This window comes from Harpia harpyja, chromosome Z (genome assembly GCF_026419915.1).
Source record: "Harpia harpyja isolate bHarHar1 chromosome Z, bHarHar1 primary haplotype, whole genome shotgun sequence".
NCBI classification, from domain to species: domain Eukaryota; kingdom Metazoa; phylum Chordata; class Aves; order Accipitriformes; family Accipitridae; genus Harpia; species Harpia harpyja.
The window spans coordinates 92253878-92398056 of NC_068969.1; the positions used below are offsets into that span (position 1 = coordinate 92253878).

Genomic DNA, 144179 nt, shown 5'->3' on the forward strand with positions numbered 1-144179 from the left:
TACTTCTGCTTAGTAGTAGCAAGGCAAAAGCTTTCTATCTAGAGCCATTTCCAGTGGTGGATCTCAAAGTGCTTTCAAAACATAACTGTAGTTAGCCTCAAAACATCCCCAAGGTAAACAGTACTCCCATTTCATAATGGGCAAATAGACTTTTTAGACTTGAAGCTCCCTTCCAGGTACGTACAGAGTCCTTGTTTCAGACTGGGCCTTTTAGGCACTGCATAGCAGTGTCACACAGCATGTGACATGACAGGACCATGCTAATGTGTTCAGGAATAGACCCAAGGGCTGCCCGTCACATCACTTTCCCCAAGAACAGTCTTCTTCCTACGTGTAGAAGGAAGTAAAATGTCCTTTCCTGGCTTCCTGGGACTACAGATTCGAATTAAATACCAGCAAAAGTAACAAAAACTGAGTGTCTGGCTTTCATTCCCACTTCCATTCTCAGACAAAAATGAGATCAGAGAATAGCAAAGACTTTCAAGCACCTTTAAAAGAATTGCCTATACCATATGTCTGACCTTCTCATTCCCATTTCCATGGAAACAGAGCAGAAAAAAAAAATGCAGTAGAATGGGACAGAGGACAGTTACACAAGTGTATGTAATAGTTCTCACTAATAGACTCCAGTTTCAGGTTGGGTGCATTTTAAGCAGGGAAATTTAAATCTGGAACATATATGAATGTGGATCTCTCCCCTGTACAAATCTTCACCAGCTAGTCAGATCTCTCTTCATTCTTAGCATTCATATCACAATAAACTCTATTGCATTGATTGATAGGTCTCTTCAGCTCAGTTGTTGGTTGCACCAAACTTTGCCTTGTAGTCCTATGGAACAGATGTATTAGAACAGGTACAAATGAACACCACGGTCTTAAAACAAGTCTCAGACACATTGAAAATAAATCTGTCTGTCTATTTGTCTATCCATCCAGTTTTGGATTACCTGTGCACTTCTGTGTTTCCACTGGGCCAAGCACGTAGCACTGATTTCATATGCCAGCTGCCATACGGTTCTCTTCGCTTTATGGGGTGATACAAGCATTGTAATGAATGATACTATTCATTCTGGACAGTACCACAGCTTAATAGGAACACAACAGCATTTTTCCTGTGGGTATTTGTTTTACTTGCCTTCAATGAAAAGTTGTATGTGCATCAGCAAGTCCATGGGAGGCAGCAGGCTTGGGATGTAGGTTCCTGGAGCAGAAGGCTCCCAAATTCCTCCTTTCTTTGGCAGTGAGATGAGACAAAGTGGCGACGATGGGTTCACACACACTTGTTTATTTTGTGTCACTGACAGAAGCGATGTCAGAAAATTCCAGAGCAATCTGTAATATACAGCTGGAATACTTTAAAGGGATCAAACAGACATTTGGAAAAAAGGAAGGAAAAGGTTTCCAGAGCTTTTTGCTGTCACCCGGGCATGGAGGTTGTCCTGCATGTGCATGAGGGGACACTTCTGCATGGATTGACTGTTGCAGAGGTCTGTCTGGGCTCAGAAGTTTGCCTGTGGGCATCATTTTGTGGGTTAAATCAGTCAGGAAACTTTCAATGACACCCTCCTAAATCAGGTGTATCCTCCAGGAAAGCATCTGGTCTTACAGAGAAGGAAGAGGGGGACGCTGACTGCCAGGACTTTACCCAGTTAAACAGAGCTTGCTCTCAGGAAAGACTCTCTGAGCAAGAAGCCTGTGTGGCCTTAAACAAGAATTTTATACGATGCTGTAATTCTTCATTACAGCTGCTTCAGAGCTACTTTAGACTCTCCTCTGCCCTCACTGTGGACCATTCAGTCAGAAAATAGGCAAAAAAATGCCCTGAGGCTAGTAGCAGCCAGCTGCTGAAGGCTTTTGTTAAAATATCCAAAGGAGCTCAGAAAAGGAGACTGAGGGATTTCAATGTGCAAAGGGGAGTTGCTGAGGACAAGAGAAGGGGAGAGACTCTCAGGGAAAGAAGAGCCATTTAAAGGAGTCCTGCTGGCAGGAGGAGGATGAGGGAGCAAGTCATAGAGCATAATCAGTCTTGCAACATACTCATTGGGAAAATGCAAATAAAGAGTAAATGAGGGGGAATTGTGGTCTGCTTATGGATATTCTGTAAGCAGACAAATAGGCTGACTTAATTGGATAAGTTATTAACCATGAATTATTCTTTCCACCTGGATGATTAGCAAGACTGTTTATTCTTGTAGCCCATTTTGTATTTCTTCACAGATCTCGCAGGTAAATGCAGAACTGGTTACTTAGGTAAGGCATTTTGATAAAGGAACAAGGTAAACTAGTCAACTTGCTTACAATGGCTTCCTGCCCAAGGGCACTTGACACAGATTACTTTACACAAAGAAATAATTCAGATGTGACTCTGAAACAATCACATGACTCACACTGAACCTTTATTAGAAACCTTGTTAATTGTTTACATCTACGATTAAAAAGTCTATACCTCATTTTGGCCTGAATAGAGCCGGTTCCATTCTCCTTGAACTTCACTCAGAAAAGTCTGAGTTTAGACCATGTAAAGCAGATGTTCCTTTATCTGTAAAGCTAAGATGTTTTGGCAAGGTTGATCTGAACTGTAGAGAGATGTTAAGTGATGACGCCCTTCCACTCCAGCAAAGGAAAGCAGGAACTGTGTTACTGGCTAATTTATTTATCTTCAGATATTGCATGGAAAGAGAATTGCCACCTTGGGAGAGCCCTGCCTTTCTGGTGCTAGGAAACAGTCAGGGCAAGGTTGGTCAGAAAAAAAGGTGCAGCATTAAAATTCAGCTCCTCTTTGAACTGTTTGGGAAAACCTTGCTTTCTGCCCCATCTAACTTTTCAGTAAAGTGAGATCACAGCAAATCTGACAGACTTTTTGCCTGTATGCCAGGGCACCAGAGCAGATGCTTCTTTTAAGAAGCAAGTCTGCTCTTGGTCTGATTGCCATGGTCACTTGCCCCAGGCCTGCTAGACCTGCCTGTACCTCTGTGAGGGCACAGCTCACCCAGAAACACTTCTTAAGATCCAGATTATGCTTCAGGCTCTCCACATGGCCTTGCAGCCTGCATAGCTCATGTTAGTCCTCCCTCCATTATCACAGCTCTGCTCTGGTCCTGCAGGGAAGGGGTGTCCTGCAGTGGGTCCTGTGCTCCAGAGTGAGACTGCTCTTGGCCCACTAGATCACCCAGCATTTGTGCCTTGCAGACAGTTTTGGGAGCCAGGGACAGGTCCCTTTCTTAGAGGATTCTCAAACCTAAGCTCTGGCTTTCTTCTGTGACCTGAAATTAATACACCAAAATGGCAAAGAAGGCATACAGTGGAGCGAGGTGTGGTAAATCGGAAGGTATTTTTGGTTTACTCTCTTTCGGAAGCCGTGTGGCTTGTTTACTGGAAATCCTTTGGGTCTTCTGAGGAAGGAGTCATCCACTTACAGAAACAGTCCTGCTCATCCTTGGGTTTCAGGAGCTGTTTTTAAAGCTGTCTCTCTGTCAGCTCAAAGCAGCTCAGTTCTATCTATCTCCGCCACACCACAGTGCCTCCAGATTGCTGTGATGCAGTGTGGGGTGGTACTGCTGGGAGATGGCACCAGGGATGTCCTGGGTGCGCCCTGCTCATTGCTATCAGACGCTACGAGGAATATGGGTGTGGGGCCATCCATCTCCTTAAAGAGATATAACTGCAGCCTTCTCCCTTTGCCTTTACTGCTCATGAGGTTGGGAATGTAACCTTGGAAATGCACTTCAATTTTGCAAATATTACCTTTTGCTTCCAAACATTCTTCAGGAATCTTATCAGCAATGCTGAACAGTTTTTGCATTGAGGTAAATTGCCAAAATAGCTATTTAGTTGGGTTGTAACTCAAAAGATCCGATGTCTGTTCAATGCTGTGCTATGGAGTTCATCTGCAGTAATAAGTGGATCCCTTCTTCTGGCTGTAATGTAGAGGGGTCAGCTGAGAGTGAAGTGGGGGGATTTAATTAGTTAATGTTTTGCTTGTTCAGATGCAGAAATTGTCATGGCCCCGTAACATGTTAAGAAGGAAGGCAGCGAGTGAAAAACACTGATAAATTCTGCACAGCTTCAGCATAGAACTGGAGGGCAGAGAAAAGGAAGAAACAAGCTTCTAGAAAGTTCCAGCCAGTCCTGCAGCTACCTGGAGCCTCTGGAAATCTTTTAGCATTTATCAGGTCAGAGCATTTATCAGGCTAATATTTGAGTTTATACAAAAAAAAAGCAAGCGTGTGTGTATGTATTTATATATGTAGTTTTACAGTTATATAGTTGTAATTATAAATGTAGGTGTGCTGGTTTAGGCTAGGTATGGTTAATTTTTCTTAGTAGTAGCTAGTATGGGGCTATGTTTTGGATTTCTGCCGGAAACAGTGTTGATAATGCAGAGATGTTTTCATTATTGCTGAGCAGTGGTTACACAGAGCCGAGGCCTTTTCTGCTTCTCACACCACCCCACCTGTGAGGAGGCTGGGGGGGCACAAGAAGTTGGGAGGGGACACAGCTGGGACAGCTGACCCCAACTGACCAAAGGGGTATTCCAGACCATATGATGTCAGACTCAGCATATACAGCTGGGGGAAGAAGAAGGAGGCGGGGGGGATGTTGGGAGTTACGGCATTTTTCTTCCCAGGTAACCGTTATGCATGATGGAGCCCTGCTTTCCTGGAGATGGATTTGCTTGTGCATGCAGCTTTTGCTTTACCTATTAAACTGTCTTTATCTTAACCCATGAGTTTTCTCACTTTTATCCTTCTCATTCTCTCCCCCATCCCACCAGGGGAGAGTGAGCGAGTGGCTGTGTGGTGCTTAGCTGCTGGCTGGGGTTAAACCACAACAGTAGGTTAGAGTTGTGCAGGTAGTTTAAAGTTCTATAGTTTTTATATATAACTCTACACATACATAACTAGAAAATCATACACACTTACATGTATATATTTTTTTTTCTGGTTTAAAGAAAGAGTGAAGACCACCTCCAGTATAACAAGGCTCTCTCCTGAAAAAAAAACCAAACCACAAAATCAGCTCAAGTCTATCTCTCTGCCCTTCTAAATGTGGTAGAAGTCAACCAATCTATTCAAAAGATATTGGAGACACAGCAGATCAACAACAACATAATCTTCATTGCCTTAGAAAACAAGCCCAAAAATCAAGCTTAGTATTTGGAAAGATTTCTATAGTTCTCACACTCTACCACTTGAATAAGCAGAAATAATTCTTTTGAAATGTCTTCACAGAAAGACTGTTTTATCAATTTGTTTACCTTTTTACACTCTAATTTTGCTGGATTATTTACTGTGTTTTTCAGACTTGCCTCCCATTTTCTGCCCCTTTCTTTTTTCCTGTTGAAAACAACTTATAAAAGATCCAGGCAAAAGTCTGCATAGCCTCAGACACAGGCTAGTGATACCTTGGATCAGCTCCTCCGTACTTAGCAGCTTTATCTTGGTCTACAAGTAATTTTTAAATTAGGGTTGTCCACCTGGCTGGTCAGTGACTGTACCCATTCTGTGAGCTGATTATGTCCAGCTCCCAACCGACTACAAGTGTTTCCTGGTGTGTTGATGCATGCCTGTGTCCTGAGTCCCTCAGCTGTTGTTGCATCTATATGTGTGTCCTCAGTCCCTGAGCCATTGTTGTGTCCAACTGACCGGCCCATAGCATGTCCTCAAAATCAACATCCCAGTTTTGGAAAGACTGGCTGACACAGGATTCAGCTTTAAAAGAACAACTCCTCAGTTGCCTTTCAGCCAATACCTCCCATTGCCCTGAAAATCCACAAAAGAGTCCTAGAGAGCTTGGGCGCATGGAGGAACACTGAGAGAGGTTTGGAAACCATGAAGAAAGTGAGAAAAGGGCAAAACCACCAACTGGGTATGTTATCCACTGTTTAGTTTTGACCCAGAGTGTTTATTCCTTCTTACTAACTCTAATTACAGAAGTATTTTGCATTACCATCTATATGGGGTATGAAGCTTGCTTGTTCGGAAGAAGAATGTGGACGCACTGCTTGTTGTCAGTGAGGAAGCTTCTCCAAAATCTTGCTCAGACTCTCTGCAAAAGGAATCAGAGCTGTTCCCTCAGCTTTCCAACTCCAGACTGCTAGCCAATCCTTTCCAAACATTTTCAGCAGTGGTCATAGGGCTGACAGCATTTTCTGGGAACATTCTCATTAAAGAGAGTTTCAGTCATGTTACTTCTCCAATCTACAGAAGATTTTATGGGCAGGACTCTCACATGTGGCCAAAGATGCAGGACTGAACTCTTACAGACAGACTGCTTGTGATCTTCAGCTACTCTTGAGCATCATCCTGCCAGGGGCTCCAGCCTGACTCCAGTGGTATTACAGAAAATTGAAGGAATTCAGCACCATGTATATAGGGTGTGGCCCAAATAAAGTCTTCATTGCCTTTGGCAGCAGTTAATTTTGACTGCTTTCAGGGCATGAAAGACACCCTCTAAATAGACTCTTACAGATGATGCAACAGAGATTAGATGAACCAAGAAAGCTGGAAAACATTTTGCTTTGGAAGAATTTTATCATTTCAAATAGCCTCTCAAAAGTTTACATATTCATCAAACTGTATTTTTTCTCAGAATCCATCAGTTTTGTATAACATTTTTTGGGTGATCAGGGGTTGAGAGTACTTATGGCCATTTTTGACAGGTTCCCATTTCTTGTGACATCTGAGCTGTGGGAACCAGTGCAAAAGCTTCCTTTAAGTTCCACGCAGACATGAGTTCCCTTCCTTTCCTCTCCTTACTCCACCTCTGTGACCCCCATTATCAAACATAGTTTAATCTTCCAGGGCTTCATGCTCAGCAGCCACATTTCCAGGAACAGGAGAAGTCTTTGCAGCCTCCTGACATGACTATTTACTAAACCTTGTGTGCTGACACTGCTTATATTCTAGGAGATTGCATACATGCTGTGCAGGCACTGGCTTTTGGTCACGTCTATACCCTGTTGTAGCAGTCTTTGTGCTCCTTGCCCTGCCTGTTTCTCTCCCCTCCTACTCCTCCACTGGCCTGCCTCAACGCCAGTGACCACTGTCTAATGACATAAAACATAGCACTTTTAGAAATATTTACATAAAAGCACAATCTACTGTGGAACAGTATGGCCACTGGAAAGCCCAAGTACTTTACTTATTTTTCCTGTATCATATTTCTTTAGTTCTTTCTACTTTTTAAAAATTACTTTTTTAAGCTTATGGTGACTAAGGCTTTTCACTTCTGGTCTTGCATCTTGTTGATCATGGTGGACTGTGTTCAGTAATAACATAAGAAGTTATAGCAAGATGGCAATGGTTTTGGATGTGGTAGGACACAAGGAAGTTAAACTGCACCAGCATGAAACAAGCATCATGGTTTTTGAAGCTTACTGGTAGTCTCTTATCCAAGTCATAATTGATCAGAACCACCAGAATAAATGAATTATCAGATTTTGTGCACCTCTTAGTGCTTCAGTAGATGTCCTGTCAACTGCAGAAAATAAACTTTTGCCTGAAGGTATTCAGTTGCATAAATAACCTGTTAACCCATCAGCATGCAGGCTGGTCTAAGGCAAAATATCCATGTGACACTTCATTTCTGAGAGTATGTCTTTCTCCCATTCTTCTTGGCTGTACTACCAGTCCTGGATCTGACAACTTTTTTTTCATCCAGTCTCAAGGGGAAAAGCAAACAAGGATATTTTTGCATCTCTTCCATGCAATGCTGTGAATTACTTTGCTATAATCCTGTTTCTCCTTTGTACAAGAAACCAGCTGCTCTTATTCTGCTTGTGAGAATACATGAAGTTAGGAAAAGTTATCTCCAGATCAGTTATGGCCTCTCCCATTATGTTCTGATGGAGTTAGAGTGTAGTTCAGTCTCCCTCTTCTTTAGCTAGGAGACTTATGGGGAAAAAAATTCACCAAGAAAAAAATTTTTTAAATTCTGCATGTCATTAGATGGATTTAGGTCCACAATGTGTCATAAAATGAAGAATATCAGACCAGGTTATATTGATAGAGAATGAGGAAGGGCAGGTAAGCATCATTTAGCTTAGTGAAACACCGTGAAAGATCTCAGTCACTGGGTGGAGTAACACTCAATGGACTCAGCATGCTGTTGAAGGTTATTTTTTGCAGTGCAACCTTAGCCTAAATACACCCTCCCTGCTGCTGTAATCTGTATTGGTTGGCCACGGATTCTTCAAAGAAGATGAAACACTGTCCTCTCCTGAATTCCACATTTGTTAAAAGATTTCATCTCCCCCTGTGTAATGTTTGCATCACAACACAAATCATCAGCTTGCTTTGACCCTGACACCATTTTATAGGCTTAATAATAATAAATCTATGTCCTGAAATAGTTTCTGCAGATTACAGCAATCAATCAAAATTCAGAGAGCCTTAAACCATTAATGTCATCAGCAATGATCCAGCACCCTGGGAATCCATCTAAATCAGCCATTATTACTGAAAATGCTCCTTAAGAGCCTTAAGATAAAGGTAGTATTTGGGAGCATAAATTGCAGTTCTATTTTTATAAGCCATTGAGGGATGATTTTCATAGCGATTTTTTTGTATCTGTTTTGAAGAAGACAAAGCCAGAACAATTCTTTCTTTTGCCTCATGCAGCTGTTTTGGTTATTGTAATACAAAAATAGAAGCCAAGACATAGCAGATTGCTTTACTAGATTGAAACAGAAGTATTTGTTATGTAAGGTAGTCTCTGGATTCTTTGAAGAAAAAGGAAAGAGATGCCATCACAAGCCCTTAGTGCACTTCATGTTGAAACATTTCTAGCTCAAGGCAATGATCCTAAGAGAAGCCATGCCCACCTTATTGGACTACAGATATCTACAGGTTTGGTAATTTCACACTCTGGAGTTCTGTGATGTGGAGAAACAATGCAAGAGTTCAGGACAAAGCAATTTCTTCACTGAGAGATACATCTACAACTCTTTGTCTTGGGATTTTCTGTAGCCATCCATTAGCAGAGTACCTGAAAGCCTATCAGGTAAAATCAATGGCAATAGTGAAATGTTGCAGAACTCAGATACTTTTTTCTTTTGTGGGTAAAACTCTGTTTACTTTCTGGTTTGTGTGTAGATTTTTTAAATTAGTTTTTTTTTACCTGTTTTAATTGCATTTGTATGTGATTTTTAAATTTTATTTCTTGCTTAGGTGGTTGGGTTAAAGGATGCTAGTGAAACAGAAGGGCCACATGCTTTGGGGTAGGGTCTTTCGAAAGTGTCTAAAGTATGTCCTGCTGATTATGGTGCCTAATGTGATCTGACAACTTGTTCCCACCCAGCTATAAGTACATAACACATCTCAAACACGTCAACGCTGAGAACAGCCATCATGTTATAAAGATCAGAGCTCCATCACTAGTAGGAATGGATTCAAGACACCATTGAAGACTAGGTCTGGCTGCACAGGTTTGCTAGAAGCTAGCTGATCCCTCAACAGCCTAAACTTAAAGGACAGTGCTGAGGCAGTCCAGCAGTCTCCATCTTCAGCAATCAGTATCTCAGCAGAGATCCAGCCAGATACCTGTAAAACATGCCAGCAAACTCAAAGTCAGCAGAAAAATGTTTAAGTCATGTTGCTACAGATAGGAATGTAGATCAGGTAATCAGACTGTCCTTATCACAAGGCATCTCTGAAAAGGGAACAACCTTTTTTCCCCCCAATGGCTTGATTTATCCACAGGTGCATCTACTGTTATGTTGTTCATGCCTTGATTTTTCCCCAAAATAGAGCAAACATGAACTGCATGGATGATTTTGAATCTTAATACCTAAAAAAGAAAAGAACACAGACAAAACCCTGTCTCAGAAAGCATGTTGTGTGATACTCATTGAAAAGCAGCTTAAATTTTGATCTAATTCAAAGGAATTATATCTACAGACAGGTTTTCAGCCTCCCATTTCACACTGAAAAGTGGAATATGTAAGAGAATAATTTTCTGGTTCCCTATTTGTGAGAAGCACTCTAGTCTCACTTGGTGGCTCCCTGTTTTTGCAACTACTATAATTCCCTGATAAGAGGTTAGCTGCTGTTCTGTACTTGAAACATGACATTGGCATTGTTGTCTGATAAAGGTTCAAACCAAGCTTCAGGTCTCTAGGGAAAAAAATTTCCACAGCTGACTCATTCCCACTGAGAAATCTCTAAACTTTGCTCCCCATCACCACAGAGGTCTATAAAATTCTCATCCCACAAGAAGCATGCCAAGTTCCTTTACGTGAAGCTGGATTATAGCCTGCAGAGTCTATGCAGTAGAGATAGACAGGTGTAAGGGGAAAACAAACAGGTATTGTTGTTTCTCATCTGTTCTGTGAGTTAATGGAAGAATAATCTATGAAAATCATAACCTAAGGAGCATGCAGCTAAATCACCTTCTCTTATTCTCCCCTTAACTTTGTATTTCCTAAAATGAAACACTTGACCTTTTACATCTTTTAAATTTGATAGCAGTATCTTTCAAAAAGAGACAGGCAATTGTGACCTCAACAATGTCAAATAATTTTATCTACCATTAGATGCCAGTCCTTCCCATTTAACTGATTTGCATTCGGAACTGCAGCTCTCCCTGAGCTAGGTGGCTGTTAATGGTGCCTGCTGCTGTGGTTGGTGATGCAATGAGCTATAAATGCAAGCTTTTATTTTAGCTTTTACTATGCAAGTAAAACCAGTAACTGTAAAAGCTGTTTGGGAAAATGGGTGACGAAGGCCATCAATTGAATAATGTAGCCCATTCTATGTCTGAAAGTTTTCTACAGGAATTGCAGTTAAAGACAGAGGGTGGGGACCAAAAAAGCCCCAATGCCAAGACTTTGGAGGTGGATAACTACTACTTTAATGGAGTAGAAGAAAAAGCAACAAAGTTTTTACTAGGTTATTTCTGAGGAAAGATTCCCAGATGTACTGAACAAAGCACTTGGCTAAAAAGGAAAAGCACATGAGAAGGAACCATGTAATTTCTTGGGGTTCATGAAATTCCCTAGTGTCATGATTCTGAGGCTAGTCTAGGCTCCATCTCATGGCTGCTACCCACATGGTAGGCAGGAGAAATGCAGATTTCTCTGTGTTCTTCCTCTTTTGCACCTCTGTGTGTCACACCTATCAGGCTGCATGGGGTTGCTTCAGGCTCTCCTTTACAGCTCTAACAAATGGTTGTGAGACCAGTATGTAAAGTGGTATTACCGTGTAGGAATGAGCCATAACAGATCCCCAGACAATGATGAAACCCATGGACCTGGGCTGTAACAGAGCTCTGGGATGTGCCAGATAATGACCTAAACCTCAGCTGAGGATAAAACTAGATTCTGAGTTGCATTTTATCTTCAGCAGAACAAGCAAAGGTTAATGAAATACCTATATTCACCAAACAAGTTTGGAAAGAGTGAAATCCCTGGAAGCTCTTGGGAAGAACATCTGGACTCTTAACAGCTAACTCTTGACACAGTATCCCTGCTCTCAAAGGAGTGTTATCTTATCTGAAAGAAGTGCTAATTTGCACTGAGTTGTATTTCTATACAATCTAAACAGGAAGAGAGTATTTCAGAACTGGGATGTCTAGTGTGTGTGGACTCCCTGTACTTATGAACATTTAGTCTTTTGCTTAACTTTTGACCTTCCAGTTCTGACTGTCTGGTTCTGGAAATCTGAGGGTTTTGATCTGTGAACTCTCATCTTTCACCTAAACTGCAAATTGAGACATTGACATTAGCACAGCAAGGGAGAAATAAGACCAGCAGAATCACCTGCATGCATGGTATGTTATATGGCAGACAGTCCTTCTGGTAAGTAACTCCATCCCAGAGATTTCTAATGCTCTCTTGGTTCTTTTGAGGACGAGCCCCAATTCTGTCACGTTGCACTCAAGTGAAATTACACTCCAGTGAACTGTTGTATCAGTGACAGCGCGTATACTACAGTACATAAATTAGGTGATAATCTTACAAATCTACATCTGATTTTTACAAATACTTACATGTATTCAATAGAGAGTTCATTGCATTTAGTTAACTGTATGCATAAAATGTCTCAAAGAGCTGAACCTTAATTATTGAATGCATGTCATCCTGTTTTACATTATCTTGGATTTATTCCATAAAGAAGAAATCAGTAAAAAGCTCGCAATAGTGTGACCTTCCTGGAGATTAATGAAGACAAATTAGTATAGAAAGACCTGCCTTAAAAGTATATATGTTTTGCTAAATAAATCAACCATGATCTTTCTGAGTTTGGATTAGCTTAATCTTAGCAGATTTTGGTTTCCTAATTTCCAAGTTCCACACCCCAGAAGATTCAAAATCATTCTGCTGGTCCAGGCAGCTCTGGGGGGTCCAAGTTCCACTGGTCCCAGCAGCATTGAGAAGCTATGCCATAAAGTACCCCTTTCCTCCAAGTGCACAGCAGTCCTCCATCTAGGGAAGTTTAAGCAGCTCCTCAGGAACATCAAGTACCCCCTGTAGGACCTATTAGAGATGTGAGGTCTTGAGGGATTTGAAATAAAGAGTAAAGTTCAGAAATGGCACTGTGGTACCCAACCATTATTCCTGCCTACAGGAGCTAGGCCCTTCAGATCTGCTACAGCTGCAAGATAAAGCAATCCAGCCCACAAGTTGGTAGGGTGTATTGAAGGGAAAAATTAGAAAATGGGCAAAAAGAGAAGCATAGTCCTGCAAAAATGGACATAGAAAAATTCTTCAAAACTTCTGGAGGCTTTTCTGCTCCTAATCTGAAAACCTAAATCTCTTCCTCAGTGACCTGGTTCTCCCAATACCTGGCTCAATCCTTCTCAGTATTTCCTCTGGATGAGGACCAGAGAGAAAAAGCAGTAGGTGAAGGCAGACCGGTGAAGTGGGATAGAGCAGTACTTACACTTTTGGTTTTAGTGAGAGGATAACTTAAAAGACTTAATGCTTACTGCTTATTGCTTCTGATATTTCTGAAGCTAAAGATGGAAGGAAGGATTATTATTTTAATTACCATTCTTCTGAACATCTGAGAGGGGCATTTAACAATCTCCAAACTGTCCATGAGGAAGTGTTGGTTCTCCCTGGATTTTCAGGAGATTAAGCAGGCTATCTGGTGTTTGATGTTCTGTAGATCCAAGGGTGGAGGAAATTAAGTACAGTAATGAACAGTAGGATTACAGTTCTTTTCCAGAAAAAATAAATAAGATCTTGCATTAAAAATTGTTAAAAGCATCTCTCAGTCTTTCAATCCTGTGTAGGCATGTGCTGTCATTCTTATGGGGTTGAGGTGGAGTCTGGATGGGAGAAGAAAAAGCTGAGAGTACAAAATAGTGTTGTCTGCACGGTTGTAGAGTAATGGTCCTTAGTTGGAAAATATTTTAAGCATTTAGACTTGATGTTGTGATGAGGATCTGTATAACCAAGGCCTAATGAGGCCTACAGAACAGATTGCCCATAACAGAGAAGCAACTTTCATAATCTCTTTTTTTAATCCACATTATTCTAGATATAATGGGATGCAACCTCAAGGAGTTACAGCTCTGAAGTGTCTAATAAAATTTCTTAGTCACGGATTTTGAAATGTGAAGTTTTTCCTTCTTCAAGATGAAATGTCAAGTGGAAGCGTCTGTATTGTGGATGATGAATTCTGAGTGCAGTGAGGGAGCAGACAGCTGACAACTATACAGTGGAGGGTTTCTGAAAACTAACTGTGGTTTTGAGTCACTAATTGTACAGCAAACCTGTGCTTGGCCTGACATTATGTGCAGCTATTAGCAGAGATGTAATAGAGATATATATCCCATTCAGTGTTTCCTCTGTTAGGGCTTGCCAACTGTTGTGTAATTCCCAGTGATGATCGATGTCTTTGAATCCCAAGAAGTCTAAAGGATCAGTAGGTGTTCAGCACCTCTCCTCTCTCAGGACTGCGCCAACAGGTTCATTGCAAATCTGGTCCCAGAGCAGTGCAGGTAGGGAAGTGCATATCTGCTGATGGGCAGAGGTTGAAAGGACTATAATCCCCTCATCAGTGTCAGCCCAGGCAGGCTCAGGTGCAGTCCTGGGAAAATGCAGCAGTTTGGCTTTGTGTAACAGAGAGCAGGACTTGGCTGGACAAGGAGTGCCTGACTGAAGTCCCATCCACCCACAGTGGTCCTATGCATGTCAGCTACAGAACAGCAGTCTTTCATGCTTTCCTGCGCTGCAGCACTACAAAGTGTGTTGTGCTTCACTGGCTGTATAAGGATATGGTTGAGTTCAGGACTAGAAATCTCACTGGGGAGAGCAAGTAGGTTTTGCACCACACCTATACCACAGCTATGACAACATTCATGACTATTCAGGATTTTACCTGATTATTTTGCTGGGCAGAAAAAACAATCCGCAGCATAAGCTTATCCTTTCATTTTAAACTCTGTTCCTCCTTCCTCAGAGATCCTGTCTCAGTAGGCTAAAAAGCATAATTTTTCACTCATGTTAGCTCAAGCAATGCAACTCATGCAGCTCAAAAACTATGTTAGACTGCAGGGTAGCATGCTCAAAACCTTGTTAGCTGCCCATATTTGGCCTGGGGGGGGAGTCTAGGCTACAATGCATTGAGTAATACACCTTTGAACTTTGCTTTGCTCTTAATATAAATAAAACCAAGAAACCATATGGATATAATTGGATTCCAAAGAGGCACATCCATCACTGACAGGTATGCAGATAGATATACATATACCTTCACTATCTAACTTCTCTAGCAGGTTTCCAGTTGCATTCACAACAGTGAAATGAAAGACCACACAAAAGCTACTGGATATTAGAGAGATACTAAAATTTTTGCAAGTTGCAGCTATGTACTGTACTGGGCTTTTCAATCACCTTGAGTTAACTTAGCTGCATCTTTTCTACTCCTAAAGAAGGATCAAAGACACATGATCAAAGATACCTTTTCTGTATCCCTGACTTGTGGTGAATGAGGCTTATCTGACTGAATAGTCAAGCTAAATCAGCATGATAGTTCTGTTTTACTTGAATAAGTTTGTACAGGAAATATCTCCCATTGTTCCTAATGCACATGGCAGCTTGATACAGGTAAATTTGTGCAGGGATTTGCTTCGGGCTGCTGATTTCAAACCCAGACTGAGAATCAAGCCTCAGATTTTCCAGGGATTCAGTTCAAGAAAGAGATGAGGGCATTGTGGATCATTACTGATTCAGACCCAGGGTATCTAAACGCAGAGGTGAACTGTTGCTACTGCAAGCCCATCCCAAACATACAGCATGATACAGGTTTTCTGCCTCCCAAAGCCTTCTGGCAGATGATAATGTTTGCTGTTGCGGTGGCTCAGTTTCTGTTTGAGGTATATATTACTAAAACTAAGAAAAAGATTTCCTATTTCACACTGGAATAACATCTCATGTGCACAGGGCAGTTCCTGTATCATGCCCTGCCAAGCACCCTCTCCCATGAGAGAGACTTTTCTGCACCAGCCCTTTGGGGTCTGTTACCCCTGCCCCACTCCTTATGCTCGTGCTTGCATGACTTCCTCCTCCATGCAGCCTCCATGACTAGCAAATCTTCTTGAATGCTTTCTTTGAAAATCTATCAAAAAAATATCCAGAGCACCCTCCTAGTCTTTCCTCTTACTCATAGCTTTAAAATACCTAAGCAGGTTATTTTAAGCCACTCCTTCATCTAATTCCATGTCTCTAATCAAATTATCCTGCTGTTAGCTGTTCCCTCAGTAATCTTCAGAAAATTGTTTCTCAATTAGGTTGATTTGTAACAAAGTCTCCTCCACAAGCTCAACTTTGGGGCCAGAGGTCTTGGTCCGGTCCCTCCACCCTGACCCGGAGCTTTTAAAGTCTTGAACGTTTCCTCTTGGGGTTGCTTTGCCTGGATGTAGATAAGACAAGGTGATGCCACACTGCTGAACAGCTCCACAAGCAAAGTCTGCTTCAGGTGACTTCAAAGTCCATTTGCAACAGTCCTTGGCTTCCTTCTGTACTCCAGAAATCTCTGAAAAGGTATCAGCTGGGCTGAGGCAACCCACCAGATGGGATGCAGGTTTTTTGCCACATCAGTGGCAGGCAACAGTTTGTTTCTTTCATGAAAGTAAACGAAATATAAATATTACTGTTGTTTGGTGGGAGAAAACCCAAGGGGAAGGGAGAGCAGTCTTCTGCGCACTAGAATGGCTAATTGAGCTTCTGTCTCTGAGTCAGTTTAAGAATAAAAAAGCATCTTTTTCACAATGTAGTGGAGTACTCCCACCATGATGCTAATAGGTACTTAGAACAAGACTTTTTCAAGTGAGATGTCTTGTTAGTGCTATTAAAGTAGATAAATAGTGTCTATTAGGATATATAAATAATTAAATGAATGTTGAAGTAGGATCTTGAACCTTGTTCTCCTATATCCCCCGGTGAGAGGTCTAGCCACTGGGACATCATATCTCTCCTAATTGCCTACGCTGGCTCTGGGCCTGTGAATGTTTAATTATTTCTACAGAGAGGAGTAACTCCCACAAAAGACCTTGGTATTGATGGAATCTGGTAGTGATACTGGTTTGCTGAACTTATGTGTGGGTTATAGTATCACAATGCTCTTTCAGAAGTGCAGTGTCCTTGGTCATTTCTCCCAGACACTAAACGTGGAAACTTGGTGGTAACAGAGCCTGTGGAAATTGCTTCTGTTAACTTTCAGAGGTTTTTTCTTTTTTTGTGTGTGTCTAATTTTTCACTTTTCATTTATTATGGATTGAATGTTCTCTCATGCCTTTCCTCCCCGCCTCAAAGAAGCTTGTGGCAGAAAGCTAAGAGATAAGACTTTGCTGAAACAGAGAAAAAGAAGAAATGTGACCAATTGCAATGACAAGCTTGCACTGGGTAATTTAATACACACTCAAATGAATTCCTGCTTGTGTAACACACTGTATTAGTCAGTGTAGTAGTCAGATGGCCACAAGAAAAGACAAAACAAAATGAAAAAGAAAGTATCTGAGGAGGGAAGAAACCACCCATATTCCCAGGGAGGGATTAATAAATTTTTGGTACATGAATGTTTTTGGCCACTTGTCTCAATTTCTCCCCAGAGCCATCTAGATCGAATAGGCAAGCTGATAGGAGTCATCAGTGGGGTTTCCATGAACAGCCTGGTCTGATAGACAAAAAGCTTTTGCACAGCCTCTTGCCAATTAACTCCTATTCTCACACAAGGCCAAAAATGAAGTAAAATGGCTGTGAGGCTGCTGGGTGAAACTGAGGAATCAAAGAATAGGACAAAGTTTATCAGACCCATGTTACACAGTCTCTCCTATGACAGAGCTTCATCTATTGCCTGGAATGAATTCCAGATGTTTCTTCATGTGCCACTGAAGAGAAGGAACTGGGATATTTGCTTTGAAAATTATTCAGAATGATATAGTTTGGTACCAGCATGACTCTTTATCTAAAAAGCTGGAGAGGAAAATTTGGGTTGTCACTTTCTTCATCTGAAAGAGGGTTTTTTTGTTTTGGTTTGGTTTTTATATTTGCAGTGTTTGGAAATAGAAGGAGATTCCATTTTACTAGTAATTGTTCAAGTAACGGAGAATGACAAAATATACAAATGGCAGGAGGGAATACAAATTTAGAAATGCATGAGATGGAAATGCGATGACTGACCTATGATAATTCAGGGATAAATGGGCTGAATCTGGCATGATCCTAAGGCTTTTGTTTTCCCTCCTTCCACTCCAAGAAAAAAACTTCCCCTTATGGCTAAACACTGGGTAATAATGAAAAAAATCCTAATTTTTCATCCTTTTTGGGGAGAGTTTTCCAGAATGGAAAGGAGGAGGAAGCCTTATTTGAGTGACTGGAAATTAAAAAGACTAAATGATCAGGAAAATGTTTCTAAAAAGAGAATGTTATTTTCATGCAATATGAGTTCTGAATATATGGGCAGGCAATTACCCGGTCTATTATAGGCCAATGCATATTGGATGGCAGCTACTGAACTCTTGGCTTCAACATGTTTGGATAGAGCAGTACCTTAATTCTTCCTCCTCTTTCTGTTAATGGGAAGAACAGCAGCTGGGAGGAACATTTGCTGTGGGCAGACTGCATTAAGGATCAAACATTTAAGCAGAACATTTCAACAGGGATGCAGAACCCATTTAGATTTCAGCTGTGAACATGTTCAATCTTGTTTAAAACTGAGCCTCTTAGAATGCCTCTGCAAAAGCTGAGAAATACTAGAAATTAAGCTTGCATTTACCTTTGAAGCAAAAGGTCATAAGAACACAGTAAGAATATCCCCTTATTTGTTTATGTTGACAAATATTTGGTGTCGTTTTAGTATGTGTAGCTATGGTACTGTACACCCCAGAGTTTGAAAGTAAGTCTCACATCCTTTTGTGGAGATGGAATTCTGACAGATTTTTCCAAAACTTTTATTAGATCAGTCATGAGCTCCTGGAGACTTGAAAAAAAAAAAAAAAAAGTAATATTCATGAGACACAAGTTTGAATCAAAATTCTGAAAAAAAGCCAAAGAAGAACACCACCCCACATTTCTGAATGCAGAAGTTTAAATAACTATGTGGAGCTGAACATTGCAGCTGAAGTTATAATGAGCCTAACCCTCAAATCCTTAAGAAATTTGGAATCCAGGTCTGAATTATCTCAATAACTTTTTTCCAGATACTTGATTAGTCCCCATATAATATCTTCCTTGGTTTATCATTGCTTCAGTTCTACCTGCAGTCTAAGGATTTTACTGCCTGGCAGTTGTAGCAGCATTTTTTTGTTCAGTAGTCCCGATGGATTTGTCTGCCATGAATTTGTCTAATCACTCTTCAGTATTCTGTTTCCCACATCAAAGAATTTCACAGTTCACCTATGTGTAATTTGTATTCATGTGTTTTAAATCAACCACCTGTTAAGTTCACCTGATGCCCCTGGACCTTGCGTTCTGAGAAGCAGTAACTAAATTTTCTGTTTGCCTTCTGTCTTTCAGAAGTGGTGGTACCTATCAAACCTCCTCATCAGCCTCTTCTCCAAACTAAAGCACCCTAATCTAGCTTATGTCCCCTCTCACTGAAGCTACTCCACACCTTCAACCATCTTTGTCATCCTACCTGGTACTTCTGCTAGTTTTTTCATCTGCTTTTCTAGATGAAGGAGACCACAACCATATGTGGTCTAAGACTTCCACTATCTTCGAAAGAGCTGAGTTGCTTACCTAGTTATGAACTGATCTTCTCTGGGTTGGGTAATATATAAGGGCTTTCTCAGAGATTCAGGTTTGATAAGGCAATGGGCTGAGGTGTGAATTTCCACTGCCAACCTGAGAAAAAAAGGTAGGTATGGGACTTCTGACTGTGCTTATGGTGCAAGCAGGTGCTGTAACAGTGACAATTACTTACTGACTTGTCCTATATGCCTGTCTACACCCACACACAAAACCCTGAGCAGCTGTATACATTGCACTTTTAGAAGAGGAAATGTACATCTCCCTTTGCCCTTACCACTAACGAAAAAACCACTTCCTCCCCTCCTGCTCCCAGCTATCTCCACAATAAAAGAGAGACAGAAAAAGTTGAACCTTCCTGATTCAGGGGACTGCCACAATAATATGTTTTCACCAGCCCCTGTGAATTTGCTCTCTTATCAATTGTTTGTCCCATCCTGAAAGTGACTGCTGATGAGTAGGTAAGCCAAGCATCTGACTGGACTGCCAATTTGGCCTCTATCCCTCCCTCCCCCAGCTTATTTTTTAGGCAGGGAGGTGAATATGCAGAAGAACATTAAAAAAAGAAATCCCCCTTGTGGGAACAATATTTAAACAAAGTTTATAGTTCATATTCAATGGACAGAGAGCTCAAGAAACTTGGGCATCTGTAAGAATATTTTCCATTGCAAATATCATTCAGGTACACTGGGTGCATGCAGTCAGGAACACAAGGGGAACAGGTTTCTATGACACTGGTACAAAAGCACTCTACAGGAACTTGTGGCAGCAAAATTAAATCAGAGTGATAATTTACACTTTCTCACTTACAAATGCAGTATCATCGGTGTCAGATAAATTATTGAAAAAGTTATCAAATAAATTGCCTAGTGGCTATGATCATCATTTTGCTGGTTGAACAGCATTTGAACACGTGTTCCTCCAATACCCTCCAAAAGGGATTATTTGAGTGCAGTTTTAATGTGACCTTCTTCTACTGAACTTTCTTCAATGAATACCCATGGTGTAATTCTATCACCCACTCAGGATTTTTGCAGTTTGATATTGCTCCCATGCCAAGGGTAGGAGAAAACTTTCTCCTTTACCAGACCATGCATGTCTTCAAGGCTAGGAGGCCTGACCAGTGACTTCTGTTCAGTCACATTTTAAAATGTTGGCAAAGAAAGCAGAAACCATTTAAAAATATTTTAGCTTAGCAAGTAGGCAGGGCTAATTACTTTTATTTAACAGTAAAAATAGTAACCTAAATGGCAGCCAAATCTGCCTATAGGGAGTGAAGATAATTGTAGGGAGATTCCTGTGCTGGGATTAGATGGAGTCAGTGAACCTAAAGAGATTTTTGGCACACACTGCCCCATCATGTATATTTGTCCATTTCTAGTTCATATGCTGGGAGTGGAGTAGTCTTGAGTGAAGGGGTTTGAAACAAAGACTAAAGGCTCTTTTCTGAATTGGATCTTCCAATCAGTTAACAGTTAGTTATGCTGTGGTACATTTTTAGAGCCATAAAAACTTCTAACACATTCATTGGCCTTTTTGTTACTGCTGTGTTCAAATGTTCATGTTTCTGATCCAAAAGACTAGGCAATATTGAGGTTTTCAGTAAAAACAAGACAAACCAAAATTGAGGATCTAAAATACCTTTGATTTCTGAGTGGATAAAGTACAGTTATGAGAACACCAGTCCAGTCTGGTTTCTGTGTCATACTCAGATCTGGCTGGGTTTGGTTTCCTGTTCTGTTTTTAAGTTACATCTGTTCAAAGCAGAAAGTTTGTGATTTCTACAATTGCATGAGATGGTTTCTCATGGTGGAAAAACCTCCCAGACTTTGGTCCTTTAGAATCCAGACACAGACTCACATTGCAGACCAATTAGGCCTTGAAATGTGAGTATTGATCTAAAAGTAGTTCTGATCCAGATGTCACTTCTTGAGCTGTAATACTCAGTAAAGAACCAAGAAATCAAACTGCTTAGAGAAAACACCACCACCTTTAGAGCTATACAACTACCTGTCTCAGCCTAAGCCTGCTTAGTTTTCAGGAAGCTTGAGGCTTCATGCATACACATGGAGTAACCACTGAAGCCAGGATGTGAATTCAGTCTTCCCTTGTCCTGGTGAGTACCATAATGACTGGGCACTAAAATCAGTTTTCTTTATCCTAATGAATATTTTTATTTATATGGAGTAAACCTACCAGTGGATTGAAGCTAACTCTTTAGTCTGGTGGGAGAAGTGTTCACCTAGGATGCCTTACCTCTGACTTCAGCCACTGCTCTCCAGAGACTCTCCTAGATCTCACATATGCTAAGTGACTGCTAGCATGGTCACTGTTGGCTAACAGGCTATATTAGATGGAAAATGGAGTCCTGCTTTTAATTTTGAACATTGAAAGATTCTTTTGAATCCATAAGCCTTGTGAGGGTTTCATATCAAACAAGTGAGGTTTTTTTAATGAGAATTGTCCTTGCAGAACTATTCTTGATAAACTCTAGCATGCGCATGCTGAGCCTTACATTCCTAGTCTCTTCCAAGGTCCATGACTAGATTAATTTCTAGGAAAGGATGGAGAACGATGACATGTTGTCACTGAGTGGGCCATTAACCTAATACAGGAATGTAGCCTTAGATTATTAAATGCATCAGCACTAACAAATACATCAATAACTTTAAATTGATGAAGATGTTGGGCTGGAAAATTTTGCCCTTAATGATCTGCAGAGCACAATTAAACAGATAAGTTAATCTGGGGTTTTAGAAGACTATGTGAATAGAAAAGCTAGTCATTAACAGTCTTGTCATATTTCTCTGCCTTGACCCTTCCCCTTGCATTCAAGTAGGTGTCTCAGGAAATTGATCCACTGAAAATGGGTAGCTCAGGAAAATACTGGAAGAAAAGCTTTTTTACAGGTCTCATGGTCCCTCTCTCACAGTGGGAGCCAGTTCTCAAAGCTCCAGAGCCAGGTTTGCTTCAGAAGCTACAGAGGTGAAAGTATAGAGAGACTTCAGATGTGAAGTATCTGCTGGCACTGATATCCACAGGTAGCCATTATTTTTCTCGTAGGGAGCATACAGTCAGCTATTTCAGCTTCAAGACTGTACAGAGTAGAGCTGACATTAAAAAAAAAAAAAAATCAGAAGAAACCAGCTGCCTAACTTGTGCTGATGCTTTTTGTGAGCTAAAAAGCTTTGATGACAGCTCAAAGTAGAAAACATACATGTTGAATTGGGCATGCATCTGTCAAGGCCTACATATGCATTACCAGATATGGAAGCACTTTCTTTGAGCTTCTGCTGTTAGGCATGTTCCTCAGGTGCATTCTGATTTCATATCAGGGCATAAGCTAGCTACCACCTTCTCTCGCAGCCCCATTGCCACAGAAAACAACCCAGGTGTGTGGGTGGGAGCAACTTTGGCCTGCTTCAGCTGGTTCCCCTGTCAGTGGCTGGAATACTAAGATTTGAGGACAGCCAAAAGGTCTTTGTTTTTTGACTGGAGGTGAATCCAGCAAATCTGATCTAGAAATCATAGATATGTACAATAAGGATGGGATGCAGTGATGGAGCTGTGTTAGACTCACTTTCTGAACTCCAGAGTGTCTTTTCTGGAAAACTCCTATAGCAGTCTGTTTCACTCATGCAGCGGGGTTACTTGTTTACTGAGGCATTGACATGGATTTCTCAGGCTTCTCAAGATGCTTTTCACCAATTTTATATCATTTTCAAGGGATAAATGAATTTAAAAAATGGGGGTAGTGTGGCATTTTGAAATGAAGACTATTCATTGACACAGCCTAGCTAAGAAGCTGAATACATTCTCAATTAGTCAGCTTGTCTTCAGAGCCGAGGCCATGTTACTGGTTTTATTCAGCTAAGAAATGTCAGGTGAGCCCAGGTGTGCCTGCAGGTATTGTAGTCACAGTGTCTGCAGCATAGACATGCTGAGGGAGCACGTGCATTCACATTGCTATAAATGTTCTGAAAATAAGGGAGGGAAACCTGTTCATTTAATTGCCACAGCTAACTACCTTCCCCATAAAAGGAGCTTTCTTGAACCACCTTAAGAGGATGTGCTCTTCTCTATGTGACACCAAAAGGAAGATTCTTGTGAAAAAAATTTCTTACAGAGACTTTAGTAGCCATCCTTTTCCCTTCCCTGCTGCTCCCGTCCTCTGAAAATGGCTGTTTTGAGCCAGCATTACCCAGGAGCTGTCACACACAACTGGCCAGAAGAGTGCACACGCACCCAAGTGACTTGTGCTAACGGAAGACAACTTGGGTCCAGCCTCTGGCTGTACCATGCTGGAAGCCCATGTGGCCCAGCCAGATAAGAGGCATTTTATCCACTGGAGAACTATGGACGAGACCTGGCTTGTCTGTGCCTGCCAAGATTACAGTGGGAAATGGACAGACCATGACAAGATTTCAGTTTTAGTAACACTGTTATTGGTAATGAAGATCAAGACATTTCAAAACATCAACATCATTTAAGTGTGTGTATTTTTACACTATTTGGCCTTTTTTTCTTAATCAGTTTGTCCTCTCATCCCCTCTGAAATACTCACAGCCCTGCAGAAGGGTGGTTGTGCACATTTATTCACCTGCTAGGTCAGTCTGTCTTCACCTAGGAGCATTGTTCTTTTGTTCAGAAACCTACAGTGCCTACCATAAAGAGGTGCAATGCTGTGAATCCATTCTGAGGATCTTACTCATATCCTGAGGACTCCTGGTGCTCATGGGTTGCTTGACAGTACATGCCTTTCTTGTTTACATTGCCTGTTATCAGTAGAACAGCTGTTTGCATAACAGCTTCTCTTCTTTCATTTCAAGTATCCTGAAGCTTCTCCCCAAAATGTTGCTCCTGCTTAGACCTGTCACTGCATCTGCTCTAGCCACTGAGGCTATGCAAGGCCAGATCTTCCATTTCACTGGACAAGGAAACTCCCCATGCAGTCTGCAGACCCTTCTCAGCAGAGCATTCTCCACTGAAAGGTTTGGTTTAACTGGGGCAGGTATGCATATACTCCTGTACCCCAAAAATATCGTGGGGCCTGCCACCTTCTTGAATTTTCTATGTAGTAGATGCATGGGAATTTCATACAGCTGTCCTGCCCTGAGGTAGAGCGCAGTGGGACTGCGAGGTAATTTGACTGAAGTCCTTCCTATCTCAGCTTTATTGTCACAATACCCCACCCAGTGTTCTTGGCTATGGATCAACTGGAAGGAAAGAAAGTCAAGTTCCCTAAGTTTCCTCTGGATAAGAAAGGAAATACAGATGTGGTGACTAACAAACTGATCTCACTTGGAAAAACCAGCAGCGTCTTCTTCATACATGTCTTTTCAGCTGACCACATGGCTGGCAAGAGACCAAATTATCTCCCAAAAGACAGGTCTACAGCTTTCACATAGACAGGCCATTGGAAGGCACTGATAAGCCAGGCCTGAGACAGTGCCAGGGTTTGCCCTGGAGCAGGCAGAGAAACCGTCAGTATCCTGGCATTCCTGCTTATCTGCATTCCTCTGCTTGGAGTCCAGCATTACAGCTCCAAGGAGGATATGGCCCAGCATCCTTTTGAATGTGTCTGCCACCTTCACAATTATTATGAAAGACCCAAATTCTATAAACCAGCTGAACTTCCAGCCCCAAATTAATTGTCCCTTATCATTATGCCTAAGAGCAGAAGATATTGCAGCTGGTACTGGAAAGATTAAAACTGAACTGCCTATCAGCAGGGAAGAGACTGAGTTCATCTGACCTTAGCCACCTTAAAGTTGCATATCTAGCGTAAGCCATTTGCCTGGGCTCCCCCTTCAGTCGATGGAGTGATTCCAGCGCTGATTCACCACATCCTAAGAATAGTGCCTGAGGTAGGTGGGGTGAATCACCCTGGGGAATTGCCTGGCTCTCTCTGTGAAGAGAGCTTTGCCAGATGGCTTTGACGACAAGCCTTTCTTTTAGGTGCTTAAAATTAGATGAGATGAATCCCACCTCAAAATGTTCAACCTCACTATCTTTCTGAAACAGGGAAGAGCTGCAAATTGCATGAGCATATGAAGAGCCGCTGCTTTTTAAGTGGCAGCCTTTACCCAACAGAATAATAATCCTGCATGGGTTTCACAGGGAAGGTGGAAGGCGCCTGGAGCCCCAGCACAGTGCAGTCTGTGTCCCTGCCCAGAGAGTGTGGTGAGAGGTGCGAGGCTGTTCCCTTCACCTCTGCCCCCTGGTATGGCATGGCTGGCTCCAGCTCTGACAGCTGCTGGATTTGCATTCCTTTTGTATTTCCACTTCATGCTCTTTCAGGTCTCTACTCCCATTCAGCCTCACAACATACAAGCTGCCAAGAGTTGCTGTTCCCACCTTTTAGATAGGTAAAGCTTACACGTCATTGCCCTGAGTGCAGTGATAGGCCTGAGGGCACGTGAAAGGCAGCATCAGTATGAAGCACCGCCATGGGTGCTGGCCAGGCAGGTGTGATGGATCACCTTGTCACACAAACCAGCCACACGATTCCCTGCAGGAAGGTCACCAAATGTTGACTCTTGATGTGTCTGTTTCACCTAATATCCTGTGGACAAATCTGCTGAATTAGTTCTGGTAGTAGCAACACTAAAAAAAATGAAAAGGAGTAATCCAGCACCCTTCACAGAACATTGTTTTACACCAAGCATAAGATGTGCGGAAAAATAAAGTAACCATGTAGGAAACAAACATTTATAGAGGAAGAAATGCTCTCAGGTATGAATTAATTTTCCTTCTTCTCGGGCTACAGTCTTCTAACAAGTTAGGAATACCAGGCACACAACAGTGAAATCATTATCTGGATTAACTACATTCATGTCCTGTTTGTTCAAAGACCTGAGGATGGCAAGTTTTAGATCCTTTTGTGTGATACCTGTTAAGTTTTTCTTCTGTCAATATTTGCACATTTAAATCAGTGGCCTAAAAGCCTCCTTTTTGAGTATGCAAAGGTAATTTTTTCATAGAGGAAAGAACAGTACAACAAGAGGTGTCCTTGCATTGCTGTTCTGGCAGGAAACATGGCCTGGCGCAGCCATGGATAAAAACCTGCTTTTTCAAAGAACTGTCAGAACGTTTCTGGTTATCCGATTGCTGTTCAGAGGTTAAAGTGCTGGTCCATGCAAAGATTATCCAAAGTTTGAATAGCGGCTGATCTACTGATGTCTGTTTACTCAGAAGGTCCCTACAAAGTTTCTATTTTTGGTAGTCTGTGTATTTGAGGACATAAGTCCTCAAAGGGATTAGAAAACCCCCCACCAGAACCATGTCCTCAGCAGCACTCCCACAGATCATGCTTTTTGTTGTTTCAGAGGCGATAGGAAAGGCCTAGTGCCTTTTGTACAGCCCACGTCTGACGGGAAGCATGTCTGACCCCGCTCCCCCACATGCCGTCCTGCAGGGAAAGCAGAACTTTCAGAACGCTTATTTTTAGCCTTCTTTCCAGCCAGGGATGCTGGCAGGACCTCACTGTGTGCCATTTCCTCAGTTTCCACCCTCTAAATGAGGGCCCCTGTGGGGTGTCAGGCCCCTGTGGGGTTTCATGACCCTGGGGAAAATGTCAGGTGTATCCTAAACATAACCATCTCAAAAGGGTCCCTGTGCGAACAAGAGGGGCTCTTCCCTGTGGCGTAAGGAAGGGCCGCCTCTGCGGGAGGCCATTATGGGCAGTGAGAGGCAGCCCAGGGCCTCAGCAGGGCTGTCCCACAGCCTGCCATTTTGTGCCTGGCTGCCCCCACCTGCAGCCATGGGAGTGCCTGTGTTTGTCCATGCAGAGCCGTCCACAGGCACCCAGCTGGGCCCTGCCTGCCCCCCCTGCGTGGCCTGTTTGCTTTACGAAGCCACCCTTCCACCCTGGCCAGCTGATCAGCGCTGGCATATAATTTACAGTGGGCCCAGTCTATTCGCTTAAGAAAGGCCCTCCCTGGGTGGCAGGGAAGCCCGGGTGCCGGGGGCTGGGGTGGGGTGTGATGCTGGAGGCTGGGGCGAAGAGACACCACCCGTCCCACCAGTGAAGCCCAGAAAAGGCTGCAGTGAGAAGTTTTAAAGTTTCCTCTTCCTTTTTGGCTTTGCAGCTCAGACAAAGGGATTTGTGTGAAGTTACTCGCACACGACTTTGCACAAGTCAAGCACCTTGGGGAGAAAAAACACCACGACGAGCATTCCCAAGCCTTTAAACATATCTCACCCCCTTGTAGCTGCACAAAGACAGATTTTAGCAGTTTTTCATATTCCCTGTGAGAAATGACCATCAAGACTTAGCAAGAAAGCAGAGAGAGAATGTAGGGGTGTGTTTGTCTGCAGATAGCAAAAATAGAATGACATTTTTGCAAACTATTTTTCCAGTCTGCCAAGAGTGATTTCTATACAACATATGATACAGGCAAGAAATCTGCAGGTCTGTAGATTTCTGCGGATTATGATCAGCCAGTCTTAATTTCTCTCAATAGCTGGTGATGGACAATGTGTGATTTATGACCTAGGTAACCTGATTTTCAGATGTTTAGCTCTATGGCTGCAGAAGTGTTTGTGTTGCTTAACATCGGTTCAGGGAGCAGGAATAAGATAAACTTGGTGTCTGTTGAAAAGAATCAGCTTACTCACTGAGAAAAACTGCAACCTATACGTTCACTGGAGATCTAGCCTCACTTTCTATTAAGCCATCTAACAATATAATAGCCTTTAATCTAAGTTTTTTATAAGAATGTCTAAGGGCCAGTGACAATGTTGTGATTATTAAAAATTATTTTAAGCCTGTGCTACCTGAGTACCTCAGTCAGGGGGTATTATGTGACTAGTGTGAGCAAAATGTGGGCAGATTTTGGAATGGAAACCTTGGACAGAATGGGAATAGGAATCTCTTTCTGCTTCCAGAGTGGCTGGCTGACTTCTCTGGAGGAGCTCTCCTGGGGCAAGATATGCATGGGCTCAAAGAAGTCAGATACCACACACCAATAACGAGGGGAAGAAAACAATGCTCAGAATTGGTCTTGCCCAATCGCCTCCTTACTTAATCCCTCTTCTTCATTCTCACATTGGTTTTCACTATTAGATGCAGCCATGAAGCTGGTAGATGACTTCTAGCTACGAAGGCTGACAGGCTGGCTTCATGGAAACCAGTGACAAAATGGACACTGATTTCAGAAGAACCAGAACTTCATCTGAGTGTAATAGGCAAATCACAGATCATGAATGTTGTGCTGTTTTTGCAGGAGTATGAGATGACCAGAACTGTCATTTTGGCACTGTTTGGCACGAGACTGTTTTGGAGCTACTCAACTACTCCATTCAGTTCAATACATAGGATGGCTGTGAGTCAGCTGAAATTATTTGCTCCCTGGTTCCCTCTAATAATATGAGCATTTGGGTCTCATTTTCAAAGTAGGCCACATACAGACAGGAAGAGTTGGCCAAGGATGCTGGTAAATAAACATCTCGGTCCTTAGTGAAGCCTCAACAACTGAAATGCAGTTTCAAAACAACTTTTATTTTGCTTGAAGACTTATTACAATTTTTAAAGCAACTTAAAAACAAGACACAGCTCCATCAACTCTATAGCTTGAACAAAATTTCAAGGAGGCATGTTTTCACTGTTGCCTTGTAAAGGCAATTTACAACCCACTTTACCCTCCACCTCCTCAAAGACCATTTTAAAACAAAGTAATCTTAATGTTTTAAAGACATTTAACAGAACAGAGCTTTATTTTTAAAAACAAGAATAAAAAAAATAGCAGCATCTTGGGCAGCTAATGCAATCTCATTAGGACAAGTGCAATGTAACGTTACCAACTCCCACAGTGCAGTTTAGTCTTCAACTGCAGTAAATACAACATGATTCTACATAAAAAATTGCATTTTGGAACCTTGTCCCATGGGAGGCATTGTGCTTTGAGCTGCCCATTTCTAAAGTGACCCTGAAAAAAAATAGTATCAGGATTCACTTTCCCAACTTAATACCATGCATAGCAAAAGCACTGTGTGAAAATTGGCAGAGGTTTTCCCCATTAGAAGCATCTGAATGTTTTCCCAAGCATTATTATTTCATTGCCAATTACAAGACAAAGCCATTTCTTCACTACAGAACAGTTGACACCAAATAGAAAATGTGAAGATTTGGTTTTACAGATTGCTTGACAAGATTTCTTAGATAACTGAACCATACAGACAAGCTTTTTTTTTTTTTTTTTTTTTAAGAAAATATCCAACAACACAGAAACTCAGTTTTCTAACTGTATTTGGAAACATGCTGCACCCACAAAGGTCTAGTGTGCATGTGTGTGTGTCTTTAAACAAAGTTAATGATATCACTTACTGAATTCAGCAAAATGATCATGTTTGGTGAAAATGCACCTAAACTGGGATCTATTCATACATAAACACAGCAAGTGTGCACGCATGTGCACAGATACATATCCCCAAATCTGCAAATTCAAATTTCAACTTAAGGAAATCAGAAACTCCTAATTTTGCTTGTGGGTTTTGGTTCTCTGTGTTACGTCTTGTACCTTTCAAAGGCCTTGGGAAAGTGCTGCTGCAGTGCAGCGTAACTCAGGGATTTAAAGTAAAATAAAATTTCCCCAAACCAAAGAAACGTAACAAAACAAATCCCACCCTTGAATTATATTAGATGGAAAAACTACATGCCAATAGAAATACAGAAAAGCACCGTGTTTCTTCAGTTATATCCACGTGCTTTTTTTCTGTGTATATTAGTCTGTTTGAGATCAAATCAAAACTGGAGTGAACAATATGGTACATTAAGGACAAACAACTCTGCAGTGAATAGGGCCTTTGGCAGGACTTAGCTCTGTGCATTAAGGAGGGAGGGAAATGCAGAGGCCACACAATACATAAGTACCAGTGAAAACCCACTCATGCCAATTTGAGGGCGTAAGTGATCCTTGCAGATTGCACAGACCCTGTGTAGGCAGAATATCCCCTTAAGAAGCCATAAGCACTAATCGTTACAATATAGTGCTTATTTCTCATTGTTGCTTGTGCAAGAAAAGCAAGTGTCAAATTTGCACACACACTATTTTTTTTCCTCTGCTACAGCCACAGATGAAGAGAAGTTGTACAGCATGACAGGAACAAATGATACTCCATCCTAGGCTGGGCATACTAAGGATATGGCCCACTAACATAGCAGAGGTTTTATTAATATGAGGAAAATTAGATCCAAATGCCTTAACTACAATAAAACTTCTTGACAAATGCTACGTGAAACATCAATTCAGATTACATATATTTTGCTTATAGAGAAAAAAATACAATTTTACTCTTAAAATACTTAACATTCAAAAATTAATATATGTCCAAAGAATATCTTGAATTGCTACAAGTGTTAAATTGTTGTATATTGAACTAATTTGTAACTTCAAGCACAGTAGTATAACTGGCATGCTAGCGTAGTTGTTGGTGCTTTCATAGTAAAAACCAGTTATTAGTAAACCAAATTTACATGGTCCTACAGGCCTGAAAAGAGTGTGGAATGAGGAAGAGAAGGGATGAAGACTAAACTTCTCTTCAGAAAAAGCATTCAGAGTAATTTTATAAGTGGTGACTATCTTGAAACACTAATGTTGGTTAAACCTTGTTTCCTGATATAAATTCTACTAAGAAAATACATCTATAGGAAACCAAAGACAACCCACCAAAAAAAAAGCACAAAATCAAAATAAAATCAAACACCTTACAGCCTCAGAAATGAAGGAATAATGTAAAAATTAAAAGATAATATAAAAACTGCTGGAGACTGGCAAATTTCTTATTATTTCCAATAGCTTAATAAGCACTGCATACTTTGAATTAAAACACATGTATCTCTAAAACAGAGCTATTATGAGAGAGCTCCATGGGTCTTACTCTTTTGATTGTGTGTGCAGCTCTCTTTAATAGTAATGGGTCTTGCCTTTGCAGCTTGGGGGAAGAATAAATTCATATGTTCACTTAGTCAAAACTTTTCCAAGATGTCTGTGAACTTCATTACTTTATCAGTTTGCAATGTATGAATTTCCTCAGTGGTAAGGACAATAAATAACCATTGCAAACCACCCACAGTGAATTGTCCCAGTATTCTTAATAAGTTTGCTTTAATGGGATTCATGTGTTTGTTTCCTTTAACTAAACCATAATTCTTTAAGTCTCTGGTGCCTGAAATTATAGAAGTGTTCACTTTGATATTGCCTCAGTCTACAAACTTATGAAAATAAATCCAAAATGTTAAATATGATAGCCTAATCATTTTCAAAACAGACATTTTGCAGTCTTAATTAGCTCTATGTTGTATCCAAACGTTCTCAGTAAAGGTAGGAGCTTTTTTTCCCCAATACTACTCCAAAAAACAAACCTAGGCAACAGATTAGAGAAACTTCCTTCATATGAAATGAAAATACTTTTACATGCTGACAAAAATTCTGCCACTGTAGGTCAATAAGTCATTTATTTACTATGAAGAATGGATTCATTCTGAGATCCAAACTATCTACGGCAGTAGCCAAATTTCCCGGTTTTTCTGCAATCACTATCAGAGAAGGATACACAATTTTTTGTCTTCCAAATCCAAAGACAATCATGATAGAAGTTCAAAATGCTTCAAGAAGCAAACATTGTGTGGTACCGTATTCTAAAGATATCTCTGAAACAATATTGTTGGACTCAGTGATATTTTGTAATGTCCATATATTTTTAATTGAATAAAGCAGCTTTGAAGCTTATCAGGCACTGCCCAACAAAATATTTAGTCAAAAAAAAATTACGAACTTTTAAAATTTTGAGCTAGTAGCTCAATATTCTATAGAAAGAAAATTGTAAAATATTTCATAGTTTTAATTGTGAAGCCAACTCTTGCTGACTTCCTGTACATTTTAAAAAAAACCACAAACAACAAAATGAATAACAAAAAATAATAATCAGAAAAAATATTCTCAGGCAAAAGAAAGAAAGAAAAAAGAAGACAAGGAAACAAGAAAGAAAAACAAGCTTAACCTGTAGATATGCTTGAGAGAAGACTACAGCCTAAAGAAAATTCAGTATTGCATAGCATGGTCTAAGAATTCAGCTTTCAGCAAACAGAAAAGGGAAAAGAGAAGCAGTTTGGTATTGATAGTTTCCATCAATGATAGTTAGTCATCCAATACTATGTACATTATTATATACTGTATGCCTTTGAAAGTCCTGTTTTCTTCAGTCTTAAATATATTCTTAAAACAGGATTTTTAAACGTCTAAACAAAACACTTCCTGGCACTTTGCTATTACAATTTCTCTGAACAACATACTGTAACTGAAGTCCTTTTAAAGTGTCCCTTAGAAATGAAAGTGCCATTCTGCTACATATCATTCACCAGAAACCAAAAAATCCACAATGCTGTGTGTCTGGATCCACTGAGTGCAGCAACACCAAATCCAAGCCAGGTTGTGACCACGAAATTCCAATAACCAAATGACAAAGACATCTTATACCTTGTGTCTGGAGAATCCAATGTTCTAGCTGGTAAAGCTTGAGAAGTGGTCGTAAACAAGCACCATGGTTAAAGGCCTCTATGTCCCTGCAGGGAGATCAGGTTCGGATTTCTTTCTCTTGTGTTTTTCTTTTCTCAATTTAAAAAAAAAAAAGCACTTCAGATTAGAAACATACGTTCACAGCTTAATACTGTAATCTCTGCCACTGCAGTTGTAAAGGAAAGCTCTAGTCCCATCTGAAGACAGATAGCTTTGATACTGCAGCTCAAATTCTTGAGTAAGGCTGAAAGGAGCCTTTTCTCTCCAGAGGCCTCAATGTTGTCAAATCTTTCCTTTAGAAAAAAACCAAACAACCCAGAGTATTAAGATCTTCATCGCCTCTGCTGTGCATATACCGGGTAGGCTAGCGTGACATTGAGAGAGTCATTGTGCTGCACAAGTGATGTGTGTTGATAATGTAGCACCAGTTCTTTGAGCGAGTTGTACAAGTTATATGGCTCTGCAAATCCATACCCAGTAGGTGTTTTGTTTATCACACAGTGCTTTACTTCTCCATCCACCCTAAAGAAGAAAAAAAACAACCAGTTTTTAGTTTGTCAGTACAGTAAAGTTAAGCTAGAAAATAAGGTACTGGCAATAAATCTCAAGATGCTAGTCACTACATAGAATTCATGTCTTCTGTGGTGGGATAATGGTAAAAGCCTAGGTTAAACCCAAATTCCCAGCTTAGGGAGGCAGGAGATAGGCAGGATGTAGCAGCTGCACAGAAAGGAGTGCATCCGTGTGAGGCTCATCTGTGGGAGTGGCAAAGGTTTGAGCTGTGTAGGAAATGGAGCAGCAATAAGGATGGCCTCAGGACTTCTTGTTCTGCTCCTAAGGTCCAATGGGATCCATGCATATGCAAATGTCTTGCTGCCCCTGGCTCAAGGTAGGTCCCTCAAATGTTGGTTACATCATTCACAAATTAGGGTACATACACAACAGAGCAGGCATAGCAGCCTTGTTTGCTGCTCTCTCGAACAAGGAATGTTCCATCTCGCTTTCCCCGCAGCAGATTTTCAGCTTGGCTTCTGTTGATATTTCCCACATTCCACGTTCTTTCATCATGGTGGGGCAAGTCCTCATCATCTTCCACCATAGAGTATTGGCTGTTGAAATAGGACAAAATGTGTTTGTGAAACACATAGCAGAGCAAAATTCATGAATTAAGTAGTCCCCATTTCACATTACTTAAAAACAAGTAAGTCAGTGGTTAGTAGGATGCCTCCCTGGTAAAACTGGGGATTGTAAACCATGTAATACTGCACCATTCAAACCACTGAATAAAAATAAAATTAAAGTTCTGGTTCTTGTTTCTTTTAAAAACACTCATGTAAATCTGAAGAAGGATATAAAAGGATGCTGTGCTATCTTTCAGAATCTGCTGTGAGCACTTCAGTACTTCTACCATTGCTCACTGTTTCGGTAAATGGCAAGCCCAATGAAATCAATACCCTCTGAGTCGGCTTCATTTCCAAAGATCAGAACACTTGGTCAGCAGTGAAAAATCATGCAATGTATCAACTACAGCTGCTGCTTAGGAAAGCTATGAACAGTTGTACAGGTAGACAGGTTATTTATTTATAGGGGAGATGGCTCTGTGGAAAGGGTGGAATAGTAGAGTGCCTTCTATCTCCCTATAACCATATTATGAGAAGAGCATATAATATAGGGCTTTCTCTATCAAAACAGCCACCAACTATAAAGCTGATTCAGAGTTACAGAGAACCCTCTGAGCTAAAGCCCACCATGAAAGAAGATGTCTCTGGATCAGCTGTGTGGACACCACTTTGAGATTCTGCAGTTCCAGAGCTCCCCACTCCCCCAGCAGCCTGCACTAGTGGGCCCTGCCTCTTCTGCTCAGCTTGCAATCAGTCTGTGTTTGGCTAATGCATTTATTCTCTCTGTAATAGGTTTTTAATCAGTTTTCCTTGGTCTAAGAAAACATGACTTCTCACTCATCCACATTCTCTTTCTGAAGATTCTCAAAGTAGTCTACAGAAGTCAGCAATCTCACACAGAACTCAATTTTTCAGAAAGAAGCAGCTTTCTTTTGTTTCAGATGACAGTCTCTCTAGTGCCTTATCCCACCGTACTCCTTTGTCCTACATGATATTCAAATGCATTCAGCAATGGCTCTATCTTCAACCAGCACCTAGAGAAAGCAATTCACATTTTTCCTGCTGCTCATTATATTGTTTTTTTCTGCATTACAGCTTTAGAAAAAAAGTCATATTCTGAAAGTTCAATTTTTCAGCAGAAACCTGAGCACTTACCAGACTCAGTGGCAAGGAGAATCACAGAGTGAGAGAAAAGGAAGATTTTCTTTAAACAGTTTCACTTACTATTTTGATGCTACGCTAAAACCATGGTCTGGCATTATTCTTTGTCTACTGTTTAAGTGATGGGAGTACTACTGGAAACAGGTGCCCACATATTCTCCATCATACCATCTTTGAGCTGTGCTAAGGCTTAGTGAACAACATGGTTTTAAAATGTGTATGCCATTTTTATCCCCTGCTTCTACCAGTGCAGCCACAGCAGAGATGCATGATTTCCAGGATAACAGTATGAGACTCAATAAACCAAGCCGCATTAAAATAGATGTGGGCAAGCCTAGAATATAGATCCACTAAACAGTCATTGTCAGTCTGCTGCTTTTGCTGTATGTTCAGCCAGGCAGGCAGCATAAAAGGCATGCACAAGAAACTACAAAGGCAGAAAATGTTGATATATTACTCAGACAACTTTGGTTTTCTATTTGTTCATTCTTCACTCTTAACTACACTTTTGATATTATTTTGTGGCTTGCTTTTGTTTAAATTTGGTCTACATTCACACCACCCAGGTGCTTTTTGCTTTTTTCCCAGGAATGAAGTGAAACGTATTTACTAGCCAAGCCCCTCTCAGAACTTAGAGTAAACTGAATTGCTTGAAATAACAGAACACTAGCCTGCCACTTCCCAGAAAAATTAAACAGACCACAGAACCAGAGAAGGACCACTCTTCAGCATATAAAATTTTATCATCTCCAATAGCAATGTGGTATACTGATGTGGGTGCCACTATACTAGATAGCACCATGGTACCAACATTTGAAATTTGGAAGAAGCCTGTCCTTGCCTAAGAGACCTTATGAACAATTTATCCATCCATATGGCATCTCTATAAGATACTAACACCTTATGATCTTCATTTTGCTGGTAAGAATAAAGACATAGGTTATATTCTGGTGCTTTGCTATAGTAACTTGATTATGCACTTAATGGAGCGTAGGGGGTGAGACAGAGTCCTTTCTAATACTTGCATTATGTAGGCTGCCATGTGTTAACAGTGTGCATTGTTACTGGAGACCTAGGCTTGGTATTTCCTCTGTGTGGTCCAGGAATTAAATATGCTTTATCTCACTTTTGTGTAAGATGATTTGAAATACCAGAAATATTTAAATCTTTTAATACTCACTCTTCTGTATTTTCATTTCCAAGCCATTCATTTAGCTTCTTTTGCCGAACACCTTTTTGAGTCAGCCACCTGGACAATAAATGCAAATAAAATTAATGTTTAGTCACAGAAGCTGGATACCAATAGAAAAAAAACCTTAAAAATTTTTTTGTTAATTCATAATGATACTCACATCAAGTACTGATCTCTTGTCTTCCTCAGCTGTATGAGGTCTGGCTTAATGCTGTTCATACGCTTGTCTATCTCTCTATACTCAGCTGCTTGCTTCTTTAAATCCTCTTCTAATCTACGCCTGCTGTCCACAATTTCACTTATTCGAGACTTCAGTTTTTCATAGTTGTGCATAATTCTGAATGGAATAATGTGGTAGGTTACACTCTGATGATGTGTTATTCATGATTTTCTAATTTGCTATTTAGCAGTGTAGACACTTAAGAGAACAGATTATTTCTCTAGATGTAGCTATACATTTTGCAAGTTCACATCTACCCCATTTGAGTCTTTTTTGCTTACAACTGAACAACTTTAAACTTGCCATCTTGCTTTAGTTTTAGGCAGATCTATACTTGGCATTGTTTCTTCTTTCAAAATAATACAATTTGAAATGCAAATACAAATACTGACCTTTGTATTTCTTTTTCATTTCCTTCCCGTTTAAATTTTTCAATGTATTCCTTACTGTATCTTTCTTGTGTCTGGCACTGCTCTTCAAATATTTTTATTGTTTCATTAAATGCTTCAATAGCTGTTCTTTTCATTTGAATTTCCTGAAAATAAAATAATTGTTATTACAGTTGTTATCAGACAGAGGGGATGACTTATTGGTTGTATCACAGAAACACTTCAGTATATTGTAAAAGAAGACTTCAATATTCCTTTACCAGAACGCATTCTGTCTGCAGAGCCTTATAACACAGAGAGAACAGCCCTGTGCAAAAGGCTACCGTGATGAGGCTTTCCATGCTGAGGTTTTCCAAGAAAGAAAAATTGCTAGAGAAAGAGCTAGCTACAATCTTTGTTTGGTGTAAGTAAATTTTATTTGTGACCATTAGAGCCTTATGGCAATGCACTTTGCCCTTTGTATCAACTAATGTCCTTAAGAGGCACATCTGACTTTCTGAAATGAAAGTGTGAGATACTGGCCTGGACAGGTCTCAAGAGGTCATCTAGTCCATCCTCCTGCCCCTACATAGGTAGTCGATAGCCAAGTCTTTTAAGTCATTGCCTTTTAAGTTTGCCTGCACTTCTTTGACTTTCTTCAATTATTTTCAGCCATATTTCCTGCTCATTTTAAGAAGCAGTCTTGATTCTGGGTCTGTAAAACTGCACTAATTCACTGGCACTTCAAGACTTGGCTAATAACTGATTAAGTTGAAAGGACAGAAGCATCTTTTTGTTCCTGCACTTTACCTACACATGCCATCTCTCTACCCTGCATAGATGAAACCAGACCCTTCAAAAACTAGTAACAAAATACAGCGCTTCCCTGCAAATGTGCCTTGAAAGCCGTAACTCGGCTTGATGAGGTCAGTATGCAGAAGTATTGCTAAATCACGATAGTTCTGTGCTGGCTTTGGATGCAGGTGTCAGACTTTGGCACAGGGTGGGTTGGGTTACAGGTGGTGACTGTTCAAATGTGAGTAAGCAATTCTACTATATGGAGCAAGCACATCAGGTATGTTTTCTCTTTTGGGCAACAGCAGTGGTGGCAGGGAGGAGAGGAAGATGGAGGAAGATGGCAGTATGAATTTACAATAATATTCTTCTAAATCTACAGAAGTCTTCCACTCTCCCTTTTGTTTCAAATCTAGCTCACCTGAGATGTTCTTGTGTAGTCTTCATAGAGTCTGTCATATTCTCGGCTTTTTTCTTGGAACTGGGTATTATATTCATGTAATTTCTTTCCCACTGCTTCAATGCTGTCCTCTTTTACAACTTGATCCTGGAATGATGAGCAGCAGGAAAGACATTCCATAAAGAAACAATTATATTGCACAGATTTTCAGGATAAAAGTGCTTAAAAATGCCTAGATAGTTTCATGGTAAATGTGACTCCTCTTTCATCAATATGGATATATAATATGCTACATGCATAATATGCAAATGAGAAGTTAATGACAAATAGCAATTTTGCATTGCAAGTGTTCGACTTTATACTGATATATTTCATCTTTAATGAGTGGGATATTTATTAATGTAAGCTTATTTCTTAATATGGTATCTGCAGTATTTAAAGTTTTAATTATTTATATGCAAACCGTGGAGTTGGTTTTAAAAAAAAATACCCATTTTTATACCCACTTTATTTTTTCTAATATTAACAGAGCTGAAGTTCTTCATGATAAATGACTACCCAGTCTGCAGTAATTTCTATTTAAGTGAAACACAAAGAAAATAGACCAAATTACCTGCTGGTACTTAGATACTGGATACAGTAATTTTACATCCAGTTTAGGATTATACTGGGCTAGAGATTCATTCCGGTAGTGGTTTATTAGCTCGACCACAGAGTTGAAAGTTAATGGGTCAGAAAAGCCATATTTTCCATCTCGATGAAATATTTTGATTAATTTGTTATTTCCTCCTTTCCTGCAAATAAAGTTTGTTGAAAAGTTAGGCATACTTCAAGTACTATTTCCTAAAGAACACTGTATTTTAAATGCAGTATTGCATTTTACTGTCAAGTATTACAAACCTAGCGTAACTAATCTTACCTTAGTGTAAGCGTGTAGTCCCCATGCATTTTGGTTGAAGCATCTCGTACCAAAAAGGTACCATCAGCAGTGTCTCGAAGCTTCTCGTTTACTTCTTCTCTAAAATGAAAGCAAAAGTAACCAATCATTTCAGCTACTTCTCACTCATTTATCCTCTTACTGTGCTCTAAATTCTTCTGTTTTAAAATAAGTGGTTTTAGAAGCCTTCTTGATCTCCATATTAATAAATACAGTTATTTAATAGCTTATTTAACATTGCTGGAGAACAACTGGAATATAAAAATATTATATTCTATGTCCTCTCACGCTGGACAAAATTATATTTATGCAAAGGTCTTTCTGCTTGTTCATACAAGCCTGCACAATTGGAGTAGCCAGTGCCGGTCTAAAGTACCTATATATAGTACAGTTAAAAGTGTTGCTAATATATGGTACTTGTTAGTCTGGCTTCTTAACTATTGCGCCTACAGTTGAGGTTCTGGATGAAAGACAGGAAGAAAATACTTATTTCTTGGTGTTGTCCTTTCATGCTAGCATTTCATATAGCTGTCTTAAAGTAACAGAACAATTATTTCACATACTACATTCTAACTGACTGCCAGTAATATTTTAGTCATGTTTGGAATAAAAAACCGTAATATGTTTGTGTTGGAAAATATCCTAAAATGGTTCTTAGAACTGTAATTTTTCTATACTTAAGCATAATATATACACACAGAATAGCATAGCCATAAAGCCAAACATAAGAAATACATGTCTTGAGCTGATTTACCTTGAGATATCTCCCCAGTACCATTCAGCATCTTGTAATGACATGTTGTTATTCATGCTGTTGTTAGTTACAGTATTAGGTTTCGGTGGCTTAGGAGGCAGTGCTACAGATGAAAGGGAAAAAAAAAAAGTTGATTATAACTCACTGGAAACCTGACCATATATTCCTTGAAATTACACATTATTACAGGAATGAGGAAAAAAAAAAGAAAAGTTACAAAATAGAGTTTTCCATCACTAACAGTCTTTAAAAGACATCAGAGGAATCAAGATATTTTACTGAAAACAATATAATTCAACAAGAAAGATGTACATTTCAAAGAATACTCTTGCAATAATATATTTTAAGCAAAATCTAACACCATACTCATCTCCTCTCCCTGTGAAGAAAGCATTTGAGAAAAAAAAATTCTGAAGTTTGCTTTTATCTTCTTCCACTATCTTCAGGTGAATATAAATAACAAAACATAGAAAATTTCTTTTTTTTTTCTCCTATGTCATGATCTTAGAAGAATATTGCTGCTTCCTCACCTAGAAGCTGAGTAACAAGAGATGCAAACCCACAGCAATACTGTGTATTTTAAGCAGAAGAATTGGGGTTTTGTGATCCTCAGCATTCTGTGTGATGATTTGCCAAAAAAACACTTTAAGAAACCCATCTGTGACCCAAATATCCCTTGTGTTAATCTTAGTATCCTACAGAATAAATAGTGTTCCAAATGCCAAGACTGATTAAAAACCACATCCCCCTTTTCTCAATGTCAAAGCTGTATATGTATACCAGTGGGTGCCGGAGAAGATACTGCAGCACTCCTGACTTATTAGCAAGGGGGACTACATTGGAATCAGGATTAAAAATCCACCCAGCTCATTTAGTTCTCCAGTAACTACATCATTCCTTACGGATGTCCCTGTCCTATATATTATGATAGGCTACAAAATACAATGTTTTAAAGTCGCAATGAATATCAAAATAGCATAATATTTTTATATGATATGAAAAAATGATGTGATATCAGGTATTCAATTACTATTGCTAGATTTTAAAATCTGTTTTTTCCTCAAACAATCCAAAACAATGATTTGCAATCACTGTTTCAGGCAAGAAAAGTGTTACTATAGCATCTCCTTTTAGTCACAGTGTGGAACAGAGACAGCAAAAATAATAACAAAAGAAATACAAAATTTTTGATATAATAGTAGAACTAGAATGACATCTGACAGAATAAAATAAAAAAACAGGTAAATTCAGTAAAAATTCAGTTAAGTAAGCAGACAGGTATTTCTACAGGTTAAGATTCTAATTACTATAACCATGCACTAAACCACAATTTAATTCTAATTTATGAAAGAAAGGAAAAAGAACAACAATTTGTATCAATGTCAAAGTAAAGAAATCCTAAATATCCACTAAGAATTTTTCAGCAGCTATTGTAAAGACCAAAATGAATTAAGTCTTCCATAATAAGACTGCAGTTTTACCTGGTGGATCCATTTCTATGTAAAACATCAAGTCTGTGCCACAATTTATATCTGTCTTAGGATATTCTATATCCAGTTCTTCCATATTCCAAACAGTATTGTACATTTGTATGAGTTTCACTGAGTAAGCTCAGACACAAGAAAAGAGTCAGGCTCTCTTTGTAATGGTGTCTTGGAATTCATTTTAAAACCTATAAGGGGCTGCACTGTAACCTATTACATCATAATCCTCAGCCAATCATGTCAAAATAATGTCACCAGACCACTCCTGTTTCATCATTTTGTTCTACATTAATCTTAAAACAATTTCAGTTTCGGAAAGAATCTACATTTAGCAGAATTGCAATATAAACCTGATATTGCAAACAAAAGGAGCGAGTGGGCTCTCCTTGCCGTGTTCGTGGCTCATTTTCCTGACTTTGCAGCATGGTACAGTCCAAACCTGGCAGGATGACAAAAGGCTGATATGCTGCAGCACGTAGCTCTTACACACAAGCACACACAACACATGCACACTCACACACAGGGCAGCTCCCTTTAGAAGTAGGTCGGTCACATCTCAGTTGCATTCTCCTGTTTGGATGCCTGAAGTTTACCACTCAAAAAGGTTTAAAAGGCTTCTGGACCTACTGTACATATTAAAGATGCAGAATGGAAAAGAGCACGACTGTGTGTGTGTGTGTGTGTGTGTATCCAACACACACTCATTTTACATATACATACACACACAGACTTATATATCTCCTCATAATGAAATATGGATGACAATTTTAAACTGTGCAGATTTCTATTATTTTAATGGACACACAGGTCTGATATACTTGATATTATTATATAAAATGCACTTACTGCAGAGGTGTCTTCCCCCCCTTATAATTTTGTAATAAAATACAATTCCAAACGATCTAGATTAACTCATTTTGAAATCTAAAAACCAAATATTGTAATCTTACATTCAGCAGACTTGCCTAAACTGTGGAAGAAAGTCAAAACTGAGCAAGATCTTGAAAAGTGATTTTGCTGAACATAAAAATCCAGTCTGTCAGGATACACAAAGATTTAGTCTGCCTTTTCACACTGTTTCTCTACCCTGTTCTCATTGAGATATTTATCAAGTTAATTGTTTTTAAAAGCAAGAGTCCCTTGTCAGTGTCTCATTCCTCACTTGACTTTATGTCATCAGTATCCTCCTACCATTTAGAAATATTCCTTCTTAACTCCCCCCCATCGCTGACTGTAACTCTCTCAGACCTCTTCGAAGAAACATGCACAGAATAGACTATTAATTCCAGAGCAGAATGCTATGTAAAGCAATGTGAGTGCTTTATACTTGCTATAATCTATGGGGGCAGAAAACCAGATACCAAAAATAACCACAACAAAGAGTAGCTGTAGCAACTATCTGTGCCTACATCGTAAGAAATCCTGGTGCAGCTGAAATGTGCTCTATCTCACAAACACTCATTAAAAAAAATTAATACAATTTATATCCTTCCTAAATATTTCACACATACCTACCCCTGCTCTGTGCCCCTCAGCAGCTTACCCCTTTTAGACAAGTATTAACATACAAGAACATGTCTGGAGTACCAACAGCTACAAAAAAATGCATGCTGGTTTCCTTTATATGTTAACAAGCCTAAATTCATTCTGAAGTAGACTCTCCCCTCCCTGCTTAGGTAGACATGCTCCAAAGATTCCTACCATTTCCAAAATGAAATAGGATACTTAAAATTATCCCAGACACAAGTCCAAACACTGAACTTAGAGGTTTAGCCCACCTGCTACCCAAACAGTTGAGTTGCCAAGGCAATTATTTAAATTAAGTTATAAAGATTTCCTACAAAGACTACGTTGCTGCATTTAGGTCTCATGTGGGATCAGTAAGATTTTTTATTCTGTTGAATAAAGGCTTTTAGGAAAAATTACTTCTCCAGGGCTTCACTAGTGGCCAAATTTTGGACTGCCTACACTTGTATAATCAGGTTAGTGCTCAGCTCAGACCAGCCTAGCTTGCAGGCAAGAAAAGACAGGAGGCAGACAGGCAATTCCCTGTTCCCTGTATAACCTGGGGAGGTACTGAGGTACTTGACTTTCATTCATGTATCTTAAGACCATGAAAGCTCTACCTGGTAATCAGTTACAGTACAATACTTCCACAAGGTGATGAAGAAAACACACACATAAATTCAAAATCACTTACTTTGTAAATTATGCATCGCAAATGCTTGCCCTTGTATTACAGCCTGAAAATGCAATCCAGTAACTTGAAAAATTAATTGGTTTCCTCTTATAAAAATCTTGCTTAAACCCACCCCAAAACTCCTTTTAGTAAGAAGCTTCTCTGAAGCAATGAAGAAAAAAAAAATTCTGAAAAAGAGATTGCTCTGCTTTCCAACCCGTGTTCCACAAAAATCCCTAAAAGAGCTGTAACATGCAGTGAGAAAATCCAAGCCCTTTCTCTCTTCTTAACTGCTTAAAGCTCTGTGCTGTGCAGAAGGTATCCCCTTACTCTGGTTCATCATTAAAAAGTGAACCTGACTTTAGTACTGTGGAAAAAAAACCCAAACCACCACCCTTGGTAGCTTGCACGTCTCTCTCAGATAAAGATCTTAGTTTCATGATTAACTTGGGCAGGTTCAAATATTTGCTGAGCCAGGGATTTCAGGTGGGGGAGGGGGAACCAGATTCAAAGTAAAAGTTGTCATCAGCTAACAAGTGGCCAATGTAGGGCTAACTTTCTCATTTCAGCTAAGTAAATGAGAAGACCATTGTAAGAGGCCTTAAAATAGTCTCTGTCACTGGCTGCTGAGTGCAGTATTAAAGTCGAGAAAAGCACCATCAACAGCCAAATACAGGAAGTGGCTAACTAAATGACTGCAGAAAAAAACCCCAGAATCAAAATCTTCCTTGAAAAGAGCTGGATCTCTCAGAGCAGCCCTGTGCAAGAAAAATAGCCTGCTTGCAAGCACAGCATTGCCTCCTACACACTCACACTGGATCGCAATTACAGGTGCTGCTTCAAGACCCTTAGCATGACACTGTGAGGCATTTTATCCGTTTCCTATAAACTGAAAACAGTAGAAAAACCACCTGCCTGTATCCATGGTGTTTTCCAGTATGTCAGGATTGTTCAGTTCTTGGGCAGGCAGGCAGGAAAAGGGACTATACAGAGAGGGAGCCGTTTAGGTCAAATACATTTTCCTTGCCTTAGTGTTTGCTGGAGATCAGACTTGCTAAAGGAACAGAGCAGGAACTGAAGAGACTGCTCCCCTTTGCCTACAGAGGTCAACTTCTTTGCAAGCTATACTTCTACGAGGAAATAAATTCAAAGGGGAAGGAGAAGCAGACCACAAGATTTAGTTCAGAGAAAGAGGAGAAGGGGATTAATATTTTCTTCCCACTTGTTGGAAACAGTGAGAACTCCTAGTAGCTCTGTTCCTTGAGATCTGCTTGTGCTCCTTACAGCAGTCAAATGGCATTGAAAAGTTTTCATCTCCTGAACACTCCACCTACCAAAATCCTCCTATGCTACAAAATACCACTTGCACCTAATAATGAAATCCCAAATATCTGCAGTACATTTTTGATGTTTTACAGTTGATTGATTAGCTTCTACCTGTAACAATCCCTTGCTTTTCTAGTTTTAGCCTTTGCCTACTTGAACAATTGTCAGTTCTATATATAATTTAAAGCAGCACAGTCATAAAGGTACAGCCTACTTCAAATGGAGATGGTAATCTGTGTTTCCGAACTAATCCAACTTCTGGCAGTAACTGATATGCCTCCTATTTACTGTTAAAATTACAGAACGGGTTGATAACACTTCTTGGTTTATAGGGCCACAATACAGAACCATATTCTCAAAGGAGAAAAGACAACCCAAACCTTGTTCACTGAAGTGTTTATTATTTTAAAAAGCACAGATATCCACACAGAGGTAAAAGATAAGGCTTTGTTCCTAAGTCCAATTTTTTTTTGCATTCTAGTGCCTTGTGCAAAAATGAGTACCTAGTCATCCTGCAGAAGGGAATCAAGTGTCTTGTCAAAAAAAGATACTGGCACACACGTGCATTTGCACACAATTGCCCTATCTTAACTTTTATTTAAATTTAAATTTCAAAACCTTGAGTGGTGCCCATTGAATCTATACATTTGTATTTGCAGAAAGTCAGCAGCCTACTATCTTTTGCAGTCATACTCAGTGTTCTTCTACCCGTGAAGCATTTTTTTTCTCAAAAATGATGTATGAAGCAGGAAGAGAACTGATCAGGTTTGACAGGCTTGCATGTGCGTGTTACACATACTTACATACAAATACACACACATATCAATCTGTAAAAAATTGTAATAATGTCGTACATGTTGTTTCAGTTTTACCACATACTTTCGATTAGGTACTGAGAAACATAAAGCACAGACTACTGTCAAAACCAAAACCAAGAATACAGCATTCCTAAGTATGGTGATTAACAAAGCATTTTGCTCTCCGTTAAATCAGGTATAAAGCCTGAATTTTATTAGCTTAGAAGGGGAGCCCTCTGCCGGGTGATGCGCGGACGCGCAATATCCTCCCCGTGCGGCATCAGCTCTCCCCGGGACAGACTGCCTTCTGCATGCTCCAAACCACACTCGGCGCTGCTGGCGGTCCAGCCATGCCCGTGACAGGATGTAGAAAAGTCCTGACAAGGGACAGCATTCCTACATGTTTGTTTGTGTCCCCAAGACACTACCGACAGGACTGTGGGCTGAGCCTGACCACTGCAGCAGTCCAGGGGAGCTTTGTGTCCGATTCCAAGAGGAACAGATCAGCCTTTACACTCCCCTGCTCTGGCTGTTAACGCTACCACACTTGCTAATATTTTGTGCAGCTAAAAGTAAAGTGTCTGCATCTTGGCAATACTGCCAGGACTCTCACCCCATCCCTAGCAAGTGGGCAGTTACGTGTAAGGCAGTCTCACTACCTCACTCGTTCTTCGCTATGACCCTGTGAGTACTAAGACCTACCTCTTCATGCTTAAAACTGCACTATTTCACAGCTTGAGCCATCATTTGCAATGTTATTTACAAGCCTGGGAAACAGGAATAAACTGGGATAGGCAATGGAGACGAAGCAGCTCAGCTTGAGTTAGTACGCAGGCTATGAGAGGCTTCAGTTCATCCGTACAGGACGGCAGCTCCTTCCCGCCGCTGCAGTAGCTCTTGCTCTGCTCCTCACCAGCCTGGCTGCCCACAATGACACCAGCTCCGCGTGTCCCCTCGCTCTCCCGCCACGTCCCCCTTCCTCTTTGCCTTCCTGCGATAAGACACACCTCAGTCTCACAATGCCACTCCATGCTCTTAACACCCCCTGACCCTGAGAGGACCCCCATTTCCCTGAGCTCCCCCCCAAATTACCTCCCAACTCTCCCATTGCCCCAGCTTCCTCTATACGACCCGCCTTCGCAGCTGCCCGCTCCAAACCAACCGTGCTGCCCCAAGCACCTGCTGGGCCCCATGGACGGCTCTGGGACCTGCATCCAGGGCAGGCCTCCTTCAGACAGGAAAGCCAGGAGTCTTTACAATCCCTGAAAATTAACTGAAAAAACCATCTGGTCTTCTATACCTAAAAATATAGCCTGTTTTTCAATATCAACCTCTAAAAGCACACACGCCTTCACACCTCTGTATGATGTATGAGATTCTGTGAGACACAAGCAGCACTGTTAGCTATAAACTGTTGTAATTAAGATATTTTCTTCTAATACTACTGTTTTGAAGAGCATATTTAGAGACATGGGCTTTGTTTCTGATTGTAAAATCAGCATTACTCTTTAAATTAAAGCCTGTGTAGCTGTTCATCAAGTTGGGGTGTTAAAACGGGATGCTACATCACCTAGCTTACCCACTAACACCATCTTTTGGCTCTCCCACTGATAACCCCGAAGAACAAGACAGGAATCAGAAAATGGGTCTGATTACCAGTTATTCAAAACACCAACCATTTCTCCAATCTTAATTCTCCTGCAACATTACTTTGTCTTCACCCACCACACACATAGGCACAACGTGTATTTTAACTTTAGTACTTTAACTACTGTGGAGGGCTAAGCACTATTCTAATTCACAAACTAAAACACACAGTTTGCTGTTGAACACTGTGACAGAGAAAAAAAAATTCAGTCCAGAGTTGTTCTGTGACAAAGAAATCAAGTAACAGCCTAGGAATAACTCCTGTTTTTGAGTTACAGTGTGCAAAGCATCACACTAGCTATAAAATGACCAATTAAAGATGCCCAATTTAAGATACCAATTTTAAGATATATTAAGATATGAGGTCCAGTTGCATACTTTCTATTGCTTTGAGGCAAGGATAATTAGTGGGTGATGCAATAAAAAAAACAACCCCACAGTTGTGCAAAGATCTCCTCCCTATTCAGATCTGTTATCTCCAACACTACATTTAATGTAGCTAGGTACTGTGTAAGATACCACTAAAACTTCATGCACAACTCGTTTTAGACAGAATGTTTTCATCCAGGCTTGAGAATAACAGAAAGAAAAAACAAAGGAGGAAGCTATCACTCCAGCCTGTGAAAAAGAGAAGAAACCTGGCAGCATTGGCTTCCCTGTTATCGCTTAGTTGTCATTACATTATTTTCAACACTTAAGATTCTTTCTGCTTAAAACCTCTTGGCTTCTGCACTTTAAAATTCTATTATAGACTGTAAGTCTCAGAACATTTATATGACAAGTAAGTTAACTTTTCTAGACATCTTCATTTTATTACAATGTCTCTAAACAATTTTTATGGAAACTCAAGCTACTACAAGCAATAATCTTGAAGATGATAATTCTGAAAAATACATCTTAGAGTCTTCCATGAGAACTATAAAACCAGAGCACTTCAGATGATCAGGTCACTGAATGATTTTGGTGTGGAAAACAGACTTGTGTCCTAATTTGGCAAACTTACATGACATACTGTTAGGACTCAACTTTTGAAAATTATTCAAGCGCTTTAGAGGCCTAAGAGCAGAGGCTAGCTAACCATAGACTACAAAGCTTGAAAATCTGTATCTGAGTTTTTTTCAGCATATTAATAGATGTGCAAATGTTGTACTAAAAACATTCCACTGCCCAGGATGGACTTTGAAATGCACAGGAAAGGAGTTCTATTTTTGTAACAGATCATATGAAAAATCCCAGGAGGACCCTCAAAATAAACTATTGCATTACAAAGTATTAATTAATACAGAAGCAACATTAAAACCAAGCAGATGTTAGATTATGGTTATTAATGTAGTGTCAAACCCTATAAATGTGATGGATACAGCCACATTTCTTCAAGCACTCTAATGATACTCTCAAGATGACTAGACTCCTTGTCCTTATTAGTAGTTCTAACATCAACACCTTTCACTTTTATGCTTTCCTTACATGAAGCAACTCAGGACATTAGGCAACCAAGTGATCTCTCACTTTGAAATGTAAGAACCTCTCACTGCTGACCCTACCTTTGTAACCTCCTAGTCAGTGCCTCTAGCCATATAAATTTACATGCGCCAAAGCATTAGCAAACATATAATTTAAAAAAATGCTATTAGCAAACTTTTTAGAATATTAAAGGATTCAATAATGTATTTTGCTTTTTAAGGCTTATAACAGGTGGCAAAGGAAAGAATTCTTTAACAACTTAGCAGTTATTTGCTGATTCTTAGTAAAATAGGACAAATAGTCATAAAAGTTTGGACTCTCCTGGTTGTTACGAAGCATTAGGAAGAAAAATACACAGTGGTTCTGGAAATGCCTGCTTAACAATTTTGACAAAATGGAACAAAATCAAATAGGTATAAACTAGTTGAAAATAAATGTACATTAAATGTTAGGGAATGGTTCCTAACTAATAGAGCTGACAAGGTTGGGAAAGCCTTCCAATCAAAGCAGCAGGAACAAAAATCTTAGCCATTTTAAATTAATCATCAGTAGTTCATGAAGGGGATTATACAGTAAGCCTAACTGAAATATGAGAAATAAGGCATTTTTCTGCTGCTGTTTTTCTGCTGCTGTATTCTAACTCTTCAAATCTTAACCAGCCCTACAGAACCTACTGCCATGAACTCCACCTTGTACTTTGAATAGAGAGGTGGGAAAGCTACAGCCTGCCCAATGTTCTGTTCACCATTGCCCTATCCTTTGTTCAGATAGTCTCTGTTACTAAGCTGTAAAAGGAATTACTTTAAGCTAACAGCTAAAGTCTCCCTGCATTAAGTTTCCCTTGCACATAGTTAGCCGCTCTGCCTTGCTCCTACCAAATATTTGATTTAAAAATGGGGATTTTTGCATAAATTAGAGGTGGCTTTTACTGTTTGTTGACTAAATTAGATGCTAACTCACAGAATCAATACAAGTGTAATCTAACTTTCCTGAATGGGGTTTTAATATTTTCCATGTTGTTTATTGATATCGATAAATAAATCTTTTGAGTCTCTGGATTAAAAAATACATATATGTAAATAAAGGGGGAAATCCTACTTTCTTCCGATGATCTCTATGGGGTATTGTAGTTCTAAGAAAATTTGCCTGGGAGTAAAGTGAAAGTTAAATAAAATCTCCAGAATTTACACCGTGCCACCACCCCCACTGTATGATATGCATTCTATTGGTTTACAGGTCTTAAAAATTCATGAATTCCTCTTTGCTGTTTACTGAAAAAGAAATGAAAGTCCTAAGGCTGTACAAACTATGAGTACTAAAATTATCTTAATGAAAAAGACCATTTCTTATAAAACAAATGTTGCACACCACTACAGAACATACGAACAACTTCTACTTAATTCTGTAAATCTGCACTTTTGCATGAAGTTTGATTAAAAAAGAGAAACAACGAGCATTTACTGTCTGTAAGTTGAATTTTAGTATTTAAGAAAACAATGGTATATAACCTTTAAAATTAAAAATAGTTTTTACCTGGTACAGGCTGTCTCTCATTCCATTCACTTGTGATTAAAACCTCTAGGATTTTTATGTGGTGTTCAGCATTATCAGAGCTGCAAGAGATGGATTAGGCAGTAAGAACTAAGAAAAATGCAAAAGTTTACATGAGATTTATTCAAAAAACATTGGAAAAATTTACAACAATGCCCTCCACATTAGAAGTAAGGTCAGAAAATTAATTCATTAAACTTACTTTTGTATATAACTAACTCATATTTGGAGTCCAAAATATAATAAAGATGACCCACATACCTTGCTATCTGGAATTTGAAAAGCAGAGGGCTGAAAATTTCAGCCAGAGACCTTGCATTCAGGAGATTTTTGCTGGAGGCTTTGCAAACTCTGAGGAAATGTTTGAGCAAATACTGGAGTGTGAGCCAATACTGGGGAGGTATATTTGGAGACCTGATGAGTTTCTTCAGCAACTGACCATATCCCTCTGAGCTCTGCACTTCTGCAAGCAAACACATAAAAGGCTCTTGATATCAGCACAGGAACATTCAACAAGTAAAATGAAATTGTATATAACGCCTTTGGAAGCATCAATTTTACAGAAAAAAAAAATTCTGTCCTTCATTAGTGCTGCAAGACTTCTTTCTTCTTTTGACAAACGTGAAATGCTCAGGGAAGAGTAAAAAACAAGTGTTTAAAAGTCAAATGGAAACAGATATGCATTTGGGTAAAAACCACAATGTGTTCAGAGTGTACTGGTAGAAGTCTGTCTTGTGTTTAGCGTCACACATGATTGGGTAATTCTGAGATGCACTAGATAAGTCTCACAGGTGCTGTTCTAACTTTGAAGGTTACCAGTAACAATATCCTGTCCTGAGATATATAACAGAATACTTGGCCCATGTGCTGAGAGCCTGTAAGCTGTACTTGTTTGAAATGACCACTGTAGATGATGAATCTTACATTCATGTATTTCTCACTTCATAATCTGCAACTCCCAACGAACTGCAGAACACCATGACCTCTAATACATTTACTTTGTCAGCACTGATAAGAAGTTAAAAATTAGCTTTCTGCATACAGATCAGACCTTGATTTCCCCCCCCAGTTTTTCTACAGTCATTCTACTTACTAAAATGAAGAGAACTGTTATCCCTTATATTTTCCATTATGTTTACCTAAATAGGTAACTAAATAATGCATGTCTAGATGTGAGTTGAAACAGCTTTCATTAAAAGTGGTGAAGGTATTATGTTTTCTGAGATGCTGCCAGGTTGTGCAGCATCTTTCCTGTTCTGTGGGTGACAGCTGGACCACCGGATATTCAGAAATGTAATAAAAGCTTTTTTGTCTGACATTTGAAATAATGTGATAATCATACCTTGAGGTACAGAAATGATGTCACTGTAAACAGCTGCTGGAATGATAGGGTTTGGCAGGTCCAGGATATACCTCTTGAGAGCATCTGATAAGGTGGGCACATCATACGTCTCTAAATCCAATGAAGAGGCATCTAAAGGGAAAGAGCAACATACTTTTTAGACATTAGAAACAGGAAAAATATACAGGCTCATGGTATTAGGGCTTTACACCAAGCCAAAACTGTCAATTTCTATCTGGTTTACGGGGAACAACTTGTAAGAAAGAATGTAAGACACCAAGAAACATCTTTGAGATGTAGAACATACAGTGCTCAGCGCTATGCCCGGGCCTCTGGCATCTGATGAACCAAATGGCTTCCACACCTGTGTGTGGCTTTCCATCATACACAGTGCAGGGCTGAATTCAGAATAATGGTAGTGACTTGCTGCATGTTGGCAATGTTATGGAACATCAGAATATTTTTAACAGGTCTCTGTTTTACCTGTAAATATTTTGTGTAAGAAGTATTAATCAAGGGTTTGTTTTCCCCAAAGGAGAGCTTGCAGTATGAGCTCAATTCTTATCAGACACCAAAGGATTTGCATGAGAAAATTATGCATTATGAATGGCTCAGATGATAAAAAACTTGCAGTGTGGGTATGAATTCTACAAAAGCAGTTATGTGTCAGAGAATCCAACCACAAATTCATAAGAAATAGTTTTTATTAGTTTTGTTGCTCACAGAATGTTTTCTATTTCATAAGCCAAGTTAAATCCTGGTTCTTTCAGTGTTGACCCATTCTCTGAAGTATATCCCAAATTATTACAATGAATATATGAGTAGGAATAAGCTTGTGGTACTCTGCAACTCTTTGGGTGTAATGTCATAAACGGACCTGAACTCTTCCATCTGCCAAGCTGGCCAGATGCAAGTTAGCTTTGATTTTGGAGCTAGATAGCACCATGTTGAAGCTAACAGGCAGTTACCCAATTAATATGGAGAGCATTTTAACCATATGCAGAACAGCACACTAATGCATTTTGCAAGTTTGAGACCAAAACCAACTTTGCTCTCTGAATTAGCACACTGCTAATTCAAAGAGAGTAGGTGGAGGAGATGAGAGCTGTCTGCATCCATGTATCTGGACACCCACTGCACTGGCTCTGTCCTGGACAATTCTGATCCTATCTTAAAGGGAACTCAGAAAGATACACTGTTACTAAAGGGTAAAGTCCTGTTTTCTTTAATTCTTTAATTACATTTTAAATAAGAATACAGATAAACTACAAGTTCTTGATCTCAGGAGACAGATGAAGCTTTCATAAAAGTAAACCTCAGTTTAGAGACTTAAAAAAGGATTCGGACAAATTAAGCGATATATTCATATTGGTGCCACAGAAAATCTGGATTTATCTGGACTGAAAAATCTAATTACAATACCAAAAATATGACTTAGGCTGCTAGCACCACATGCATATCTCCTTTCTCTGCTTGCACTCATACTTCTTCACTCCCACCACAATCAGCAGAGGACAGGATGCTCTTTTGATTTGAAGGAACAGACAACTCATACTATCATGTCTTGTTCATTTTGTTAATATTTGCAATTACTAAAAATGAAGACAACAGCTTGAGTTTGCTTCCTTTGTCCTTTTGGCAACACAGCATGTACCCAGTTTCATTTTCTAGCCCTTGTATTTTCGTGCTGTTTTATGCAAGTGGAAGCTCACACCCCACATTGCACCCCAGCTTGCAGAAGTGTGGTCAAGCACTCCTCCTACAATAGCTCCTGATCTCTCATACTGCACTTGAGTGTTGCCATGCCAGTATATTCTCGCCTGAAGCAGAAATGAAGAGTACCAAAAAGAGAAGGAAATATATTTCAGGAAACTTGAACGGATATGTGGTGTTAGTGGCGTAGCTGCATTTTACTGTCCAAAACCTGAGAACCCAGTCTGCTGCAGCAACATTAATTCAATTCTCTCTTTCCCTTCCAGAATCATCTCTGTAGCAGGCAGGGAATGTGCAGCTATTGCCTTCCCACCTACTGGACCAAAAAAATGCACACACACAACGGTATGTAAATACATGGCCATTTGTTTGCAAAATAACCTGCAGCCTTACAGGAATAGCATATCTTTATCTTGCATCTGAACGTAACACCTTGTTTTTCTCTGTACAGCTAGACTGTCAGTCCCTGAACAAGCAAGTGACCAAGAAATGATTAAAATAATTATTCTTGGAAAAAACCACACAGTGAAGCCATGAAAAAAAGACAACCTGTAAAAGTGAAAAATACGTTTCATATTAAGTGTAAAAGTTAGAAACCTTTTTTACTTATATTTCTCTTTTTAATATTATTCAGAACCAGCACTTATATATAAAAGGAATAAGGGAGCAAAGAAAGGAGGAGCAGTCTGACCACAAAATCTGTCTAGTGCTTTAAGGAAGAGAACTGTACTTACCACATTCAAGAATTTGTCTTAATTCTGCTGAGCTGCTTGAGCTTTGTGTTCCATACAAAGTTGAGCACTCCAGACCTTCAAACCAAAATTGACGGGATACATTAATATTCCAGTGACTGTTGCCATGACACAACATACTTCTGTTTTCTTCAAGTAAGTACTTACAGTATAAATTAGCAACATTCTCCCACTACCACCCACCTACCAGACTACAGAGTGTGATTGCTTTTTAAGGCTGTAAAACACCTCTTTGTACATGCAAACTGCTGTATCTGCAGAAAGAGCTGGCCAAGGAAGATCAGACACGCCAGCAGTTCCACGTATTCTGTACAGCTCTCCATGGGCTGACTGTAGAAGGCCAAGACTAGGAAAGATTCACATACCCCAGGGAAGAAAACAGCTTGCAGGAGCAACACGGGAGCCAGATCTTCCTTTACACTCCACATGCCAGCTGGAAACACCAGGTCTTTCAGGTGGATAAGAAGTCAGCAATCTGAGTCAGGCCACCCCACAGGAATGGGACAGGGACATGACAAAAGTTCTGACACATCCTAATTAGCTTTAAAGATTTAACTGAGCCTTCTAAGTTACAAGCGTGCCTAACCTTTGGCACCCTATGCAGTCAACAGAGACAGAGAGCCCCTTCTATGAGACAAGTAACCCTTAGGTGACCTTTGACTATCCATACAGCCCATAACCTCAGAGTGTATGTAGAGTGAGTGTCACATCGCTGGTGTGAGACAAAATGTCTGTATATGTCACATAACATGTCTGATAATCCACCTCAATAAAAGACACCAATACAGTGTTTTCATGTGAAAGATACTGTTTACAGCTTCCCTACTTTAGTGAAAATAGAGAAGACACAAGGAAAGAGACCACACCCACAGATGCAGAGCACCAACGATTTAATAGTATCAGCAGTGTTTCCTGGAAGCAGCAGTTGCTTATGCAAACTGTTGCTAAATACTGGCCCTTCTCATCGATATTAGTAAGCTCCTACTCATTTAGGAAAGGCTTATGCTCTCTTAAAGTGTCAGAGCAGTATGTGAGAACCTATGTCCCCAAGGACAGCAGCCTGAGTCTGATCAGAATACCACTTTTCCCTTTGCTCCCCAGCTGTAAGGCCACTGAATGAGCAGGACCCACTGAGCTGCTCCTTACCTCACCAGGGCTATGAAGGTGACATCAGAGGAGGAGCCAGGAAGAGAGAAATAGGGCAAAAGAGGCCCTGGTAGAAGAAAGAGGCCCTAGTAGAAGAAAGGGGAAAGCCTCAGAAAGATGGAGAGACATCAGCACAGGAAAGCAGGAGAGCAAAAAACCATAAAAATAACACTGGCTGGCTCAGCCAGTGAACTTTTGTCATGTCCCTGTCCCATACAGCAGCAATAAAGAATTGGCTCCTGAAGCACAAAAACAGTTCTTACAACTTTTTCCTATTTTTTTTTCCCCGCTTTGGGGCAAAACATTACTTGTTTGGCTGTGTATCCAATTCAATGTTATGATGGCGCTTCCATAACCAACTTAAGGGGCTTATCAGTTAGAAAAAACAAAACAATACCAAATCTTTCTCCCTTACCTTTCAGTAATACTTGTATTAGTTGAGTTATTAAATGTCATTTGGAGTCAGCTTTGTTTTTGCTCCTACAGTCCAAATGGGCTCTACTGAGCAGAAACAAATGCAACAAACCTTAAATGAGATTATTTCATATCTATTAAGTAATGTGATGCATTAGCAGCTCTAGAATGGGGAGATGCCAGCTCTGGATCCGATTCTGCAGTCTTGGCTCACGTAAGAAACAAAAAACCTTGGTAGATCATTCTTCAGCCTACCTTTCTTTTCAATTGTCTCCACTATCTTGATAAGGATCGGTGGAGCAACATCAGGAGGTGCAAACTGTTCCGTAAGATCTGGAAGTGAAAAAGCTGCAAAAGAAAAAGAATAAAATAAGCCAAACTACAGGTGAATGTTTATGAAAGTCATGACACATAATGCAACCAGTTAACTTTTAAGTATGGAACAAACATCCCACTTGTCAAGCCTAAACAAGAACACTCCACAAGTAATCAGAAAGCTGAGTAAAAATGATGACAACTGCATTTTTATAGCATTTTCTTTTAGGGACCTCAGTCAGCCCTAGAATCACTCTCCATATTGCCTAAGAAAAGAAAACACAATAAAAGGTTGCAGTCTGTGGATGGGCAGAAATACAATGCAAGCAAGAAAAGAAAAAAATCTTTTGGTCTGAAATATTTACATTCAGTGTGCAGCAGATGAGGGAGCTAAACACATCACCATCTGGGAGTTGCTGATCCCCTGGGTAAAACAGACTTACAAAGGCCTGAAATAGCAGTAGAAACAAGTATTTCACACTCATACAAAAGTTCAATAACTTCTGTTTCCTTTCATTTTTCAAGCATAATACTATTAACATTACAGTTTTCTTGAAGCAAGAATTTTCTTTTCTACAATGACTGGTTAAGAATAAACAGCAGTATAATCAGAAAGTGACATTTTGCAGATTCAAACCAACCTGCATATAGATTTTACACAAAGTCAGTTTTCACTCAATCCAGTTTCTTCACGGAGAGAACATATAGTATAAAGGAATGTTCCGGCTCTGTGATGTGAGGGATGATCTATCTCTATATTTGCCAAAAGAGCAAATCAAAAGTTTTACAGTGGTCCTGTTTAACTCTGGGAAAGCAAGAACATTTACATAAAGATATTATTAAACTACTGCTAGAAACATCTGGCACAGTTTGGTGGATTATGATTGACAAACAAAGCTTAATCACTGAAGTAAAAGTTGCCAGTTGCCTAAGCAATGGTGATCTCTACCCAATTAAACTCACCATGGACAAAAAGAGAGCAATTCTTAAACACACATGCGCATATGTGCCTGCATGCATATGTATACATACAGGCATGCACATGCACACACTGTATTTCTAGAAGACTGAAAATGAACAAAATTATGAGGATAACTAAGTAGAAGAAGAGAAAGAAAAAAACCCTCAACAGCAAAATATGAATAGAGAGTTTTTAATGAAAAACCTTGAGGTAGCCAAAAAATTAAATATACCACAACTGAGAAAGAGAAAGCAGACAATTTTGGCTGAGAATTCACCCTATTTTGGAAGCAACAATAACGTAAGTATCTAAAAATTCAAACAATTTAAAAGTGGTAAGACAGCAAGGAAGGTACAGAAAAGTTTGGAGGTGCAAAAACTGAGGAGAGAAATGAAAGACAATAAATAATAATTATTTATGAACTAGTAATGGAAGTGGAGCATACTGGGACACTGAGACATGTCCCTTGCAAAAAGAAGCAAAGTGATGGTACAATAATGATGGAATACTTTCCAGTCCGTTCATAACTGAGAAGGACATTAGAAAAACATCTGTTAGTCATAACAGTTTAACTTAGGAGGCCTAGAAAATGATAATTGAGGAGTCCCAAAAGAGTTGCCTAAGCAGATCTCTGGCCTGCTGATGTTACTTTTTAATGACTTGTGGAAAATCAGAGCAATTCCTGGGGATCAAAAGAATTCTGATGCCCGATCTGCACTCTGAAAAGACAAGTAAGATGACTACATGCTAGTTACATTATCAGTCCTGGGGAAATAAAGGAAAGCCTGATACTAAACTACTATGATAAAGCAATAAAAGACAGCACTGTAACTAAGGATTGTCTGCATAGCTTTTTAGAGGATAGGTTCTGTTAAAAACCACACTACTTCCTTGGTGGCACCTTAGTTAGCTGAAAAATGCAAGTAAGTAGACGTAATAAGCTCTAAAGTTTTGTCAAGTAGCTGACTTAGTGTAACACTGTGATTAAAAGCTAAACTCTAAGAAAGCATATGTTATATAGGTGTAGCTGATAGCAGATCTCCAAGTAGCAGATGCAGAACAAGCTGCTCAGGGAAGGAATGGACTTTTCATCTCTTTACATCTTCAAACCATTTTCAGGTTCCGTCTGGAACACCTCTTTTAGCTTAACATTGTATCTGCTTTATCAAACACAATTTGGTCTCAAATGGAAGATGCTGCACTCCAAGCAGCCTCTGCTGAGGCATGCTGAAATACAGACCATTTAATTTGTAATATGCAGATCAAATAGTTCCTTTTGACCCCAAACTGTGAATGTATCTTATGATGAGGGAAAATCTATTGAAAGAATAAATGAAAGATCAGATCAGTCTTATATCAAAGGGTATGCTATGAAAATACTCAAATTATGAGATACTCATAGACTCACAGAATGCTAAGGGCATAGAATGCATCCCTTACATGGCAGCAGAGGAAGAACAGCTTTTAAGAATGGCATTTACATATTTTTACTTATGAAAGTAACTTTTTGCTCCCTTAGGTAGCCAGTTACATTAAGTACCTTTCTTCCTCTTGCATAACAGCAATGAAATTGCATCACCTCTGAACAAAGATGCTCATCTCGTAATTCCAGCTGGAGGCAGCATGCAGCAACAGTCACCAGTCTAAATTGAAGCTGAGGAAAGAAAGGAGACGAAGAAGGAGAAATAGAGACAGAGGACGGAAGTCAAACCTGACAGACATTTGAAATATTTCAGGTGACAGTTCGGCAGTTCGCGGATGGTCCATCCAGGCTACTGAGCAGCAGAGAGAACTATGCCTTCTTGCATTAACTAAACTGTGCCTTGAAATGATGACAAGGGATACACTCCAAATATCTATAAACAAGGTGTATTTAGAAAAATGATTCCACTTCCCACTAGATTTAGATTTTCTACATGATGGATGGAGTTCAAGCAAAGCAAAAAGGAGAACTAAATGTCAGGGGAAGGCTTCAGTTCATAGGGAGAAGCCCTTGCAGGGTGAAGAAAGACGCTACAGAAAATGGTTTGTCTCCATGGGACATAAGGAATAGGGTGGATGTAGACCTTACTCAGATTACCTAAACACAGATTGCCTCTTCCTGCAACCTACCTGATGCTCCATGCTTTTCATCTACACTTTAAGCAGGATTAGCTTATAAACTAGTATTATACTCTGTTACTGAATCACTTTGTTGTACAGTATTCTTGGATCAATAATATTCCTAGTGAAAGTGAAAGGCTTTTGGAAGCTATGCATTTACCTTTATATTTATGCAAAATCTATAATATGTCTACAGAACATATGTATGTAAAGCAAATGTCACATTGGTTAAAATGAAAGATTTCCAACAGTCCTCTGCTACCCTAAAATATGCAATTTGAAAAAATATTAAAATTTTAGGAGTTCAGAGGATTTCTGATGTCTCTTCCTTCTTATATCCCATTCCTTTCCTCCAAAAGTGGAAATTTCTATCTACCAAAGACATTGCTGAACTTTTAGATATGAAGAGAGCCTTTAAAATAATTACAATCTATTCCATAAATACATAAACTGTAAAATACTTGTGTATTTGACTGAAAACTCAGGATATTCACCTCTAATACTAGGCACACACTGGTGAGTAAAAGCTCTACAGCAAAAAGACACAACCACACACATACACCCACACAATGGCAGGTACAAAACCTGCAGTCACCTTCAAGGCAGCAACGACAGAAGAACACATCTAAGTCACACAGTTATAGTGCTCAGCTACATTGAAAAAAACATTCACTTCATCAGCATGTAGGAGATGGTGTTAACAAATTAAAATCACTTAACCTCCCACCTGTTTAGGATTTCCTCCTCATTCCACCATCTCCAATATAATAAACTCATAGCATCATACTGAGTTGTACTTTAAACTTCCTAACTTTTGCACAAAAGAGAAAATTATGTTCATTTACAGGTGAAACGCTTCATGAAACACACATCTGTCAGAAAAAAAAAGACGTAACAGTACTTATAGAACCAAAGCCAGTTTTTAACATTTACACAGAAGAGAGCCCAATTTAGGAACAGTGCTTTTCAATTTCAAAATGCTGACAGGAAATGGCAGAGGCAAAGCTGAAGAAAACTACACCTAATTTTGTAAAAAACCAATCTGACTCCCAGAGCCAGAATACAAGTTATCCTTAAAGAAGTCCTGATTCTAGATCAGGTGTTCCAGAAGAAAACTCAGCATGCATATTAAGATCTACAGAGGGAAAGGAAAACTTTTCAGATCAGTCAGTTTTAGTAAAAGAGAAGTGAACAAAAGCTCACATGTAACCTGCATTTAGTACCTGATTTCAAAAGTATCTTTTGCTTTGAAGCATGCTGTAGCACAGCACAGAAGTTTGGAGAACCAAATCCACTCTTAATAATTTGAGCAACTTTGTAGATCCCTTTGGTACAATCCAGTATCAGTTTTTCACTTAAAGCAATCATTTTTCCCCCAAATTCCTGTAATTTTTTAAAATTCTGCTGTCTCCAAAATATTAAGGTTCTGAAAAGCTGTCATACAGTTTTCGTGTCTTCTTTCTAGTCACAAGTCTGGCAGTGTGTCTCCAGATACTAAGGAAGCTTCTGATGACACGTGATAAAAGCTGGATTTTCCACTAGCTCTATTTTTACCTTGCACAGTGAGAACCAATGAGATGAACCACAAGCCAGGGTTTGCTCCAATCTGCAAACTCTTCCCTTTCCCTGATACAGACAGGCCTGAACAGCTCTAAGGCAATGGCAACGTGTGGGAGATGAGAGCATACCACAGGTTCAAGAGTTGCCAACATAGCTACAAAGTGCAAGATGAAACCAGCACACAGCTGCACCTTTTGGAAGGGTTCTCAGTAAAAAGAGATACTTTAGAGTTAGTACCTGGCAATGACAAGTGGAAATTTAAAGCTGGAATTTGGCTTTAGAGGCTTCTGAGTCAAATCTTTCATTACTGCTACAAGAATGGAAATGAATATAAAAAAAAAAAGAACATAACGTAAAATGTAACAATACACACCATTGGAAGGAGTTTAACTTCTAAATATTTTACAGGAACTACATACTAACATTACTTGATTTAGCTCTCAGTCAAGACTACTCCATGCATGTTCTTCTTTTTTCAGAAATGGCATTTAAGTTTGTGCATACAAACTGCATTTGATGACAACACAGCTCTGTATAAAAGTCTAATACTTGAGAACTCAGGTCTTATGATCATAACTGGCTTATGTGCATGCAGATACACACTTTATGAATCCAACAGTATCTACTAACATAGTGAATTATACATAGATTTACCCATATCCTTGTCTGAAAGTCATACAAGATGTCCAAACGTGAATGGTGTGACCAGCACTGAAATTAACTATAATAAACATAAGCATATTAATTAATGCAGAAGAAGAAATGCAAAGGTAAGGGTCATTGTCAAGCAAGTTGTGATAATGCCTCCAACAAGACCAGCCAGCAAACTATAAAGAAGCAATGGCTGATAGAGCACCTAAAATACTTTTGCCAGTGGCACCATCAGTGGCATGATGCATGACAAGTTGTGGACAATGGAGGGTTTTCCACAAAGTTCAACACCCATGCTTGGTGTTGAAAATTCTGGGAAACGTGGAAGCTTGCTTTCTTGATTGAAATGCTGTTATTTCAGAAGTTAGGTACTCTACTAGGTATGGGAAGTGGAATTAAAAAAATGTTCCACTATTACAACCCATCTTGCTTGAAATAGAATCTGAATTTCAATAAGGATCTGTAATGGCTGAATTTAATCACTTGTCAGTATACAATGTCAAATTCAAGTGAAGATGCATTGGAAATGAGAGCAGTTTGGCATTCCTGCACAGCCTTTAAGGCAGTGGCATGAACTGCGGCAGTCGTCTGTACTCCTGTGTGCTGACTGCTAGTGATGCCCAGACCAGAGACAGCAGTGCTTCAGGAGACTGCACTGAGAACACAGCAAAAGCCATGCCTGTGGAAACATGAGTTCAGATCCTGTTAACACTGGAAAGCACCAGGAAGTGCCTCCGCACGGGTGATGGCCTGGCCCGATGCTTCTCACTCACGGCCCTGTGGTGGCAGCTGGTCCAGATGCAAAGCCTCAGCTGTCGCGGCCCCCTCAGTACCTGCTTTCATCAGCTGGGGAAGAAAGGCCATACAAGCCTCACAACCCATAAGAGAGTGAAATGACTCTTACTGACACAAAACTCCTAACTTTTAGTGAGAGGGCATTTCATGGTCCATTAAATGTTTCTTTATAGTCTTAAGAAGCAGCAAATTCCTGCAGAAACTTTCAGTACAACAGTATGAAAAACTAAAGAAAACCCCAAACCCTAAACCCTATCGAGAGTTTCCATCAAGATTTGTGCTTTGGGTTCAATGCCAGACCAAGACAGAAAAAGATGAGTCTGGTATTACAAATAAATACCAGACAGAAATTCACTCTGAGACTTGAGGACCACAACCTTGCCTTGGCATTTGTAATTTCAGAGAGCCTAATGGCATTTACCAAAAGAACAGGCAAACAGAGTGTTCAGAAATGCCCAACTGCTATTAGCAAAATGTTTTCACTGGGCAAGAATGAAAGGCAAGAAGGTGAGAGTGAAGACAAAGAAGGTGATTTCACTGTGTGCGTCTCAGATAAATCAAGGACTGCAATAGATAGTAAATTCAGCTGCAACTGTTCAAAGAGAAAAATAACTCTTCCTAGGTCCTACTGACCTGAGATGATTTAGTTCGGCTATAGTAAAATTCTCCCAGACGCTGAAAGCATCACTGAAAATGGCAGGAGGAAGAGCTGTTCAGGGCTCAACCACCTTCTCCAGTACTGGTTTCATTAGAAAGATTTTAAAAGACAACACTATTCATGGAAAAATATGAAAGAGATTTAAGCTTCAGTGAATTTGACACAACATTACAAATGGCTTAATAAGTCTGTCTACTATTACTTGTCTTTTATTTTTATCAGATGTCGTCAGTCAGGGAGACTGAGGACTCAGAATACCACAGAAGCCTTGGCAGCTGGAGGAGACTAGATCTGGGAGAAATGAAAAGAGGTAAAGACTATCCCGGCACTAGAAAAAGCAATGGTCTGGCCCACCAGCACTATCAGCCTTCAGGTTCACAAGAAGCCCATTTTTATGGAGGCAGAAAAATGTCTGCGAGTCAAGATTTACTGAGATATGAATGATCCCAGTGCTATGAAAAGGCATAGGGAAATGATGCCTCCTGGTGACGTTACGTGACTGGAGTACAACCAGGAAGCCGGATGGAAATACTGCCAATTCCAAAATCCTTCAATACTATGCAGCCAGCACAGTCTACTTCTTCCATCAGTCAGTAGGTGTTGGGTATGAACTAGCAGACAAAGTGACAACTTCATTCAGATGTTCTCTGTTAATGGTACGCTGAAGATATTAGCCACAGAAGGAAATACAGATCTGTACTGAAAAAATTGTTTATCACATCAGCTGTCACTCCTCTATTTCCTTCATCTTCAATGGACAAACCTGAATAAAGCAGAACACCCTTCTAGGGCATCTCAGTGACAACATTTAACCCTCGTGTATAAACAGTACTCTGTTAATATGCTTCTGGACTTCAAATAGCTTTTTAAAACATCCATACTTCCGCTGTGATCCTACATCAGTAATACAGAGTGACAAGAACTTTTCTAGGGGGCTTGTTCCAAAGGATGACGGCTGCAGGAGTTATCACCAGCGTGACCTTCTGAACTCCAGTCAGTCCCAGTGTACTGCTCAAAATACAAAGCCAGCATCTCCAGAACTCTCTGTGTGAGGTAGGTACTGACGACATCACCTGTAAGCTTGAAAAAGGGCATTTCAAACTGACTTTTGTAGAAAAATGTATACAACTTGTTACAATGTATGTGGCACTTAACAGAATAAGGCCAGGCAGTAATTTTTTCCAGGATGAATAGATGTATATTATGACTGGGCCACTTATAGTCCAACCCACTGAATCTAGGAGGGTTGGAATAAAAACTGAATGTTACTTCATTTTATCCAGGCTACACACAATATGTCAAAAAAGACATAGTTACCTCTATAAACCAATGCTGTAACTGAGACAAGTCAAATACTTTGCCAAGACCCTTTCCAGGATTATCAGCACATATACGCAAGCAATGTCTGATTGAGAAAATATCATGTGCATGGTGATTATGCAGGAAGTTTAGGGGGCCAGGAGAACTAATTCCCCTCTTCATCCCCATTTATAAAGTTGCACCACCTGCACTCTCAGGGCTAAGGAGAATAAGAGGCAGCTATGGGAACAGAGGGGAAACAAGCCCAGGTGAATACAGATTAGCGCAAGAAAATAATCTATGAACAATAGATGGCAGAACTAGACAGAACAAAGCTTTGATTCGATATAGAAAGTCATACTTTATAATGTACCAATTCTCCCAAAAGAAATCTGGAGTCTCTTTACCCTTCTCTGACACAAGAAACGAATGCCTGTCACAGAGCTGCTGCCTTAATTAACAAAGAATTCCTCTAAGACAAAACAAAATGAAAGTGTGGAGAGAAAGAAAGAAAAGACAACAGTGTCTGGCTTGAGGAAAGTTTAGCTACACAAATAAGCAGAAAAATAAAACCACTCAGCAACATAGTGTAGAGTACTATATTCCCTTATATATAGTTTAATACTTTTAACAGTGGCTGCTAATCATCTTTCACACACATTAATTTAATGTTTCATAAAGCCCTATTTCTATCATCTGTTGAAAGGGAAGTGATACTGTCTGTACCAGGAAGGAATTCTGTACATAATACTCTATCAGATTAAACCTCAGTAACTTTACGAATTATGAGCTGTCAGGCACTTTTCTGATCTGCTACAGAATATACTTCTTAGAAATAGGAGCTATAAATAAGATAACAGATGTTCTTTGTTGGCTTCAACTGAAGCACAGATAATTTTTTAAAAGCAGCCTGTAGTTAAGACTGTTGTAAAGACAGAATTCTGCTTCCCTCTGTGGGTGAGCTTTTGCAATACTCCTTTTCAAACTAGAACTGAATTTAGGATTTGAAATGGCTGCAATTATTTACAATTAGTATTAACATAATTAGAGAAATGAGCAGCCCTGTTCTGAAGAAAAACTGCAAGGCTTATAAAAAAAATATTGACTAAGTGCAACATTCTGGCATGCAGTAGGCTGCGTTATAATGCCATAGATAACACATAAACTGTTTTGCAAAAGAACCCCCCCCCAAAGCCCAAGGAAGAGATGGGAAAACCACCTGCTTATTCAACTGTTCTTTCAAAGAGCTATGACATAAGCAGAAACAATAAAATAAGAAATAAGCAAGGATGTAGTAAAAGATGCCTTTCTGCTTCTAAGTAGAGGAGGGCACTCAATAAACTGGGGAGCACAGAGGGGACCCAAGACAGACACTGCTGGAGCTGAACCCCAAGTAGGCTGGCCCTGGGGCTTCGATACTGCCGGTCTCCAGGAGAGGTGCATCTCACCTCATTCCCACAGTCTGGAGCACGGGGCATGGCTAGAAGCTTCCCACACTTTTCTTAGGGGTGGCAGACTGATGTGTAGTTCCCTCTTACCCCTCACTCTCAGGGATCACCCCAAGCCCTGTGTGACATGCAGGAGCACAGCGGGTAGCAGCATTCTCACAGTCCCTAAGAACATCACTTTAAATGGAAGAGCAGGTTAATGTCCCTAAATAGAACAAGCCAGGATGGTCCTCAGAGTATGATTCTGAGGACAGAGAAAGAGAGTATTTTAATAAGCCAACACCTATTTTTCATGTCTTGTTGATGTTTGCAGGTTCCCTGCCAGCAGTTTGCAGTCAGAGAGGTATCAGCAGATAAGAGGTAAAATATGGTGTGGTTACCAAGTTACTGCATCGCCACAAGCAAGGAGATGATGACAGAGGTGACAGTAAGGGAGGGACAGGACAAGGTCAACCAAGAAGCTGGACCAGGTGAAGTGCAAAACATTGCCTTTTTCATCAAGTAAGGGTTGTTGTATTTCCTCCTCCTCCTTCAGGATTGCTGCTCCAGGGCTCTGCAAGAATTTAAGTAATTCTACCCAATTCTCCTCAGAGATACTAACTGGCAATGAAAAACTTACTATTCCAGCTTCCGGCAGTGGTTTGACATGAAACCATACATGATATCAAAAATGAAAATACATGACACTGAATATTCAAGCACAGTGTGGATAGCACAGGTGGAGGACAAGCAGCACATTCCACTAGTAGCTGTGTCTTGTGATCTACTTATCAGGTTCCCAGTGCAACCCAGTGCAACCCCTGCAGGGTTATTGTTGTCATTAAACATCCAGACTGCAGTAATAGCACCTAGAAGGCCTTATCAGAATCAGAACAAACTTGTGATAGTTTTCTACAAACAAAATCTCCCTTACTGGTCTTAAGATTAACTAAGCCATCTCTTAGAATTGATGCCAGCTGTCTTCCCACAAACTCTACCTCATCTTTCCCAAGGGTATTAAAGCCATGATATTCTATTAACTTCTGCACTTTAGACTTTTTTTTAAAAAAAGCAACAGTGAAACTCTAGTAAAAGTATTATTTATTTTAAAGAGACCATATGTAAGTTAATACATTTACATGGTGTTTTACTACAGTCACTCTACAAGGAATCAGCAGCAAAGCTCCCTCTGTCTCATGCCTACTATACTACACAGACACATAAAACTACATTGAAAGAGCATCAAGACCACAAGGTCAAGCACTCAAAACTTAAGACAAAGAACTAAGGCTGCATATGCAATTTCAGTTCTTGCTTTCATCTTTTTCAACATAATGACATAGCTTTTTTCCAATAAAATTACCCTGCCCATTTCAGCACACAGAGCATAGCACTCTCAAGGGACAGAACCCAGCTGAAGAGCTGAGGTATTTATTACCTGGCGCATTATCCAGATTGTACAAGGACACATGGTCATCCAGTAGACTCATGTTCTCCTGTTTACTTTCTTCTTCAAACCTGAATTTTCTATCATCTCATCTCAACTTGGCTTCCCATGCAAGAGTACTTTGCTCCACAACTTGTTCTTGAGTTCTTCCTAGCAAGTGGGGATGGAAATACATACTTGGTTGTTCCTGGAAACCTTTGTCACATAAGAGAGAGACAGCTGCCTATCTTTTAAGGCAAGGAATACTGAGGTCCATCTCAAGAGGCACTTGAAAATTTTGGTTCTGGTAAGCCAGTGGTGAGATGATTTCAATGACCTCCATCAGGTAAAACTTCACAGATAGAGTGAGTTCCCGTGCTGGAACTGTTTTACCTAGAAAGCAGTGACATGTATTTTCTTCTGAATAGTTTGGCACTAACCTACCAAGATTACTAACCTCAATTCCCTTTCCACATAACCATGGTGATGGTTAGTAATGGTGCTTCAGTAGTGTCTGCTCTTTGTAACCGAGATAGGACTGCTTGATGGATGTTCACTCTGAGACACTGGGGATGCTGCAACTCTCTCCAGAATGACTTGACCCACCTGTAAAAGATCCCTGTTCCTTATTGCTGTTTCCTTTTTTTGGTACCATGAAGTTGTTTCTTATGCAAGGCCATTCCTGGTTTGTGATAACAACTCTGAGAAGCATATTTTAAAACATTCTCTTTTTATTCAATAATCATAATACATAAAAATTCAGGACAGTATGAGTATGTTGTTTTGCTCTGAAAGAATACTTTGTTTTGCTGCCCTTTTGCTGTGGAGAAACTAATGGGGGAAAAATGCCAACAAATCCCCCTCAAACTATCCGCAGACAAGCAGTCTAGAGGAAAAGAATAAGTTCTTCACTACTGCAAGAAAAAGATAACGTGTATTACGGTGCTTGAGAAGTCAAGTTGTTTAGATCTGGAAGATTTACATAAAAGCACAGACAGAACCTGCTGACAGATAAAAGCCAAAACAGCCCCTTCATCTTTTGGGAATTATGGGAAACATTTGTAAATACACAGAAAGTTAAAAATAATGAGTGTATAGCAGTCACCCAGGAAAAAAAAAGTAAACAATGGTAGCAGCAATGCAGCATCAGAAGGACTTTTTTATTCTGGAACTTAATGTATTTCAAATCAAGCCTTTTTCCTCCTCTTAAAAAAAAAAAAAAAGACGAAAGAGCTTAGGGCTCTAGCTGTAGCAACAGAAATACAGCGATGCTGAAAGGCAATCTGATAAGAAAGTAAAACTGGGTTAATCCTTACAGCCATTAAACCATGGGCTGATCTGACATAGATACAGAAACAACAACATTATTAGGAAATTCTTGAACTGGATCTACAGAGAGTTAATCCCACCATCGTCTTTAATTTCAGATGAAGAAGAAAACTCTAAGTTAGTATGTAATAAGATTTTTTTGACCCATACCATACACCTGTCAAGATTTCTCTGCATAGCAATGTCAGTGTTGATTTCTTATTCCAATATATTTCACAATATCAAGAAGCTACACAAAAAGGACATCATGGAATATGAAGTACATGTACTTAATGCATGAACTTAAAGACCTCTCTTCCATAAAGCACTGTTTGTTCACACTCCACTGCTGAAGTAACTTTAATTTAGATCTTAGCAGTTAAAGTGGTGAATGAATTTCATGGACCTTTACAAAGCAGTCAGGGTCTCAACTGGCTGGCTAACTGCAACCGGACAAAGACCTTCATTTGTGTACTGTCTAGCACACTGTGTTGCAGAAATTCATATAGTACAAAATCTGTTTATAGGAAGTGTAAAAAAAGAATTGAAAATAACAACGCATGTGGCGCTAATGAAAAGCTAGCATGAAAAACTGGCTATGTTTTTACATCACTGTCTGCAAGCCAAAGATTAACTGAAGTCAGGGCAAGGAGGTATGGAACAGGATTTCAGTCTGCAGTGGGAGTATTCATTTACAGAGACTAAAAGCAAGAGGCAAAGCCTCTCTTTAAGAAAACCCAACCATAATTCTAAGCACTTGAACTCGGAGAAATCCTTTTGCAACCTTCATGCAACCCTACAGTGTTAAAGAGCTTCTTGGGGTCTAAAACAAAAAAACCGTGTCCCTCTTGAAAACAAGCAGTGTGTTGTGAAGGAATGAGACTGAGCAGAAGAGATAACTGCAAAAAATATTTTGTAAGTGGTCCTGAAAAGCCTAAACTGCAGAGGGACAGTGCAAACTAAAAAACCATACACGTCTGGTTAAGAACTGACAACATGTTCCCTGTGATTTTTTACTCAGGTGGATCAAATGAAAGCTGCTCTTCCAGGGAAGAAGCCAGGGAGGCAGAAGCTCTTTTTATGTCCTCTACAAAGACTCAAGAGGTGAGCAAGAAGCACTCTGACCTGCTGCTTCCCCTCCTTGCCTCTGCCACCAGGCAGCTACTCTACACTGGCCTACTCCAGCACAGGGGAACATGCTGTGGACATTCTCCAACTTCCCTGTAGAAAACTCATGGGGAGCAGGATCAATGCTCAAGTTGACTGCCTCTGAACTTAGGGGAGTAGAGTGTATAAATGAGCATGCCAAGAAATACTAATCTGTTGAATATTTAAGTGCTGCAAGTGTACAGAGCTTCCACAGGTCATATATACAAAACACCCCAAACAGTTTTTCCACCATCCTGCTCCTGCCAAGAAAGTTAGCTAGTGTTCTAACCCATCCATATCTGAAAATATAATGGCACTATCTATCTATACATCTATCTCTATTTGCACATACTTACAAACAAAGCTTAAAGCTACAATCAATCAGCTGTTTCAGAATGTTGATTATAGGATGCAATAAAGGAGTAAAAATACAACCCTGACTTGCACAAGATGTGATCAAACATGTGAAAATGTCTTCCAGCTATGACTCACTAAGAAATGGGTGGACATTCGTGAGGCTGAAAGGCTGCTGGCTGGAAGGAGTAAGCCTTCTTCCACACTCGCCATCAAGCACTGGGAATTGGCTGCTATTCTGTCAAAGGGCCAGGTATATCCTGGTTGTTTTCCTGCTATCCTACTGGGAAAACAGAAAAAAAAAAGGAAGTCTTACATGTCTGTTTTTGTTATTGTGCTCCAGAGGAATCCCTTGGTCAACTTGCCAAAAGAATGAACCATAATAACCTTTATTTGACCCTACCGGAAGGGAACACCTCTTTCTCGTTTCATTTTACCTTTTGAAAGGAATTTATTTATTTATTTATTTAAATGTGGGCCATGCCAAAAAGGGAAAGGATGTCTCACTTGACTCTCAGATGGAGAACCCTTCCAAAAAACCAGTTCCCTATTGAGAACAGAAGGAAAAGGAATGCATTAATTTTAAACTGACCTGATTTTTCTAACAGGCTTATGACTCCCTGTTTTTAAGCATAGTTCACATGAACTGCCTGCTACATCAGAGCAAGCATCTTTCTACCTCGCTCTCCTTCTAATTTCACCCTTCCAAACTTGTGCATGAAGCTGGAAAAACTTGTATCCTAATTAGCTTAGCCATAGCATCTTCAAAGAACTTTACTGAGGCTTTTACAAGATAAAGCTCCTCAAAAATGGTAGATGCAGCAAACAGCTGGCATAACTCACCTAAGCTCTGCTATGCTACCACCAGGTACTTAATTCTTGCAGGACTCAGAATTGCTAAACAGGAGCCTGCTGCCTCCTACAGGGTTCTAATATTTCATGGTAAATGTGCCACTAATAGCCTCTTTTAGAGAGATCAGTATGAGTAATCATCTAAATCCAGGTCTTGTTTTAAGGGAAATGCTTTTTGTTTGGTTGGTTTTTTTTTTAAATAGCATATTTATTGGTCTCTCAGTGGAGCCAGCCCTTCTGCTTGTCTTTTTCTTGTGTTTCACTGTCTCAGTCAGCTTTCCACATTTCAAACCTTGCTCTCAAACTGAGAAGTCTTAGGAGACAAAGCAAGTCAAGGTTATTCTAATGGCATTCAGCTAGGAATAAATAATGCAAAGGACCAAGTGAATATTCTAATCTGTGCTGCCTGAGGTGCGAAGGGACCCAACTCAAGCAAGCAAGCAAGCAAGCAAGCAAGTGCGAGGCCACAGATGGAGACTTCTCTTGACTTCTCAAGACTCAACTTGTTTGTCTGCTGCTTCCAAAACCTTACAGGATAGTTTAGTTCTAAAGTACTATGTATAAAGACTGGGTTGGTTTTTGTTTCAGTGTCCCGTCCGTCCCCCCCCCCCCCCGCCCCTGATAGCCACAAATTACATATCACCAAATTACATCCAGAAATTTAACATATACTGGGAGTCAATACTGTAGTCTTGCATCAAGGTAATCAAGACTAAGAATAAAGTTTCAGAGCCTATTCTTCAGAGCCTATCAGCGAGTCCACTTATGCCATGGTCTGACAGTGCTTTGTAAAGCTTCAAAGCAAGCTGCTGCTTTTTTTTTTTTTTAATCCAAGTCAGGAAAATAAGCATGGATTAAAGATTTCTAACAGGCTGCAAACGGGTGACCAAATCTTACTTAACATGACAGAAAACTCTATATTTTCCAGAACATTAAATTCATATTGAAATGAGAGAACTTCATGCTTTTACTTCTGCATGGCTATCAACTTAAGACCAACAGAACAAATTGGAACCACATTTAAGTCTACTCTTTCCTGCTGGCTTTATACCTTCCCCTTGCTTTCTGCACATTACCCGTTCTCTCTCTTTCTCTCTCAGCATTTGGTCTCTTTCTCCTTCACGCATTCTGTAATCCTGCCAGCCAAAGAGCTTTGCTTTTAATAAGTAGATCTGCCACCTTAAACACCAGTCTCCTAAGGCAATCAAATAATGAAACACACATGTATGTACTTGCACGTAATCTGTCAAATGCCTCTCTACAAATGATTTTTGCAATTCAGGATTTTCATAGGAGCATGCATTCATACACTCTTGGTTTTCAAAGATCAAATGCCATGGTTCTTCAGAGTCCTGTGTCTTGTTTGTACATACAAACCCAATGACCCTGCAAACTCCATATCAGTATCTAGAAGACACGAAATAGGAAAAACCTAAAAATACAAAGGTTGTCCAGACAACTTCATATGGAGTAGGCATATCCTTCAATTTCTCCAACGTGGCATAGGGGTCTGGTGCAAGACAACACAGGTTCCTCAGTGGCAGAACACTCTTCTCATGATTCTAGTGTGTCTGGAAACTTAACGAATAACCATTCCAGATGTCAGAATATTTTTCATACCTCCCCCATAACTCATCTATCATCCACACTGAAACCGCCTTGATTACCACTTTCTAAACTAGTATTTCCCAAAAGAGAAATTTAATGTATGATGCTAGCAACAGAGTAATCCAGGAGAAAACTGTCACACTAGGATAAAGTTGCACTGCCACACCCCTTGATTAAATAATGTTGCAGTTTACAGCATGGCAGAATAAAGATGGTAGCAAAAGCAACTTTCAAGTAAGCAAGTTACTGATTTCTAATAGAAAACTAAAATCAAGTTTCAAGGACTGTAATTCACCATATTATGTGATCATTTGCAAAAATTCCTGCATTGTGAATCACAACTACAATACAGTGAAAAAAAGCAAAACTACTAGAGATGCACCATAAAAACCTAAAGCAAAAGCTACTTAAAACATGCATGTCCCTGAAATGCATATTTCTATTGCAAGACATGCTTTACATGTACAACGAAGTACTGAGAACTTGAAACTTTGAATTCTCAGAATCGGGGAAACAAGTGAGACAACACTAAATTGTCACCACATCTGTTGAATCTGTGCACTCACATTCTAATAATTGTTTTGCTTTTGATGCTTATATTTGGATTCCAGCCGGTGAAGCTGGATGATGCAGGCAGGGGTATGCCAGGAAGATTTGTTCTGCAAGGAATCATCCTGGTCACCCAGTACTCAGTAACTGAAGGCAGACATGGAGTGAGCAGCTGGTACTCACTGCTTGTGACAAAGCCTTACACTGTCAAACTTAATGCAGTTCTGGTTCCTGGTTTTGGTTATCTCAATGAACATTTAAGTGTTAGAGTTAAGAGTTCTTTAAGAGTTCCATCCCCAGATTCAGCTTTTTGAGGTGTGTTTCCACATGAACTCCCTATTACAAAGAGATTAACCTTCAACTATCTTAAAACAGTAGTTACTTTTTAATTGTCTTTTTGATCTACCTCATTCCTCACAGGAATTATGATACCACCTTTATTCACAACAGTGTCCCGAAGACAACTTAATATTTGTGAATATGAAGCATTATGAAGCTGTTATCAGCCACATCACTGGAAAGAGCAGAAGAGGCAATGAAGAAACCTGTTTCCAGTGAGGAGCCTGAAGGCTGTGAAGAAAAAGCTGGCCTAAGACCACAAACTAAACAACAGAATGAAGCAGTTCTCATTCAGTGAAGACCTCAACAATGAACAAAGCAAGGATAAGCAGGAAAAGGGGTCAGGCAACTATGTAATTAAAAACTGTATCAGATGGCATATGCTAAGAGAAGGTGTAATTACATGTATAAACACAAGTTTTAGATGCATGGTTTTGCAATCTTAACAATGTTCTCCTACTATAGTGTGTAATTCACTGTATACATGCACATGCATCAATGTAATAAAACTCTATTTATTGTAAATATAATAATTTGTTACAATAACAATATACAATTAAAACTTGTCACCATATCATTTCCTCAATTATAAGAAACCCTCATTACCATCACACATGGAACATGTTTTAAATCTGTCTAGGAGTTAGGAGCTCCATACAGGAATTGCCAAGTGAAATTCTATGCTGTGCATTAGCCCAGGACCTCAGAAGAGATGACTGTAACAGTATTTCCCTTCCATGTCTTCAAAATCCATGAAAGGACAGTCAGACACTGTTCTGTACATAAGTGTTTATTGTGTAGGATTTCATATTACATGCAATCTGGTATACTGGAATCTCTTCAGAACAGAGCTAGCATTTGTGCTCCAAACCCTAAAAGCAATGGGAATTCTGCCTGAGAGAAGTGAGAATAAGAGCTGTGGGATTTGTCCCAGTGCTGCTAAACCTTGACTATACATCTGATACTGTTACTTCTGTAGTCAAAATGGGTTTTGCCACCAACTTAAGGGAAAGTAAAACAGCAGCCTGCTGCTTCTTGTATGAACAAGTCTTTTAAGTAAACAAAAAACCTCCAACTATGTATAATATTTTCAAGAACATCAGTACTTTAAAATAATTTTATTTTTAGTTTGCATCCAAAGGGATTTTGAATAAAGCATTTTAATACTCTGTTTAGAAGAGAGCAGCTCACATTAACAAGCATGGGCATGTTCCATCTAAACTACCAGACAATTTACCACAGTATTTGATTGACTGGCTATTTAGATCAAACAGACAATGACAAGCAAAAAAACCCCCCAACCATTCTCATCTTATTGGTGTGTTCTTACTGTGTCATAATAAAACCCTAGATATTTGTCTTAGAGGAAACATCTGGAGAAAAAGCATAACAGTTGGTAACTGTCTTCCCCTTTTTTGCTAAACTGTACATGCAACTCAAAGTCCTGCATCTTAAATCACTGGGGAAGGCACCCACAGCCCAAGTTTTAATATCGAAGATATAAGAGACTTTTAACTATCACTACGAGAGTAGTCCAAAGCAATGATTAGTATTACATAGATGAGTGCCAAAGGTTCCTTTAGCATTCAGAATTCTCCCAAAGGCCAGAAGGCAGCTCAAAAGAAGTGAGACTTCATGCTAGTCGCTCTGTAGTAAACATTGTTAAACCAGTGATTTAATATAACCTCCAAAAAGTGTCCTGACAATAATATTGTGAAAATCTCTCATTTCACATAGGGGGCTGCCACTTACACAGACTACCAGAAGTGTTTTGGAGTTGTCAACACTAAGTTTGACCCAAGAGGAAGTTAGAAAAACATGAAAGCAGTGGGGAATGCACGGTAATCTTTCAACCAACAGTAATAAATTATAAATACAGCAGAGCAAAGAGAATTCAAACATTCATCCCTCTGTGCCCTTGAGGACCGCTCACTGAGTGAACAGAGTTCCTTTATTTCCAGATATTTGAGATTAAGTTTTTGCTACTTGTTGTTCTGAATATGCGTTCTTTAACACTTTCTCTATTGACCAGGCCAGATTGCGAGGACCACTACAAAACCCCTTTATTCTCAGAACTGGCTTGCACTGGAAGAAAAGGCCTCCCTAAATCTTCCTCTCCATAAGAAAATTGCTTATGTAGGCTAATGACTAGCTACACCATTCTGGCTTAAGAACAATGGAGAAGATTTGGACTGGCAAGAATATATTCTAAATTATGCTCAAACATCTGTACAATTTGACTCCAAAGTACCCAAAATAACTTGCTTCAAAATGTCAAGGGATGACATTTTCTGATGTTTCTCTCAAGGGAACGGCTATATTGCAAACAGTGCAGTAAATATCAAATGAAGAATGAAAGATTGTATTACAGTAAGAGGCACAAAGCCTGGTCAGCCAAGAGCATCCTGTTTCAGAGGAGCTCTCGAAGGGCATCGACCCCTTACAGAAGACCCATGCATCAATGGAGGTGGGAAGACCATGGGAGCAGATGACACCTTGCTGCACCCCATGGTGCCCTGGAGCCTCACAGCCTTTGCAGACCACTGCAGGGCAGATGCCCCTCAAGCACGTGCCAGTCTACTAGGAGGAAAGCAGGAAATGATGGAGGGCTTTGCTATGGCCTCTGCGGCTCCTCACCTGTGCCAAGCAGCTGTGTCTCGGCAAGGAGACAATTCAAGGCTAAGTTCATAAACACAACAGACGTTTTCACATCTCCATCCAAGCGCAGCACATGAAAAATTGCGAATTAGCAATAGAGGACTGGAATGTGTGGTCACAGGGTTGAATACCATGTGCAAGTAGGAAAAGGACTGCAAATCTTTGCCCTTAACTGCTTATTTCTGGAATGTTCCTGGATAGAAAGATAATGAAACCAGACACAGCTGTGTAGCCTTATCTACCACTGTTCATAATTAGTGGTTTCTTTCATTATTTGCCTAATTTAAGCGCTTTGGTCTACCTCCAGCCAAAAACAGCTTAGGAAGAGGGCTTTGAAATCAAAAGATACCCTCACAAACTAAAAGCCTTCCCTTTGAGACAGACTACTGGAGAAGCTGTAACATGCTTTGAAACATGGGTCTGCAGCATTTCCATTTAAAAGTTTCTTCACCACAAATAATCCTCCATGCCTATCTGCTACCTACTAATCTTGTCCAAGTGGGATGAGGAGATCTAGGAAGAAATTGGTGGCAGGACAAAACTTTTTTCTCCTAACCCCAACAAATAAATTCTACTGTTATAACTGTAAACAAAACTGGTGCAGCCACGCCTCCTGGGAGGTACATTCCCTCCTCAGACTACAGATCTCAGGTTGTGCTACTCTCCCTTCCTTCCCAGCTGGTGAGCAGGAGGCTACAGCACAGGACTGCTCAGATATGCCGCATGCAACAAATCCAATCCCCCCCCAAAACAGGGGAGAAAGAGTAAGAAAGAGACCACTTGAATTACACCAATCTGATGTGTTTTAAGTGAAATAGTTTGGCTTTTGGCCAGTATCTTTAGATTTTTAAGTGTGCATGTTTTTTTAGAAGAAAGCATCAAAACTTTAAAAGAAAGCAGAGTTAACTTTGTCTGGTTTTCCAACACACAGAAACTCAATTAAAAAAAAACCGCAAAGACACCACAGAGAAAAAACAGCCTCATCTACGCCTTGCTTATTTACTGAAAAATACAATAGCTGCTCGAGAGCTTCTGGAAGCTGAGTGGACCAAAAGTAACTGCTTTTCCTGCCAACAGGTCTGCCTTCTGCAGCAGCATCCTCCCATCCCGGACACGAGTGATCTGCCAGCATGGATGGAAACTGGCATGTTCAGACCTGCCAAGGGTAGATCTCGCTTCTTGCCCTCGACATCCATAGTCTCTAGTGAAGAAACTATCTCAGACATGAACATCTGGGAAATGCTCTAACACAGCAAATGATGCCAAGCGTATACAAACACATCCAGTGGATTATACAAGCAAATTTTCTGACAGCTAACTGAACTGTTAAAGACCTGTTTCACCATTCATGCCATAGTTTATATAATAGTTTTGAAATACAAGACAGTCTTAAAAGATATTTTTAAAGTGTAGCAACATATGCAGTTACACCTTTCCCTAGCTCAGGGCAGTAGTGTGTTTTTGAAACTCTGTCCTGAGGATTTTGATTATAGATCCTGATTACTTGAAAAGCTGTCAGATTAAATACTATTTTTAAATGCTCTTTTACATGCAAACTTTTTTGTAAAGGGGATCAACTTGTGAAAATGAAGACTAGTGCTTGGGTGCTATTCTTGTGAACTGCTGCATGCAGCATTCATAAAAGACTGAATAAAAAGCAGTAAAGTTAGTACAGAAAGTTACACCTGCTAACCCTTTACCAAAAGACTTCAGGTAAAGTCCAAGGATGCAGGCATTTCTACAACAACGTGAAAAAAATTTAATACATAACAAAAAAGCAAAAAAAACCAAAAAAATCTCTTCTATCTCTTCTAGTAATGAAACCACAAAATAGGATTGTATTTTAGACATACATTTTTCTGAAAGCATGAGCAGAAATTAGTAAGTATTAACCACAGTTATTACTTTTTTTTGTTAAAGCCAAAAATTATCTTCAAATACTCCTAAGTACCTAAATTCTCACTAAAGTATTCTCAGGACTTAAAATCCTTCTCCAGTTAAAATAAATATTTCTTTAAAATCCTGTAATTCCCCTTATCATTCTTAACTATGAAAATAAAGCACTTCTTTGTATTCTAGGCTTCAGACTGATTTAATGGATGTTCATCACGGATAGCAGCTTTGGAGCAAGACACAGATGTGAAAGAGTGCACAGCCAGCTGCAGTTACACCACCTGTGTTCTTTCACACAAGAAAATCTGGATGCCTATATGGCATCACACAACTATTTAAGTGGGCACGGTTATTTGCTCAGGGTGCAGAATGATCCATTCTTGGCAAACACTTAGCACCATGTATTGCTGAAACTCACAAACTGATGTTATCACATGTAAGCCTAAGTAAGAACTATTTGCTAACCAGTGTTTTTTTTCAGATGTTCCTGGATCACAGCTACAGACAAGAACAGATCAAGATTATTCCGAGGGAGAAGAGCAGGCTACTTCACCTTTGCCTTGTTTTAAATCTGCCCCAGGAGCATTCATGTCAGCAGGAGGTATTAACAGGCTGAATCAATATTACATAATGCTAAAGAAAGGTAAGCAAAGTCACCAAACATAATACCACTGTTGTAACTATAGAAAGGCATATTAAAATCAATCTGATACAAAACAGACTAATATTTTTTATAGCACCAAAATAGGAATGCCTTATTCTTTCAGTTTCTTAAAGCAAAATGTGTAACAAAAGGCAGAGTTTTTTTAGACCAATTGATACAGCTGGGGAAAAAAGATGCATTTCAGCCACACAAGCCTTTTCAGGTCTGCGGTCATCTTCGAGGATCAAAAGGAGGTTCTGTGTGCCCTAAGTAATATATTTTTCCCAGAAATATCAATTGGTCAAATAAAATATTCTTTTCAAAAGCGCTCTCTCACTTTTACTCTTATCCTGTGACGATTAAAACACAACGTGGAAGATGCTGGTTTTGAAGCTCCTTCCTCCTCTACCAGCAGGTGGGGCCACGCATCAACCATGAACTTGCCCAGATCCATCCACTGTTAATGTGCAATTTGTACTAGTACTTGCAAGTCTATCCCTGTGCTTACAAAGGCTTTTTTAGTTACTATCGTCCTGATTTTATCACCTTGAAAAAAATGCTCTGCCTCACTTTAATGCAGCTTGCAAAATCTTTGTTTTCATTAGCAATAAAGCAGATGGCAAGAACTTTGTTTTCAGATGCATGCACTCATCTGGCAGCTAGAAATCTACCTTGTACACCAAGAAACGTGACCACAAGTAGCTGGCGAGGCTCTCTGGCAGGAACCTGCCCCATTTCTCAGTGCAAGTCAAAAGCAACCGACTTATGAAGTTCATGACTGCAGGGCAGCTCTGACAACTGCAGCAGGACCAAGGCTTATGCTCAAACCAGGCTTTTTACAATGAATCCCAGGGCTCTGGCTTGGACAGCAAATACATTTACCAAATGAGATAGTGACTCATCACTTCACCCCATAATTTCCTTTTTCCATCTGCCTAAACCAGGAGAGATGATGACTGTTTTCTTCTGAATGGAGGCTTCAGGCTCACTGCATTCCAATCACTCTTATGTCCCCTAATTTACAAATGTAAATAATTTTTAGAAAAGCAATCACACTGCTGGCTTTATAGCAAAATTAAAGAAACAAATCCTACAGCATATTCAGTTCAAGCATGCACAAATGGTTTTATGCTCTCTATCAGTTTGGATATTTATCAGACATTGCATAACTTGGTCTCTGAAAGGAAAGAGTTTCCAAATGTTCCATGTCACTATCTTCATCTAATATGCTGATCTGTATCTGTTCTAAGAGAAAAGTGTAAAGAAAAGTGTGGGTTTTTTAAAAAAAAATAAATCTATGTTATAGTTTCATCACACAAAGGAAGAGCTTTGGATTATTTTTAGGCTCTAAACCAGCTGAAATGGTATGAAGTGTCAACATACACAACCCTTTTAAGTTACACAGGAAGCTGAAAGGAGGATCCAAAACACCAAAACAGACAAATTATTCATGAGAAGTTCTGGTCTGCCCGTCTGCAATCTGACCTTCATTTCAAAGTGGGAATTTAACATTCCAAGTTAAATCTGAAAGTATTTCTGTTGATCAGTCAAAGCTTTATGCTCCAAAGTCTGCTTAAGATCAGCCTTCACAAACCAGGCAGAGAAACAATACTGTATGAACCAACTCTAAACGTACACAGCTGTATCAGATGAGCTAAATCAAAGTTCACAAAACTCAGCTGGAGTCTGTACATCCTATGCACTTTCATTTTCAAAGAGTTGGGGCTAAGTGAGAGGAACCAGGCCTATGCAGCTCCAACTTAAAAAAAGCATTTCAAGAAAAAAAATAAAGTAAATTTTCACGTCAAATCTTTATTGCTTTACGTAAACAGATGTCTAGTGGAGGGCATAAAGATGACCCTGTGCTGGCTCTCCACTGTTGCAAGTGCCTTGATCCCTCGAGCAGCAACCAGTTACCCTTGCCTGGCAGGAGAAGAAACCTGTGGAAAACGCAGGTTGCACCAGCGAGAACCTCACAGCAGCAAGAGGAATTAAGTCTTCCTTGCCATAGCTCTGATCTGCACCAGGTGAAAGGTGCTAGAGACTTCCTGGGTCTCTTGTACTCCCTTTACTTTCATACCTTTTCAGATGCAATTAAAAAAAAGCCCCACAAACTCAGACTAAATCTACTTTATTGACAAAGTTAAGGGGAACACAGGCAAAATGCAACAGTCCTAAAACTTCAGTCAAGGAGCCCCAGTTCTGGTCTTGACCAATGGTTTTAGAAATTTAAATGGGTCATGGATAAAATAAAAATCTGGGGAAAGATTTGACTTAGGTGTTGCAGTAAATAAATGAATGTTTTAATAGAATTTGAGACCACCAGCAGTTTTATTTGTTTTCAGATTGGCTTTTAATATTTAAAAGGCTCTCCATTTATAAAGTAAGACTGTGACTGCATAAGACACAGGCCTGATGAGCAACTTTGCCCATGTTACTGGCCTCATTGACTACAAAGTCTGTTCAGATGTCTATGATTATTTGTGTATGAGTACTACAGCACTGTGAATACTAACAGCATTATGCCTAAATATTGCAAATTTGATCTAATACAAAACAATCTGGACATTGATGAGCAAGTGATCAAGCTTAACAAGGCCAGGAAAAAAAACCATTCAGAATACATAATTAAGTATTAGAGAGTACTGAAATTATTAGAAAGTCTTTTCTTAAAAAAAAAAAAAAAAATCTATATATGTGGTAAGATTAAAAGAACTCATATGTTTACATATATATATTCTTTAAAATCTCCAGTCAAGTTTCTAATATTCAACATATACACAACAGGGGTACATATAGAATTGACTCTTCACAGAATAAAAAAAAAGGTATATTGATTACAAACAACTGAGGTACATTTAAGAAGTCTCCTTCCAGTTTCCCATTAATTTGTCACTTTGATCCACAGCAGTTTCAAATCAAGTACTGAAAAATGTAAACTTGACTGTATATGGTCAAACAAGTGTCATACCACACATTAATTTGTTTGAAATACACTCTGGGGATGTAGAGAGAAGTATCACCCTGGGAAGAATAAGAATCTTCTGGCCTGCTGCCCATTATGTTGGCTGCTGGACAATATTAACTGTGCTATCCCCTGTACCAACTCTTATATACAAAAATAGTGAAGCCACCTGAAATTCAAATGTACATTGCTACATTATTCTTTATCTGAACTGTACTTCCGCCTGCACCTCTGGTTTCACCACAGGTATCATTTTTGTATCATTCTGCTCACTTAACAATTTCACCTTCATTTTTTTTTTATAATACTCTTTCAGTGCAACATTTCCCAAATTTGTTTCTAGGATTTAAAGTGCTCTCTGCCTTAGTTCTTTACAGTAAAAAGATCTGTAAAGAGACCACTTATTATTACTTTTCCCAATTTCTTTTAAGTAAACATACATTATTTTAAAATTAATTAAAGCTAACTCTTGAGCTACTTGCAGTTCAAATTTCAGTGTTTCCCCTACTTCTGTTCAGGGGGGTCTAATCCCTGATCCTATGGCATTAATGAAGGTACCTAGCCTTTTACATGAAGCTTAAAATCTTTAATTCAAAAGGAGTTATGGGAGCTTAGCCTACCTTTTTTTAATCAGAAAAATACAAGGCTGGATTGTAAGCTGATTCTTAAAACATTTTGGAACATGGCAGGATCATGTGTGCAGACTTTGAGATTAAGATTCCCAGTTAAATTAGCACATTTTCTTGTTTCAAATCCCCACAGTCCCAAGCTATTAAAAATAAACACATTGTATGTAAATAGTACTCTGTCTAGAGGCAATACACTTCAGTATAGGAGAGATCCAGTCACTAAGACTTGGTCACTGTCTCATCCCAAGGAAGCAGAAAAGCCTACATTTAAGCAAAGTCCCCCAAATCTGCAGCAGAATTTCCCAGAGTAACTCCCAGCTCCTGAAACTCACATAAATGTCTGTTACAAACACAGTCCCAGGCAGGCTTCGAAATAGCAAGATTAACACCAGGACTTCCCAGCACAGTGCTGTGGCCAGCCCACAGTGTGGAGCTGCGAACAGGAGCATCAACTAAGCACAAGTACAGAGACCAAGCAAGTTACAAAGCACTACTTCAACTTTAAAGCAATAAATGCATCAAAGCCTGGCAGGCCAGTTACTTCACCACAGCATGCACATGTAAAGAATGAGGTTCTCATTCCACCCTCTGCCTCTCAAAATGACCTGTCAGCATTGAGGTGTCTATCCAAAGAGTCATGTTTATTCTACAGTTACATATGATGGAGACAACCACCTCTGCAGGTGGGTTAAGAAAAAAGTCAATGTTATCTGCTCAGCACATATTAATATCCAATAAAAGGAATGATCAAAGAAGTAAAAGTGTTTTCTTTCAAAAGCAAATGCCTCATTTTCAGAATTAATCTAATGAGAAACCAGGAGGCTCTAATGACTAGAGGCTGAGAGTTTGAGGACTTAAGAAATACAGTGTAACCTCAAATGCCACTAGTAGAAACTGATAAACTAATACCACAACTTTGCAAGTAATGATGTAAACTTTTATATGGAGGCAGAGGGTGATGATACTATTCAGGACTATGGTGTCATTGTGAGAATCAGGATCACATACTACAACTTGTATTTCCTACAGCTAGAAACACTGAGAATTTAAGAAGTATTAGATGTTAAAGCAATATAAGCCATTCTAGACTTCTGAGAAGTGAAAGACCAATGTAAAAATCTTATCTTAAGATGGACTTGGCTTGTTGATATGTAAAACCCAAATATCTGAATATCAGCAGGTAAAGGAGACAAATCACTTGGAGGAAGGGTGTTGGGTTTTTTGTACCCTAAAGTTTTTGCAATTAAAAAAAGACTCTTTCTTCTGTTAATGGAAGAGTTCTGATCAAATTCTGAGTTCAGCCCAACATACTGTTGCAAATGTATGTTAGAAAGCAACTTATGTTTAAACTAGGAAATATCTTCCTTTGTTTATATAAGTGCTATTTTTTCTACTGCATGCCCTACCCACAAAAAACGTTAAATCTGAACTTCTCTATCATTATTCCATTGTGCATTTTTAAATACCTGCTCTTACCTTTAATGCCACAGGTAAACCTCCATGACAAAGTACCTTTTTTTTTTTTTTGCTGTTAGCAAGAGATTTATGATAGGAACATACTGCTTATTTGGAATTCATACTGTCCGATTCACCAAGAAGTTTCTCAATAGTGAGTTTGAAGAACCACAGAGGCAAATGCTTCCACCAGCTTCTTAGAAAACTAAAATAAATGCTACCCTGCTCATTCTCCATCTAAGTCTTTAGAGTTGTGAATTATAAGCATACTGTCCAACCTGTGAGATGTACCTCACAGTAAGTTATTGGTCTCTGTGGTGCCTGAGACAAAGCACATGAAATTACAAAGTGCGTGAGCTCAATATTATGAAGCAGAAAGAGTTCTTAATTGACTGAAATGAGCCATGCACTAAAAAAGCTGAATAGCAGGTGTTATAGACATAAATGTAGTCAGACAAGTCTATGAAACGAAAATATCTGAAAAACATGGGACACGCACACACCTTCTCATAACAGTACTGACCTTGTTGCTCACCCTCTGCTTCAACTTTTGCAGGACTTGGAGCTACAGGAAGAGGTCGAGGAGGACGAGGCTTCGGAGTTGGGGGAGATATTTTTTTTCTTCCAATGTACTCTACGTAAGTTCCTGGGAAATCCCCCCTCTCCCCTGTGGTTTCATTAAAGCCATTTAACCAACCAATTTCCTCAGGCTTTGCTTCTTCCCCTTCACTGAATCCAAGTGCTAGTAAGGTACCTTTATTCACAGTTAATATATCTCCTAAGTGCAAGTCAATGTCTTCTTCTCGCTCTTTTTTGTAGTCATATAAAGCTCTGTACTGATATCCTTCGGCACTCATCTTGGCAAACGATTTAGCATTCAGAAGTGTTATTAAACAGTATCAAAATGCAATTGTCCAGTTATATTTTTATGTACAGAGAGATTCAAGATGTACTAAACAGGATAATAGAAATGTCAATAGTAATGTCTAAGTAATAAAATCCACCAGAGAATCAAAAAGCACCAGGATCTGTCATTTCACTGCTGATGCTTTTACTGATGTATTTATTGTGAGTCAATGATTGTTGCAGAAGTACGTGTTCTACTTCTACGTCTACCAATATTCTTCCAGTTAGTTCCTCTTCTGGGCTTGCTGGCACTTCTGGGTCTCCATACTCAAGTTCAGCTGATTCTTGCAGCCGGTCACACCTTCTTCAGATGTAATCACCACAGATAGCCCACGTACCTTAAATATTCTGCCACAGAAATCTGCACACATGCTCTTCCTGGAAAGAGAAGAGAAAACTGGTGAAATAATTTCAGATTCTCTTGATGATTGTGAACTTGGGATTCCACTTATGATTTAAGCTTTCTGCAACCCTGGCAGAGGTTGCGTCCTACAAAAGAGCCCTAAATAACAATAAAATAAAGCAACCTCACAAAAAAATCTGCCAGGTAATGCTTGTGTTTTTATAAAGGGTGTCAGATTACTTTAAACAGATTTGCACCCCTGCAGTATGAGGCATGCTTCCTTCTCTGTGGCTTATGGCTGCTGAAGTCTCAGAGTGAGAGGGCTAAGCCCTGGAGCTATCCCTGTAGTGCAATATCTAACCTGGCAGTGAGATTTTACACATTATCTCCCTGAAGACACATGGCCACAACCCTTCCCCACAAGAGGTCTGCCAGGACAGAGGAGGAGCTCACTGTAACTAGCGCTGACACTCACCACTGGGGTACTCAGTCTCCTGCTATTTATGCAGAGAGTGAGGATGGGCAACAATCCCCACCCCAAAGCCTATATTCCAAAAACCCGTTGGAGGGAGGGGTCTTCTCATAATCTGCAGGAGAACCAAAAAGTCCAAAATGCTTTTACTTGATCAGCACCATGTTTCTTTTTTCTTATAAAGAGGGGCTTCCCCACTCCCCCACCTTCCAGATGTTTTTAATGTGTTTATGGTATAATACTAGGGAAACAATCAGCAGCTGAAACAGGCACACCCAGACCACCTAAGCAGAACTAGCAGAAGGAAAGTATCAGGGTGTATGCTTCAATTATGCTAAAGGCAAGAGAATACAGGCCTGAACATCTGACTCAAGGTTGCCCAACCATAAAGTTAAAAGGAAAAATATGACTAAAAAACTCAATTTAGAAAACGGTAGCTTAAAGACATATAGAACAGTGAAAGTTTTCTAAACATTATTTCAACTGTTACTCATTTTCATCTACTTAAAACAACAAGCCCAATCATAATTTGAAACGCTACACTGGGAACCAAAAAGTGCTAACTACTCAAAGTTGCACTGAAACTCCTTAACTACAGTTGAACAAAAGACCCAAGGGGGCTATGTAATACCAGTAGGTAAAATATTGACTGCGTACTATGTACTTAGTGTACAGAAAACTGATTTTTTTTGAGAAACAGTCCCTTTTACATTGTGAAAAAACACAATAGACAGGGCTGGAACAGGGAACCTCTGACAGCTCTTTTCCACACCATTTTCTTTAATGTCTCAGTCATCAAGTCCCTGGGACATGACTAACTGACAAGCTAAAAAGTACTTTTAAGAATGTGTATGGGCTTCCTTTGCCAGTGAATGACCCTGATCCCTAATTTGCATGCGGCTCCTCTCCAGCCCATCAGGTCTAAATATAATTCCCTGCAGCTTATTGCACAACATCTCTTGTAACAGAACACAGAGGAAAATCTTGTAAGTTCTTGAAGAACTTCCTTACCATCCCTTGCAACCAGTTTTTGCTGTGGGAAAGAATTATCTGAGGCTGAACTAGGCTTCTCATTTCAAAAAGCCTACCCACAAGTATTTATTTTAACAACTTGCAAATCTATCCACGTGGATTAGGCATCCAGCTCCCACCAAAATTTTAATGAGAAATTTCTGCAGCCATTTCTGAAAACCAAATCATGGTGCTTAGCTCACCCTACCAAACATCACAGACTTTGCAATTAATGTGAAGAGAGTTTCACTGGTATTTCATTTCGCCTCTTCTACCAGAGGAAAGCGTACAGATAAGAACTAGAGGAAAAAAAAAGGAAACAAATCTAAAGCACAAGTATCAATTAAATTGTACAGAAGGCTTTTTAAAAGCATGGGTTCCTCCCATTTCATATAGCAAGGGAACAAAATGCACTTACACACCTTAGATCTAAGTGTTGGAGCTAATCTAAATGTTTCCAATCAAAACCAGCTATGCACAGCAAAACCTGCTAGAAAATTACCACTTTGACTACATTAAATATTCTGAAATATTTATTTTCTTTTTAAGAAAGGTTCAACAAGTGCTCTGCTACAACTACTCATTTCACTCCTACTGCCTACAGGCATTTTGGCAGTCAACGAAGTCAGTCTTCTAAACGCTGCATAATTTAACTGACTTGACCTGCTCCTCTGATCTTTTATTATCAAAGGTATCATAGCAACTTTATGGCCAGATATTTAAAATGAGTACTTGTGTCTCTTATGCTTGGTGTGACAATACAGAACTGGAAATGCTGTAATAACATAAAAACCGCTTATGACAGTTTTTAAGTGTATTTTAAAAACGCAAAACCTGAATCAGATATGACAAAAGGTCCTATTTACTTGCTTGTTAGAACAACTCAATGCAGTTACGGTTGCAAAGTTTCCCTAATCCAGTTTCCCTGGGGCTCAGAGCTGCAGTACCAGTTCATACTCACTCCTCAACGCTGCCCTCCGTACAGGGCCCCCAGCATCCTATCTCCTGACTGATCTACAGTTCATGTACCTGGAGACATTCCCATGGGTGAGCCATGCTGAATTTCTTGGATTTATGCCTTTTTCTATTCTCACTATCTGTCAGGTTTGGGGATGGAGAAAGACTCAGACTCTAAGAACCGTGCAGAGAGCCTTAATGCAGGGACAGACACCGGTTCTCCACACCAGCCCAGTAACACTGCAGCATCTCCAAAGAGCCCTCTTGGACAGTTCTTTACTTACTTCTCTGTTAAGATACTGCATAAACAAATTCCCTTTACTCCAGCTGAAGTTACATGGTCCTACACTCAGACATTTTGACTCAAATTGGCTTAAGCTCATTAGTCTTAAAATAAATAGCTTGGAGACCATCTTAAGTAGAAGGAAAAAACCCAAACCAAACACTTTAGGCAAGAAACATTGTTATATCTGAGATGATGTATTACTGGATTTCCATTTGGCCGGTGGAATGGAAAAGGGGGAAGAAATATTGTACAAGAATCAAACACTCATTTGTTTTTTATTTACTGTCTAAGATCTTGATCCCAATAAAAGATTCCTGAGTTCAGGAAGAATCCTGGCCTTTCAGCAGAATGGTTTATATGCTGGGCATTTCAACAGTTACAAAATTTAAAGTTCAACAGAAAGATGTTAAGAGATTCTTGTAAATTTAAGTGGAAAAGGAAGGGGACATGAAAGCTTTCCCTCCACTGCCCTCTTCTACCCCTATTAAAAATGATGTCTGGCTCCCACTCCACTGGTACCCAAGCATTTCCTCCCACACTGGCTAGCATTCCTTTAGTGAGTGAGAATAAAAACTTCTGCTTCATGAATCCACGTTACCACCAGCCCAACCAGAGGGGTGCGTGTGTGTTACTGATATGGTGCCCCTATACAAGACAGCAAAGATTTTCTTCACCTTTATATTAACACATTTAATAACCGTATCTCCTCGTACTAACATCTCTCTCATATTTATTCCAAAAATCCTGAGGGAAACACATACTTCCCTTCCACCTAACGCAAACCTCCTAACACAAACACCTAACACAAACTTCCCTCACCACTGCAATTACGAGCTTCGTCAACAGAAGAGCAGACAAATGTACTTAGGGAGGCACTGAAATAACAAGAATTGAAGTGTAAGCAGGGCATTTCCTTGGAGACTGACTCTTCTCCCCACTAGGTGTCTACACACCTGTAACTCAAACTGCGGTTATCTCTGAAGTACGATGCTACTGCTCTCCAAATGGAGATGAAGAAGGTAAGCACCACATCGGACCACTATTTTCTGCAAGAAAGTGAGGTCCATGATATATCGTGAAGGACATGCATACTTATAATACCTTTACACCACTTCCCATCATTGAAAGACTGATTTTGAGCCTGTAGAGATTCTACCGCCAAACAAGTTCAAATACGTACACATGGAAGAAGTACATTAACTTCACTGTGGACACTGTAAAGCACGTGCCATTCCGAAACATCTCAGAGACTTTATACGGGCTGCAAAGCTATGAAAGAAGGCAGGGGCGCATCAAGACCACTTCAGAAAAAACATTAATACAGCAGTAATTTAAAAACCTAGGAAAGCAGTACAAACTGAGCTTCCACCCTGTTAAGAGGCCGGCAAGTTAACCTCCGGGAGTCCTGCACCAACATGCACACGGGCGGCGGTCCCCGCCGCAGAGCAGCCGCTCTCCAGCGGCCGGAGCTCCGTCCCCGCGCCTCGGCCCCGCTCGGGGGGGCGCAGCGCAGCCCCTCCGCCGCCGGGGCAGGGCTGCACGGCGACGGGGCTGCGCGGAGACGGCGCTGCCCGGCCCGCGGACGATCGCGGAGCCGCCGGGACGGCCCTCGGCGGAGACCCGGCGACAGGCAGGCTCGACGCCCCGCCGCCCGCTCCCGCCGGCGAGGGCCGCCTCGGCGCTTCCTACGGACGCCCCTTCCGCCGCCCCGGCGACGCCAGCCAGGCGGGGGCACCAGCCCGGTTCCCCACGCCGGACGGCGGGGCCGGGGCTCCCGGGCAGCCCCGCGGTCGCCGGGCCTCGCCGCCGGCACGGCGCGCCGCCCGCCCTGCCCGACGCGGAAGCGCCGGGCCGGACCGCCCCCGGCCGCGAGGGGAGAAGCTCCGCCGCTCCCGGGGCTCGGCGCCGGCCGCAGCAGGCGGCCCGCCCGGGCCTGCCGCGCCGAAGGGCTCGGCGGCGCCACAGCCGGCCCCGGAAGGGAGAAAAAGTTGCACAGGGCGGCGGCGGTCCCGCTCGGCTTGTCACCCCGCAGGGGCGGCCGTATGCCCGGGTCCCGGGGGACCGCACGGCCCCGCACCGCCCAGCCCCGCTCCCCTGCCCCAGCGGCCGCCCGCGGGGCAGCGCCAGGTGAGGCGGCCGCGGCGGCGCTCGCTTTACCTCAGCAGCGGCGTCGCCGCCGCCGCCACCACCGTCTCCCTCCCGCCGCCGAGCAGCAGCAGCAGCCGCCGCCGCCGCCGCGCCACGTCACGTCACGTCACGTCACGTCGCCCCGCTCTCCGCCGCGAGTCCGTCCCGCCGCGCGTCCGCCCGGGCTCGCGTCCGCGCACCGCTGTCCCGGCCGCGCTCACCGCCCCAATGCCTCAACGGCGCCGTGCCCGCCTCCGGCCCTGCCTCCGCCCCGCCCCCCGGCGCGTCCGCCAACCAGCGCCGCCGCCACCCCCGCCCCGCCCCGCCCCCGGACGGCGGCCGAGAGGCGGTGCCCGCCGCCTCCCGCCCTCCGCCCCGGCCGCGGGCTCCCGACAGACGGCCCATGGGGCCGGCAGCCAGCGGCGGTGTTGGGTTGCCGGCAGCTCCCGCTCACGGCGAGGAGGGGGGGGGGGGGGGGGGGGTCCGGGCTCGCGGCCCCCAGAGGCGGCGCCCGGCCGCGCCGGCGAGGCCCGGGCGCCCCGTCGGTCGCGGAAGGCCAGGCTAGGCCGGGGAGCGGCAGCGAGAGACGTGCTTCTGCCTGGTTCCTTTTCGGGGATTTTTCTCCTCTCCCCCCCCCCCCCCCCCCCCCCGCCGAACCGACGTAATGTATTACGCTGGTTGACTGTGCCCTGAACGAAACAGCCGGCCCTGCTCCCGGTACCCGGGCCGTGGGTGCCCGACGGCTGTCCCTCCCCAGGCTGCGTGGGGCACCAGCTCCGCGTCTGCTCGCCCAGGGGCGGCCTGGCAGTGGCCTGCCGGGGGCGACGCGCGGCGGGCCACGGTCCTCCCCTCGGCTCGGCCCTGCCCGGCCCCGCGCCGCGCCGAAAGCCCTTCAGCCCCGGCCTAGCCGGAGCTGCCTTGCGGCAGGCGCAGCCGAGTGGGCGGGGGTGGTAGGTGTATGCAGCAGCAGAGCCCATCGGTTGATAGCGTTAATTACCATCGCACGGTGCCCGAGTTCGCTAGGCTCCATGCAGCGCGGAATAAAGTGACATATTCCCTGCCCCAGGGAGTGCACAATCTCCAGTGGATCTGACAGCACGGGGGTGTGACAGAACACCACGGGGCTGCAGCAAGAGAGTCGTGCTGCTGAGGTACGTGCTGGGTTTGAACATGTCTCTGTTTATCTTCAGATACTAAATACACGTACATATGTCACTGTGACTCAGTCATTGTAGGTGTCGCTGTGAAAGAGGAGAAAACGGTTTAAGCAAAGACATAACACATCCAGGCTGGCAGGGGATGAATGCAAGGGCAGCTGTGCAAGAAGCAAGGTTCATGGAGACCCGTTCTGTGAAAGCAAGTGCCAGGGGTCGACCTGATTAAAAGCAGCCAAGTAAGAGATATCAAGTAAGAGATTATGTAGAACATCAAAAGCGTTTGTCATGGACAGAGTGCAAGGATCAGGCCTTGAAATACCCTGTGAGAAACTTTAGGACTGGTGAAGTAAGACAGCCTGAAGTCTTATGATCGAAAGAAGAGTTATGTGTTGTTTGGAGGGGAGGGAAGAGTCCGCCTTGCTTTAATTTGGCAGTTGATCGTTCTGAAACGGGGAATTAGCTTATGGTCTGATCATGGACAATGGAGAGAAAAAGTGGAACAGTTTTACTCCAACAAGGTGTCATTAGTTTTTGCCAAGTGCAGTAGGTCAGTGAGCATGGTTTTGGAATCCTTAGACTTTTGGAGGTATTTTTCCTGAAAAATGTTCTAAACCAAGAAATCTGGTTGTACCAAGTATGGGGAAAAACTGGATATCTCTTATCAGCTATAATTTCTTTAAAAGATGCTCTTCCATGGCCTCTTATGCTTTGGAGAAGATTTTACTTTTTTCCCCATTGAGTTCCTAACTTTGCAAACTTCCAAGAGACACTAGAAGGATGTTTCCTGACACCCATTAATCATTTCTGCATTGATTCATTAGGACTCCATTCACTTCAGGACTGCATATGAGAGAAGACAACAGCTCCTAAGGCCTCTGGAGTGACAGTGTGGATGTGACCCCATAGGGGTATGACAGAACACTGCAAGGCTGCAGCCTTGGAGTTGCAGGATACAGTCCCTGGAAAATGGTAAAAATGCCATCATCAGCCTGTATGGCAATCTAAACACACAGAATTACTTTTAAACTAAACACTCCTTTTGGAACAGACACTGGTGTTTGTACGTAAGCAAAACCATTGCTGCAATTTAAATACTAAACAGTGAAATTGTTGAGGGACATGGCAGCTCTTGTCTCATACATTTTTTTGTGGGATTGAAAATGCAGGCAGAAGCAGAGTTAAGAAAGAATGTTCCATTTCTTCCGTCCAGACTGCTGTCTCTGGCATTTGCTGTTGCTGAGGGCAAAAACAGCATGGATTTTGAAGGGGATTAGACAGACTGGCTGGTTGGAATGCCAGTCCTGGGCACTGGCCTAACAATGGGTATTTAAGGGAAATAAAAACCTCTCGAGTAATGGGTCCCAACTGGTGAGACTAGACTTGTCCCACAGGTGAAATGCAGGACTAGAGTCAATGGCTGTGCTCCCTCCCGGCTTGCACAGTGCCCCTCACTGGAGGTGAAAGTGTCCAGGGCAGGGTCCAGGACTTCCTTCCTGCCTCCCCTCTGTAGTAGCTGAGCATCTCACTCTCTGCTTTCTTTACCAGCTTTCCTCCCTGAACTTGACATTTGAGTTCACCTCAGGCATCTCACTTGCTGCTTTCTCTGTTGATCAAGGAGAAAAAGGGACCCAAAAGAGGGAAAGTAGGCAATAGCAGCAGGTTGCTTTGTTGCACCACTTGCTGCCTTTACTGTGATGCCTGTTGTGACTTCTGTCTCAAGGTCACTCCAGCTCCCTCACATCCCTTTCCCCACAGACCCCAGCATTATCCCAGTGTCTCCAGGTATAATTTCCTATGTCTAACCTTGGTAGGTGAAGGCTATGCATTCAGGTTTGCTCTAGGAATATTGAGAAGCAGTACTCTAGTGTAAAGCTTGATAAGGAGGTGGGTGCACAAGTTGAAAACCTGGGTTCCTTCTTCGTTCAGCTGCTTTTCAGGAGGTGTTAAGGACTGCATAAAGCTTTTGTATATAAAGCTTACAGCGGGCATAATGCATGTAGATATGTTTGATTAGGTCTAGATTTGTTGAGAAGGATATGCTTGACTAATTGAAAGGTTAAGTCATTGAGGCAACATGTAAACAGATGGGATTTAAAGGCAACAGTCAATGGAAAGAAGAAAAGACGGAAGGGTGAAATATGGGTAGAGGGCAGGATTATCAAGGTACAAGCCAAACACCATTGTTCTTTCTAAGGAAGACAACTGTAGTCTCCATCTGTTGGGAGATCTCTTGAGCATTTCTGCCAGAGGCTGCTTAGGTGAATGCAATAAAAACGTGAGCAGGTCTTTTGTTCAATACTAGTAGCAGTCAGGTGATTTGAGCCTTTGCATCTTACCTCTGGGTAAGCTTTCTGTGTTAAAGATCATGCAGCACTGGAGAGAATCTACCCTGGAAGTTCCATTTCCTCTGGCAGAAAAGTTCAGCTTGATCTTAGAAAGGAAATTTTAAAGTATGGAAACTGAGAGGAAAAAACGCACTCATCAGAGGATCTGTAGGGAGAGCAGAGTTCCCAGACCATCAAATCTCTTCCACTACAACTGGCAAACTCCGTTTTTCTTCTTTACTGGCACATTTTAAGCAGGGGGATTGCCTTCTGTTGCTTCTAAGATATCGAGGCAAATCCATTTGTACAGTAAGATAGCTGGATTAGTGGATTTTTTTGGTACCGAATCTGATCTCCTGGGATAGCATGGGCAAAGTTTGAGGAGACTGTGCAGGGGAGTTTTATTGGAATATACCTTAGGTGTGATGAATGGTAATGGCATATGTCATTTACTAAGTTCAGAACAGAGTTCTGTGATTCGTGACATAATGTCGTACCATCCTGCAGCAGTGGGGTTTTCAGCCAGCTGATGTGAAGATTGAAGTTGGAAGAGAATCAATGCTTACATTCTTTCTTACTCCCAAAGATGAAAATGAACTCGTACAGTGTAACTATGGTGTTCTGCTAGCACGCATTGCTAAATGACTCATGTAAAATTCTCAAAGGAGTGACCATAGTGGGGAGTCAGGAAAACAACAGGAAAAACTGTCCATAGTTATTGTAGACATGAATTAAATACAAAAGAAATAAAATGGATCACAAGAAGGACAAGCATCAAAGACTGAATGGTGATGTTTTCCTGTCACAGCTAGGACAAAGAAAATATTGCTGTTCAAAAAAGTGGTTTTAAGTGTGTTTCAGAAGACAAAACAGTAGCATGAAAAGCAAATTCCTTCGCTGCTTAAAAGCATTTTAGCATATAAAGGAAAAGAATGAGCTTGCTATCATATTAAGAATCAGAGAAGTAAGCCTGACAACCTTCATGTTAAAACTGGAAGGAAGCTGATCAGCAGCATGCCAGTCATACTGGGCATCACAGCGTGATTTGATTTTAATTTATTTCAGTTCTGTGGAAGGATAGAATGGCTTCTATCCGGCCAAAAACCTGACATCAGCAATAAATGTTGGTATCTCAGCTAATCAGACATATCTCCCTTTATAGATGTTTCCAGTCTATGATTCATTTCATGCTATGGTGGGCATCTAAGGCTTTTTTCCGTTCTTTAAGATACAAGGCGACTGAGGAAGTGGTGGAATCTCCATCACTGGAGGTTTTTAGGTAGGCTAGTCAACCAGCTGCCTGGAGAGATACGGGTTGTCCTGCCTCAGCCAGAGAGATGGAATAGATGACTGCTGGAGGCCTTTTGTGGTTCTGTAAGTGCATGTATATATGAATTATCAGAAGAAGACACAAACCCTGAGAAATCATACTTTCTCTTAATTAAATTTTCCCATCAGAAGCAAAGGGGCCCAAAAGTCGCTCCCCTGCTCCCACCTGATATCTGAAAACCAGATGACTGTAGTTGTAAAAGCAGAGGGCCTTACCTCTGCAATATGGTCTGTTAGCAAGGAGTATCTCTAGTTTGCTTTGCAGCACATTTCTGAAACACAAAACTAGTGGAAAACAAGATTTCTGTGTGCAAATCACAGCCAGAAACTACTTTGTGTTCATAAAAGTCTTCAAAATATTACACTTAAAAAACCCAAACTATTTTAACCATCTGAAAGTTGACTTTTTATGTAATTTTTTTCTTTAGTCTCCTAAATTTAACTAAATGTATGAAAATGTACATTTCGTCAAGAAATGTTTTAAAATCTGGAAGAATTTTTTTTTATCTACAGACTATTAAGACAAATAAATAGACAATATTTTTCCATGTCTGAAGCATAGTGTAATTGATAAAATAGTGCTATAAATATCGTATCTTCAAATGCAACATCTGTGTTTATCTTTCAACCATATAAAATTACATAAACATGGATTCTGCTTTTTATGAAATCTATGAGTAATTCCTCCTCTGCTCTTTCAGTGCTCGTACACTAAGTGATAGAAAAGTCTACGTTTGACAGCCGTGCAAGACTCATGTCTTCTGTGTAGCCAAGTGGTGCATTATGAACAGAAATCTTGGAAGTTTTCACGTGCACTGTATCATTTGTGCACCGACATCTATCAGCACTGCCTGACCACCAGGAGTAATAAAACCCCCATGAGTAATAATGTATCTAAATTTCCAGGGCCATCTGTAGATGTGTTTTCTACTGAGACTGTTTTCCTAAAGATGCCATTTGTAGGTTTTGGTGTTGAGAGCTGATCACAGGGAATTCTGCATCCTGCAGTAGTGAGCTCGGTCTGAGAAGTAAATGCAGTTCCATTTAGGTTGAGACCATTTAGTCATTTCGTGTCAGTTTGTATAGAGTAAGAGTTGTCTAATTTCTTCCAATAACATCAAGGCGCAATAGGTCATATCTTCCTACCAGTTGTCTGAGATATCCTGGACCCTTAAATCACTTATTCATAGGAGTCACTTATCACAGTAAATGTTAATATGGGTACTTGATAGGTGGCATCTCCCCTTCTCTTGCAAAGTGCAAAAGATGTAAGACCAAGCCTTGGAAAGCTTGCCAATTTAGACGTGTTTTTGTAGAGCCTGTGAAATTCACTGCAATATGGGCATGAATAATCCAAATTCTGCCAGGCAGAAACATGTGCTGTTGCTCCTACATAAAATACATCTTGAGTGACATCTCTAACAATTACAGTACTAGGAAGCAAACACAAAATTAGGGCTCATCCTGTGAAGCTAGTAGGAGTTCAGGGCCAGAAGAAAAGTGTATTCAGTTTCCTTTTGCTGCCTGGCCTGGGAGAGTAGTTCTTTTTTATTGCAGCAATAAATGAATGAATCTTTGCTGTTTAATCTGATGGGCCAGAGCTATCATTTTTTAAACTTTTGAGAAAAATTTGCAATATGATTAATTAGCTGTATCACAGTATTCTGTTGCTAACTAACAGTGCAGCAACAGGGCTTCCAGCCGTTCATTGCAAATATTATCACACATGACAGCTGTCATTCTCGCAAGCTCAAAATGATATATAGGTGCTGTGAGCTGCACCTTAGAAAGTCAGGCTTCCTTAAATCTCACTTAGCTGAGAAGGCTGAGAACATTTGCCCCTCACTTTTTCAAGGGGAAATCCATGGCAGCAAATTGCCTTTATTATTCTACTCCTCTTCCTTGGTAGGAACAGCAAGTGGAACTAACAGTGCCAGTTCCACCTTGCAGCTATAGGACATGATGATTCATCGTGGGTCTCCTCAGTGCACATGTATACTAATACATACGCACATGTAATTGATCATTAACTGTGCCTGTCATCTGAGTAGGGTGTTTGTGTTGTTTTGTGTCAACGTAGTTGCTATACTACAAGAAGATATGTCTTATCGTAAAAATGTTACAAAACTATTAAATGAATGTCAGTGTAAAACAAGCAATTATATGAGCAGTTAGTGTTTGGAACCTTTTTTTGTCTACCTGATCTAACTTTGAAGCTAGCCCTGCTTGGAGCAAATTGGAAAGGCTGGACTAGATGGCCCTCAGAGGTCCTTTCCAACCTAAATTATTCTGTGAGTCTGTGATTCTATGAAATTTGAATTGCTTTTATTGTCATTTGGAATGTAGTAGAGTCAATATGTGACATTTCTAGAAGAATATTTATTTGGTTTGTGCTACTAGGACACCTTTTTAATAAGATGAAAAACAGGATTTGACAAAGGCGTGTGAGCTAGTATATTTCAGTATAAACTGAATAGTTGTTTAGAAATTTATTCCTTTGCAAAAATAAAAAATAGGGAAAAGAAGAATGTTATTTTGGGAAAAAAATGGCGGTAAAAATTCAAGGAGCTCATATCAAGACAATTGCATCAAGAATTTGCTAAACTGAAAAACCCAACCAAAGAAGCCCTCTGTTACTAGCAGAACAAGAAAATGCTATCCTTGGTGTTCAGTTGTCATCTTCATACTATCAGCGAGCCTCAGAATAACAGAATAATTTAATGTTTTTACATGCAGCAAAAGCGGTAAAACCTCCTCCCATTCCGACTTTATCTGTTAAACCACAAAGAAAGGGGTGGGGGGGAGAAAACCACAGTTTTAAAGTAAGGTTTTAGGGTCTGAGGAAAAGAGTGGAAATTCAAAGATAAGGATGGTAGTTTCTGCCCATTAGCCACAAATTTGTGCATTATTGTTGCATGTTGCATCTGAGAACAAGTATTCACTTTTGTATGACTTTGGAAATTAAATGCATTTTGGAAAAGGAGCATCTCCCAATCACCTTTACAAGAGAGGGAAATGGACCTAAAACAGACCCACGTCATCTCCAGCAGTATTAGTTACTGTGTAGGGCATTGGTTTGGTTTTTTGGATAGGCATAGGTTTGGAAGGCAAACAAAAATCAGGGGCTGGTGCAAAGATACCATGATACCCCTCACGAAAGTGAGCTATGCTGTCTGCAGCAAGGTTTGGTCTCTCACTGCCCTTGTTTGAGTGTGCCAGCTGTCTGAAGGAGAAACTATGTTATGAAGTGCAACTTGCTGCTGAAAAGAGGACCCTTGATGTGATGCAACTGTGCCTTATGGTAGGGTCACCAGCCTCTTAAGAGACAGGACTGCCCTGTGGCCTGTTTCCTGAAGCATCACTTTTTAAAGTAAAGGAATTTGGGGAACTTATAGTTCATCAGCTGTGTCATATCATAAGTCAGATCTCAGAGGGGTCTTGTGACAGCCTTGAAGATGTAAGAAATAGCTGAACTCAGTACAGAAATGGATTGAGACTGTAGCCGACATAAAACATCTTGAATGTGACACAGAAAAAAATGGTCTGACTTTTGTGAGTCCTTCTAGAGACAAAGTCTTAAAAGAAGCAGAAGATGCTGATGGCTTGAGTATAGGAAAAAAAACCTGCAAAATGTATAGACTGTGGGAATAGAGTGATATGGTGAGGTGCACTGTAAGAAACATCGTGGTTAAATGCAGGACAGAAGAATTGCTGCTACAGCAAAACATTTTCTTGGAAGCTGATGAGAGGAAGTGCTATTAAAGCAGTGTGACATGTCCTGAAACTGTGGCTATTCTTGTATGTGACTGAATTCAAAACTGCCAAGTGGCTGGACTGTGGGAAGCAAATCCCCTATGTCAGATTGCCCCACAGCACCTGAGGACTACTATCTGTTTTTTTCTGGAAGGCCAGGGGGCAGAAAATGGTGGTCCAGGGAGGACCGGTATGCCTGCAAGGTTGGCTTCTGTCGGTGCTTGTGCAACACTCAGCACAGAGACCTTTAGATATTTAGATAATAAATATAATTTAGATATTCATGACTAAAGTGTCACCCAGACAGACTCCAAGTTTGATGAGCCTATGATGTGCCTTGCCCGAGTTATGTGCCTTAGTCTAGCCACAACTGACTCTCAGTTGCTTGTAGTAACAGCCAAATGGAAGAATCTGGAGAGCAAAAATGTGGCTAATATAAGCCACGTGGAAGTTGAGTTATAGGGGCATGTGTGGTAGATTCACCTCTGAAAAAAGTTGTAAGCAGTTGTCCTTGGAGAGCATTTCTGCTTTCAGTAGACCCAGGCAGAGGGAGGTCTGGGTGAACAGTGTGTGTTGTGTTGCATGTGCTACCCCATGGTGCTACACTCAGGAGAGCTGGGGGAACACAGGGCCTGTTGAATTCAGAGGCCAGTATCTCAGTTTTAAATCACTGAAAATTTCCCCTATGTCTTTTTTTTGTGTGTATGTGTGTGTGTGTGGTTGCTAATGGTCTACAAAATAATGCAGAGAATGCTTAAAATAGCATTTTGGTGATGGAGTAGTCAACTGAAAAAAAAAAAACCTTATTCAAAAGAAAAGTCAAGGAGTTTATAATCTACAGACATTCTTCACTGTGGGCTGGGAGTCCTACCTTATTTCAAGTTGGAGTATCATATATTCTGGGTTTTTAATAAAGCATTACAATTCTCTGTAAGGACTGTGATCATATAATAATACAAGCTTGATTTTCTTCCACTGCTTGTGGTGGGAACAGGGACAGGATGGATGGATGCCTGATCTATGTATCTGGGTCCCATACAGTAATGTAACAGCTAAAATGGGAATTAAGTAACTCCAGTAAGCCTGGTGAGCTTGTTTCCTGCACAGTGCTGTATTTCATATCATATCAGCTTTGCATGGAATCTTAGTGAGCCTTGGCAAGAAAAAGCTGAAGGGAGACAATTTTTGGAGGCACTCTGAAATAGATTTCACTTCCCATGCCAGTATTCATTCTGAAGCCCCAGTATTTCTTGAAGAGTCTTCCCTCCCTCCATGAAGACAGCAGGATATTCAGTGTGTTGTTCTGGCCGTCTCAGTCAAAGGAGACCTCCTTGAGATAGCTTATGCTGGGCGATGAGACCAGTGTGGTTATAGAAAAAGGAGAAAACTGCTCTTCTGTTACTATTTCCAAGTAAAAAGACAGATCCCTTCAGTAGTTTTGCTGCAGGGGTGTCTTCACAGCAACAGATGTGATCCATAGCTCTCAATTTTTGTTGGCTTATGCCCTGTGGATAGATGCATCAGTGGGATCCAAGCCCCAGCTGTGCTTATCTTTGGAGCAGGCATTGCAAAAAGAGGCCCACTCTGGAGAGCTGTGAGGTGAGAGGTAGGTAAAGGGCTTAGGTCAACCAGTGCCTCCCTCTGTGCTCAGTACTATTGCTAGGCTGTTTCTGTCGGAGACTTCATTCTCCCTGAAAACTGCTGTTGGGGTTGACTTGTGCACATGACCTTGATTCAGTGGTGCAGTGTGGTAGAGCAGGGAAGCATGGCAGCCCTTAGGGTTGTTGCTAGGAGTGGACAGTCAGGCTTAGGATCAAGCTGAGGACTTCCAGAAGGAAAAGCCTGAGTCTCAGTGCTTTCTCTGCAGTTGGACTCCAGCTAGTGGCAGTAACTTCTGTTCCATAATGCATCAAGCAACACACAGATCCACTGGAGGAGAGCAGTGCAAAGCTGAGACACCTGCTAGGAGTCTGCATAGCCTGGTTTGTGGCAGGTGAGATCACACTTTGCATATTAACTTTATCCTGCACCTGGTCTATAGCAGTAGAGTAAGTGTGCAACTTCTTCTTCCAATATGTGCCCATGGAACATAGGCCTGGGTTGCTAGGTCTACATCTTTGCCAATTCAACAGTCCTGGCTTCTCATCAACCTTTGTTTATACTATAGTCTGAGCAGACAGTATGAAGTTCTGTGTTTGCAGTCTGTTCTGTCCAACTTACCTGGCCACAGCCTGTGTGCTGGAGCCTTCTCATCTGCAGAAGAGCTGGACAAGATCCTGGTGAGGCACTGTGATCAGTCACCAACTCTGTCCAATGGGAGCTTGATTCATGAGTAAGAAAGAAAAAAGAACATTCTCTGGCATGGCTTTGATGTTTGAATATAATTTTTAATTCATAGAACTGAAGCTTTAAGAGGCAGGTACAGCCCGCTGTCACATGCCAGAAAATTGCTCACTGATATTTTATTTGCATATGTCCACTACCTTGCATGATAACTCTGGGTGGAATATATTCCACTGAATGTTCCTTATAATTTCAGGACCTACCCTACCTGTCTGAAAAGAGATTTTACTCCTTAGAAAACCATTGTCATATCTAGTCCCACAAAGGAATCAAACCACTTCGTCGCATGTCCTTGTGTTGCGCCCTGTTGAAGCCTGCTTGTCAATCCTCACCTGAGGTGAACCAGCATGTATTTATTTATGACACTGGGTTATTTATGTATCTGGGTTCATTGCTAGTAAAAGGGTGTAATGCACACAGATCTGTTTAAAGGATTCCCTTTCTGGAATGTTATGAAGTTAAAGTGTTATTCTTGTCATAATTATTCATCTTGTCAATAGATAAGATTTCATTGGATTTTATCATTACGTTACCACACAGGTTTCTTAAATAGTCACAAGTGCATGTAACCATATTCCTGTATCTACCAATAAAAGTACTCTCCACTATAGGAGGGAACAAAATACAGTCTTAGTTATAAGTGATACATAACACAGAAATAGTGTCCTAAATACTTTGATCCATTTTTATACTACCATGTAGGAAAATTAAGTCTTCAGCAAATCTTTTTTGTATTAAGAGTTATTCCTATGAAGAATTATTCCCCAAATCTCCCTGCTAAGTGCTAATATTGTTCCTGGTAGTATCCACTTTATACTTGAGTGCTAACATTTACAGTACATTTTCTCATTTGTTTTTAAGCCATGCTCAAACTAGCAATTAACTAAAATAGTTGCTTTTGAAAGTGGAGTGTAAGAATAGTTAATAATTTATATTTTTCTGATTCCAGAGGGCAACATGTGAAAATGAATGACTAATTTGTTGTTGATATGGGAAGGAATTTTAATCTTTTATGAGAACATCTTGGCTGTGGGTATGCTTATCTCTTAGAAAGAGAGCTGGAATTCTTCAGTGGGCAGTGTATGAATATTATCTGAGGCAGCGTTGAAAGTAAAAATAATTGAGCAAGGAACTAGTAACAATTTCCTCTTCTGCATCTAAGATTTTTATCAGCCTCTTTCCAAGCAATTTGTTAGCCCATATGGAACTGAGTATTATTTCAGAACCATAACCATTCATTTATTAATTAAGCATTTATCTGCTTCTGTGATAGGATTCAAAAGTCTGTTGTTACAAATAAATGAAGAGAGAAATTAGGCTCATTTTTAATAAATGTTCCTAAAAAGGGGATTTCATGATCAATATAAGTGTTACTGCCACTTCAGTTAGGATTTCAGAGGAGCCGGTTGTCTTGTTGCGTTCTGGGGCCGTTTCCCTTTGTCCTGCAGTTAGGTTCATGCTTCCATTAAAGATCAGCAGTGTGACTGTAAGTGCAGACCTGTTGACTGTAGGGGCAAATCAATGCTCTCTCCTCACCACTAGCACTCTCTGGTGCAATGCCCTAAGGATATTTTTATGCAGCCTCCCTTTTTATGGGTATAGCTGGTAGGCAGAAAAGAATAATGAAGCTGTGGTCAGCTCCAGCAGTCTCAGCTCTCTGTTAGCCAGGTGTGCAGCCCAGAACCACTCTCCCACATGTGTATTTCCAAGAAATAAGTAGAGCCTATTGATACTAGATATACTACCTAACTCACCCAGTGAAACAAAGCATACAAAAGGTAATTAATTTGAAGTACTGCCCCTCATAGACTTTTGGTACTACTGTTGATGATATAGTGGTCAGCAAATAAATGCAGGGGACAGCAAAGAAATCTTCCTAGCAAAACCCAAGAAAGACGACATGACCTCCCCCTCACACACATGCACGCACCCCCACACTACCTGCATCACTTTAGCAGTCTGCAGTTTTCATGATCAGATTCTCCCCTGGTACGAGCCACTCTTTTGTTCAGACAAGGAGGTGAAATGACTAAATGTGCTGCTAAGCTCATGGACAGTATCAGCTGTCTAAGTGAAGTGTTCATTATTGTCTTAGGCAGAAACAGTGACTTGAGACCTGTTTCTCAGCCCCTTTCTTTGGCACGTGCTCTAGCTGCTGCCTCCCTCTTCTTCTCTTTCACTGGTTGCCACATCCTCAAGACACTTATTTTACCTTATAATTCCTGCCCCAAGGAGAGGTTGCCTTTCTTTGTGCTTACATAGCACCCAAGATTACAACACTTCAGTCCACACAAACCTTCTGAATGATATTGTAGTATAAACAAACAGTGGCTGCTACCTTAGCTAGCCACTGGACTAACTCCAGTAGCTGAGGCAGATTTCCTTTATTTTCATATTGTGCTTTCCTGGTATAGTGACAAATTCCAGACTTTGTAGATCCCCAGAGGTAGTGGTTCATGGAAAGACATTTCTTGGTCCTTCTCATTATAGTTGTATTCTTTTGTCCACGTGGGGCAAGGGTGGGAATGGAGATGAGTGTGTTCGGAGCAAGGAAAGCAAAGGCAAAGTAAAGGAAAGGAAAAATAGGTTTAACATCTTTGTATGACTCTAAGTTGCCTTGGAAGAACTTGTCCAGGGGTCTTGGGCTATTGCTTTTCCTAGTTTGGGCCTTCTCTTCTCATTTTATTTGAGGTAGCGTGATCTCATCAGCTTTCTATGACTGACTTCTTTGTTTTCTCTCTGGGAAACAATACAACTGGAAATTAAAACCATTGTAGAAAAACTATCAAATGTTAACGTTTGCAGTGACATAGATTTTTATTATTTCCTTGCTCATTTTTTGGAGGAAAGTCTGTTCTTCTTTTCTTCTTACAGTCTAACATAATTTCTTCCATAATTGCTTGGTTTTAGATTTAGTGCTTCTCTTAACTGATTTCATAGCATTTCCCTTCTCTTAACAGAAAAGTAGAAAAACATTCTGTACCTTTTACCAGTTTTTCTAACAATGCAGTTTCAATTATGTTAGATTGTGGTGAAAGTGGGGATGGAAAGGACCTATTATACTTCTAGTTCATCCTCTCCACACCAAAATTGTTCCATATAGCCTATTCTCAAGTGCCTTGAGCAATAGCATTGTAAGTGGTTCTCCCAGTCTTCTATCTGGTGTAGCAATTCATGTTCCTGTAGAAATCACTAATAAAAACTTTTCTTGATATGTCACCCTAATTTAGCTCCACTTCATACAAGTCACATCCCCATGTGCCTACATAGGCAACTTTTTCTTTTTGTTTTCATGAGTCTTACTCCGATAACTTTCTGGAGTGAAGAGTCCAGTGCCAAATAATGTGCATGAAGATCTACCAATTCAAGGAATCTAGGGTCCTAAGCAATCCTGAATTCAAATAGCAGAAAATTGTGAGAGTGACAACTTCAGCTGTGCTGGAATTATTAGGTGTTTGTAAGGTTTCACCGGAAGTATGGGAGAAGTGGTGTGCACCAACTCTTCTATGGGACAAAAATTCTTTTATTTTCTTGTAACAATATATCTTTTTAATTTCTGTCTCTTCTGTGTGTTTCCTTATAAGGACTCCAGAGATGGAGGATGACACTGAGACAGGGAGAGAAAAGTAGGGTACCAAAAAGTCGAGTTCTTTCATTAAATAGGCTATCTTGCCTCCTTCATTCCTCCCTATGTACACCATACTGATATTGTGCTGCTTCAAGCTGCTGAAAAGAATTTTCCTAGGAAATGGGGAGAGGAATTATTCTGCTTAATTTTCTTTTATTTCCCCCCAATAGTTTGGTGAGTGAATGGAGCAAAAAGCCCTAACAGTCCAGTTGTTTTTTTGTTTGTTATCTTTTTTTTTGCACGCACCAGAAAAAGTGGCATCAGAGCATGTACGGTATGCAAGTTTTTTTGTGCTTGTATACTGACATAGACATATGAGTACATATACAAACATTGCTGCTGCCCTGTTGGTTTTATGCTGCAGAGTGGATGCTATTGTTGGCTACAGACTCAAAAGTCATCTGGGCTTGTAGTCTTCCAGCTTATGATTTCATCTTTGCAAATGCTGATTTTCAGAAGTCTGTTTATATGCACTGTAAGCTGAAATGTTCAGTCTGAAATAGTTTCAGACATTAAACGCTAATCAAAACATTTTACGGCTGAATTATGCCTGCTTCTACTGTTTTAAAAATTCTGCTAGTGAAATCACATCATAGTATTTTAGATTAGATGCCTAACACTTGCTTGTTCATGCATTTCCTTCACCCAGACAAGCCGCCATGTTCAGCGAGCAGGACTTAGGACTCTAAAATGCACACATTATTTCTGGAACAAATCAAACAAAATAACACCATTACTATTACCATTTCCATGAAAGGCGTAATGTTGGGGAATTCATTAGTTTAAGTCAGTTGCCACCTTTAATTTGGTAGCTACCTTTAAAGATCATGCAATTCCTTTAAATTCTAGGATAAATGCTATTATACGATGGTACAGAATGGGGGTCGGTGATCTTTTGAATGTCTCAGTGGGCAAAATAGGTGACAGGAAACAGTTCTGCCCACTTAGAGATTCATCCAAGTCCTGCTATAAGGACTGGAAAGACACCCATTGACTTCACTGGGAACTGGATGAGGCTCTAAACGTCAATAAAATCAAAGAAGTCTCACAGTGAATCGGCCTATCTGGCACACATTAAAAAAAACGATTGTAAATTTTGAAAATGAGTCTTCTTGCAACGTAGGCCAATTGGTCAGCTGCAAATTTGGCACAGCTATGAAGCATGTGTCCTGGGCAGTCTGCAAGAACATGATGTTCTTTTTCGCTTCTGAGAGCTTTGGAGACTGAAAAAAAGGACTCAACCCAATGCTGAAGACTAAATGCTGAAATAATGGAGCTTACTACAGAAATCAACAAATACTTTAAAAAGGTAACACTTCTTTTGGAAGAAAAGAAATTAACAAATCCCCCCAAAGTTGAAACATTATTAAAGCAAGTGTACTGCTTCATTGTGTGTCCTAGAAAAAAGAACAAAATCCAGAGAATTCTCTGGCAGAAGCTGATGGAATTTGACCTTTATATCAATGCACTGTAGAAATCAGGCAGAATTCCTGAAAAAAAAAAAACGAACCCAAACCCTAAGCATGTAATTTTCATCCTTTAACCATCTGCAAGGGAAGTGAAACTCATCCAAATTGAGAAGCTACTGAGCCCTAGGCATCCAAACTGCTGTGCTGTTCTGTCTTCCAGTAGAAGTATGATTTTGCAGCACAGACTCCTACTTGATGCTTTTAAAGCCTTGTGCAGTGGGTACGAACTCCAGAAAGAACATGTAGACCTTTAACTGCATACAAAGAACACAAGAGCAAAAATGGCAGTCGAATATTGTGGTTGATGTAATGTGCAAATAGAGCACAACACATGCACACTTAGGCTTGAAAGCAGCCACTGCAAAACTGGTTTTGATTGCCCTGATTTCCCACAAAGGAAGCTTCTCATGCTTAGAAAGCAGGAGTAATGTCATTAATGGCAATGAAGCTTCACCACAATAAAAGAAATGTGAAATTCAGTATCTGCACCATGCTGTTAAACCATAATCTCAAGAGACATCAAGTCCAGCATTCTTATAGCTCAGCATTCTGCAATTACATAGCAAAAGATACTTTGGAATTCCTTATTTTATGTCTTGGGAGGTAGACTGCACTGGTAAAACAATGTATCACAGTATATATGATTAGTAGCTAAGTATCCCCCTGACCTAGATAGCTGCTTCTCTCCTGTAATTGCACCTTTCCAAGGAAAGTGAATTCCTGAAGAGTACAGTTGCAGTTGTTAAAGTAAGTGACTTGAGAATTTGGTTTTCAAACAGAGATATTAAAAAGTCACTGTTAAAATCTGTAAAAAACAAGTCTATGCAATTTTAAATCAGCATTTTAATTTGGGGGCTTTAGAACCCCAAAGTTTCATCTCATCCTTCTCCTCTGCTTCCCTGCTGGCTCCAAGTGCCTTTGTGACTGTGTTCCACAGAGACCCAGCCTGGCAACTGCACAAAAATACATCAAAAGATTTTTTTAAGGGTAATTTTAAAACTCCCATTTTCACTAATTCAAGCTCTTTTTTCAGTGATAGAAATTGACTGCTAGTAGCTTAAACTGAGTCTTAAACTGGATGCTAATGGTCCATTTCCACCTCTGTTTCTATGGAAGTGGTTGTCAGCCTGGAGGGGAGGGGGGAGTGATTTTAAACATATACTTCATAAAATCTGTCACCTACCTGATGTCCTTTTTCACTAAAATCTGACTTAGAAAGGTTTCTGGTAACAAAACCAAAGCACTGCTAACTGGTTTCAGCTGCTAGTTGAGGACTGGGCACCAAAATGTGTTTTTCAAACATACACAAAAGAAAAATCCCAAGTCCACTGGCTTCTAGATCCTGCTTTGTCATTGTCTTGCATCCTGTGCTATAATTCACCATATCAGAATGTGTGCATAAAATGAGATGAAAGTAGAATGGGAGCATAAAGCATTACCAAAGTGGGATAAGATTGCTTCGTTCCTGCATTCAGTGTTCTTGTAAACAAAAATGCAAGATGTGAAGAAAAGGGTGGAGAAAAAATGGCAAATTTTAAATATCTCCTCCTAAAGGAAGCAGAGAGATTTTGGGGCACCTTGGCTTTCCAGAGAGGTTTTGCAAGTAAAGTCCAATGCGACATTTCTTTCTGAAAGGTGTTAGCTTGCAGCAACATTCCCTTAGGAAGAGTAACTTTTTTTCCTATTCATGGATAAAATTCTGTTTGGCTCAACAAATAGCAGTATTTATGTAACTGAGAGCAAAATTTGTCCTAAATATATAGATGAAGTGTAAAAGGCTCTTTTCCCCCCCCCCAGCAGAAGATTGAAACAATAGAAAACTGATTATGCTTTACTGAAAAAATCCCATCCGTGTCTCTGATCTGTGTATACATGTGCACACATGATCTCAGTCTCATATAAAATACTGAGGAAGGATAACATGGAATGAGTATTTACACAGATTAATACGACAAATAAAAGTCACTCTTCCACTTTTCTAATTAACTTTTCTGGCACAGTGTGTGGAGGAACACCTGTCCTGGCATGTGTGCTATTTCAGCAGATTTTGTAAATTGCCACACTCTTGTTTTTATGACTCTTTGATGGGTTCTCCCATTGGCTATCACCTGTGTTTAGGTTATTTGATTCAGATGTAATCTAACATGCAGCATGCACATTTAATATCTGTAACTGGGCATACTGCAGAGTCTCAACAGGGTAGCCCCTGATAGATTTAGCATACTGAGCATTTTGCATAGTGCATGACCCATGGATTCCATATGTGGTTCTCATCACCTGAGGTCCTGCCCTTCATGCCTCTGTCATTGCATACCTTGTCCATCCACTCCATTGATCAACTGGCAACATACTTCATTGCAAACAGAGCGCTGACCAGTTTGTACCTGGTTTGAGCAGCTGATTTTACGTTGATCTTAATGCAAAGAAATGTTTTTGACAATTTGTCACAATAATTTTCTCTGAAAAAGACCTTTGCCCTGGAACAGTTCCCACCTGGAAGAATGATGCACCCTTATGTGGCAAGTTTGGATTTTGAGATTCACTGGAATGGACTGGAGAGAAAATTCTTTCCTTGATGGATTTTTTTAATGCTTTCAGAAGTGGGGTAAGAAAAAGAACCTTGATTTTTTTCCCCCCAAATGCTGCGGTGTTATCTGAGGTAATGTTTCTTTTCATAAGCTACAGTGCCCCAAGAGATCACACTTCTCTCACTGAGCTGCTAGGATGTGTCACAAGAATCCCTGATCATAGTACCAGAGAGAAAACTGAAGTCCCAGGGCATGAACATGCTTAGCATCTATCAGATCAATCAACTTTGGCAATGGTGAGAAAAAGAAGGATTCAGCTGAAAACCAACAGCATATTTAACATGATGTTGAAAAATTGTATTAGTAGAAAAAATGGTTTTCCGTCGAAATGAAGTTTGGACAAAAAACCCCTCTCAACCAGTCATGTCTGAAAGGCTAACACTCTGCTGATGGCAAAGTATTTGGTTGCTACTTTTGTACAGATGGCTGCATAACATTCACAGAAGGAATGATTCTAGGAGCCAGTTTTTCAAATGTCATCTTCTACATATGTAAGTGCAAATGGGTCCCTGCATATCACTTGTGCATGCAAATGATAGACCTAGCATTTGCACATCAAGCACAGATCAGCTTTGGGCATTATCATACAGATGGACAGATAAGGTGTGAATTACATTTTTTCAAAGAAAGGCAAGCTACAAATCCCTTTAAAAGGGTGGTCTCTGGGTTTGTCTACTCCCAGCAACACGGAGCTACTGAGGTAAACACTTACTCGTTTTTGTGAAGAGAATTTTTTCATCATCTTGGTATGCTCTTATTATCCTGTTTTTCAAAGATCTGGTACCATTTGGTGAGGCCTTGCATTGCAGAAATTAAGACAGTTTTTTAAATTAATATTGGCATGGGCTGTCAATAATTACCCACTTACCTGTGCACAAAAATTGGCAGGAAGAAAATATGCTGGGTCCATATTAGGACACTGGATTATTTAAAAACATTTTGTGATATCCTTGTCTTTATTCTGTCATTATGTCATTAATGATGCATCTTTGGCTGGGAAGTTGCCTTATTTGTGCTTCTGATTAAGTATAGTCACTGTGTGATATAAGGGGTTTTTTTTCAGTCTACTTACTCATGAGAATAGATTTCTTACCAGAATAGCTAAGACTAAGAAATTTGGGGTAGAGGCACTCAGCAAGTCTAAACTGGTTCCATTGACTTCTGTACCAATTATTCAGTCATAGACTGAAAATAAATAGCTTCATTGAGACTCATAGTAATTTGGAATAGTGTTAAACTGCTAATAGGCTGCTATAAATAGATGTGCAACTACAAATGTGTTAGCTGGACATGCATCAGATGATACCACACTGAGTTTTATCACTGCTTCACTGAGTAGTAGAGAAGTAGTAAGGTTTCACTCTTACTTACTGGGAGTAGCAGCAGTTCTTCAAATAGTATCTCTTTAAATGCGTAACATGCAATAAATTCCCTTTTGCCTGACTGATTTTACTTAGTATTTATATTTCAATGGAAAATATCACAAACCTTTTCTCTGTCTAAACACAACTCTTTCCATGCCTTCTTTCTGAATTTGATGAGAAAAGGGAGGCAAAACATACAATTTTAATTTTTATAGATATTTATTGTTAGCCTTGCTTCAATATTCTTGGTATTTTTTAAGGTACTCAGTTAATTGTGCCTTATTGGTTCATTTGCCAGCTATTTGACACCAATAATGTTAACACAGGTGAAATAAAGTTCATGGAAAGTATTGTATTTCCAAAAAACAGACTGCTTAGCAAATTCTCTGCCAGTCCAGTCATATGACAAGGGGGCGCTTATCATGACACACTTGGTTTTCTAATTAGAGGTAAACCTTAAGTAAGAGGTGAGCTATCTGACTGTTATAGTACTGCATTTTGGCTAGTGAGCCATAAACATGTTTGTTGGGCTTCAGATGTATAAACAATTAAGAACATACATAATCACCCATGAAGAAGAATAATTGAGTGCAACTTTTGTTTGGACAACTCAGATGAGTATTAGCTTTCTGATTAAAGGCAACACAGTTGTTTTTAGATCTTTGTGTGTGTCTAACTTAAAAAAGACAATGCCAGAGAAACGAGTTTCAGAAGGCTTGGTGCATTATTTTTTTTTTTTTGTATTGATGAAATTGTAGGGCTTAAACAATGTAGGGTGTGGAAGACACTGAAGGAAATCTGCTTCTGAAGCTGAGGGAGAAGGACCAGAAGACCCAAAATAGTAGACAGTGAGTAAAGTTTTCCTAGAGGTAGTAACATGCCAACCAATGAAGCATGCTGCTATCAAGCTGGATGTAGCAATAGCTAACGCAGCTGTTTGTCTTCTGAATGAAAGGGATTAAATGAATAAAATGAACATTTCCTTCCTGTCCTTCTCCCCACAAATAGATTCAGAAAAAAAGGCCTTGGGATTTTCTTCTTCCCCTTTGAACTTAAATCTTCAAGGCCTGCTTTTTCTGTTTTTCAATTTCTGTAGCCATCTGTATAGTAAATATCACATAATCTTTGCTCAGAAAAGCGCAAAGAAGTGGAGAAACAGAGCCTCATCTTTACTAATGAATAATTTTGAGTGGGAAAGAAACGGACCAAAGAAATACTGAGGGACAGTTAACGTTAAGACATGACCTTCATGTTTCACTACATAGTCATCTCCAAAGAGTGGAATTTGTAGTGGAGTGCATCTCGTAATTCAGTTTGTAGACAGCATCTGAGAACAGCATTTCTTTCTACCATTCTCCCAAAAGTCTTATCCTACCATGCATATTACTGAACATGGAAGACAAACATCTGACATGAACAATGAAAGCATGTTTCTCCTGCTTCGAAGCAAAGTATTGGACTAGATAATCTCTTGAGATCCCTTTCTTATCTCATTTTCATTGATTGTATTGTTGCAGGCAACTTGCCAGTGATCATACAGTTTTCTTTCAATAATGGAAAAGCAAAATTACAATTAATTAAAGTCCTATCTATTTGGGGTTCAGAAATTCACTAGTCAGAAAGTAAAATGCAGTTGGAAAGAAGATGGTGTCTGCTTGGATCAATATCACTCCATTGCCAACAAATTCATTCCTTGATGTGAAGATACAGTTTCCTCTTTCTCCAGTGCAAATCTTAGTTCAGGTCTCTTTTGCTCTCCGTTGCCAGTGATAGGTGATTGATGAATTGATATTTGACATATTTGCAGCTAAGTAAATTCAAGACCAGTTCATACTATAACATGGAACTGTGCAGCAGATCTGAATTCTGTGCTGGGCATATCATTTCCAAGATAAGAGACTCATTTCAGTTTGTTTAGTCTACCTTTCGCTTATGGAATATAGGCATCCTCTTGCAAAGTATCTACAAAAGATAGAACTGTATCCAAGTACTGACAGCTATTCAGAAGGGACAACAAACTAACGTGATGTCATCTTGGAAGTCGCCAAATGCCAAGATAAGTTATTGTCAATCCTGCCAAATTTACTGGATGCTTAATACATGTGGTAGACACAAAACAGGCAGCATTCTGCAGGCAGACATGCTCTTAGAGAGCAAAGGCTACTCCTCTTCTTTCCAGTGCTGTTGCTCCATATAGCAGCTATAGGAACACTGAAGTCTCAGTGGCATTTCAATGTGCCTAGCCTCTCCACATGCTGAGTGCCACGTTTCTTGTAGACAGCTCTTGAAATGGCAGGTATCCTAGATCAATAGTTACTGTCTAGATTTCTTGAATTCAAGTTCTTTGACTCACAGGTGGCTGTTAATGGCTTCAGGACAGTTTAGGAGTGAAACATTTGTGGTAAGGTATGGAAGAATGACAATCTGAGATAAATATGACATAGCTCCTGAAGAAAGGTAGGTATGGGTCTATAGATTGTTATTTCAAACAGCAGTTACAACATCTTTGTCACTGCTCTTCAAATATGAAAAAGAAAATAATGCTGTAGCCTGAAAGTTTGATCTGAGCAAAATGAGCAGCAGTTATTTTTTCTTTGTTGGGTAAGGAGTTCTACCATTCCACTCCTTGGACTGTGTACTGAGAAGTAAATGCAGGTATGGAAATTTTACAGTTGCTCAGAGAGAAAGTCAGGCATGGAAACGTGGCAGAGGAGAGATTGTAGATAATTACTTTTTTCTTTTTTATTTCCAATATGTCATGTTTTGTCCTTGAATTGTTAGGTGGATTTCGGCATGGAGGTGAGAAAGGCAACAGCCAGAATGTTTAGGTTCTTACTGGGATCAGTCTCACTCCATACTGAGTGACCGCAAATGCCATCTCCTAAATTTTTAGCATTTATTTCTACCACCTGACTTCTGCAACTTGTATCTCTTATATTCAGACCCTAGTTCTAACGATTGCATAGGCCTTCACCATTCTCTCATACATGTTTTGCTGTATTATGCCTCTAATTGCAAAGCGAACAGCTCTCTCCTGTACTTCACACTCTTTCAAAGGATATCACCCTTCATTCCCTGGCATGACTTTATAGCCTCTATAGTCAGTCCCAAACCAGCAGTCTTCTTTATGCTTTTTTGTACTCCTGGACCTCTTTGGAACTTGTTCCTGGGAGTGGAATGCACACTAATAAAATTCCAGAGTATGTGTGGTTTATAAATAAAATACTCTCATCTGAAATACTTAGAAGGATATTTGCAAACACTAACTGTAGGCAGGCACAGATATATACCACTTACCATCGCTTTTTGACTTCTTTAAACAGTTGATCCACTAGTTTACAGGAATAAGCCACTAGTGTAAAACTTTCTCTGTTTACAGCATGCATTGCTCTGCATTTTAGCAAACACCATTTGGAATCTCATTGGTAGATGCTCCTGGAGCCACATAGGTGAGAAAATTCCTACAGTAGACTGCAACTTTTCCCAAAGAGTTTTACGAGATTCTTTGGGGGAAAAGTCATATGTTACTTTCACTGCCCTATGTGCAGTTTTAGAAGTATTTTAGTAAAAGAGAACTGAAGGAAATTCACATATCCAATCCCAGTCAAACATCTGCACTAAAATCTATGCGGAGCTTCTGACAGTGGAACAGAAACTGTCATTTAGGAACTCCTATATTCCTCATTTGCTAATTGCTCTCCCACAACTACTTCAGCCATATAAGCCAGTTTATGGCTTTGGAAATGGAAAAAAATAGGTGAAACTGCAGATATAATAATCAGAGTGACAACCAGATTTTTTTAATGCACTGTAGTTTGTACAAAGAGAAAGCCTCTCTTTTTCTGATAGACGACAAGTTTTTTGTCTCAAATTTGTGCCAAGGCTGGGGGTTTTGTTTGGTTTTTTTTTGTCTGTTTGTTTTAAGTCAGCTTTTTAAAGTCAGAAATGTCAAATGACCAGTCTACTCAATTTGCTTTTCTAAACATGATCATAGATTCTACTATATCAGGTCTTTGTGATCCTGTCGCAGGGCATAGGTAAGGCAGAATGAAGCTGCTGGATGTGGGATGTACACGTGCTCCACTGCGTAGGTTGCATGCCAGGCAGGTTTCAGGGTGTACAGGAAGATGTAAATCCCATGCCTGTTCACTCAGGCTTTCTGCACAGAGGGATGGATTTTCATTAGAAGCAGATGTTTGCTCTAATCTGAATTGTTCAATGTGCCTTATCACACCTTCAAAGAACATAGGGCCTTCCTTAAGTCTCACCAAATCTCAGCTCCCACTGCAGAGCACTGTACAGCTCAGTCTACTGCTGACTGTATTTCTGCCTCAGATTTGCTACTGTATCTTAAGTGATACTTCACTATTTAGATTTTTTTTCTCTGGCTTTGATCCCATCACCAGGAGTTTCCATTTTCAGTCTGTAGCAGAAGGCTGCCACAAAATATGTTCAGCTTTCAGGACACGTAGAATGTGTGAATCCATTGAGCTTGTCAGGTGGAAGAATGGGGCTTCGATAGGTTTAAATAGATGCTATAAATACTACTCATAAAAAAGGCTGCTCCTGTTTAAAAAGTTTGTTTGAAAAATGTCTATGCTTTACTGGCACTAAAAAATAAAATTAATGTAGAATTAGAATTTCAAAGCAAAGTGAATTATTGCCTGTTCCTTTCTGCAACAGGGCAACTGTAAGTTTATCCATTAAAGAATCATATGACAAGACAAGATGTACTAACCAACCAACCAGAAGATGGCTTTTTATGTGCTGACTCTCTAATTGAGTTTGGAAACATCCCCAATAAAAATATGATGGCCAGAGGCCAGAAGCACAGCTCATCAAGAGGGGTGGGAATCAGACTGTAGAAATAAGACTGTAGAAATAAGACAAAACACAAAAAATTTATTTTGGAGTGAATTCTTAAACCCCAAAGTGTTGCTTTTATCACTGTGTTAATTTCAGTGTTATCACAATACTTCATTATAATTTGGATTTTTTTTCCTAAATAGAAAATAGGATGCTTAATTCAAAATCCGGTTGTTACAGTAGAAAACTGCAGAAACACAATGAACACCAAATGAAGTATTTTGCTTTTGTTGAGTTGGCATGTTTTGGCTGAACATAAATCAGTGAGGAAGTTTCACATCTTCTGCAACAGCCACTGGACTAGTAATCATTTTTGTCTTATGTACCCTAAAAGCCAGAAGGCACAAATGTGGCCTCCTCTTTAACATGTCTCCTTTTTTCTGGATCAGACTCCTTGGAAGTGTTTGCATCACTGAATAGCAAGCTCCAAAAGCAGAACTTCTTTCACTTAATTTCATAAATTGATTTCTACCTTAGCTGGAGTAACTTTTGAAAGTCAATCTGTCTAGACTTTTAAAAGGTCTTCCATCACTGAGCTATTACTGGTATCACTAACACAATAGCAAATTGATGCGGAAGGCAAGAAGTTCCCCCGACAATACCAAGCACTGGGCCTCCCAACTGCAATGATTTTTGTAGCAGTGTAGTTGCCCTGTGTAGCATCAACTATCAGAAGCAATTGCTTCCAGAATGGTTAAGCTGTTCTACAACAAATATCTCTTTGTAGTTCTGGGTGCTTCCAGTGCCTGAAACCCTGTTTGTAAAGGCAAGACAACTCCCATTATCTGCAAGGCGCAATACATTTATCATCCCTTTGCGAATTAATCGGAATGGTGGATAGAAAGTATATAATCTCCATTATTTGGAAAAAAGAATTGTCAATGAGAACCTGATTTGTTCATTTGTAGGTAGAGCTCATAAATGCAACTGCAGAAATTGGAGCTGGAGAACGGAGATTCAGGGTCCAGTCCCACCCACTGAAGTCATTGGCAATTATCCCATTGCTGTGGAGAGAGTACGACGAGACACCATCTAGCAGCTTTGTGTCGTATTTAACTTTCCCAACTGAATGAGTAACAATGAATGGCTTGAGTCCCTAGCTTAGTCAGTTCTGAGGTAATGTCCAAAATTAGCTTGATCTTCCTGCCTGTCCATAGGTGATTAAAGAACAGCTACATCAAATTGAGTCGCCATGAACAACTCCTTGGGGATTGAATTCACAGCACCTACATGGCTAAGTGGATGAATCTGGCTATACATCTTGACAGAAATCCCAGATTGCAGATACTTAAATAAATTACCGTCACCTCTATCATTGTGAAGTACTTACAGCTTAGGATATCTGGGCCTAAGTCATCTAAACTGGGAGTTGCAGCAATCTCCTCATATATAAGGCACAAAGCCTATGCCAAGTAGGTTATTTAAGCTTCCATCCTTAGTACAGCTGACTTTAGTATTTTAACATCCTTCCCCTGATCGAAATCAAAACAGACACCCTTTGTAACTTGCATGGAGATAATTGAATCTGTCTAGCAGCATGACTTACGAATTACTTTGTTGACACAGGGCAAATCCACATCACCTTCTTTGTCCCTGGACAGAGGCGATGCTAGTTAAGCATCAACATACCTTTAAGGTCCAGATATAAGGTCCTTAGCTAGTTTCCTTTTAAATACCACCTTTAGCCCGGTGCAGACATTAGCCTTTCTACATGTTTGGGGGGTTTTGTTCTGTAACTGTAAGTGGCTTGAGCTGATGTGAGTATTTTTATTCTTTTTAATACTCAAAGCCAAAGTACTTTGAAACACTTTTAGATCTTCCATTAGAACTGTCAACCAAGGTTGCTCATTGCCTAAAAAAGAAGAGGTTCTTAAGTTTTCAAAGCACAAAGGTGTATTGACCAAAGACGACCTAGTTTAAAGTTTCCTATTCATATTACTTTCACCTGCTTTTCTCACTATCTCTTATTAAAAAGATATTTTGGCAAATATAATTTACCCAACTTCTCTTCAAGAAACTTTCAAAAGTAGCTGATAGAAAGTATACTTGAAACTTTCAAATGCTTTGTTTTTCATGCTATGGCATTTTAAATTGATCTTAAATTATAAAATAGGGCCAGCAACAAAATACATTTGCTTATCATACTTCTAAGCCAACACAGCTCTTTCTAGTCCTACTTCCAAATAATTAACTCATTTTTATTTCTGTTGAAGAAGTTAATAAACCTTTAGTAACCCAGTACTGTCAGCTTCTCACCATTCCTTGTCTGCTCCATGTAGTTCTTAATGCAGAATTGCAGAAGCAGCATAAATGATGCATCACATCAGCCAGTCATAGCATTATAATTTCTTGGTGACTTATTAATACAATTCATCAGCACATACATTCCTTAGCTTTGTTTTCTTTGTAGTAGCAGTAGTTAAATAGGATTTGGGGTTTTCTCTTGGTGAAAACCATTGGGATTTTTTCTGGGAAAGAAATACAACATTACTTCTTGATGTAAGTAAAAACTGGATTTTGAAAATGCTCTGAACAATGCAATGAAGTTTATTAGCCATTAGAAATGCTTAGCATTCATTTTAGCAGGGAGCACGATGACAATGTGAGAACTGTTCAGGCAGGAATGGATGGAATACAAAGTGTTCTTCTTCACTTCATGTTACACATAAATTATTAACATTCCTAAAAATTTCTCTCTTCCTCAGTCATCTCCTGTTAATGCAAGAAGACTTATATTTTTTCTAATACTTTCCTTTTATATAGTCCACAGTAAGGGACTTCGCTGTCAAAATGGAGGGATTGTGCCAGCAGTTAATTGCAAGTACAATAAAGTTCCTTGCTTTGAAGAATGACCCAAGTTCTCCAATCTATTCTATATTGCATAATGTTGATTCCAGTACACAACTCAGCACACAATTCAGGAAGTAAAAACCATGCCCTAATCCTGAACTTTCAGCTAAATCATAAACTACCCTTTCCTGTTCCCTTCTCCTTCTCCCCAGCCCCCCAAAAAACTGAAAGGGAACGGTATATTGCTATTTGTCTGTCATCAGCAGGCACTTGTGTTAAACACTGGTAGAATATGCATCATTACCCCTTGTCATCCTGTATGTGGATGAATGCTAACCTAGTATGGCTATCAGTTGCTCCAGTGACCCAAGTGACAGATCCATGTAGTTGAGCAGAAGCCTGCTGTGGGGTAAGGCTTTCCAAGCTGGCAGCATACCCAGCAGTACGTGCAAAGCAGAGTGCAAAACCCATTTGATATTGCACAGTCAGTACTTTTGTCCTGAACTAGCAACTGTCTTCCATGCTCAGGTCAGTGATTTGTTTAGTTCAGCACCTTACTTTACCTGGAATTTTCCTTACTGCTATTGAGCTGATAATGCTAATTACTTGCAGTATAGTTAAGCGGACAACTTGAGATGGGACTTAAAAACCTAGGAATCAGTCTCCATGTAATTCAACTATATGAATTACACTAAGTTCCTTCATCAGTACTTGGACATGTAGGATGAAAACCTCTACAGAAAGCTGGAACTCCAGCTGGCCTCAGGTGTATCCCCCAAAGCTAAGGCAATTCTGGATTTAATCATTCCTCCTAAACTTCAGTTTGCTATTTGAGAGCATACTGCACAGAGCCTAGAGCAATACCCTCCTCCCCAAGATGTTTTGATGTTCTGCTGTGATCACGGTTCACACCGCACTGCTGCCCAGCACAGAAGGGAACTCCCTGTGTGCCAGCTATGATGATATCTGAGCAGCAACACTTCTCATTTTGCGGGTTTCCTATCAACAGCCAGCAGTTGCCCACTGGCCTCAGAACACACCTCACTAGTACTCAGCCACAGGTTTCCACGCGAATACTACTGCTTATCTCAGCTGGCAGCAACGGCAGCTGGTTTCCCAATCCAGCTGCAATCAAATGAGTTGTTGATCAGGTATTATAATCACAAATATGGCAGTTAATGGCAGACGGACCCTGCAGATGCTGCTGCTTTTTTGCTCCTTTGGTAGCTGTGCCATAGGGCAGGGTGATTTTTTTCCCCCAAACACTGTGAACCCCCTCATACAGCTCCATACTGCTTTCTGCATTTCCTGCTGCTTCCCCTGCCATCCACCTGCCCTCTGGATCATCCTTCTTCCCCTACTTACCTTTGCTCTTGTTCCACACCAGTAAGAGTTATTCTTTGATCCTTTTCCTCAGCTGTCCTTGTTCCTTGAAAGCTTCCTGTAGGATTGTATATATTTCTCTCAGTGTGTCCTATAAGATGGAGTAATTAGTTCCCCAAACAATCTGATCTTTACATAAGAAGCCCTTAATGTCTGTGAAGTCAGACACAGAGATCAGGTTTTCTCACCTGACTAAAATTTGTCTTTCATTTTTGGTTTCACGTAAATTGTACAAGTCTTTCTCTACTACCCTTTTGTCCAGGATCACAGTATGCAGACAGACACCTATATTGTCTCTGCCATAGGCTGAGAGCTGGCAGCTGGGCCTCAGGCAATTCATGGTCCTTCCTAGTCTCCCAGAAAGATAATAAAAACTTTTTGTTCTTACTTTTCATCTTTCATCTACATCCCCCAGCTTGCTGTGTAGATAGGCTCTGATCTTGTTTCATGTGTCTGCAGAAGCACTTGCTGAGGACTCCAGGTGGCCACTGAAGCTTTTGCTGAAGTCTTTGTTTAGTGACAGTAAATTTAAAGCCAGAAGAACAGCCTAAGTTCCAAAGGGAGTGAGTAAGAAGGACCTGTATTTTTGGAGCTGGGTACAGGCTGTATATGGAAGACATTTTGTCTTTCATAAGGAGTTTGCACACTAGTTCTGCTGTAATTATTCTAGGCAGAACAGCAATAAAATCATAGTCCCAACAATACTATAATACATTTTACAGGAATAGTTGCAGAGATTTTCTGCAACTGCATCTATACTGACACAGTTGGGAACAATTTCTCATTCATGCCTCTCAGCCCTGTTTTAATCCCATGTCAAGGCAAGACACAGACTTTGATGGGGACAAATCCCTTCCCTTCCCTTCCCTTCCCTTCCCTTCCCTTCCCTTCCCTTCCCTTCCCTTCCCTTCCCTTCCCTTCCCTTCCCTTCCCTTCCCTTCCCTTCCCTTCCCTTCCCTTCTTCTTAGAACATACCTCAGGCAGGAGTTATGCTGTGCTCCTGGTAGATGCCAGCCTCTGGCTTTTATCAAAGTAAGTGTTCCCTTGTAATTTACTTGGTGGCATGATGTGGTTGAATGACAAGCATGACATGCCTTTCCTCCAGCCGGATACAAAGCTAGCTGAAGCAGGCTTCCAAGATGCTGGATGTAATACAACCATCATGCTAAGGAGTTTATCAGGCTCCTGCTTGCAATGATAGCATGATGTGACTTGCTACGGACCTGTGCTACACACTAGCTAAAACCAAGTTGCTGCTAATTAATCAAATTCTTTCAGGGAATTACAGTCTCTGATCTTTAGTTGCTTTACCTATGGTTCAGGCAGAATGCAGGTTCCTTCATCTGCTCTTCTTAGGAAGCGGTTTCATCCATTCTCCTCTTAAGAAATCACCCCCAGAACTCAGCCTACACGCCAAGTCTAGTTAGAGTCCACGAGCACCTTCAGTCTTTGGGGAAAATAAACAGTTTGCTTCTTTGACGAGCCACAGAATCTCCTCTGTGACAAACTAGTCTTGAATATATGATTGCCATACTCTACCTCCACTATCTGTTTAATCATAACTATAAATATCTTTGTGTTCTCTTCCATCCAATTTGGAAAGAGTAAAATTGCAGAGTAATGATCCAAAACCTGTAACATCCCATATATTTTCCTGTCTGTATGGATGAACAGTTCTCTGTGTTCTTTGCCACTGAGTTCTTAGAAAGCCACAGCAAGATAAGAACGCTTTTTAAACATATTTTGCATCTTGGAATCATATGAAACAAAAAACCCTGTAGAAACCCTTCATTATAATGTAAGATCAAACCCTACCCTTTGAATTTCACTAGGAGCTGCCTTCCCCTTTCTCTCCTTCTCTGCTGCTGCAGGCCGCTTTCTAGGAGTCTAATGAGCCACAGGTGACTGTGACCTTTGCAAATTGAGCTTTGCCTCTCCAGTCCGTAGCCCTAAGACCTTTCACCCTGGTCACGCCCTTGCAATAGACCTTGCCACATGTAGTTAACTCATCAACCCTATGCCATATTTGAAATCCTGTTATTAGATAACAGCATTAAAAACAGCACCAACAGCAAATACTTTCAGCAAATGAACTGTAGATTCACTTTTAATTAATATCTGTGCTCTTAAAGGCAAGAGTTTGATTGTTCACAGAGTAAGAACATGCAAGGGTTGCAAATGCAGCTGAGAAATTAGTTAATGAGCTGTAATAATATATTGGTGGGAAGGGTTCCTGTTCCTTGTGCTGCACTAGACATTGTTGTGGAATTTTATAATGTACTTCCTATATCACATACGGTAAACATAATGTGCTGGGAGAGAGCTGTATCTACTTTGGTCATCGTTTGTGCTTGACAGCTTTCAAGGTGACACCAAATTTTTCTTCTGATCTTACGGATTCCTGTGGAGCTGCTTCTCGGATGTTGATCTAAGACATGTGAGAAGAGTTTCTCTTGAAGTAGTATTGTCAGACAGCATATGGAGTTTAGACTAAATGTAGCTCAGCTTTACCCTATGGAATCAGATTCGTTAAGGGATTATCCAAAAACCTCAAGTATCTGAGTTGCAGGTGTTTGAGCTCTGATGTGTACATGTTATGAATACATATGGCCAGCCAGCTTCCTTCACAGAGAGTGAAGGCTGACACATTTCTTGAGTGAAAGTACAATCTGTAGAATAACACATAGTCGTCAAAAGATCTCCAGTTAATATTTTCAGAAAACAGAAGTGGTGTATGTGGTGCGCCCTCTGAGGAAGCACATGTTTGAGCAAATCTTACTGCCTTTCAGAGGTCATCCATGACAAATGATAGTAGGTGTGCACATCTGACCTTAAATATATTTCAGAGTAGGAAGGAGTTTCAACAAGAATAAGTAACATTTTCAGCTCAAAATATGTGTCACATGAAAAACTGTGTATCTGACAGTAATCTGTGTTCGGTGTTTCACATGTATTCAGTATGAGGTGTGTTGGGAAATTTGACTCAAATGTGGTGAGATTGCTGACCTAAGGTGAGGATTACTAGGAAAGCCACAATAACGTGGGAAGATAGCACATACCATTGTCAGTCATTGACAACTTGTTGATAACCAGAAATAGTTTATCAGGACTCCAAGAGGGCCTCAACCTTTTTAGTAATGCTAGTCAGTTCAGAGCATGGTCCTACATAGTGCAGTGCACAGTAGTCAGCTGAGAGCTGTCTTCTCTAATTAGGTATCTCTGAATATTTTTTAGCATTGCTTGAACAAGATGTACATAAAACTAGCTGCTCTAACATACTGCTGTGAGGTAAATGTTCCTTTCCGAGAATATAAAAACTTCTTCACAACAGGAAGGGAGGTTAGTACTTTCAAGAAGCGGCAGGGTTAGTTGGGAAGATTAGTGAGGGAAAGAGCATTGGTTGGTAAAGACCAAGCAAACGGATGCGATATGAAGGACCCAACTCGGAACTCAGGTTCAAATAGGAGCCGTGAGCTAAGGTGTGTGAGAGGAAACAGGATCTAATAGGCTGTCTACAATGAAAATTAATTCACCCCCCAAAAAATCAAGGGAATGTGAGATAAAAAGAAAAGGGAATAATGCCTGATTTTATGTAACCAATTTTACTAGAACTGCACAGAAATTTCCAAATTTATCTTCTTTTTCTATTCAAAAAATGTGAAATAAATAGCATGAAATCAGCTCACAGGAAAATACTGATCTGGGAATCTGGTGACAGACTAGGAACTTTTCCTACAAGGAGAGCTGCAAAAGTTGCCTACCAGACAGATTTCTATCAGAAGTTTGCCAGTTTGCTCAACTGTATGCTTGTCCCACCTATAATGCAGCCTCAGGTTCGTGACCTAAGTTTTAATAGATTGGCACCCCTGGAAGCTCCCATCCTGTGTGCTGCCCTAGAGATCATCAGTGCAGGGGTTTTCAGATTTGCTAAGTGCAGCTAAGTGGCACCTAAGAGCTATGGTTGCTTCTGTTGTTCATAGAAGTTTGATTTGAAATATCTGAAATGAAATGCTTGCCATGATTTCAAAATAAAATGTGGTGGGAATTTCCCCTTTCCAAAAAAGCTTTGAAATTTCTGAAGACATTTTGGAACAACATGGAATATCTTTCTCTTCTAATTTTGCAATGCCTAATGGAAAGGAAATTCTTACTTTCATCAGCTCTAGCAGTTTTATAACAGAATGGCCTACGCTCCCCCACTCACTTGCTTTAGCAACAAAGTGGAGTTGTATCAGAAGATAAACTTGTCAGGGTTAGCAATACAGGCCCTGCTCGACTTCACATAGCTTGCTTTATGGTATTTTGTTTCCACTTTTCACTTTGTTTTTTTCTTAATAAACATTAGTCATGTCAGATCAAAAACCTTCTTCCTGAAAAGTGAATGCATAGCCACTGGCAAGCAATTAGCAAACACGAGAAAAGACAAAGGCACCAGAATGGGGAAAAGGTGAGTTATTCAGGGTGAATGTAGGCCAGGAAGAGGAGTTGCTTTTGAAAGGATGCTGTGATGGCTTATCAAACTTAAACCTCCTATCCATTATGAGCTAGTACATTTTTTAAGTTCTAAGCACAACTTCCTTTTGTAGCTTTGATTAAGCAAACCTAGAGGTTTGGGGTAAGGGGAGATTGAACCACTGAACTTTTCTGGATGGGAAGAGGAAAGGGGTAAATATTATTACCAAATTACTTATTAAAAAAACCCAACAAAACACAGAGGAGTCTCACAGATCTAAATACTGAACCTTTAAATAATGAAACAAAACAAGTGAAATGCTAAGTAAACATAAATACAGCTGGAAGCGCCTCCCCTAAATACGTCATATAATCAGTCACATTATCCTATTTTGGCTAGGATAGCAGAAACCTTTGAAAACTATCTAGTTCTCTGCGGTGAAATCATACAATCCATGTCATAACATGCTGTGAGCTTATTACTCGTGAATGCATGAAGGTTCCTGCTACATTAATGCAAGGTTGTTTTTCTGTTTGTATGTCCACTAAGGATCTGGGAAAGTCCCTATAGTTTGAGCATCCTTCTGGTAGGCTGGACTTCTGACTTGACATGTCTGATACAATTACTACTCAGTGATATAAGAGAGTGCTAACAAAGATCCTTCTTTGCTTCTGGATTGCAATCTTAAGCAATTTATGTTCTGCAAGCAGCAACGCATTTTACTGCTGTACAAAATGTAGATCACAGCTGCAGTGGCTTTTCATCCTCTCTGGCTGTAAAGAATGTTAGAACGGTGGTCTGAAGGTTGTAGGTCTAAAAGAAATCCTTCTTTTTCAAAGGAAAATGAAGTCATAGGTCAACAGTGATATCAAGATCCTTTAGAGGTCAGTGTATCTCATGTCCTTTACATTCATGAGGGAGAGAGTAATCTCTTTTATTAACATTCAGGCTTTGGCAAACAGATTGTAAGAAATACAGATGTTGCAAAGGGCACTTACTCCAACAGCTGTGCAATTACCTTCTGCATCTGACTGGACCCCAATCTAGAAAAATGGTGTGGGACTAATTCATCCGATTTCCACTTGTCCACACATAAAGGGAAAGGCAGTGGAACATATATATCCTATGCATTGCTTTAGCCATGTATGTTTCTCATGAGGAATATGCAATGAAATGAAACTCATGGTCAAAAGAGAAAGCAAGGATATACTTCTGTCTCTGACCCACTCAAGGGTCTCTCTTAAAAGCTGTGAGAGTTTGTCCAAACAAGATGATTATCATTTCACAGTAAGAGGGTAATTCAGATGCTCATCTCTTTCATATCATCATTGGTAATATTGAGAATTAAGGCATGAAGTTGTCAACAATATAAATGTTTGCAATCTTGGTTCTTTTCATGAACCTGAAACAAAATCAGTTTCACTGTCTAGGAAAATAGATTTGCTCTGTATTCCTTGTGTAAGAATTTTTATGTTCTGTGTCACTTAGTTACAACGCTGTAACAGGGCTGTGTTGCCCCACTTTTTGATGGAGAATTATATCAGTATTCTGTGATTCTGGGCTCTCAGTTGGAAGTAGAAGAAAAAAGTGGAGCTGTTTTCTAATCTTTTGTTGTTTTCGGCTTCAAGGAAAACAAATCCAGTGTCAGTGTACACAGGTGAAATAAGATTCACAGGCTAATAAATGCTTTTGTTTGCTGTTGTAGTCAGCCACTGAGCACTCCTGTAGGACAGTGCAAATATAGTCTCTGTGTCATATTATTGGCTTTCAAGGCACGAGTATAGGATTCCTCATAGTGTTAAAGCCTTTCACAGTAAATGTCTACACTATAAATTTTGATGTGCTTCCCAGCTGAATGGATGCTTTGAGTGGAGACAGACTGGCTGGAGCTAAAGCAGTTAGCTTTGATTTACCTCTTCTCTGTTATTCAGTCCTATTGAGAATTTGGAGTAGTGATATCAAGGCATGTTGATTGGCTTCAGTTTATAGATTGAAATAAAATGAGTGCTATTTAACCTTGGTCAATACCATACAACCTTATAATGATATTAGTGGGATGAAGTAATGTGTAGATTTATAGGACAGAGACAATGAAGCATGATGTTTGCAAATAAATGCATTGACAGATGAGTTTTCCCTACTAATCATTCAGTGTGTGTTTTTTGTGCAAGTCCTTGAGGGGTTTCCAGAATTAGAGAAGTACTTGTGAAGAGTCTGTATGTATGCCATTTCTTAAGCACCGTTTATATTTAGCCTGATTTGTAGTGATTGGTTTGCATTTGTTGGCCATATTCATGCAGTGCATCTCATCTGCTGCTTTTCCTAGAGCTAAAACAGTTCCTGCTCTCCAGCATTCCCAGGATATTCCTCCTTGCTACAGTTTGTTAGCTGCAGATGTACTGAGAGTGAGTTAGTTATTAGTGGGCCTAAAATGGGTAATGTAAAAGAAGTGATCCATTTTCTAAATCCTGTTCTGACACTTTAGGCTCCCTCATAGTTATCTGGGTGCTTCTGATATATCTTCTCAGATGAAACCGCAGATATTCATGGAGTCGAGTAATTTCTTCAATAGTTCTGTCTAGCTTCCTAACTAAGAAACAAAGTATGATTTCTCTTTCCTTCCGGAATCAACCAGTGATATCAGGGTTACTTTCCAGATAATTATTAATGAGATTGATTAACAGCAAGTAATTAATCCTGTGCAAAGCTTCTTTGTTTTGCTACAAATCATAGATGAATTTTACAGGGCTATCAATACTGACACTTTTAAGTACTATGCAATAAATAGGGCAAGTACTGGTAGGAAAAAAAGACAGATGTGCAACTGTCCTGAGAAAGATCAGTGGTCCTAAAATTGAGTAAGTCCTTGCCAGTAAGGTTTCAGGGGGCAGTGTGTTAGCTATGTGTGAATCCTTAGGGGCCTTCTAAACGGGTATGCCTGTCAACTGTGGCAGCTATGAGTTATAGTCCTCCAAGCACATATTTGGTCCTCTGCATATTTGTCATGCAGTCTGGTGGCCCAAGGTTAAGCCAGAATTAGGATATTTATATCCTGAATATTATTGTCACCAACCCACGCCAGAGTTAGACACAGTTAAGCCGTATTTGGCCATTGCATTAGACACCGTGCACTCGAGGGAAATTTCCAAAAAGAATAGGGAAGGGCTGAGCAGTATCAGCTGTTACCATGCAGCAAAGTGACAATTAAACATTCTGTGTCTATAAATCTGGTTAACGTCTATGTATGCAGAAATCTGACCAGCTCTCACTGAGGTATCTGTTGTTACTGTGCACCATGCCATGCTGCTCTTGCTCGGGCAAAACTGTCAGCAACTGAAGGTGGAGCATGATGCTGTGCTCTCAGGCCTTACTTTTTGCTCTCCATGTCCTAGAAATGAACTAATGTAAACAAGGTGAAATATAGAATCCTTACGGCCTTTCATTAAAATAGAAGTCTATAAATGAATCTCAGTTTATCCTTTCTCATCTCTGTCAATATTCTCAGACCCACCCTTCTCATAGACTGACAAGAATGCTTAGCATTTAACTGCAGAGCTATATCAGGCTCCAGCTGAATTTGAAATAGTAGCAACCCTCAAGCCTCCAGGTCTTTCAGAGACTACGAAAATCCAGAGAGTGTGCGCAACACCGACCCCACAGACAGAGTGAAGCTGCAGCAGACAATTTACCCTGTCTCACGTGTCTCAAAGGCTAACTTATTCAGATTCATACTTGTCTTTTTATTCCAAGTGTGAAAGATAGATGTGAATAAGGAGAAGTCTGCAGGCAACTGGAAGTTTATGGAGAAGAACCAGATATAGCTCACAGAGCTATCAGAAGGTTGAGGTTCCCATCCATTAGTTGTAATGGATGGGAATTCCCTTTTAAAAGACTAGTACTACAAGTTTTAGATGATTTGCTCTGATTGGCTGGCTCTGTATTTTGGATGCTATATGTAATGCTGGTTAGAATATTCTTAAGATGGTACCCAGGAAAAAAAAATGGTATAATTATGTCTTTTTTTGTAAAGGATTCACGTGTGAAAAGCTGTGCAGCCAGGTTCCAGCATGAACCAGCCAGCCCAGGAGAGTGTTTGGAAAAGGTGAGGAGGAGAGAGAGTCCTCGCACATGCAGCTCCACAAATGTAAAACCAAGAGGTAGGCACCTGACCACATCCTTTGAAGTGGTTTCTGAACCAGATCAGCTTGAAAGAGCCTGGGAACAGCTTTCATCATCTATCTCCTTCATGCCCTTCCTTGATTAGTGTCAATGAGCTTGAGAGTGAGAACTGAAAAAGGCTTGCCTGTGCGCCACTCCTTGTTCTGTCCCTCAGGCAGGATTCAGAGAAATGCAGGCAGTGAATCTTCTTTATTTTTAAGTATTTTGCATGTGAGACTAATATAACCACCTGTCTGATTGGCTATATACAACACATAAAATATATGTGTGGTTGTATTGCAACTGACATAATTATTGTATTGGCAAAGTGCCAGTACCCAGTATAATTTGAATATCCTGGACTATTAGTGCTTTGCAGTAGCTTGTCTTTGAGCAGACTAACTTTGCTGATATTTTTAAGTAGCTCTTGCTACAATATTAAGTTTTAAATCTAAGATGGTCCTGTTTTACACAGTAGAGTAGATCTAAGTGATTGTAGTTTACCTAACATTTCTAGAATGAATGATAATTATTCAAGAAGGCAGTTGTTCTCATTTCTTGATGTGCCTCTGAATCACTTGAAATACATCTTGGAATTACCAAACCATGCTGCTGTAGAAAAAAAAAGCTAAACTATGACTTCTTCTTTATGGCCTTATATTGATAAAACATGCTCAGAGATTTGCATGCATTTTATCATATCACTGACCAATACAACAAAATACAACACATTCTCTCCTTGGTCAGTCTTGTCTTACAAGGGGTCTGGTTCTAAAATTCCTCCGTTACTGATTAGTCATAATTGGTTATAATTGGTCACTTATTACAGTTTCCCTCCATTTACACTAACACTGCAGTTTAGTAGCTTTAGATATAAACCCACAAATCTCACAGAAGTAGCTAGTTGGGAAATTCCCAATTCCATATTGGTCAAAATACCCATTCATTCAAACCAAAATTGATAGAACTTCTTTTTAAAGAAATCTCCTGATTCACAAATTGGCCAAACCATCCCCTGTTGTCAGAATGAAGTTAAAACAAAGTGGGTTTTGGTTTAGAATTGTTTTCCATTTCAAATTTTTTGTCAAACTTCAGTAAGAGGGGGGTGGGAGGATGAAACTAAACAAAGCTGTCAGATGAGCAGACATAAATCAACACGAATTCAGCTAAACTAAGAAATGGGAGGAACTTCTCATATAGCAGGGATATAAACAATTTAAGGCTTCATACACCAAATTAATACTTCAAATACATGCTTAAAATCAGTGGGCTAACATGGCTCATGCTCTGTACTGTGACAGTCAGGGATAGAAAGAGCCCTTTCTGGCAGCTTCCACCACCAAGAATAATTTTCTGGAGATTCCCAGGATTTATCCTGGTGCACGTGAGCCTCTGGGAAGCCTATCATCCAGCATTTAGGATCCATCTCCATGTGACAAACTCCAACATCTTTCTTTTGCATTCCTTCGCTGCTGTTGTAACAGTACCGTTGATTAGCTTTTCTGTTAGCAAGACTCGTAAGTTTGGATTGTGTTGGACTACTCAGCTTGTTTCAGAGACTGCTTTCTTAAAGGGCATGCTTTCTAATCTCCATAAGTAATACCTCTGTGTTAGTAGCTGAGGTCATCTATTCTAATGCCAAGTCAATTGTCCATATGCACTATAACCTTACTGTTATTAAGAGAAAAAGCCCAGCATTATATTGAACCACTAAATGCATAATTTCTAGTAGCCTTGCATCCACAGTAATGTCAGTGTGCTACTTAGCTGGTATATTTGCATACATGTCTTTCTAACTCTGGCACCACAAGTTTCAGGGACAGTTGTTACTGTACTTTCAAAAATCTACTCTAAATGACAGAACTCCCTCAAAATTGGTTAAAATATTCTCAAGTCAATGATAATTACACACCATCTTGACCGCTCTCACAGTTTAACACCTCTCTTAAGGAGCTAACAACTACATCAGAATCTCATCTTTCACTAAAAAAATACATACCTAAATAAATAACACTCCACAAACTGGCCATTGAGCAAAACATGAAAAAAGAACACTGCAGGTTCAAACACCTTTAGGTAAATAAACAGGCTGCAACATGTATTTTTATTTAAAATATCATTGTTTTTAAACCAACATCTTCAGCTTTTTGTGAACTAGATCTTTTTCTTTTTTTTTTTTTTTGAACACTTGAGGCTGGCAAACACACCATGCCGTTCCATGGCAAGAAATTCTAAAGACATTCCAACTCTCTAGTTTTATCACTGAAAAAATGTCATCCAGTGCTAAGATTTAGATGCCCATGTAACTTGCACATAAGCATGTTTCTAGAACTGTTAGCATTTTACTGCTTAAGATTCATTATCTTTGTTTTATATTTGGTGGAGAGACAGAAGCTGATGAGTACAGATGGATTTTGGTAAGCAAATACATAGGGATACATATACCCACAACAGAAGATATCAGATGTACTTTAAAATAAGAGCAATTTTCATTTCTGAGACAAATGCAATGAGTTTCAATACACAAATTTCAATTTCTGTTTACAAAATACATCTATGTTTGCAGCGTTCTTATATGCGTAATGCCGTGTACTGCCATTTTCTTTGGCATGGGATTTTTAGTTTAAAGTGAGATTAAAGGGCAATTCTGAAAACCAGGCCAATACTGCAGTCATTCTCCTTTGGCAAAGTGACTTCTCAGTGCCATGGTATTAAAAATACAATTGTAGAGGTTGTTCCTTGGTGTGGAAGAAGTAATACACCACATTTTCTCTGCATTACAGTTAAGAATTTTGCAAAACTTATACCCAAGGCAATTCTATTCAGTTATTATCAAGTCTCATGTCAATTATCAGAAAGAATAGGATAGGATGAAGAATCAATGGTAAGGGCAAAAAATGGTTTTGTGAATTTACTTTAAGTTTTTACATTTAGAGAGCTAAACTTTAAGAGTCTTCTGAAATTCCTTAAATTCATTTTTAGTTTAAACTGGATGTTTTTCAGAATATCCTTCGTATTTTTCATGCTGACTCAGATGTAAAAAGATCCAAATGAATGATATGCAATTAGTAATACTAATGATGTGATATACAATAGACTTTTTATTGGCACAACTGTTCAGCATTTTCTGTGCATGGCAAAGCTACAGAGTACTTTTCAGACCACTGTAAGTCAGTCCAAGCTAAAACTTCTTAGCACCTCATGCTATCGTGAGCACTGCAATGAAACGACTCCACATTTTTGGGAGAAAAATCATTTTTTGCCCAATGGAAATTCTTAGTACTTGGATTATGAAGAATTTGACCCTATAGTGGATCGTAACAAAAAGATCAGTTGGAAATGACTTGTGAGGAGTAAGAGCTCAGTATGAAGTTGAGTAAAGAACAGCTATAAGCTGCCAAAGCGATGCAGTCAGAAAGAAGGGCAAACATGGTACTAGCGTGTATTAGAAGTACTTCCAACAGAAATGGAGTACTGTTACAGTCAGAGTACCAAGAACGCATGAAACCTCTTTTATACAATTAAATTCAAACTTGGGTGTCATATTTGAGAAAGATTAGTTCAGACTATAATGACAGAGGAATGGAGGGAGAGAGGAGATTAGGAAAGGCCACAAGACAATAGAAGAACCTAGTTTGCTTTATATCATAAAACACAAACTATGAAGTAAAACAATCATTTTCTAAAGCAGGGAGGAAGAAGAGTTATATATATATAACAGCAGATTACACTGGCAGAACCACAAGCTTAGCCATGGCTCACAGCTGTTAAATTAAGGGGTCCTTTCATCCAGAACAGTGGAGCAAATCACCTAAGTAATCCTTAAACTGGTGATCACTACGGTGCATGCGGTAGTAGAAATCTGGGCTTCAGCACTTAGGAGGTCAAATCGAGTATGTCCTGCTATGAAGACCAAACATGGAAACAAGAGCTGATTCAGATTTTTTTTCAGTGAAATCTGTTTCTTGTAGGAAATTCCAGTTTATCAAACAAAAAATTTCCCAGTCTGGTTTGGCATTTCTTTTTACTCTGAAACTTTCAATTCTTTTTTTCCTTTCCCCTCAAGATTTCATTCTTCACCCTGTTTGGGCATAAGCATTTTCTTGTGAGAAAGGAAAACTCTTTCCTTTGGGCTTGGTTAGCAACCATACTTACACATTGCCTGACTGTACTGAGAGGTACTGATTTATACCTCTATTCCATTTGCTCTACAAGATCTTCATTCTACTTCCCAGTAAGTAGAGCACTTCTTTGTGTATCCTCTGTAATAGCAAATACACCTTTTCTGCTTCATTCTGACTGTAAACCAAACATGGAGAAGAATCAGATGACACCAAAATCTTTATGTTACGGGGATTTGATCAGGGATGATAGGATATTTAATAATCAGCCTTCAGAAAATAACTAAAAGCAGAAGCACAGTAGCTCACAGAGCTAACAGGTTTAGAAATCTATCCAAAAAAAGAGTGAAAGAGGCAACATACATAGAGACTTTCCTCCATAAGGGAAGGCTGTCCCTCATTCAAGAAGGAATAATACTGAAAGTGCTACCACTAAGAGCCATTTTGGGGGATGCAAAAAGTGTGTTTTAGTTCAGGTGATCTGACTCTTTTTCCTTTCTCATTTGAAAACCCATTTTAATCCATTTTAATCTGAAAGACTAAAGAACTCTTCCAACAGCGATAAATGGAGTAGTGTACAGGATGGATCCAATCCAGACTTTAGAAGTGCTGGACATGTGTGCAGTCCAAACATTTGGGCTGCCCTACAGCTGCTGATACTAGAAGCCTTGGATTTCTACATTTTTTAACTCTAAGTCAGAGACTCTAGGTCCTGAAATTCCTGGTCCCAAGGAAGCTCCATGGCAAAGCTGTCCAACTGCCCTGCAGTGCCTGTCCCCAGGCACACGCTGGGTGATGGGCTTGGTACCCCATCCTTTTAACAGAAGCCCAGGTCTTCAGAATCCAACTGGATGTGCTGGAAGGAGATTCTCTGAAAATCTGAATTATTTGAAGATCCTATCTATGAAATGTATCCAATCTATATTTCTATGAAATGTTTTGGGTTGGGACCTTTCCTGACAACAGTGTAATTCATAAGATAGTTCTCCACCTGACTGGAGAATGGAAGGACATCAGGATGTCCTAATATACAGCCTAAAGTAATACCACATTACACAAACTATGTAACTCTGTAGTTTCCTTTGCTTGCCTGCCTGCCTGCCTGCCTGCCTGCCTGCCTGCCTTCCTTCCTTCCTTCCTTCCTTCCTTCCTTCCTTCCTTCCTTCCTTCCTTCCTCATAGCCAGGCGCCCACTGCCTCCATAAACACAGAATCCAAACAGACCTTCTTCTGCCCTCATCAGAACTCCAGCTTTTGCTTCAGTGTAAGAGCAAGATATTTTCACTTGCATTACCCAAATGAAGTTCACGGGGCAGTTCTGGTCTGAGGTTTGCAGCCCTTTCTGGCTTGTACAGATAACCTTAACATATTGAAAACATGCTTAATTGTCCAGTTGAGTTCAAGCTAAAAAACCCTGAAATAACAGCACCAATAGCTCTGTTATCCATCTTTCATGCTAAAACATTGTTACCTTTTAAACCTCCATTAGAACAGGCAGCAACAGTTAGCTGAGCAGAAATGTGCAGTAAAATTAGACTGGGAGATGAGGTACAATTGGAATTGCCTGCCCTTTTCTGTTTCCAGATTTGGATTAATTCTTGACTGTCTTCTGCAAACTGTTTCAAACTTCTGATCCAATTTTCTGTATTTTAGTTCACTGTCCCAGACTACTTGCCACCCCCTCTCCAATCCCACTTTAGCCTCCTCCTGTGTTTCCCATTTCCCTATCTGTAGCTTGGTGGCAGTGTCAAAATAGGCAAGAGTGAAACAGGAATGCTCCCTATGGCTCTCTCTTTGCCCATCCCTCCGTGTGCACCTGCTGGCCTTGTTATCATGTTGTGCCTATCCGGATCACAGCTGCATGCCAGTGTTTCCTCTCCCTGGCTGTCAGGAAGTGTTGCAGGTGCAGCAGCAGGGCAGGCAGAGCGATGCCCAGAGGCGCAGCACAGCCAAAAGGCTTAGAACAGTTTTGAAAACAATCACCTTTTCTGTAGCCAAAATGACAGAGGTGGCAAGTGGCAGAAAAGAGGACAGGAAGAAGATATTGGTAGAGCTGGTTAAAAACTTTCTAACATTTTCTATGTCAACTAGTCAAAATGAAGCTGCCAGGGAGAAAGGACATATTTCAGCAAGTCTTCTGATTTAAGAGCTATCCTGAATTTTGAAATATATTGGAAGTTATTAACACCATTCTCAAACTTTTCAAACCCCCACAAATTTCATTTTACCCCTTAATTTTCATTTTTCCTTAACACTTTTAACTCATTATTATAATAAATAATCACATTTAAAAGGCCACAATCAAGATGAAAGATTTCTAACATGCCTAAATAAAATGATACAGGTCATCTGGTCCAAATTATTTTTCCTCAGTGTATCAGTTTGTGATATATTCCTACCTTTCCATTCTTTCTCCCATTTCAGCATGGGAAAAAAGCTGCAAAATCTCAAAAACTCTTATGGAATGGGAGGATAATTTTCCATTTAGATTTGGAGAGCTGATGTAACATGAATAATATTGTTCTTTCCTCTTCTTTTAGTTTGCCTTTCCCTTAGTTTCTCTTCAGTCACATGAATAGGGCTAGAGCTATCACAGCATGAAGTATGAGAGTTCACTGACATGGACAGAAAGCATACATCTTCCTGCCATATGATGAGAATAACCTTTTAATGTTATTTCTCAACTAAATACCTGTGACTACAGCACATGAAAAGCTCTAAAAGTGTAAAAAGGAATTAAATTCTAGGAACACATCTAAATGTAATACTCTGTTCAGTTCCAGAATGGCAAATTTGAAATGGCATCTCACTACATCATTCGTGCTTTTTGTTATATCTGAGGTCTTTTCGTTAATGTAAATGGCTGTGCAGCTATTGAAACTGTTATTCACGAAACAAATAATTAATTCACAATCTGAAAGAAGAGAAAGCCACTGCATTTTTCTTCTCTGACTAAACTGAAAGTTGTTATTGTATTTACAATATGCAGTATTCTGGAGAGAGAAGGAGGTTTGTGTGGGACTGGTCTCCCAGAAAGATCAAGCACCAATGGCAACAACAACTTTGTTGTTTAGTGGTTTTCAGAGGCACATTCAAAGCCCTTATAGTAAGAGTACATAAAAAACTTTTAAAGAAACACAGTCAAATATTACAGTTAAAGCAGAAGTGAAAACATGGTTTAAAATAGACTAGGAAACACATTCCAAAGAGACAACCTTCCAGGCTCTTGAATCATGCTAGAGAGGATACCTGCAAGTTACTGCTGAGAATGGTCTTGACGATAAAGCAATCAAGCATTATAAGAGTAATTCTAAGAACCACTTTTGGAAACAATTTTTTTTCTAATTTTGCATAACACTAAGTACTTCTGTACAGTGCTAGAGCACAATATAATTGCTGATAAAATGTTGTCGTGGTTTAACCCCAGCCAGCAACTAAACACCACGCGGCCGCCCACTCACTCCCCCCCACCCAGTGGGATGGGGGAGAAAATCGGGAAAAGAAGCAAAACCCGTGGGTTGAGATAAGAACGGTTTAATAGAACAGAAAAGAAGAAACTAATAATGATAATGATAACACTCATAAAATGACAACAGCAATAATGAAAGGATTGGAATGTACAAATGATGCGCAGTGCAATTGCTCACCACCCGCCGACCGACACCCCGCCAGTCCCCGAGCGGCGAATCCCTGCCCCCACTTCCCCGTTCCTATACTGGATGGGACGTCCCATGGTATGGAATACCCCGTTGGCCAGTTTGGGTCAGGTGCCCTGGCTGTGTCCTGTGCCAACTTCTTGTGCCCCTCCAGCTTTCTCACTGGCTGGGCATGAGAAGCTGAAAAATCCTTGACATTAGTCTAAACACTACTGAGCAACAACTGAAAACATCAGTGTTATCAACATTCTTCGCTCTGAACTCAAAACATAGCACTGTACCAGCTACTAGGAAGACAGTTAACTCTATCCCAGCTGAAACCAGGACAAATGTTCTTCCCAAAACTTGTAAGAATAGCCACATTGCCTACATTTACACTGCTAAATAAACAGAGTCCAGGAAGCAAACAAGACTGTTGGATTCCTGGTTGCTGAGACTGATTGATTACTAACTCTCTCCTTTGCTCTATTTGAGCCACTCTGACTGGCCTTGTCCAAGATGAAGCTACTCTTGGTTCTAGGGACAGGTATCTTCAGGGACCATTCCCCCCAAACACCAGTGTAGGTGCTGCACCAGAGTTCACTCCCTCCACAGTACACAGTCCTCCAAAGCAATCCTGTCAGCCTTTACATCCCCTGATGTCCTTTCATACGTCCTTTCTACACCCCGGGGCATGCAGCCATTACCCTGAGTTTCAGTCTATAAAAATCCACCCTGGCATAGCACGTTCTTCACATTATTTCACACAGTCCCTGGCCCTCTTTCCAGAAACCTTGACATTGTTCCCTGAGCCTCTTGTGTTTAGTTGCACAGACATACCAGCTGGGTCAGGTGAAGGTCCACCCACACAGCCCAATATCCACCAGAACAATTGCACCCAACTTCTTCGGCTAAGAATATAGGAGCAGAAGTATAAGAACATGCAAACCGATCACAGAGTGATACTTCTCTTCTTATCAGGGATTTTCTGAGGTAGAGATTGTTTACTTCTGTTTAATAGCTTCTACAACATGAATACTTGTCTATCAATTACGAGAAACTGAGCATGAACTTTGATTTGCCTAAATATGTGCAAATGATACTCCAGCCTTACTCCACAACCTTACTGGAATTTGAAAAAAAATAAACTTTTAAAACAATAATATCTTATAATCAACTGCCTTTAATAGCTTATGAAAAATACTATAAGCTGTAAAAACTGTCATTGCTTTCTTGCATGAAATGCTAACACTGGCAAGAGTACTTCAAGCAAGTTGAAGCCTGTTTATCATCTCTCTTGGCAATGCCTAAGTCAGGGCAATGTAGTAATCTATTCTGGAGAAACGCTGTTCTTAGCATTACTTTTGGATGCAGATGAAGAAATTGAACTTATGAAAGCATTCTGTATTGATGAGTATAATCTTTGTCCAATCTAGCAATCTTAACAGGCAATGTCAATCAAAATCAATACATTTTTTATATGTAAGGACAACAAGAATATATTACTGCAGTTCAGAAATAACAAAAAAATCCCTGTATTGTTTTAGTTTGTCTTTCACAATCATTTGCCTGTTTCAGTCTGGGTAATGCTTTCTCTCTTTGTGGCACACCCAACCCAGGTAGATTATGTGTATATTTCCCTATTTATAGCACTGAAAACACACACACTTAAGTATTCTATATGTTATTATAACTCAAACAGAAGTTGTGGGTGAACATTGAAATTATTGACTGTGACTCTACAAACTGTTATTATGCTGAAGGTGTAACTATATGACCATGATGGTCCCTTTTGGTTTTAAAATTCTTGACTAAATGTGGATTACTAGCAGACTCTTCACTGGTGCATTTGAAGAAAAAAGGTGGATTCTGCACAGTTTTTGTAAGTGAAAACCAGCTAGCCTCAAAAGGTAAATTAAATCACCATTAAACCAAGATATAACCCTACAGAGTGGAGCCTCCCCACAGACCAGCTGCTGATTACAAAATCAGTTTGATGCTTTTTGGGAAAGGTGCAAGAAATGGCTGAAGAGATTCCTTTGAACCACAGGAAGGGTTTTGTTTACATTATTTTCCCTTGCTGGATCCAGGTTTAGACTGGTTCTCATTTTATCTGCACCCTGTTCCCCACCTTCACATGAGTACACACAAAGCGGGGGCTTCAAAGCTGACAGCACTGGTCTAACTCTGTTCTCATTAAAAGCATTGGCAAAACTCCCAGTGGCTTCAACAGCAACAGGATTAGGACAGCTGTGAGCGCTTTGAAAAACTCACCCAAGGCAATAAATCTAGCATTAATTCACAAAAAGGAAAGCAAACAAAAAAGGTATGAAGAGAGGGAAAAGAAGAATCATCGTTCAGTACTCAAAGTCCTTTAACAGAAAAAGGACTTTAATTATATATTGCTGTGTAGGGTCTTGGTGGCTGGACATGGGGTTCGCATTGGGTACTTACTTGTCTGCTTAAGCCTGTGCATGAGGGCCAAAAGAGTGAGGATCCTTTTCCTGGTCACCATGTGCAGAAACTGCTGGTAATGATGCTGTTTACATGGTGCAAGAGCAAGGATAGCTCCAAGCTCACTGACCTGACTTACCTGGCAGCAGAGCTGGCCTGGCTGGGGCCAGCACAAGTTTCACCCTTTCCCATTGCGAAGCACAGGCTGCTCTGGCCTACAGTCTCCTGATGCACTTAGCTGTCATGTGTTGGACATACCTGCATCCAGTTCTTCTCAGCTCGCCTTGCACATCATCTCTTTTACCGCTCTAATAATTACCTGTGCCTGTCTTTGAATTACTTCCATTATGCTGGTGCTTTTCTGGCACAGAGATAAATTACATAGCTGTGAACTTTGCCCATAATGAGGAGCACAAGGAAAATCATTCAAATGGCACCTGACACTTCAGTCTCAGGTTATTTGCGTTTCATGTATGACTTGTTATCCTCCTCATTTTATTTCACGCACACCAAAGATATGGAATTATGAAGCCAAAACTGTAAAAATGTTGTTTGGTTCTTTTGGTTTTTTTTCACTAGAGACATGAAGCTTGGAGAAATGGGAAAATAATCACAATGGGAAAACACTTTGGGTCTGAAATCAGCAGGACTGGATTTTTGCCACTATTTGCACTGAATAGAACCTCCATCTGAACTTCTCTCTTTTCTTCCACCCCTCGTATCTCAGCAGGCTTTGCCAGCTTCTCCAGCTAGGCAAAGAGCAGTAGATTCAAGTCTGCACTACCACGAAGTGAGTAATGCTCAAAGCATTATTTACAACACTCTTTCATGAAAAGGTGACTTTGGAAATTGTCCAGACCCTTCTCACCTCTCACAAATGGTCATGATTTCTCATCTTTCACAAAGTAATTTGCCTCTCACAAATGCTGACTTGGTGGCTGGCGTAGATAGGTGGTATTTCCCCCTTTGCTGTTCATGAACACTCTGCACTGCGCTGAAAAACTGAAAGGGCTTTGCATAGGCCCATGGCGTGCCAGTATCATTGTCCAAGGATTTGTCCTGATTTTCAGAGGAGAGCACTCGTATCTCCTGCTGCCATCTGACAGGAGAACAAGGATTTTATGTAACACAGATGTTAGTACATATCTTGCCTTAGGCACTTAATTGTCCGTGATTTTTATTTCAACTGATACTATTATGATAATCCCGACAAATTTTATTTAAAAATTCTTCCTTCTCCATTTATGTCATGAGGAGCTGGATCCAGGGTTTGAAACGGTAAAATAGAAGTGGAAGATTCTGGCATCCCCTTTAAGCCACCAAGGCCTTCATATTTGCATTGCTGTAGATCAAAGCCAGATACTCCTTTTTGGCCTCGTATTAGCATCGTTCTTGCACAACTCATGACCATGAGTTCTATCTTTGTATATTTTCAACGTGAGAGCAGAACTACTGATGCATGATAAGCACAAACAAACAGAGAGAGTATTTGGAAGACCAGTCACTTGAAAGCATACCCTTAATCTATCTGAAAATGACCTAGGAGTTTGACACACAAAAATTACAGCTGGTGTGTTTGCCAAAGAAATGCTTCTAACTAGACTTCTGTATCCAGAGCTGGGCAAATAATTGATTTGGGGGGCTCACTGGTAGATCTACAAGAATTCATTTTGCATCAACCCGGAATGAAGTGTTCAGCCAAATGAAAAGTAGGAAAAATAATAATTTTTGATTGAGAACAAGTTTGGGGTTTTGGAAGGGGTTACTTGTTTCCTTGTTCATTCTTTCATAAAACTGAAGTTGATTTCCAAATGCTTTGAACAAATTTTAAGACTTTTTTTTTTTCCCCTTAAGCAGCTAACAAAAAATGGACATCATTGAATCACTGTTATTCCGGAAAAACATTTTGTCCAAAAAAGTTTTGCCCAGCTCTAGCTGTATATCAGATATCTTCACATGGCGCATCTCCACTTTTTTAATACGCAGTGGGAATGTGCTGAAATACAAAACTTAGTGCAACTTCAGTAAAACTATGCAAAAGGGCAAGTCAGCACAGGAGACAAAAGGAACTATGATGCTCAGCTTTTAGTTAAAGCTATTAAGCTAGTGGATATTTGTGTTCACATCAACTTTATTAAACCATGCAGGACTGCATAATTTTTTTTTCCCTTTCTTTTAGTACACCCTGGGATACTTCTGACACATCTGCTTCTCCATATGCTCAGAAGTCAATTGTGATCTGGGAGTGGGAAGAGGTAAATGTTGTTAGAACATGAAATCACACATGATATAAAATAAATGCATTGTCATTTTTATATTTCCTTGATATTCACAACTCATAATTTATATTAGTGACTCATTAAAAAAGTAAAAGAAAATCTTATTCCCTGAATAAGTGAGATGGGAGTTTGGATCAAATACACATTTGAGTACCAGTAAAGTTCAGTGAATACAGCAACCAACATATTCATAGATAATCTTTTCAATTGTTAATGTGTCCTTCAGCTTACTTTATACCCCTTTTCCGTCTACTTTACATTAATGTTCTAGCAGCCAAATTTGTACAGAGGAATACTCTTGAAAGTAGTGAATTTTAAATGGTTATTGAGAACATTCAGAGAGAGTAAATTTCAGATTCATAGTAATGATAATCTGCACTGAAAATATGGTGCATTATTTATTGTTGTTGTTATTACTATTATTCCATTAATGAACATGACCTACATGTTAAACCAAAGCAGCCTGAGATTTTAATAGCAACTATCACACAAAGGTGCAAACAACAAATATCTATAGGCTATCAATGGCTATGAAAACAAAGAAGAATGCTGAAGAGAGAATGAATTTTGGGGGAGTTTTTCTTTGTTCACAGACAATTCACAAGTGAAATATAAACATACAGTGGAGAAGTGCTGCGGCGTACTGGTCACTTTTATGGCAGCCAATGCACATTCAATACGAGAACAGTGACAGACTAACTGGTAGTTATGAAAAGTGGTTCCTTAATTTGGAGGAATGCTAATGTCAATGAGAAGTTTTCCATTACCTTCACTGGTCTTTAGACAAGGCCTTAAGGTAGCAGCTGTAGCAGCTAGGACATTTAACTTTTAGTGGCAACCGTACTTTGAAATAGAGGCTCAAATCTAGCCATTGTCATGCTATGACTTGTTACAGGAGACATCAGAGCTGCTTTACTGCATTTCTGCTTTCTGTAAACCTCAGAGCATGCCAAATAGTGGCATAAGATAGACTCTGCAAGTCTGATGCTGACAGTAGGCTGAAATAGCTGCAATACCCAGACCCTTGCTGGAAACCAACAGCACAGTGAGCTAATGAGCACAGAGGTGATATCTGAACAGTAGGATAAATGGTGTGGGCTGGAGTGGCTGTTCCAGCTGGGAGAGGGGACCGGTGAGTATCAGTAGAAAAGGCTGATGTGTCAGTACTCAGTTTGTTTAATGATCTGGGAAAAATGCACTGGTCTGAAAGGTGGGTGGAGATTACTGCGACTTCCATAGGTTTGGCTTTCCAAGGCACTGTTGATCACTTATTGGGGTATAGATGAGCATTTCTTTTGAAGAAATGGAAATTCCTGTTCAGAGATGTGAGTGAAATTAAATGTTATTTTCTGCTGTTGCATTTGGATTGTAAAAGGAACAGGTATGAAAGCTTGGCAAAGACTGAGATGCTCTGGGCTTATTCCTCTGCCATCTCCCATGAGATCTGAGCTGGCTTTTGGTTCTCCAGACACTCTAGAGTATGTCAATCCAGGAAAAACATATTTGAAAACTATCCTACATTCCTTTTCCAGTACTGAACTTGGTTTTCTGCTGAAGTGGTTTGAAGTAGGCTCTTAGCCAGCACATATCTCAGCCCTTTGCTGCTGAGCACAAAGCACATAATCAGAAACCCCTGAATTGAACCTATATAGCATTCTGTCGTGGGGCACTGGCAGATAAAAATGGGTGAGTTTGGAGTTTCCTGACTCCATATGAATAAGCAAAAAAAGTTGAAGTTTAGAGTTTTTGAGCTAAGGATGAAGTATGTGGATTAAAAAGCAAGACTGATATCGACAAATAGACCCGTTTTAATAATACCTTAAAAAAGCCTCGAACAATCCTAGAGGGCTGTGCCTTCCCTGCCATTGTGGAGTCCTCCCAGGAACATCCAGAAGAACAATGTGATCCCCATGTCCACGCATGTCCTGTACACTTTGATATCTTGCAGGCAACAGGAACTTTGCGTAAGCACCCAAAAAAGTAGTTGCAATGTACTAAGCCACTAAGTGAGCTCAGGTACCAGCAGAGCCACATCCCTTTGAGCACAGCCTATGTCCATACTTTAGGCTGTGATTCTGACTGAATGTCTGGAGAGGGTATATGGGCTGCAGGATGTCCTAGAAATGCCCTTAACACTGTAGTGTAGCTGTATCCCTTTGATCTTTCTTACATTTTTATGCACCTAGTTTGTATTTGCTAACTTCAGGCAAGATTTTGGCCTTGAAAATGCACATCATAATTTTCTCTGCAGTCAAAAGGAGTTCAGACACATATGCTACAACTGATTTCAAAACAAAGTGTTCATTTCATAAAGTAATTGGATGACTACCTGGCACATATTTGAACTCTGGCTGATAACTGTAGTATTTATTTTGGTATTTTCTTGCTTCCAAGTCCGTGCACTCTGATGAAATCATGACCACTTCATAAAAAGCAAAGGACAGCATTAATATTGCCAGTGGGAGGGTGTAAGCCACTGCCATTTGAAAAAAAATACATGGCTCTTTTTAGCTAAGCCACCCACTGAGAGCTCATTGCTAGGGAAGAGAGAGGTGGGAATTAGCCACTTCTGTTATGAATGTCAAGGTTCTTGGAAGGTTCGAGTAACAAGAGGTGCTGAAAAGTATGGCAACCAAATCCGTATCTCCTGACACTAAGCTTGTCACTTCTGTGACATTCTTGGCCTCTTCTAACCTAGTGTCTGGGAATTTAAGACTTAATCTTTGGTCTACCACATGTTGGTGCAGAATATAGCTGCCGCAAAATGAGACCAACCTACAAATGGGGAAAAGATCTATTTTAAAATGAAAAATCCCAGCCCCCTCATTCTTCCTTAGCACAGGCTTTTTTAGAACCAAATTTCAGTCTCGTACTGGCCACTTAATACTGCATGGGCTGTGTTTCTCACTCCAGACAGGCAGGAATGTTTTGCTGTTTGTCTTGACAGCCAGCATGCATGCCTCTGCTGGGAGCATCTACTTATCATAGTTCATATTCTCATTCTTCACATCAGAAAAACTCTGTCTGGGTAGTTTAAATAGTAGACCATATGGGAACTGAAATATTATCATGGTAATTAACATTTCATCAGAGTAACCAAGACTTTCAGATTTCATTGATTAGTTTTGTAAGATCATAGTTCATGGCCTGAATAGGTGATGACCTCCTGGTAGCCCTTGTAGTACAAATCGCCTTCCCATTTGGTCTGCACTGGTGAGAACTTAGACGGGGTGGAGATCCCGAACACTGGCATGCTCTTCATTCACATTCTGTGCAGTTTATGGTGGGACCATGGTCAGGGCAATAGAGATGCATTACTGCCACTGTCCCCTAAGGTTCCTTAGCTTGTGGGAGCCTGTAGTGCTCCAAGAAGCTACCTGCTTCTTCTCAGTACTGCTACCATGAGTTATGAGGAGGTGGCTGTACCAGCATAACAGTAGCTTTACATGCCATAATACCTGACACGTTTGCAGTGTTGCTGGGTAACAGGTTCAGACTTTATATCTTTTTTTATTATTAATGAAGTATATCATACCCTCAGCACAAGATATCTTCCTGGAGTTTTTAGTGTAACTCTTGGAGGTGAAGTCCAGGAACATGCCTTTTCCATCTTGCTTAGAAATAAAGCTCATAGCCTTTAATATCAAAACTTGGGCTGCTCTCTGGGAGGTTGAGATACTGGTATAGAAATATGAAGCAACAAGTTCGCCTCAGAGCTGCTTTTCAACCCCTGCCTGCTCCTGATGGCTCTGCCCTAAGATGGCTCTGTCTAGAACATCTCTTTCTTCAACAGCTGACTCTCTGGGACTCCTTTGCACTTTCCAGTTGTCCTGTCCACCTCATTGAGGGCAGAAGATGGGATGTAACAGTGAATCTGTCCAGGGACAGAGCCCTTTGGCTTCACTCTTGCTTTTCTCCCAGTCGTGAAGACTTGTTACTTCCTTACACAGAGTATATGAACAAGTCCTTGTCTCCTCTTCCCAAAGAGTCCCTCTTCCCTGCTTGTAAAGAGCAGCTCCTACCTAGCTGTTAGAGGTCTCAACAACTGCAGATAGGGGCCAAGAATGGGTACTTTAGCATACAAGGTACTTGTGTTTTAAGCTCACATTTGCAGCAAGTTTCTGTCTCCACAAAATGCACCAGTGCATGCTGGATTTCATCCTCATGCATATTGTATAAGAAAAGCAAAAGTGAGGGACAAGGGCTCGGCTCACTGCCTCTCATCTGGCAGAGTGCTCGTGGAGTGGCTGGGCCTGCTCTCTACCAGAATGACCTAATTCTGCATATGTCCATATTGATCTGATCTGCGTCATCATCAGTTCAGCGTTCATTAATGCAATTGGGTGCAGAAAGCTTTCAGGGGAAATAGATGAAGAGAAAGAATAATATATGTTATCCTCTTAGAGTAGGAGCGGAATTAGATTATTCTTGTGCACTTCAGCTGAAGCCTACTCAGTGACATTTTAAAAAGGCTGGGTGCAAAGGCCCTGCCTCCCTCAGCTGCTGCAGCCGCACGAGGCCATCGTGATGGGGTTTCGGTGTGGGGGATGCCTCCCCTGTGCTGTGGGCTGCCAGCATGCAGCCTCTGCCATGGACAGACAGCAAAACCCTCCCTGCCACCTGTCAGGTTTGCATTCAGTTTTGGCACGACAGTTCAGGCCAGCAGTTTCTCCCACTGGGAATACAGGTCAGTGTGGAGGCCCAGGGCATAGTTCTTCTCTTAATTACATCGCTGGAACTACATTTCTCCAGTGGAATCATTCCCAGTTTTTATCTGTGTAAATGAAAGCACAAATGCTGAATTAATCTCACCGGTTCCACTCTGTTGGTTACACCGTATCAGGCATAAGACGGTCCACAGAGGAGGAGCAACCCTCTTGTATATCCCCACAGACTGTTGAGAGGCTGC

At 40.3% G+C, this 144179-nt stretch overlaps 1 protein-coding gene and 2 long non-coding RNA genes across 7 annotated transcripts; 2 read left to right on the forward strand and 1 right to left on the reverse strand.

Annotated features, from left to right (window-relative positions):
• Positions 1–28679: 28679 nt before the first annotated feature.
• PIK3R1 (phosphoinositide-3-kinase regulatory subunit 1) lies at positions 28680–89290 on the reverse strand. Of its 5 annotated transcripts, none has more exons than XM_052775761.1 (16): positions 89208–89290; positions 83599–84359; positions 55734–55826; positions 53901–53975; positions 51454–51585; positions 50373–50574; positions 50094–50173; positions 39664–39766; positions 38892–38990; positions 38586–38766; positions 37994–38119; positions 36802–36944; positions 36350–36526; positions 36178–36246; positions 33654–33824; positions 28680–33237 (listed from the first exon to the last, which is right to left on the reverse strand). In XM_052775761.1, the coding sequence occupies exons 2-16, from the start codon at positions 83930–83932 to the stop codon at positions 33048–33050; spliced, it is 2175 nt and encodes a 724-aa protein (XP_052631721.1). In that variant the 5' UTR covers positions 83933–84359; positions 89208–89290; the 3' UTR covers positions 28680–33047. The 5 variants fall into 5 exon arrangements, with proteins under 5 accessions (XP_052631721.1, XP_052631720.1, XP_052631722.1 ...); XM_052775760.1 differs by lacking the exon at positions 89208–89290 and adding an exon at positions 88004–88095; XM_052775762.1 differs by lacking the exons at positions 83599–84359; positions 89208–89290 and adding an exon at positions 60081–60240.
• Positions 62752–73300, forward strand: LOC128136364 (uncharacterized). The gene is made up of 4 exons (XR_008233341.1): positions 62752–63574; positions 65582–65738; positions 69003–69085; positions 72914–73300. It is a non-coding gene; the product is annotated as an uncharacterized LOC128136364 (long non-coding RNA).
• Positions 89291–89855: 565 nt separating the features above from the next.
• LOC128136997 (uncharacterized) lies at positions 89856–93597 on the forward strand. The gene is made up of 2 exons (XR_008233532.1): positions 89856–90328; positions 91156–93597. It is a non-coding gene; the product is annotated as an uncharacterized LOC128136997 (long non-coding RNA).
• The last annotated feature ends 50582 nt before the right edge of the window (positions 93598–144179 follow it).

What these genes read in the sequence shown, in the direction of transcription:
- PIK3R1 (XM_052775761.1), bottom strand. Translation starts at nt 83,932, where the DNA reads ATGAGTGCCGAAGGATATCAGTACAGAGCTTTATATGACTACAAAAAA. An exon ending in CATCATTTCTGTACCTCAAG is followed by an intron (nt 50,575 to 51,453) that starts GTATGATTATCA and finishes GTTTGCTTGCAG; the next exon opens with AAGTGCAGAGCTCAGAGGGA. An exon ending in GACTACACGCTTACACTAAG is followed by an intron (nt 38,767 to 38,891) that starts GTAAGATTAGTT and finishes CTTTATTTGCAG; the next exon opens with GAAAGGAGGAAATAACAAAT.